General features: G+C 39.9%; 4 protein-coding genes across 10 annotated transcripts; 1 reads left to right on the forward strand and 3 right to left on the reverse strand.

Annotated features, from left to right (window-relative positions):
• Positions 1-7,599: 7,599 nt before the first annotated feature.
• UNKL (unk like zinc finger) lies at positions 7,600-64,459 on the reverse strand. Of its 3 annotated transcripts, none has more exons than XM_086759627.1 (16): positions 64,386-64,458; positions 62,847-63,056; positions 56,629-56,805; positions 53,658-53,791; positions 51,570-51,705; positions 50,679-50,796; positions 46,515-46,599; positions 41,256-41,410; positions 31,779-31,967; positions 29,931-29,984; positions 22,934-23,099; positions 17,220-17,312; positions 15,523-15,711; positions 14,665-14,867; positions 13,589-13,843; positions 7,600-11,343 (listed from the first exon to the last, which is right to left on the reverse strand). In XM_086759627.1, the coding sequence occupies exons 1-16, from the start codon at positions 64,454-64,456 to the stop codon at positions 11,191-11,193; spliced, it is 2,388 nt and encodes a 795-aa protein (XP_086615753.1). In that variant the 5' UTR covers positions 64,457-64,458; the 3' UTR covers positions 7,600-11,190. The 3 variants fall into 3 exon arrangements, with proteins under 3 accessions (XP_086615753.1, XP_086615752.1, XP_086615754.1); XM_086759626.1 differs by having other exon boundaries at positions 15,523-15,753; XM_086759628.1 differs by lacking the exon at positions 62,847-63,056 and having other exon boundaries at positions 15,523-15,753; positions 64,386-64,459.
• A 2,341-nt stretch (positions 64,460-66,800) lies between these two features.
• GNPTG (N-acetylglucosamine-1-phosphate transferase subunit gamma) lies at positions 66,801-77,401 on the reverse strand. 2 transcript variants are annotated; one of them, XM_086760290.1, is made up of 11 exons: positions 77,318-77,401; positions 77,187-77,241; positions 76,922-76,989; positions 74,743-74,797; positions 74,542-74,625; positions 73,420-73,513; positions 71,219-71,333; positions 70,573-70,655; positions 70,174-70,302; positions 68,681-68,762; positions 66,801-67,605 (listed from the first exon to the last, which is right to left on the reverse strand). In XM_086760290.1, exons 1-11 carry the CDS (start codon positions 77,361-77,363, stop codon positions 67,481-67,483), a joined length of 936 nt encoding a protein of 311 aa, XP_086616416.1. In that variant the 5' UTR covers positions 77,364-77,401; the 3' UTR covers positions 66,801-67,480. The 2 variants fall into 2 exon arrangements, with proteins under 2 accessions (XP_086616416.1, XP_086616417.1); XM_086760291.1 differs by lacking the exon at positions 70,174-70,302.
• On the forward strand, positions 77,385-82,000 carry TSR3 (TSR3 ribosome maturation factor). Of its 2 annotated transcripts, none has more exons than XM_086760296.1 (6): positions 77,385-77,527; positions 77,743-77,944; positions 78,732-78,943; positions 79,728-79,901; positions 81,133-81,196; positions 81,275-82,000. In XM_086760296.1, the coding sequence occupies exons 1-6, from the start codon at positions 77,431-77,433 to the stop codon at positions 81,417-81,419; spliced, it is 894 nt and encodes a 297-aa protein (XP_086616422.1). In that variant the 5' UTR covers positions 77,385-77,430; the 3' UTR covers positions 81,420-82,000. The 2 variants fall into 2 exon arrangements, with proteins under 2 accessions (XP_086616422.1, XP_086616423.1); XM_086760297.1 differs by having other exon boundaries at positions 78,750-78,943.
• Positions 82,001-83,424: 1,424 nt separating this feature from the next.
• On the reverse strand, positions 83,425-97,955 carry UBE2I (ubiquitin conjugating enzyme E2 I). Of its 3 annotated transcripts, none has more exons than XM_086760293.1 (7): positions 97,844-97,955; positions 92,821-92,899; positions 92,501-92,584; positions 89,143-89,215; positions 87,253-87,362; positions 87,000-87,079; positions 83,425-84,152 (listed from the first exon to the last, which is right to left on the reverse strand). In XM_086760293.1, the coding sequence occupies exons 2-7, from the start codon at positions 92,884-92,886 to the stop codon at positions 84,089-84,091; spliced, it is 477 nt and encodes a 158-aa protein (XP_086616419.1). In that variant the 5' UTR covers positions 92,887-92,899; positions 97,844-97,955; the 3' UTR covers positions 83,425-84,088. The 3 variants fall into 3 exon arrangements, with proteins under 3 accessions (XP_086616419.1, XP_086616418.1, XP_086616420.1); XM_086760292.1 differs by lacking the exon at positions 97,844-97,955 and adding an exon at positions 97,588-97,799; XM_086760294.1 differs by lacking the exon at positions 97,844-97,955 and adding an exon at positions 97,267-97,335.
• Between the last annotated feature and the right edge of the window lie 6,886 nt (positions 97,956-104,841).

Here is a 104,841-nt window from a genome sequence, read left to right on the forward strand (position 1 = left end):
TCCAGTTGTCATATTGAGGCTGGCGGAGCACCTGCAAACACCAAACAATATGAGTTGATTAAAACTTCACCAGCCATGCAAGACCTGAAAAGTAACCGCAACTTCAGCCCACCAAGCACCATTCACCTTGCCTGAGTCCACCCCACTGCCTGACTCTCATGGCACTTGTCGCTTCTCACCTTCAAATTTTACAATAATAGAAATACTATAATTGAGTCCTGTAGCCACCCATCACTTGTTCCCTCCAATGCCACACACTCACCCACCTCTTTACTGCGCTCCACCCGCCTCTCCCCCGTTGCCCTTCGGTGCACAGCTCAGGCCTCCTGCATCTGTACAAACATTAATGTCACACAAGTCAACCGCTAGCAGAGCAAGAGCTTAACAATTCCAGGGATCTCCTTTTGATTTAGGAGTACCAACTGGAGCCTGCCATTAAAAGAAATACAGAATTCAAACATTAAGCCCTACACACACAAGCCTTCACACTTTCTAAAATACATCCTCAAAACTGGCACGCTAGCGGTCTCTCCCACACAGCTCCGGTCATTCCCTCATTGCTCACAAAATACTGCAGAAATTACTCTCCTCGCTCACCTGCTGACAACAGCTGCTCAATCCCCAGATGACCAGACAACCTTCGCCTCAACAGTCTAGGCATATTCACTGTATTAACCACAGACACTTACCGTTATTCTACCTAACTCTGGTTCTACAACCCCGGCAGGGCAGCTCAAAGCCAAACAGACACACATACAGACACTACACAGAACACTACAAACTACAGGCCTCTAAGATCAAAAAACACTCTCAGCCAGAAAGACGAAGCCCAGACGGAAAACATCATCAGAGAACATTGACCTGTGGGACCGTGACAGTGACAAGAAGAGGCTCTCTGCTAATGCCTGAGAAAGAGTAGAGCATCATGTCCTAGGACAAGACCTTACTCTCCAAACTGAGAAGTATGAGCAAGAAGCCTGGCTTCAACACCTAAAGAACATCAGGATGCAGGGAAGAATTCCTAGTCCGTTGAACATGGACAGTTAGAGAGCAGAGCTGCTCATGGAGCCGAGAACGATGCCAGAAAAGAGAACCGTCCCTAAACTTCCAATATGAGGGAATGATCCAAGCATCAAGCTTGTAACTCCATAAAAGAAGGGCCCGATTGGGACTGTGATGATGAGCACCAGCGTTCCAGACCTCAGAGCTGGTGCCTGCCATGCTCCTTGAGCAAAAGGAGGATGCTGAGACCCAAGGAAGGTCTAAGACGCAGAAGACAGACCACACAAACAAAACAACAACAGACACAGACTGGAACTGCCCTGCCCAGCACATGCCAGCATCATGCTGAACAGTAACCCACTCCCTTTTACCTGCTGAAAGGGGATTGTTCCTGGACAGGCCTTCCACTCCACATGATCTTTAGAAGTCTTCCCTACAACTCCTAACCTCATCCCCTCCCTCCCCTGACCCCTTGCCAGCACTCGTGCCTCACCTTAGTTTTCGGAGGACAGGAGTCCTATTCCATGCATGACAAGAAAACACCACAGTCACCCCACTGGATTATTCCTGCAGTCACGAGGTCTCTTTTCATTGTCTGAAAAAAAAAAAAAAAAAAAAAAAAAGCAAACACCAACCCTCTCACAACAGCACCATTATTCAGCATCACCTTAATCAAAACAGACATTTCCAGCAATCTGCCCCACCTCGGACAAACTGCTGTATTCCGCTCCCCTGGTCCGTGACAGTTCCAGAGTTGGACTCTGTAGCTGTCCTTCCTTGTGGCACCTAAGATAGCAAGAGGCACAAAATTACCATTACGCTTACAAGACATCAGCAACCCCACGATCTTCCTCTCCACTACCCGGCTCACCTCGAACACTCACACAGTTACAAAGTCAGCCTGTGCAAAACCTGCAAAACAAACAAACAAACACACACACACACAAAAAGAACCCCACACACCACACTACACTGAGTTGTCATGTAAAACATTGCTCTTAAATGCCAACCTGGCTTGCAACTGCCTCACCTTCTCGGATCACTCTTCAGTGCACTTCACTGTCCCTCTGAGCGGCACCTATGAAAACCCAAGGAAAACAACACATGCTGAGATACTGCCCCCAACCTCAGCCTGCCCACACCGGCGTCCATCTTCTGTTCCTTTATCTCGACAGCTCACCCATCCAGGATCCCTCAGCTTGAGTTACCACATGGAGGCTGGTGCGCCACCTGCAAACCCCAAACAACGTGGGTTGCTTAAACCATTCACCAACAATAAAACACCCGAAAAAGAACTGTTACTTCAGCTTGCTGATCACCGCTCACCTTGCCCGAGTCTGCTATGGTGCCTGTCTCTCATCAATACAGACCTTCAAATTAAAAGGAAAAATAGCAATGTATCAGTGTAGCCCTACAACCATGCATCATGCATTCCCTCTAACACGACGTGCCCACACACCATCTTAACTGTTCGCCTCTCTTCCATCGTCCTTTGGTGCATGGCTCAGCCCTCTGCATCTGTAGAAACATTAATGTCACACAAGTCAACCGCTAGCAGAGTGAGAGCTTAAGAATTCCAGGTGTCTTGTTTGGACAGCCTGCTGTTAAAAGAAATACAGAATTCAAACATTAAGCTCTACACATACAAGCCTTCACACCTTCGATATCCCATCCTCTGAACTGGTATGCTAGCTGCCTCTCCCACACGACTCCAGTCATCCCCTCGGCACCCGCAAAATACCCCTGAAATGACTCTCCTCACTAACGTACTGATGACAGCTGCTTTGTCCCAGATGACTGTATGACCTTCGCCTCAATGGCCTAGGCATATCACCATAATAACTACAGACTCTTGTCACCAATCCACCTAGCCCTAACTCTACACCTCCATGCAGGGCAACTCCAAGCCAAACACACACATGCACAGACAGACACGACACAGAACACTGCAAACTACAGGCCTCTAAGATCAGAAAAAACTCTTGGCCCAAAAGATGATGCCCAGACAGAAAACATCATCAGAGAAGACAATCTGTGGGACCATGACAGCGATAAGAGAGGGCACTCTGGCAGCGCCAAAGGAAGAACAGAACATCATGAACAGGACCTTAGTCTCCAAACTGAGAAGATGTATGCACAAGGAGCCTGGCTTCAAGACCTAGAGAACATCAGGATGCAGGGAAGAATTCCCAGTCCATGAAAATGGACAGCTAGAGAGCAGAGCTGTTCACGCAGCTGAGAACAATGCCAAAAAAAGAGGACCATACCTAAATTTTCAAGACGATAAACGATCCGTGCCTGAAGCCTGTAACTCCATAAAAGAAGGGCCCGATCGGGACCGTGATGATGAGCACCAGCATTTCGGACCTCAGAGCTGGTGCCCAAGGCATCTGCCGTGCTCCTTGAGCAAAAGGAGGACATTGACACCCAAGGAAGGTCTAGGACACAGAAGACAGACCACAACAAAACAACAACAGACGCAGGCTGGAACTGCCCTGCCCGGCACACGCCAGCATTACGCTGAATGGTAACCCACCTGCTTTTACCTACTGAAAAGGGACTGCTCTCGGACAGGCCTTCCATGCTACACTACGTTTAAAACCCCTTCCTGAAACTGCCAACCTTATCCCCTCCTTTCCCTGATCCCTCGCCAGCACCCATGCTTCAACTTAGCTTTCACAGGTCCGGGAGTCTGATTCCATGCTGAACAAGAAAAAACACAGTCACTCCACTGGATTACTCTTGCAGTAGCCAGGTCTTTCTTCATCATCTGCAAAAAAAGAAAATCAGCACCAGTCTTCACACAACAGAGTCATTAGTCTGCATCACCTCCATCAACATGGACATTTCCAGCAACATGTCCCACCTCAATCCACTGTATTCCACTCGCCTGCTCTGTGTCAGTTCCAGAATCGGGCACTGTAGCTGTCCTTGCTTGTGGCCCCTAAGAATGCAAGAGACACAAAACTACCATTGCACTTGCAAGACATCGGCAACCCCACGCTACTCCTCTCCGCTCCCCAGCTCACTTCAATTGCTCGCACAGCTCCACAGGCAGTCTGCACAGAACCTGCAACACCAAAGAGAAATGCTACACTGACCTGCCACGTAAAACTTCGATCTGAAATGCCAACCTGGCCCACAAACACCTCACCTTTTCAAACCGCTCGTCACTGTGCGTGTCACTGTCCCTCTAAGCCTGCGTGCGGCACTTACGCAAAGCCAAGCAAAAAGACGCATGCCAAGATACTGCTCAAAACCTCAGCCTGCCAGCACCTATGCCCATCTCCTGCTCCTTTACTGTGACGGCTCACCCACCCAGCACTCGTCAGTTCCAGTTGCCGCGTTGAGGCTCCCACACAAAACTCGTATCTTTGACACACACACAAAACAGAACAACATTACACCAAACAGCACAAAAACCTTACCCTCTGACACACTCTGAAAGGCATTGGTACACACCCACAAAATAATATCTACTCGTGTTATCGACCCACGTCCCGGTCTTCCTCTGGGTCAGCCTCGCAAAGATATGTGTTGTACTAACCTACCTAGGAATCTGGGTCATTAAATGCAATAACAATATTCTTATTAAAAATTACATGCTCTGATTTCCTCCAAGAAAACAAACATGCTACAGGGTTACACTTCATTTCTAGCAACATCACGGATGCTACCTACCCTCTGCCAGAATTACGTTCTGCATAGGACCGAGTGACAAAGCAGAATTAGATCCCTGCTCAAAAATATCTCTGGCTGGAAAAAAAAAAAAAAAAAACCCACAAAAAAACAACCCTCATTTACTGTAAATCACCGATGATTCAGAGTCACCTCGACCGTCTCCAACTGACTCCCTTAACAGAACTCTCTAAGTTCCAAAGGACAGTAAACACACAAAACCCAATGGAAATAGAAGAAATGGATCAAAAGCTGTATAAAGCAGTCTAATTAACATCTACATAGCTAGAACAAAAATTGCAAAGCACAACAAAAAACACCACGGGACATGTCTCAATAAAAGGAGATGAAGGCTATCGCCTTCTCTGGAAAACTCAGGAGGAGATCTGAGCTGACCGTGGACATCTTTGGGGTACGAGATACCAAACAGAAACACACTATAAGCCAGGAAACAGACCACTGCAGAGCCCTGAGATGGAAAAGCTTCTGATAGAATGAGAGCCATCATCACACAGATTAGAGAGGTCCTGAAGGGCGGCCAGAGAGACCAAAAAAAGTCTTGGGGATGCAATGAGCTCAAAAGCAAATCCAACAAAGGACAGACATCCACAGTGGAGCCAGCGGAGGTGCATCGAACAAGTAAGAGGACCTGCTGTCTGCATGGTGTTTATGTTGTTCCTCAGCTGCTTTACCTGTCTCTGTCCTCTCCAGATTCAGCCGCGGCAGCTCCTGTCCACAGCCAGTAAGCATCTGGGTGTCCCTTTTCGCCCGTGCTGCTAGGAGAATGAGGCCAAAGGCAACTCACACAAACCTGAGCCTGATGCAGTCAACATCATCCTCAGAGAGGAACCAACAACTGACTCCTCCGTGCTGTCTCTGGGAGAAGGAAAGAATAAGCAACTGTGAGCCACAGTGGTGACCGTAGCTCTCCTCAGGCAGGAATCCCTCCTTCTGCAGGAGCTGCCAGAAACGCCCCTCTTTCCCCAAACCGATGCAAACAGCACCAGCGTTTCTGGAGAATAAAACACATTCAAGGGCCAGCTTGCAGCCTGCACGACAGGGCTTGGGGGCAGCCCGGGGCTACGGGACAGGCTTCAGGGGAGGCGCTGGAGCTGGGGGCAGCTGCACAGGACCAGCGGCGCTCAGGGCACCTCAGGTGGAGCTCTGCTGTGTTGGGGGAAGCACCTGGCATCTGTGCCTGCAGCGGGGTCCGCCTCATTCCCCTCTTCCCTTCTCTCAGCTCTCGGGTAACTCCCCGGGGCTGCCTTCACCCGGCTCGCCTCCAGCAGATCGGGCCCCTGCTGCACCGGGCAGTTTGAAGCTCCCTATCCCGCCAGCCCCAGGCGGCCGGCGGGCAGGAGACAGCCCCGCACCGGCCAAAGGGGCTCCCTCACCTCACTGCTGGTCCTGGCCCCCACCCGCCCCCGGGAAGCGCCCCCCGCACACCGCCCTGCCGCGGCAGAGGATGCGGCAGAGCTGCTCTGTCCCTGTGCAGGGCCGGCGCTGCAGTTCCGCGCTTTGCGCGCCGACCGCCCACTAGCACCGCGCACGTGAGGCGGCAGCGCCATTTCCTTACCGGAACGCAGCAGCGAGCGCGGCGCCCCACATTATTACGCATGCGCCAGCGCTATTCGGTCGCGCGCCACTGCACATGCGCTCCGGAAGGGCGTGCGCACGGCTTGTGGGGGAGCGGCCGCCGCTGGAAGCTGCAGGGAAGAACACGAAACCCTCAACGTAACCACACCGAGTGCAGTGCTGCGGGGCCCGCCACGCTAGGAAGGACTACATCGCGCCGCACTCAGCGTGAGAGCAATGCGACTGCATCGGGGTGTAAGGAAAGACATACGGCATGTGTTTCTACAGCTTTATCACCAGTTCACTTGGGAATAAGTCACCATGTGAAGACTCTGTGTGTGCATCTGTCTTTCCTATCCTCCTTGCTGGGCTTGTTCCCACCACTCTGTCCTCACATTTAGTATTGAATTTCTCATCTAAGGACAGCATGTAAGCTGATGCATTTTAGTAACTGACTTTTATTTGCTTTCCTTGCCAGATGTGCAGTGGCTGCTGGGGGAAAAAAAAAAAAAAAAAAAAAAAAGTCATCTGAAGTCCTGGGCATTACCAGGAGGGATATGGACAGAACAAGAAACTCCAGAAAACCGTGGTGAATCCACATCCTCAATACTGTATGCTGTCACATTCTCTGCATCTCATGAAGGAAAAAGGTTTGAGTTGGAAAGGTACACAGCTACCATCTTGTATAAAGTGAGCCTAAATAGGCTGCAGTTTCTAACATCCCTAATACTGGAGGGCATGGGAGGAATGGACTGCAGAAAGAGCCCTCCTAAATAGCATCTCCTGTTGCCCCTGTTACGGTCAGAATACTGGTATAGACTTACGACGACAGCGTCCCAGGAGGATGCTTTGTATGATCTTAAGACGTGGTACAGAGAAGAATGGATTGGGAAAGTGATTTAAGCTTTAATTACTTTGACAGCTTGTGTCTTGTAGAAGGTTCTGCTGAATCAGTTTCTTTGTATCATAGTTAGACCTCTTTCTCCACTGAAACAGTAACTGCCAATCCCAGTGGTTGAAACCCTGAAATGATTAGGAATGCCATAATTTGCAGAGGAAAAACATATCTGTAAATTTTTGAGTCTCTAAACACAGCAAAGCTCAGAAATAAAGGTCAAAATTTTATTTCCATGTTGGTAATAAAAATAATTTCATGACTTCTGTAAACCATTGCATAAACGCTATAGTGTAGAAAACTTTTACCAAATGTTAACAATTTTAAACAGTTCACTACAAGTAAATGAGTATGCATTATAAATAATGTTTTTGTATTAAGAACAATTTCATTCACAAAATCATGTCTGTCTGTACACTCAAAACATTAACAGCTTCCATAAATCAATATGAGTAGAAGTTCCATATTTATTTAGGGTCCAATGATGACCACAGTTACACAAGCATAGTGTGATATAATAATATCACAAAATATTATTACTACTGATATTTAATATTAGGATACTCTGAATGGCAATATAGAACAAAACAAGTATGTCTTTAACAATCTCCTATTCAAAGAAGACTAATAATAAGCCTGTAACATGCAGCTTGGGATCTACCTGTAATTAGCATACTTCTGGTTAAATTACAGCTCCTAACTGTAAAACCCCTGAGAAATCACAATTTTAATCTATTATTCCCCAGGCTAAAATAATTATGACAACATAATGGCATTCACATTAAAAATGATATTCTTACATAAATTAACACAGAACTTCATAAAATACCGAAATGAATCCTGAAAATTTACAGTTGGCTTTCGTGTATTTTGTGCATTCAGCAAATGACCATACTGTAGTCTTGCTAAAATATGATTTTAATGTATCCAGTTTCTAGATAGAGTATATACTACAAGGATGAATACTCGCAAAGGTCAAGTTTCACTTCTGACTTCTTCCAAATAGTCATCTTGTAGTCAACTGCATATATTTTATTATCCTCCATTTTAAAGTACTGGTGTAAAAGTACTTTTTTTTTTGTATTTGCAGATGACTTGCTTTAATAAGATACAGAAAACTTTCCTTGTAATTCCTCACAAAAATAATTTTATGAAGAACAACTGTATTATTTTCATATGACTGCTATGTATCATGATGTTCAAGTGGTTACCTAAGGATTCGTCTATAATTATAGCAAGCGGCCCAGTTTGAGAATTTCACACATCGGTATGTTTTTTCCTTGTCCACAAAATGGTTTGTTGATACTGTCTGTAATTCAGCACCAAAGAAATTTACAGGGAACACCTACTAAATTTTCAGTACTGATATAGGACACACATCTTTTATTTTCAAGATTCATCATTGTAAAACACAAAACATACAACTTTAAAAAGCAACAGACTAAACATATTAGCTCATCTCCTCTAAATAAGCAGCACATATAAACTATGAACGTCAATGTGATGATTCGCATTGCAAGTGCTGTTTACATTCCTTTTTTGTTGGTATGGCGAGATTAGGAAAATCTGCCTCTTACTATCAAAAAAAAAAGGACCAAAAATACCCCTAGGACATAGGCAAATGCACTAAAATACACATGAAGAACTATAAACTTTGACAAGACAGCAAAAAACCACGGTACTGTATCTTGTGGGTAACAGATGTCACATAGCTCCATATGGGCAGCACAATGTGGCCTAAGCTGGTTTCTTCTAAAATACCAAAGCAAAAACTTTCACTAAGATATTTCTAAATGTTTTTGTGAGCACAATGATTGCAGAATGCTGTTCCACACTAGATAAATACAGTAAACTGGTGTTCAAAATAACTGCTTGTTTGAGAAATACGTAACATAATTTTCAAACTATAATTACACATTATTCTTTGATTTGCTTACTATTTGTAAAAAAACCCCCTTAAATAACTATGATTGCTATAAGCCCAAAATGCTGTTAAGGTTCAAAAATCAGTCTTTTTCATAGACTGCACAGATGCAAAAAAATACATTAATACCTACAGCCAAGCTTGGTGATCCAAATTCCTTTTTTTTTAGAAGTCCAAAGCTGGCTACACCTCTAAAATGGTACTATCGTATTTCAGGACAGAAAACTGTGTTTGAAAATGCAAATACAGTCCAACGTTATACTTTTCTCAGTACAAACGTTTTAGAGAAACTCTTAAAGTCATCAAAATAACATTATTAAAACCAACTTTGGTCTCTGAAGTGACCTTCAGACAAAATTTTGAAACAGAAGCACGTAGAAATTTATTTAATATTTTATCCTACTTCTCCCTTCCCAAAATGTCTCCAACGTTCCTGCAGCGACAAGTCTGTACATTTAGTTCTCACAGAAAATGTGTAATGATTTCTTGCTAACTCAAGCCTTTGTACAAAGAACACTAAAACCCAAAGGAGATAGTGTTTTCAGTACTATTGGCTTGGGCCCTTTATTTAATGCTGACACAGTTCTAAAAGCTCTATTTCAACAAGAATAATTCTAGTATACGTCTTTGTTTTTTGTTTTAGCATGACTGAATTTTAAATAGATTAACTCTTTGCTGTCTGTTTGAACTCCCTTTTTGTACTGAATACAGTAATATGGATATACAAATGATGTAACACAGTAGTAAGTAATTTCAGTCCAAGTTGTACTAATGTCACACCTGAATTTAATAGAAAAAGGAGTAATGCAGGCAATTATTCCATGTAAGTAAAAATATACAGTGCTAACATGCAGTAATTAACTACTCCTGATTTGCAGCACGTTCCCAAAGACCAGAATGAAGTAAAGATATTACCACCTTTTAAAAGAATCACTGTGTCAAAGTGCCACTGCCTGATTACATACTTACATGTAGTTTCTTTCAAACATGCATTACTTCATTACTGAAAAAAGTGTATTTTTAAATATTTATAAAAGCAAGAGATGTATTCTAGTTACTGTCAAATTGTTCAATACAAAATTAAGCAATAGAAATTATTTGCAAAGTTCTTTTTTTATGTCTTCTGCCATTTGATAGGATATTGGGCATAGGCACTTGGTAATATTATGTATATCATATCTGCTCCCAATGAGTACCACACAGGTTAGGAGACATACAAAATCTTTTAAGACTACAAATATCCAAACTGAGGGTAATATGCAAATGCACAGTTGTTTACCAAAACTGATCTGTTTCAGAAAATTGCAAACAAGTCTTTGAATATGAAAGCATATATGCATCCCTGTTTTTGTCTCTGCTGGTACATTTATAAATACTACAGTATGCAGTTAACTTATAAATTGTAAAAAAACTAGATAAGTTGTCATTTCTATTTTATCATACTGTGACTTAACAGTAAAACGTGAAATATTGTAAATTCACAGTACACATATAATGCATCATATTATTGCATATTAAAAAATAAACATAAGACCTAGAAAGCAGCTTGAAGCAATTTACAACGTATCTTCTAACAAAACACAATAATTAAAAAGTGCTTTTATATTAATCAGAGGTTTTCAAACATCCAAGTAAACATAGTGTTAGACCAATTCCAAAATACTGGCTCTGGCATTCCACACACAACAGACATGGCAACGGGACCACTTGTTGAGTACGTAGTTACTGTATCCACGTATCTATCTTCTGTTAATGAAAACAACAGGTATAAACACTTCATTCAGACATTATGGTAAGATTTATACAAAGTGATTACAGTGCAAATTAACCTAAGTAGGTTGTGCACTAGGAATGTAAGTGGAAGTGAGAAAAGGCTGCAATGGGATTCGGGGAGAATGAAAAAACCTCAAGACCATAGAAGCTCATCAAATGACTGAAGCGGATATGTAAAGGTGAGCAAGCCTTATTCTCTATCTTAAAACAACTAAGTTTCTTACATCAAAATGGAAATCAGTCTAGTGCTATTAAATTGATTAATTATGAATGATAGAATTCTTACACAAAATACATAAAATTATTTAATTAATGAACATTATATGAGTACTACGCTGGTATGTTACCACAAATTATTTTTTTTTTTGCAGGAACATTCTTCTTGTGCAGCTGCACAGTGATCACAAAGTACATAATGTTGACATGGATTCAGGCTAATGCTATGATCACCTTCCTGACATACAATACACTTCTTTGATTGAAGCTGAAAAATCACCTGTAAAAAAAATTATCGCACTCAGTAAAAACGATTCCAAAGTATACAGTTGCATTCCAGCAGCTTTACACTTAGCTATCCTGAATAAACTTCTAATTTAACAACACAAAGGACAATGTTCTTGTATGACAGATAGCTGAATTGAGGGTTCTAAGATAAGAGCATGCGCAACCATTAAAGTAGCAGCTGGAAGAGTATAGGTGCTTTTAGAAAGGAAAATAGCTAGGACTGAACCTCTGTACTGCAATTTTCCTGCATAATTGGGATGAGTGATGCAAACAAGCAAAAACAACAAAAAAGAGGAAATAAGTCTTTCTCATTGTCATATACTCCCTCATTTTGCCATTTCAAACTACTGTTACATTTTCTTGTGCCATGGGAAATGTTCGTATTGGGACAAAATGGAAGCATCCCAAATGTGCAATACTTTATTTAAAGCTACTAATACAGACTTCAGGGAGGATATCACAACTGCAAATAAATGTCTCTATGTGATAAGCCATATCAACCCAATTAAGGAACAAGAAGAACTGAAAAGCATCTAGCAGCTGTGTTAATTTTTGAAGAGCAAGACATAGTTCAGACTAAGAGAAGAACCTAGAATGCTGTGTGGCACTGCCTAAGACAGCAACTTTATCCTGGAAGGAAGAGCTAGGTGAGAAGAGGCCACAGTGGTAAAAGAAACCTGAGAAACTGAGGAGCTGGAAAAGGTGGTAATGGTTCTGATCACTCCAGCCTGGCCAAGAAGACTTGCATTCCAGAATGTAATGACTGTTTTGGTAAGAGATCCCAAGACTCTTGCTCCTCTTTAAAATCCCTTAGGAGAAAAACTGGTTCCTAATCCAATCCAGAATCCTGTAAAAATGTACTTGATAACAGGAGCCTAGGATCTAGCAAGTCTCTTCATCCACCTACTTTATTGACAAAGACTTAAATTATGTTTTAAACTCTTCTAAAGAGAGTCTAGCCTTTTTTTTTTCAAGGCTGTAGTTCATACTGATACAGATGGCACTGAACAGCAGGTGCACTGAGACAGAGAAGACACTACTGAATTCAAACATGTATGGCAGACTGTCCCAGTAGTGACAGAAAATCTTTTTTTTTTTTTTTTTTTTTTTGTCTGGATAGGCCTGTCACAGTCAAAACAAACCAGCAAGAATTGGTGTCATATATGGTATCACTGCAATTTGAGATTGCAGGTGAAAAAACAATGTGAAACCATGTTGTGCCTAGCAAGATTTGAAGTATGGTGCCTGGAGCAGTGCAGAGTCATTATTATCTTCCTTGATGTGCTCAGAAGACTGGCACCTGATATTCCCAGCTTTGACAGTTCTGAGAAATGTCCCTAATCTGACAGCTAAAGAACATCCTATATTTTGGCAGAAACTGAGTCTGGATTTGAGAGAAGGTGAAATACAGCAATATGCCACTAAGGTGATTAAGGGACTGAAGCATCTCACATACGAGGAGAGGCTGAAAGAGCTGGTACTGTTTAGCCTTGAGAAGAGACGGCATCTTAGTGGTGTGTGTAAATACCTGAAGGGAGGGAGTAAAACAGACAGGGACAGACTTCTAGGTGGTATCTAGTGAAAGAAGAGGCAACGGGCACAAACTAAAATACAGAAATTTCCACACAGACATAAGAAAAAACTTTTCTTACTGTGAGGATGGTCAAATGCTGGAAAAGGTTGCCCACAGAGGTGGTGGACTTTCCATCCTTGGAGATACTCAAAACACTACTTGGCGAGGGCCTCAGCAACCTGCTCGAGTTGACCTTGCTTTGAGCAAAGGGTTGAACTGAATGATCTCCAGAAGTCCTTTCTGATGTCAATAATTCTATGCTCCAAGTCTGTACTGGCCTCTCTGATTACACAAACTCCTAGCTATGAACCTCAGCACCTACCTTCTAAACAAGTGAAAAACATGTAACTACTTTAATTTATTTAGGGCGATTATTTTTATTTATTTAGATAGTGCCCAAAACATTGGGAGTAAAAGCTGGCCTTAAATATTTTTTTAATCACTGCAAGAATTCTTGTGAATCACTTGTAATTTGTTCTGATAGCTGATCAAAACTTAGAACTCATTAGGTTGAGAAATCTGAACCATTCTCTATTCCAGAAAAGAAAGACTTAACACTGAAAGCAATGTTGCTCTTTGAAATGAAACCTGGCATAAATATTGAAGGTTACTGAGCTGCTAGTTTCAGTTAATCAAAAAGGGTTATGCAGATGAAGAAACTCACCTCATCTATTGTTTCTAAATCTAAGTGAAGCCGATTTTGTAAGGAACGAAGCTTTGGCAAGGATATCTTTTCTGTATCTCCATAGTTTTTCATACAAGGTAAGGTACTAGAGAGACAAGTAGCTAATTGTGCCTTCAGCTTTTTAAATTTATTTTCCACTTCCTCCTTCTTCTGAAGAGCGAGTTGTTTGTCTGCATCTGCAATGTTAGCACGTTCTTTTGCTTCTTGGGCCTCTTTCTGCCATGCATCACATGCCTGGGAGAAAGAGATTTCCATAATATAAAAATTACATTTTTTAAATTAACAACAGAAGAGCAAATTCAAAAGCCTTCAAAGGTGCAGGTAATCTCTAATTTCAGACATAACAATGCATTTACTATCAATTCAACACTTCTTCCTACTTATCCTACCTTCTAATTAAAAACTCTTCTTGTTTTGCCTTAATGTAATTTTTAGGTATGTCACTGTTACTTGTCTGTAAACAGCCAGAAGCCTTTTTGGAGCTTTATAAATGGAACACATTTAAAATGTTAAATTCATAATTTAATATCAAGAGACATCAAAAACTATCAGAATTCAGTACAGGTACTTAGCTACTCCTCGTCACAGAGAGAACAACATGAGGGGAAGGAAAGGACTACTGAAAATGCACTAGACTGGCAGTTAGCAACAGCCTCAATTTGACTGCTGAGATGGCTAGATACTGTCCAGGTACACTATACAATCAGAGCTGCTGGCAAGCTTCTGCTTCTTTTGCACACTTATCATCTGAAAGAGGTACGGGAGGGAATGTATGTCTTTAGTTACTTAAACATCAAGATACATTGCTGTTCAGCCCTATGCTGAGCATGTGTAAGTGTCACTGTCTAGAGAGGTAGATCAGCTTTCAGAAAATGAATTGCCCTTTAAAAAGCTCCGTTTCCGTTATGCCCCTAATTGTAATATAACTCTTGGTCCAAGGATAAGACGACACATGGAAAGGAAAAGCAGTAGGAGCTGCTTGTTTGTTAATGTGTGTCTGTCTATATATATATGTAAAAATATAAAAAAATTATTATTACTGTAAAATAGCGTACCTGTTTTACTTGTTGCCATGATTCTTCCCATTGTTTTAGTTTTCTCTTGGCATCATCAAGTTCCTGTCTAACTCGAGTGAGTTCGTTCCCACTGGTGTTTGAACTTATTGAGGGGGTAGTGCCACTGCTTAGTACTGGGGATGGACTAGGAGAGAAATTCCCAGTTACAAAGTCCCAAATGCTCCCTGTAACACCATTTAAACCTGTAAAACAAAAGCAGAAAAAATAATAATTCTGCACACAATGCTGCTAAATATTTCACATACAGAACAAAATAGATGTGCCACACAAGCAAAATTTATACTTTTCTGCAAGACTTATTTCACTATCTTCAGAAATGTAGCAGTCTAGAAAATGTTTACTGTATTTAAAGCAATTCAGGAGACTTAGCACATGGATTTTTTTTCTTGCTTCTTTTGACAGTACAGTCCACAAAAGGAGAAGGAAAAGTGGGAATTCATTTATATACAAAAAGCTTTGTTCCTAGCAGCTCATACATCACTTTAATTCTTCCTCTTCCACTGTTTTGTATTTTCCTTTAGCAAAATGCTGCAGCTAAAATGCATTCCTGCTGCCCGCATGAAAACTGCTGTATTTTACCCCTTTCAAACACCTCTGTAAATCTCTCCTCTAACAATAATTTTTTTTTTCCCTTCACTAGGAATGAAAGTTCACTCCTTGAACATTCTCCCACATACCGCATGTAACTCTGTTATCAGTAGTGTTATCAATTACAATAGCTAGGCCTTGTTGTCCAGAATAACAAACATAAACATACAACGCCTTGAACTGAACACTTCTTACTTTCCATTGAGTTCCCTCTTACAATACACAAAGTGCAGCCTTCAACTTACTTACCCAGAGAGTTGTGAGAAGAGGCTGAGGTGCCTAACATGCTATGTTCGGTCTTCAAAGGCTGAGGCTGCTGGTGGTGAGGAGCCGTGGTGGATGAAACAAAAGACTGAGACAGCGATTGTGAAAGAGAACTGAGTGGAGAGGTTGAAAGGGATGATGACGAATGTAAAGATGAGGAACGAACAAGAGAACCTGGAATATTGACAGGTGCTGAACTTCCCAGTAATCTTCGACCTATGTATGCATTAAGGGGGGGGGGGAAGGGAGGCAGGGGGGAAGATTATTCATTCCAAAGCAGTACACAGCTCTCTGTAAGTATTTTTCTGAAAAATGTATCAAATGCAAATTAAAATATATATTCAAATACCTTCCATTAAAAAAAGAGAAATCTTTATTTATCTCCTATCGCAAAAATATTTTTTAAATTGAACACCTGAAAGTAGTTTTCCAAGTGCCTGAAAACAGAATTTGTAGCTTTACACAGCAGTGGCCTCATCTGCAGCAACAACGAAAGAGAAAACACTTTTCAGATCAAGTTATTTGATTTACTAATTTTTATAGCCCACAGCTAATGCAAGTGGAGAAACTGACTGCAACTTAAAGAATTAAGAAAAATTTCATTTTCATTTTAATATATAAACTAGAGTTAAGCAAGTGAGACTACATACCTTGAAAATCATAGACAGCATAATGATCAGACATAGGTCAATTCCTTTCCCCTACCTACTTTTACTTTTGTTCAGTAGATTTTAAATGTCAAATGTACTTGACTCTCTATGAAAACTGAGTTTGAAACAAAGTAAAAACTAACAATTCAGTCAAACAGATGCATTGTGCATAATTTCAAAAATAGTAATTAAAAAAAGGATGTTAAAACATGCAATTACTTAAACATAGAATCATAGAATGGTTATAGTTGGAAGGGACCTTTAAAGCCCATCCGGTCCAAACCCCTGCCAGGAGCAGGGACATCTCCAACCAGATCAGGTTGCTCAGAGCCCTGTCCAGCCTGGCCTGGAATGTTTCCAGGGATGGGGCATCCACCACTACTTTCACAAAGAAAAGGTGGCATTTTAATATCTTGATGTTCCTTCCCTGCAGTGCTCTCCTTTGCTATGTTTTCCCCTCCTATCCTGTCCCAGAAGAGGCCAAATGGCTAAATACTTCCCAACAAACCTTCAACTAAATTGCTCCTTCCAGGTTAGACTCATAGAAAGATTAAGTCCCTAACTTGCAAGTATTAGAGTCCTCAAGGTTGCTAGCTTCTTCTCCTCAAGAATTGCCCCACTATCCCTTCTCAGAAACCACCTAACCATGGAAGTATTTGTCAGTTCCCACAGCACATACTACCTGCTGTCAGACATTTGCAGCATTCAACATGCAGGCGGTCAAGCTCAAGCATAATGCCTTCCTGTAAATGCATGTAAGTCCTTCCATCAACTATTATGCTCATGGGCCCAAGTCATTAAGCACGTTAAATTTAAAAAACCCAAACAAGAACAACAAAAATGTTTAATAGACTGATCCCTTGCAAAATACAGATAGGATTATAGCAGTGCAATCCCTTTATGCCACAAAGTTAAACAGCTGGAACAAAAGAGAGGACTTTTCTTTGAAGTCTGTGCTGTCTGTAGAAGTTTAGAAAGGTGAGAAAGAAAGATATTTTAAATAAGTGTAATTTTACAAATTGGACCTCTTACTTGCTAATCCAAGGTCACTGCCTTCTTGCTCTTCTAACTCTCTATCTATGGATACGACGTTCACATCATTAAAATGCAAATCTAAAGCAGAACCTGTTAAACAAAACATTTTATCAATGAATTATCCATAAAACTATCACGACGGTTGAAATGAGGAAACATTTTGTTACTATTTTTGTTAGTGCTTCCATCATAGAACTCTTTCGCATCTAGGTCATGATCTTAAGCATACTACAGACACACAGTGAAGGATATCCTCTATATTTTCTAAAAGGGAAAACTTTCATACATAAGCTATTACAGCTCTTTAAGCTGGTGAGATGAAGACAGGATAATGGAGAGGTGGCTATCTATCTGGATTTTCAATAAATCTGTGCCACCTGTTATGCTTAGCTGTATGTCAACAGAAAAAGAGGAAAAAAGTTTGCATACTTATGTAAATATATATATATTTTTAATTATTGAATAAAACCAGATATTATACCTGAGAAAAGGCACTATAAATGCCCCTTAAAACAGCCAGCCCTTGAGGTAACTGCATTACATATCAGGGCATACAGATGTAAGAAATGTCAGAATATTCAAATGGAAATGTGCAATATTTTAAAATAAATACAACAAACCTCAAAAAATCAGTATTTCATTTAGACTCAACAGTTAGACTGCCTTTCATTTTAAAGGCTTATGTAAGTTTAAAATTTCTCTGGGCAATCTCATGAAAAAGTTCTAATTAGTGCAGTTCTTACTAGGTCCACTGCTTTAAAAGTGTTAGAAGATAGGTATTTTTCCCTTCTTCCTCTTAACTTCTTTTCTGCACAGAAAGAGGTGTAATTAAGGAATTTATACCTCTGTATCTATACTTTAACTAATGTTGAAAAACTGCACAGTCAGGAAGGCAGGAGAAAAATCTGCATAAATACTGATTTTACAGGCAGGAAAGTGACTATCCCAGTCACTGTGGTCAGTGATAATAATCACCTTTGTGAAGAATTTTTAGAGTTTATATTGAAAATCATTCTTAAAAACTGGCACAAAGCCTAAATGAGTTGAAAAGGAACAAACAGAAATAACAGACACACTGGCTTGTGTAAAAGTTTCCAGAAGATCCAAAAGGGATCTCTTGATCCCTTTAGAATTAGAATGACTCCTCTCTCATAGTGTAGTCCTAAATATTAGACACTGTAAACTGCACAAAATCTTTGGCAGAAGTACTAGACAGTTGTAAAAGTGCTAAAAGTCAGAAATTAAAAGGACCACTTGGATCATTAATACAGGATCAGTGCAGCATTATTATGTACAGGCATTTTCTAATGTTAGGCTATCTTAACAGACTCCACAGTCTCAGAGCTCCAGATAATACATAAAGTGAGTTACTGACCTAGAAGCAGGACCCACAGAACAGTGCTCAGCAGGAAGCTGCCTAAGCTGTCCAGAACAAAATACCAGCCAAGAGATAAAGTTCACGTACCACACAATGATACTCATGACAAAAACACCTGAGAGTTAACATAGCTCATTGTGAAGTTAATAGCCTGGGTCTCAAAAGCAACACAACTTTATTAGTATGAAGTTTTGCCAAAACAATCATCCTTATCTTTCAGCAGTACTGGCAAAGCAGCTTGGTGTCCAACAGTCAGAGAGAGGAAGCTGTGTCTGCATCATCGTTTTGGCCTGAAGGGATATGCCCTGGCTTTTCAAAGTTTTCTAGCAATAACCTTCTCTTGGAGACAGATGCCTAAGTCAGTCCTTCTATAAAATACAGTAAGGAGGGGAGAGATGGCCTCCTTTTATGTGATGACTCAAGGCTTAGAGTGGCCACAAGTGCTGTGTGAAATTCAGATTGAAAGTCCCTCTTCCATATGAGGTTTTGGATCCCCACTGCTGCTCTGTGCCTTCCCTACCTTTGCCTTTTAAATAGGTAAGGGCCTTTCTTCTGCAACACTGGAGCACGCCCATCTTGTCCTTGTAACAAAGTGCTCTGGTAGTGCCTTCCAGAGTCCCTTTCTTGTTCTCACGCTTACCATCTTGTTATGCTCACCATCTGGCACTTGCCAACCCTCAGAGCATTGTTATGGTAGGTTCTCAAGGGAATTGACCGCCACTGGTGTGAGACTCATGCTTCCTTTCTGCTCTTCTCCTACTCTTGATTGTAGCTTTTGATTTACATTAGAGGGACCCAATAATATCTTTGGACATAGCTCAACAACCAATTAGCACACAGCACCATCCACTGACCAAAGTGTGTTCCAATTAATACTAATAACATCATAAGCAGGAAGAGCCCATAAGGAGTTTGGGATTAAAAACTACAGTTAAATACAGTTTCTATGGGAAAAGTATTATGTAGGAGAGTATCAGCCGTCGCACTGGAGAGGATGCCCGAGACAGTGCTCATCTGCCCTGCCTGCCACTTCCTTTCCCACCTGGCTGCTGGGATAGTTATCTCTTTCCCTTTCTTCTGTCTCTCTTTTCTTATGTTTCTGTATTTATCTGGAAACAATTTTCACCGTTATGTGCCATCAGCTATGCAACCCACTAATAAATCTTCACAGATGCGAATCTGTCTGCAAAACAGGTGCAAAAACACCATACACCTGTGAGAGCAAACCTCTCATCACTATGCTGCAGGATATTCTGGGGGAGATCTCTCTCACTTTCAAGAAGTGAAGCTGTTCCACTTTCTTTCAAAAAATTCAAAATTCTCTCAATCACAAAAAGAGAGGCTTTAAAATCCCATCATTAGCATAATCGTGATCTTTAAACAGGGAAACAAACTTTTTTCCAAGCTATTGCAATTCCCCACATCACTCAGATGTTATTAATATTTCAAGTTATTTACAGTGTCTGGCTCAGTACGTTGCTACACGAGTACAACAAGCAGGAACAAAACACAATGAGGCTGACATAAATCATACTGCTTAAACAGTAGATCAAATCTAAGCCTGCACTGCTACTAAATCACTAACCCGTTACATTCTCCTTATATGAGGCCTTATCTCATTCTGCTGCACTTGTCCTCCTCTACAAAAAAAAAAAAAAAAAAAAAAAAAAAAAAGACTGACATGTCTCCCTACATTTATTATCTAGATTTTCAAAGCTTAATTTCTGATACCTTCCAGCTCTCTCAGATTCCACCTCATGTGGTGAAAAGTCAGTGGAGCGCAGGGAGAGAACACAGTATCTTAAGATCACAAAATATATATGGGAAGCAAATGGAGACACACCGATTTTCCTTGAATGGCAAGTCTCCCAGACAGGCAAGATCCCCATCCTTGAGTATCCAACAGAAAGCAACGTAAGCAACCAAAACATTCCCGGAAGACATTTGCCCAGAACCTTACACAGACAACAGGGTGGAGTATCAGGCTGGCAGATGTCCCCTAATGTTTAGGTCCCACCTTCTCCCTACTACCACTTGAGTTGTTTTCCTTCACTGCTTCCCATTCCCTATTTATTCCTCTCCAAATCTGTCTCTTTGACACTTTGCTGATCTAATTTATCTATTATCTTAACTAAAAAAAAAAAAAACAACAAAAAACAAACAAAAAAATTATTTTCAGGAGTACTTCCAGCACCCTGCAGTTTTTATATTCTCATGTTATGCTTCTTTCTTTTTTTTACCAGAACAAAACCAGAAAACTCAATCAATCTCCCTGGGCTCTGATAGGAATAGGCTGCAACAATATACCTTTTTCCATTCCATCATTTCTCATTTTCCCACATATTGTCTGAGCCTCAATGCTAAATACTAGTTCTGTCTGATTGGTACGCTTATTCCTAACTCCCTTGCACCCTTCTCTTCCCCGGCTCTTGGGGAATATTACTCAGTGAGCAGACAGAGAGAGCTTGGAGCTCTCTGTGAGATCATGATAAAGGGCCACAGAAAGGGCTACAGACCCCACTGTCTTACAAAGCTTCCTCAGTCCTTGCTAACGTAACTCTCCTGCATCTCCCCTAATCCTTCATCCAAACCCATTCATCCCCTTTTCACATAATCACTTTGCTCCTTCCCTTGCTGCAGCTCTTTTTAAATGATTCTTCAATCCACTACATCTAGTATACTGAAATTCGACCGTAGTTTTTATTCTTATATGAGTAACTTATAACAGACTACTAGTCTCTACTTATTACAGAAGCAATGTTTATGTTGAGAAAAATGTGATTTCATTCCATAGTATATCTTAAAGTATTAACCCTAAGCCGATGAAATTTTATTACTTGCATAGAATAAAAACTAAAATTCTGCTCATTCTAATTCTGAAATTTAAAAATAATTTAAAATTTATGTTCTGTTCTAACACATAGATCATCAAACAACCTTTAAGAAAAGCAAGCTACACATTTGTGAGACTGCAGAAACAATGATCCATCATTTAATATTCTGCACAGATTTCTTTCCTAAAATAATTAAAAGAGCAAATGCCTAACTTACCATGCTGAAGTGCTGACTCACTGTCTGCAGTCTCCCAGTCGCTGCTACACATCGATTTAAACACAGAAAGCTTCAAGTACACCAGCTAATCACAGCACTCCCTGATCATGTGATTTACACTACAGAATGTGAAATACAGTATCTTTCAAATCACAACATTGCCTGCCACAGCCTCCTGAATAAACCACATTCAGTGTAAAAGTGCCACAAATTTCAATGAGTTTGTGGGCAATACTAAATTAAGGGGAGCAGCTGATACACTCGATGGCAGTACTGTTATTTAGATGGATCTCAAAAGGCTGGACAACTGGACTGATGGAAACCTCATGAAGTTCAACAAATACAATAATGCTGCACCTGAGAAAGAATAATCCCTTGCAACAGTACAGGCTGGGGGTGAAATGATCAGAAAGCAGCACTGCAGAAAAAGATCTAGGAATTCTGATTAAAAACATGCTCAGCACATTCTGTGGCAATAAAAGCTAAAAGCATATTGGCCTGCATTAGTAGAAGTATAGTCAGCAGGTTGGGGGAAGTGATTACTCCTCTCTGTCCAGCACCTGTAAGACCACAGCAGGAGTACCATGACCAGTTTTGAAGTTTCCAGTGTCTAATTATTGCTGAAATACTTATCTCATTTTATCATTTTCCACATAAGATGCCTAGCTGGTTGGAAGCATGGGAAAGGCTCAGGGCTAATGACAGAAATTCTGGAAGTGAGTATTTCCCAGAATCTGTCTTGTGCATCCAGAAAGCAAGGGCTCCTCCTCTTTACATCCTTTCAGACCTGGTCCACACAGTGTGAACAAAAGATTTTGTCCTTGAATATACAGATAACCAGAATGGAGAATATCCCGTCAGCCAAAGAAAAATCTCCCATTTTCATGTGAATATGGTAAGATTGTTAAAAAAAAAAAAAAAAAAAAAAGTCAAATCTCATCAGCCCACCAACAGAAGTTGCAGAGACAGTACTTCTAGCAACACAGTGTGTTGCATTGCAAAGGTTTTACACATTTTTCTAAATCACTGGCCAATACCAATGCCAAAATTCTAGTATAAACTTCCCATTCACTCATTCCTACACTCACACTGGAGATCTTGTGAAAAATAATGATTTTGCGTGAAAACATTTAAGTTTCAGATATTGCTTCTAATTACATATAATAAAGCAGATGTGTACATCATTGTCTTTACCAATAAGCTCTTTCAACCTATGCTGAAACAAAAACTCGAATAGTGCAACAAAACATGTACAGACAGGAGGTGAAAAGTTCAGACTTACCTATTACCGATTCAAATGTGTTACTGCCAGAACAGAATGGGAGAGCTTTGGCACTGATAGCAGAAACAGTTGTAGGAGATGAACTATCTGATCCAACACTGGAGGCCAGACTGGAAGTTATACTTGAAGCAAGTGGGTTAACTGCTGAAAAAACACTGAGACGGTTCTGTTAAAAAAAGCAAACAGCATATGCATACACATACAAACAAACTTACACAGACATATGTACAAACATATAAAATAAACAGAATGTATTTTTAAAAGTAGTTATTTTAACTCAAACAGAAAGAAACCCAGAAGAACCCTCTGAGTGAATAGATCAGTATCATTTTCCTGATCATTTACTAGCAATTGCATTTCTCCAATCTGGCTGGACATCACTACTATATACAAGGGAATTCTGCTTTCAGAAAAAAAAGGTATTTAAATACTTGCAAATAAGCTCTACAAACATATTTAGTCATCTGAAGTCTGATGCTCCTTTTCAAAAGGAAAAAACCTCTTGAGGAATTGTACCATTTCATTATGCATTTGCACACAAATTACATTCTACTTTTTTTTATCAGCAAATTTTCTCATTTAACTTAAATGCAATCGGTGTATAAACTGATCTTCGGTTCAGACAGTTGAGAAATGTGACTGCACTGCACACATGTATCATGTTTTACAATGACCTGTTCCTGTGCTACTTCTTTCTAGCTGAACACTTTTTCATAGAAATCACACATTTGCATTTCTTACATTTTATAATTCAAACAATATGTAACCATGTAACATTCTAAACTGGAAAATAACTTAAAGCCTACGGAGATTTGGTGCAGAGTTTCCAGTATATTAATTCCTTTTAGTGTTTATTGTTTATTTATTCCCTCCAATCTTTTCGTTAATAAAAACATTTAACTATGACTGAACCAATCCACACATCCTATCACTGCCTTCTATGTGCCAAGCAGTGATTGTGCAGTATCTGCTCTCCTGATTTCTACCAATACCACTGACAATTTCTATTTCAAAGCTAGATACAGTGCAAGATTGCAGCAGGTAATAACCATGAGAATGAGTAATATTTTCCTTAAAAACAGGCACAAACAGAAATACAGAAAGTTTCACATAGACACACAAATATTTTTACTGCTATCGTGACTGTCATGGTTTAATCCCAGCTGGCATCTAAGTACCACACAGCAACTCGCTCACCCTCCTCCTCCCTGAGGAGATGAGGGAGAGAACTGGAAAGAAAAGGAAAACTCATAGGTTGAGATAATGACAGTTTACTAGGACACCAAAGGAAGAGATAATAATAATTATATACACGTATAATGGTAATAATAATAATGAAATATAAGGATAGTAAAATATACAAAGCTAACAATGCACAGTTTCTCACCACCCAACGACACGCTGACCAACATGGCCTATCCTGAGCAGCAATCATGGAATGGAACCAAGAGCAATCTCAGAACAATCTCGAGCAGTCAGAGCCGCCCACTGGCCAATCCCCACTTATATACTGAGCATGATGTTCATGGAATTGAACACTTTCTTTGGCAAGTTTGGGTCAACTGTACTGGCTATATCCCCCACAGCTTTTCACACCTGCACATTAGCAAAGCCTGAGAAGCTGGAAAAAGTCCTTAATATTTTAGCAACAACTAGTAACGTCAGTATATTGTCAACATTATCACATACCAGATCTCACACTAAATCCAAAACATGGCAGCTACCGGGAAGAAAATTAGCTCCATCCCAGCTGAATCCAGGACTGTGACCAAACACTGGAACATGTTGCCTAAAGAGGTTGTGGATTCTTCATTTTTGGAGATATTCAAAACATGACTAGACAAGGCACTGAGCAACCTGCTGACCTCAGTTTGATAAGGGGATAGATGGACTACAGACCTCCAGAGAATCATAGAATGGTTTAGGTCAGAAGGGACCTTTAAAGATCATCTAGTTCAACCCCCCTGCTGTGGGGGGGGGGGGAGGGGGTCCCACCTTCCACTAGATGAAATGCTTGAAATGATGCTCAAAGCCCCACCCAACCTGACCTTGAACACTTCCAGGGATGGGGTATCCACAACTTCTCTGGGCAACCTGTTCCAGTGCCACACCACCCCCATAGAGAAGAATTTAGTCATTATATCCAATCTAAATCCACCCTCTTTCAGTTTAAAAACATTGCCCCTTGTCCTGTCACTATGGGCCCCAGTAAAAAGTCTTTCTCCCTCTTTCTTATAAGCCCCTCTTAAGTACCGGAAGGCCACAATAACATCTCCCCGGAGCCTCCTCTTCTCCAGGCTGAACAACCCCAACTCCCCTCAGCCTTTCTGCTCAGCAGAGGTGTTCCAGCCCTCAGACCATTTTCACGTCCCTCCTCTGGACCCACTCTAACATGTCCAAGCCTTTCTTGTACCGGGAACCCCAGAGCTGGATGCAGCACCCCAAAGTGGTATCTCACCAAAGCATAGTAGAGGGGGAGAATCACCTCCCTCGACCTGCTGGCCATGCTTCTTTTGATGCGCCCATGGATAATTGGCTTTCCGGGCTGCAAACGCACATTGCTGACTCACATCCAATTTTTCACCCACCAGTATCCCCACGTCCTTCTCTGCTGTGCTGCTCTCAATCCATTCATCACCCAGTCTGTACTGATACCGGGGACTGTCCTGACCCTGGTGCAGGACCTTGTGCTCAAACTTGAACTTCAACAGAGGTCCATTCCAAGCTCAACTATTCTATCATAGAATCATAGAATGGTTAGAGTTGGAAGGAACCTTCAAAGGTCATCCAGTCCAACCCCCCTGCAAGGAGCAGGGACATCCCCGACCACATCAGGTTGCTCAGAGCCTCATCCAGCCTGGCCTTGAATGTTTCCAGGGATGGGGCATCCACCACCTCTCTGGGCAACCTGTTCCAGTGCTCTACAACTCTCATTGTAAAAAATTTTTTCCTAATATCCAATCTAAATCTACCTCCCTCTATTTTAAAACCATTACCCGTTGTCCTGTCACAACAGGCCCTACTGAACAGCCTCTCCCCATCTTTCTTGTAGGCCTCCTTGAGGTACTGGAAGACTGCTATGATATGCTTTTCCAAACTTTGTTCCAATATTGTTACTTACACTGAATTCACAACTGTTCTGGTTTTATTTAGTGAGGCCGGGCTATGGTGGCAGCTTCTGTAAGAAGCTTCTAGAAGTAATTTCCCCTTTTGTCTAGCGGACTCATCTGGGCATAGGGCAGACCTGCTGCTGGCCAAGGCCGAGCCACTTGGTAGCAGAATATTCCCTGATAATGCCTCTGTGATAATGTATTTAAGAAGGGGAAAACAGGAAAAAAAAAAGAAAGAGAAGATGTGAAGATGCTGAGCAGGGGCAGAGAGGGGGAGGTGCAAGCCTTGTGGGCCTTGCAGGCCTCACCCTCTGGCCGGGCAGCCGACTGGGCCCGACTCAGCACAGCCCGGCTGCAAGAAGTGGAGAGCAGATGTGAAGAGAACCTGAGAGGCGTCTGCCAGCCTGTTGTGAAGATTTTTTCTTGTGAGAGGAACGGCTGCAGACGCCAAGGTCAGTGAAGAAGGAGGGGGAGCAGTAATGCGGCTCCTGGCCAGAATTCCCCTGCAGCCCGCGGTGGAGACCATGGTGAAGCAGGTTGTCCCCCTGGAGCCCATGGAGGCCCACGGAGGAGCAGAGATCCCCCTGCAGCCTGCGGAGGACCCCACGCCGGGGCAGGCGGGTGCCTGAAGGCGGCTGTGGCCCATGGAGGCCCCGCTGGGGCAGCCGTTCTGGAGGGACTGCACCCTGTGGAAGAGATGACCCATGCCAGAGCAGTTTCACAAAGGACTGCAGCCCGTGGGAGGGACCCCACAACGGAGCAGGGGAGGAATGTTCGGAGGAGTTCTCCCAGCAAGGAACCAGTGGCATAAAACAACGTGTGATGAATTGACTGTAACCCCCATTCCCTGTTCCCTCTGTGCTGCCTGGGGGGGTGGGGGGAAGGAGGGGAAGGAGGTGGAGATGGTGTTAAGTCCGGGAAGAGGGAGGGGTGGGAGGAGGTTATCTTGTTCTCTATCTCATTATCCTGCTTTGGTTTTAGTAATAATCGAATAGTTTTCACTGAGTCTGTTTTGCCCGTAATGGTAACTTTAAGGATCTCTCCCTGTTATTACCTCAAACCTGGAGCCTTCTTTTTTTTTTCCTTATATTATCTCTCTCTATTCTCTCGGAGGGTGGGGGGAGTGAGAGAGACTGCGCAGTCTGGTCCAGATGGGGGCTAAACTACAACACCACATTCTCTAATACCCCAATGCAACATGTTAAATGAAACATTTCTTTGCTGCTTTCTGTTTTCATAAATGTTTGAGTCAAAATAAAAAGTAATCTCTGAACTGGCAATGTATATTAAACCATAAAGAACAGCTGTGTAATTAAAAAAGTAAAATGAAGAAATTACAAGGCATAGGATTCTTAAGTTATAAGCCTGATCATGATCCCTGTCATTGGAGAAACATGATACCAAAGTTAACAGAAGTCGGAAAGGCAACACAGGCTTTACATATTACTGAAAAATTGTATCAGACTCAGAACATATCCCCTTTTGGCCTGCCCCATCTTAAGTCAATGCCTTAGGCAAGTGAAGAAATTTCACACATCCACACAAAGCTGATGGATTTCTTCAGTAAGTCTCTTTCTTCCAAGCATAAACACCTACATCTACTGGAATATTTAGTCTCCTTTTCCTCCCTAATATATTCACAAACAGCAAGCTTCTTGTCCCACCCTATACCTACGGACAGATGCACTCGTGCAGCTCAAAGATTCCTTTCCTTCTTTTGTTTTGACAGACCAAGACTGACTGTAACTACACAACTCCATTCTGGGGGTCATCTAAACAGAATGGAGAGATAAAATAAACAGAAACGAGACAGGATAGCAAGGTTATTAAAAAAAGATGTCAACAGCTTTATAATGACATAGCATAATTTCTTAAATTCTGCACTATTTAAATGGAGATTTAAAGAACACTTTTTTAAAAAAGAAGATAATTAGAACAACTTGCTAATTATTCTTAGGATCACTGGATAATAGGAAATTTCAGGTTGCAAGGAACTTCAGGAGGTCATCTAGACCAACCTCCTGATCAGAGCTAGTTCAGTGATGAAGTCAGATCAGGTTACTCAGTGTTTTTTAGCCAGTCTGGTCTTGAAAACCTCCAAGGATGGAGACGGCACAACCACACTCAGCAACCACTGCTTGCCTCTCCCCATGGTGAAAAATTTTTTCATTATACCCAGTCTTAGCTTCTTGTTTCAACTTATGCCTGTTGTCTCTTGTCCACCCACTGCACACCACCGTGAACAGGCTGGCTCCATCTTCTTGACGACCTCCTCATTAAGTATTGGAAAGATGCAACTAGGTCCTAGTGAAGCTGCCTTTTCTGCAGACTACGCAAGCTCTACTTCCTCAGCCTCTCCTTGCTGGGCAAGTGCTCCAGTCCTCTGACCATCCTGGCCGCCACGCGCTAAGCTTGCACTAGTTTACCGATGCAATCCCAGTAGTGTGAGCCCAAAACCGGATGCAGTATTCTAGATGTGGTCTGACAAGTGCTAAACAGAAGGGTAATCCCTTCTGTTTATCTACTTCAGGCCATTGCTAATACAATCTGGGACAATGCGGGGCCTTCTTTGATGCCAGAGCATATTGTTGGCTCACATTCAGCTTGCTGTCTACAAAGACCCTCAGGTTCTTTTCCACAGAACTGCTTCCCAGACAGTGCTTTTTCTCAGCCTATATTGTTGCAAGAGGATCTTGCTTTGTAGGTGCACTTGTCCCTAATAAATTTCATAAAGATCTTGTTGGCCTATTCCTCTAGCCTGTCTATGTCTCTCTGAATGGCAGCCCAGCCCTACTGACTGGTCCCGTCAATTTCATGTCATCTGAAATTGACGTGATTCTCCCACCAGGTCGTTGATAAAGATGTTAAACAGGGTATGTCCTATTTACTCTGTTACAAAGATTAACAGAGGAAGAAAGTAATATAAAAACTACTTTTTAGGCCAAAGCGCAAAAACTTAAGAGAGTTTCCAAGGCTATCACTCTCACTAATTTATAGATGTGTACGGGGAAAAGCACTTTTAAAGTGGTTTACGCGCTATCACTCTTCGATGCAGAACTGATAGGATCCACCTCTAACTATCTTGTTTTTTTCTCTTCTTATTTATTCTGCATCACTCCTCCTGCTTTTTACATGTAAGATACATCTTAGTCCTCCACTTCAGATTATACACTTCTGTGCGGCTGTATGAATGGCAAATGGTAAAACTTTTGTTCTCATTTACCTTGATCATTGTCATTAACAAAGCACGAGGGTTCGTGTTCTAGCAGTGCAAAGCTGGCAGAGTTTTAAGCTCCTTTGCATATATAGAATGGCGTCTAATACCTGACAGATTTAGCCTCATTACAGGTCAAATCTATGCTCTTTTCCCTGCCACTTTTAACTATTTTTCTAGTTTTGAGCATCTGACACTCGAACAACTGTATTGTCAACTTCCTTCTGGCCTTCCTTAAATTTTATCAATCTATCTCCAAATCAAGCTAATAAAAAATTTCACTATGAAAACTCTGCCATGAAGTTGCTATAATCAAAAGCATCCTCAAATTGCCTCATATTCTTCTCATCCCTGGTATTCCCTGCACACATCTACTGTACCTTTTCACACAACCTAGAGCTGGCTGTTCAGGACCATGTCCAGAAGGCTTTTGCATAACTCCAAGGAGGGAGACTCCATAACCTCTCTGGGCAACCTGTTCCAATGCTCACTCTCACATGCACAGTAGAAAAATATTTCTCTATGTTTACACAGAACCTCCTGTGTTTCAGTTTGTGTCACTGGGCACAAATTTTCCTTAGACTATGTTGTAAGATATCACATCACTTTGATACTGCATTAATAAATTATCAAAAAGGGCAAAATATTTACAGAGTTTAGCTTTCGGCATTACCTGCTTGTTGTCTTGTTCATTTATTTTCTCAGCTGGGAAGCTTCGATGCTTTGCCTGAAAGAAGAAAAATCTCTGTAGTGTATGAACTTAAAGAGTCATTGCTGTAAAATATATTATTAGTTTATGAAGGGTCAGTGGCATTTCCGTAATGATACCTTCAACAGGCTGACTTAATTTCCCTCATTGCAGTCCCATATGGAAAATGAAATCTTAATGATCATAGAGTAAATCTACATGGAAAAGGAACAGCAGTTGCAATTGTTCCACTTATATGCATAACTGAGCACATGCAAGTTATTTCTTGTCCAAAACCTGAGTAGCCATGTTAGCATTATGCTGTGACAGAAATAAATTGTCCCAAATGCTCATCAGCTGGAGAGTACTTCTCCAAGCAGCTGGTGTGATAGAGGCCTGAGGTAGCCAAAAGTTTGAGTGGAACTACCTAGATTTTCCCTTAAAGTGATCATGCTACAAATAACAACAACAACAAAAAAACCCAAATCAAATTAAAGGGCAGATTTTCTGTGAACACCATTTTATGATAAGGTAACTTTTGAAACAAGTGAAACACACTTAAATAAAAGGGAATTCTAAGAAATTTTTTTGCCCACTGTGTTCTTGCAGAGCAGGATCAAAGGATCTCTGTTCTTTTCAGGCCAGTAATTTTCAGTGACTTCCTGAACTCTGCAAGGTGTCCTCCATCTCCTTATGAAAAAATGATTCTTTCAGCTGCCTTTGAGCAGTCTTGTTGTGTCTGTTCCTTGTTTCCTTTGGGAGATACCTAATCTGTCTTCCTCCTCTTTATATACCTCCCACCACTCCAGGTACTTTTTTAAAATTTGCATAGTCCATCACTGCTTTCTCTCTAGATAGGTTCAATGTGGCCACTAAGAGGCAAGCATACGACCTTTTTGCTGCTGAGACACATTCTTTGTAGTAGTACATTACTCACTAATTGTGACTAAAACAGCAAAATAGATTTTCACCAGTGGTTACATAATTTCTCAATTATTTCTGCCTCATGTCCAGAAAGCAGCTACTTGATACCATAAACTGCCTTGCTTCCATGCCATTTGATCAATGATTATTTTATTCCTATATTGGGAGACAGAAATCCTTCCTGTCACAGTGACCAGCTCTCTAATCTACAGTCTGTCTGAACATCTACATGTAAGAAAACAATCCTGCCTTGAGAACTTTACTCTAATGATCTTGCCACTACCTATAAGAAGTTATCATTTACAAAAATTACTTTCCTTCCTTTCATTCTTTTCCCATCTTCTACTTCTGCATTTCTCTGCACATCTCAGGTTATAAAAATCAATTCTAACAAGGTTTGCAAAAAGGCTGCTCAGCCTCGGCTGCAGCTTATTTAAATGTGCTGTAGGAACTGTCTATAAAAAAAAAAAAAGGAGCTCCATTGTGTCAATTTAGAAGTGTAACCAGTATTATAATAGAGCAAAAAAACATTTAGCTTTAAGAGATTAATCCTGGGCTTCCAGCTTTTTTCTTGCAGGCCAACAGAGCCATTTCATATCCCTGAAAAATACCAGTCTTCCCTTCTTCCAATTGTCTGTAGCATTGCTTGTTTTCTCCCCGCCCCTCGACTAAAGGATTACAACTTCTCACCAACTTCAATTTCAAACACTCTCCTCTCATTGCTAATGCTACAGGTATCTTGCTCTCACTCTTCAAGAAGCTTGTTGTATTTTATCATCTATGTCTGTCTAAGCAATGAACTTGTCCAAGGAGTATCAGTGCCGATACAGGAGGCAGACAACATTGTCTGTTGAATCTAATTTAACTTAAGATTACATTTGTACTTCCTGACCCATATTATTCACATACCTGGTCTTCTCGTTCAAAGCCTGGTGCTTTTGGGTAGCTAGATGTTGGTGAAGAAACACCTGATGTGCTAGACTCAGAACACAAAATGCCATTTGCTAATGATCTCTGTCTACAAAGAGGTCCAAGGGGTGACAAAGAACTACTGCTACCAGAAGTCGATGTTACAGCTGGACTTGAAGAACAGGGAATCTGTAGAAGACAGAAAACTGTGTCTAATATACTCTATGATTTTTTTTTAATGTTTACAGCTATAGCCTCCTTCTGTAATACAATCAGTTGAAATTATAAATTAATTCCAGTCTTTATTTGTATATATTTTTGGTATTAGCTTAAAAAAGTAGCTGATGACAAAAGTAACATAGAGCTATTGTAAATATACAGACTTCAAAAGGAGATGCATTTTTACACACCAGAATATAGCCATGTTTGGTCCCTACACACAAAATGAATCACAGGCGGAGATTACTTAATGGATATTAATTTACAATAAAGCAATACTTGTTTTCTGACAACCTTGATTTCCATTCATTCATTCATATATTTCTTAATGTACAGTTTAATGCAAGCATTATACAACATTTAGCTTTTTTTAAATAAGATCTGGTTGGTTTGATCAGAAAGAAAAAGACATGCAGAATCTTGGCAAAAAGCATCTCAATGCTTGTTTGTAAATCTCAAAAGGCTGTTTTCTGAAATTCTTAAATACTAAAATGTTTATTGATTAATAAATTATCATTTTAATATTTAAAAACATCACTGAATTTATAATTTTTATTTCTGCTGTACATTTTCCAGAAAGTTTTAAATTTCTAAAGTAAAAGGCTTAAGCTGAAAGGACAATCTGTAAGTAGGTCTGGACAATTCTTTTGCTAAAAGTACAATTCTGACCAACCTGAAATTTATGAACTCGGGTGCCAGTATCCTACAATAATATGTTTGAGTGAAATTGTGGGCACCGCTTGTTTCTACATTTCTTAAGTAAACTGTTCAATTTTCTTAAACTAGACTTATAACTAGACTCACAAAGGCAGCATGGCAATAGTTGCACCCTACATTTATGCCTAACAGCCCAGTGGTGAGAACACTGAGTAATGATACACATTTCAGTCCCTTCCGTGCTTGTGTTGGAACAGAATCTGCCAGCTCGCAAGGAACCGAACTAGTCAATACAATAATGGAATGAAATTCCGCCAAAGTTGTTTTGGTTTGTTTAAATACAAAATACACACTGAATCAGACAGAACAAATAAAAGTAACTATTTTACTGTTAAACTCTCAATTTAGGGTAACACTAACCCTTAATTTTACTCTATGCTCAAAGAATGTGAAAATATTTTAAGCAAATCAGGATTTTAACAGGAGACGCCTCTCTCCCCAGAATAGTATAACCTCAAAATGTCCATCCTGAGCAGCAGGAACTTCAGATTCAAGTTCCTGTAAATCAGGTAGAGGACAGACATGAACCTAGATGAGGTCTTAACCCTGGACAGAAAAAAACCCACCTCCAACAAATGGAAGCTCTATACTTGCTGAAGGTTATTATTTATGCATTCACTCACTCCTATGCCCACAGAAAATCTGTCACAAACCTTATCTGTGTGGAGTTCTGTAATTAGATTGCTTCTGAAATCCAAAGACAGCTTCTCTACACAACAATCTGAAATGTACATATATCCCTAAGAGTCAGAAGAGTGGGCACCACAACAAAAATAATGAAACTGATAGCCAAGTTTTACTCAGACAAAATTCCTTCTGAAGTCAAAGGCTGAAGAATTCATATTTTGACTACAAGCTTGTTACAACATGCAACAACTGAAGATTGCCCCTGTGCATGCCGATGCTACATTTGCACATTTTTTCAGCTCTAAAATACTGACATCCTTCCTTTATGCTAGAGAGAAAAAGAAAATAAAAGCACATTGCTAGGAAAAAAAATCATTGCTCTTATGTTTTTCTTTTTTTAAATGAGGTCTTTTTTTTGGTCAATAAAAACATGCTAAGGTATTCAGCTCCACATAAAATTATTTTAAAAAATTGTTATGAATAACAGTTACATTCCTGTAAGTACACTTAAAAACACAATTCTGCTAGCACAAGGCTGTGTTATGCAGCAGACAAATATGTAAGATAAAATGACTAGACAGTGAAGACAAGCTAACATGCAAAGTAAGATACTAATTTAGATAAGCTACTGACTCAATTTAAGGATGAGTTCCCTAATGTGCACACAATGTTTCTCAGATGCACATTTCATGTCCGCTCTTTCAGCTAGGCAGGCAACATAGATTATTTTACTGACACAGGAAGACGTACATCATGACTGCTCCCCTACAGTGTGACCTAATGAAGATCAAGGGAAGAGGGAGGAAGGAAGATAGCCATTATGGATTACTTGTCTGGGAGGGCTACCTGCAGACAACAGAGCTGTAAGTGGGGAACGATGCCCTTGTTCACCCAGAAGTACTGGTCTTGAGGTACAGTTACGGGTCAAGATCAAATGATATGTTGACCATTAGAGAAGATCATAAGGTGTCACTCGTGATCCTTCTGGTTACAGGAGATATCAATGGTAGCAGTAATATATATATATATATATATATATATTTATTTATTTATTTATATAGCTGTAGGCATTAAGAGCTTACAACAAATTTTGTATAGTTTTGCCCTGAAAAACTGAACTAAACTAAACCAATTGCTCAGCTCCCTAAGATGCAGGCAGCATTATCTAATAACATTCATATTTAGGTTTTTGGTCTTTATCTCTGAAGAGTCCACCAGGATGACAATAGACAAAGATAGCCTCTACTGTGTCTTTCATATTTTACAGAAAAGTTAGTTAAGTTTTAATAATTGGATTACACACAGTATCACAAATTTTGTGTGACTCAACTTACAAAGAAAATAGCAAAGAATTCGTGCCAATAAAGCGGGAAAAGAAAATGGGTCACGTAACATCCACGGTAGGTTAAATACACAAGCAAGAAAAAAAAATAAATTTCAAACCTAGTCTGAATTTACCAGGCATCTACACAGGAAAAAAAAAAAAAAATCACTCTTTTTGGTCTGAAGTTATTTAGAATTTAGTCCTCCTGGTGGGTGTTGGACAACAGCCAGCGGATATGAGCCAGCAGTGTGCCCAAGTGGCCATGAAGGACAATGGCATTCTGGCTTGTATCAGAAATAGCATGCCAGCAGGACTAGGGAAGTCATTGTCCCCCTGTACTTGGCACTGGTGAGGCCGCATCTCAAACACTGTTCAGTTTTGGGCCCCTCACTACAAGATAGATACTGAGGTGCTGGAGTGCATCCAAAGAACAGTAACAACGCTGGTGAAGGGTCTAGAGAACAAGTCCTGTGAGGAGCAGATGAGGGAACTGGGGTTGTTTAGCCTGGAGAAAAGCAGGCTAAGGGGAGACCCTATTGCTCTCTAAAACTACCTGAAAGAAGGTTGTAGACTGGTGGGTGTTGGTCTCTTTTCCAAGTACAAGTGAGAGGACAAAACAAAACATCCTCAACTTGCACCAAGGGAGGTTTAGATGGGCTATTAGGAAAGAATTCTTCACCAAAAGGGCTGTCAAGCTGCCCATGGAGGTGGTGTGGTCACCATCCCTGCAGGCATTTAAAAGACCTGTGGATGTGGCATGTAGGGACATGGTTTAGTGGTCAGCTTGTCAGTGTTAGGTTTACACCTGGACTCAATGATCTTAAAGGTCTTTTCCAATCTAAATGATTCTATTATTCCTTCTCCTGTCTGCCCCTGTACCGTATGTTTATCCCCTAATAAGAACATAAGAAATGCCCTGTTGGATGAGACACAGACTAATATCCAGTTACCAAAAGAGGCAAGAGGAGATGGTGTTTAGGGAGAATACCTGATCCTAGTTGTCATCTATGGTCATCAAAGATAATTCTTGAGGCAGAGAAAGTAAATGGAAGATTTTTTCAGACCACCTCCCTTCTCTCTGTGAGAGTGTCCTCCAGGTCTGGTGCAGATGCTCTGGCCCAAAAAGTGAATACTGATCAGGACCCTCTTCCTTTTTGCCCAGGCTTGTAAGAAGCATCTCCTCTACGACTGAAGGCTAGGTGGACTCCACAGAGAAATCACAATAGGTTCACTGCCACTCACATGACAAGAACTAATTTATTGTCAAATGTTCATTCATCCCTTATGGCTTGCTACAGTACACCTACAAGACTATTGCTCCTGTATTTCTTATCTCTCATGCTCTTTGCACAGAGTAAGATACAAAGAACATCAGAGAAACATCAAGAAACCTATCACTAGAAACAGACATACAACTTAGCACAGTATTGATGCCAAGATGGTGAGCAAACGTATTTTCTATCACGAGTGACTTGTGATTCACAGTTAACATGAAGCCAAATGTCAGCACGAACACAAAAATGAGTGTGATATTAGTATTAGAGAAGAGTGCAAGAGAGGGGAAGAGAAACTATCAATGCTTACTTTTTGTTTCTCGATGCTGCAGAATTTACATTTTGGTATCAGTGTTGGCATGAAGAGCAATGTCCTCAGCACCACTGACGCTAGGAAAATCTATTGCAAATTGTTAGTCTTAATATATTTTTTTTTAGACTTTTTGGTTTTTTTATTAAGACAGAAGTAAAAACAGCAGAAGCTAGAATATTCATCCAGTTGCCTCAATGCTGGAGGAAGCCTTCAATATCATCTTTGGAAACTGCTCTACAAATGTCACTTAAGATTTGTGGCATTTGATTTTCTGAGTGTGGGATAAAGAGGCCCAACAGATTAAAGTACTCTTCAGGAATGCGTCCCTCCTAAAAATGGAAATCCCTTGTGCTGTGCAAAGATATAAGCACAGGACGGACACCAAGTCTGCAATCAGGATGAGCTATAAAGGCATATCATCTTGTACTGCAACTGAGCTGACAAGCATTGACTTCTTAACTGTGCTAACTCGAATCTGTAATCAAGTACTTACACATCTTTGAAATACTTGATAAAATAAAGATGATGCTGGTTATCCTACCTTCATTCACTCTGATCACAGAATCATAGCATCATAGAATGCTTTAGGTTAGAAGGGACCTTTAAAGATCATCTAGCTACAACCCCCTGCCCTGGGCAGGGACACCTTCCACTAGACCAGGTTGCTCAAAGCCCCATTCAACCTGGCCTTGAACACTGCCAGGGATGGGGCATCCACAGCTTCTCTGGGCAACCTGTGCCAGTGCCCCACCACCCTCACAGTAAATAACTTCTTCCTTATAACTAATCTAAATCTACTCTCTTTCAGTTTAAAGCCATTACCTCTTGTGCTATCGCTACATGTCCTTGTCAAAATCCCTCTCCAGCTTTCTTGTAGGCCTTCTTTAGGTACTGGAAAGCTGCTACAAGGTCTCCCCAGAGCCTTCTCTTCTCCAGGCTGAACAGCCCCAACTCTCTCAGACTGTCCTCATAGGAGAGGGGCTCGAGCCCTTTGATCATTTTCATGGCCTCCTCTGGACTCGCTCCAACAGGTCCTCATCGTTCTGGTGTTGGGGCTCCAGAGCCGGACGCAGTACTCCAGATGGAGTGTCATGAGAACAGAGTAGCGGGGCAGAATCACCTCCCTCGATGTGCTGGCCACGGTGCTTTTGATGCAGCCCAGGATGCAGTTGGCTTTCTGGACTACAACTGCACATTGCCAGCTCATGTTGAACTTCTCGCCAAACAACATCCCCGAGTTCTTCTCCTTGAGGCCATTCTCCACCCACTCTCTGCCCAGCCTGTATTTGTGCTTGGGATTGCCCCGACCCACATGCAGGACCTTGCGTTTGGCCTGGCTGAACTTCATGAGGATTGCATAGCCCCACCTCTCCAACCTGTCAAAGTCCCTCTGGATCAACATATATCCTATGCAAATATTAAATCTTTTAAAAACATCATGGATGTTGGGCATAATGACATGTCAAACATTTCTATCCTTTTACTTTTCAAAAGAAAACTATGATTTATCGCTCTGAGCCTAGAAGGGCTAACAAATATTTTATAATTGATAAATGCAATTAATCTTTGATGTATCTCCTATTTAATCTCCAGAATAAAGAGCAAGTTTTCCTATCAATTTTGCAGTGCCACAAACCTGAACAATACTTGCAGATAAATTTCATCATACAGCTAGGTCTTTGCTCTGTATCATCACCTAACTTAGGTACACTGCAGCTAGGTACCAGTAACAAAGAGACCTGATGTATGGAGAAGATCAGCAGTATAATCCTAAAGCGTGTTTTAAGAAAAGGTGGTAAGATTCTTGACAATTTTTCGCTGAAAAGCTGCTCAAGAGAATATGCGTTTTGTATTTATATAGTAACACTGGAAAACTAACCAATCAGCTAGAAAAAGCATATAAAGCAGCAACTATGACTATGGCTGCACGCACTGAGACAACCAGGTTAATCCAACTCTCATAGCACTACACAAGAAAAAACAGACATAGCAGAAGAGCATTTGTGTATGTTAAATTACAATAAATTTGCAGAACATAAATGAGAACAGTTGAAATGAAAGGATGAAATTCAGGTGAGTCAGAAGCTTATTGCTCAGAATGATGAGTGAAAGAAAATAAATTTATGTCATAAAAAAGGAGCAGTAGGAGAATGAGTAAAAAGGATTGTTCCTTCTGGCAATTAGATGACACTGAACAGAGCACAAAAGAGTAGTAATGGTTAAGAACAAGCAGTAAGAGCTGAAAGTTGAAGTTGCTGGTGTAAATGTAGCTCCTAAATAAGACACATAGGACTGGGAAAAGGATGAGTGAATTTGTTGCTATAATGCATACAAAGACTCTGAATCTTAAGGTACTTCACAGTTCTGATGCAATATGAAAAAGAAACGGGTATACCAAGAAAAGCAATCTAGGACTTGCTAGAGCAATACAACAAAAAGAAAGATAGGAGGTGATGGCAAGTGTGAAGAAACAAGTAGCACTAACTGAAGTGAAAAATTACAGTCAAGGGAAATAGTGTACCACATTAGGTAAATGGCATTATGGAGGTTAAGTACATTCAAATGACACAACTGGTGGAGTATAAAGCAAAGGGAACTGCAAAGTCAGATTGGAGAAAACAGTACTATCAAAGATCAGGTGAAGGGACTGACGAAAGTATAATGTTAGATGCTTCAAATCAGAAGGCAGAACATGGAGGTAAAGAAACACAGACGGAGAAGTTCTCCATGGCAACTGAACTCACACTTACCAAACAAGGCTGAAGAGTAGATTATTTCCTGACTGAAATGTTAAGGAAAGATATAGCTGAGGAATGATTGATTACAGTCCAACTGACAAGGCCACTTAGATGAAGACATAAGAACACAGTATAGGTGAGATAAGAAGGTATATATCCAAAACAGTTATACAGCCTCTCTCACTATCAACCTGGATCATACAGAATCTTAATGGACTCATTCTTCCAATAACATTTATAGATAGGGCAATAGTATTACCACATTTTAGAAATGGGGACCTAAGCAACTTGCTTACAGTCAAAGATTCAGCAGAGAACTCGGTTTAAGTCTTTAAAGTACTACATCATCCTTTTCCTCCACAAGCAAATAAAACAGTAGGATACTCTCTAAGTGTACTATAAAAGTGTATGTGAAAGAAATTTTTGAAGATGAATAGGGAGATTTTGTTTTGAAAACACAAAGGAAGAGAGGCATAGAAAGTCTAATTTCATCATGACCAAACCTTCTAAAATTAAGTTTACTCAGGGCCAGCGTCTGACAGTTATGAGGACAAAGACAAAGGAAGGGACAGAAAGACAGACAGCTTATTGGAACAAAGAGAAAATCACAAACCATAAATGTAAATAAGTTGCTGGGATACAGAAAATGGGGTGACGCAGGAAAACAGACTGACTGCTTAAATACTAAAATTAAGCAGATTACAGCAGAGAAGGTGAAAGCAAGCAAGCAACAAAACTCAAGAACTAAAAATGGAAAAACAGAAGACCAACCTGCTAATGAAAAATCAGGAACCCAATATTAAAAAAAAAAACAAATAATAGAAGCGCACACAATGCAACAGGTAAGTAGTTAAATGAAAGACAGACATAACATTTCGCCAGCCATCAGAAAAAAGGTAGCCACTTGCAATAAAGCTTCAAGTAGAAAGTACAGGGAAAGGGAGTAGGGTCAACTTTTCCATTTTCACACTTGAGCACTAGTACAGGCAGAGACTCACTGAGCATGTAATGGAAAATGAACAAATGTTCATGAGACTCCTAATGACTAACAGAAAAATGCATGCATATGGAAGAAAATTCCCCATAGCTGGAAGGCATTTTACAATATTTAGTGTTTACAGCTGCACCTAAACAATTCATGAAAGGCTAAGAAGCTTCTGGGAGAAGCGATGCTTTTATGGGTCTCCTGAAAGCTTCAGAATCTTAGCAACAATAAAATTGGCTTCCTAAATAAAAAGGCAGATCCTCTCTCAGAACCTTTCATACACAAAAGCAGACTTCTACACTGGGAACCCAAGAGAAAATGTAAGCATATTGGTGTCTTTATTCTCAATCTACGGAACAGCAATATGAAGCTACATTAAAGAAACCCAGGAGTTTTAATAACTGCACTATTTACTGGCAATTCCTTTTAAATATATTTTAAAATATGTCCTTTTATCTGGTTTCTAACCAAACAGTATAGATCAACAGTGCCGGAAAGCTAGAAGTTAAAATTCTGGGAATAAATGTGTATGTACTTATGACTCTGCACTGGAAATGAGGTAAGAAAAACACAAGTCAGGAGACAAGAAGAGAGATATCACTATCTTTCTGTATTATTTTGTAACAAATATAAAAGCTAACAAAAGGATCTACTCCCACTGATACTAAAAGGAAGATAACAAAAGCTGTGCAATATATCTTTCTCCTTCCTCTCCCTCATTCTTAACTGATAAAATTTACTAATATAAACTACATTTATTACCCTTGTAATCAAACACCCCTCTACTGCCAAAGACACTGCATGTACTGTACATGGTAACAAGCTTTAGGTATAAAGCATGTTCAGGTAGGACATCAATTCATTCCTACTGTTAACAAATTGGGGCAGAGAAAAGGGCTGGGATCAGGCAAGATCTTCCATGAATGAAACCTTTCCTATAGAAAAAAACAGACATGTAAATTAAGCTGTCCTGTAATTGTATACTTCATTAACAATGATGTTCCTCACAGCAGCATTCAAAATATTGCATCTAAAGACAAAAAACAAGAACAGAAAACATGAATAATACACAGTTAAATCTGGTGACTAGGGAAGACATTCCAGTTAGGCTTACAGTACCAGTTAAATATTACTCCCTGACAATTAGTATAGCTGTAATTTTTTTCTCTTTTGCTGAAGTACAAAGAAATAAAAAACAGATGTTTTAAGAAGTAAAATAAACATTGTATATTGGCACAGTAATTATTATTAGTAACTTTTTCACAATTATTTACACTTACATTTCCAGACTGCCCACTGCTATTTGTAATGCTGTTTGTGGAGTTAAGACTGCTGCTCCATTCATTTGCAATTCCTATGCTGTCTGTTGAAAACAGCTGAGCGCCTGGCTTTGATTGACAACCAGTTTGCAGTATGACTACATTCATGGTGTCCTCTGTTGAAGGAATCCCCAACAAATTACACACAGATTTGATACTTCGCTGTGTGAATTTAACAATTACATACCTAGTACCAAACACAGCACCTGTCACATGGAAACATCAATCACACACAAGAAATCTCTCTCTTTTTCTTTAAATAGATTCATAACGACAAGGTAAGCATAATTTAATTCACCATTATGTATTTGTAGCTACTAACAAATGTGATACTCTTATCAATAATTAGCGGGAGGTAGATCGAAATTAATATATTTAAAGTCTTCTAGATTCTGCTTTATTTTCCAGAATCTCTATAACACCAGAGTTTAAAGATAACATTCTCAGAACTCCTGACTGGAAAGGTAACAATGGTATCATAATTATAAGGTTCTTTGTTTTCTTTTTTCCAGTCTAGAACCAACTGATTTAATCGTAAAACAATTTGAAGAGAATATGGGACTTGTAGTATTTAACTTAAAAAGGAACAATAACCTTTTAGAAAGTTCATTTTTAACTTATATGTAAATTGTGACCAATGACTTGTTAATTTTCATACCAGAAAATGCAACTCAAGGTGATTGAACAATTACTTGACAATTCCCCGCAGCCTACTTTGTTAAACTATTAAATATCTTAGATAGTTGATTCCTTAAATGTGCAATATATTAAGGAGATGGAGACTTCTAGTTTTACAGGCAAATGATGAGTTAACAAAAAAATGTTTACTTTATTAAGCAATTACAGTTAATAACATTCCTCACCTCATAATCCATGCACACAAAAAAAAGCATCAATAACATCAATAAATCCTACATGTATGGCAAGATTCTTTTCATCTCCAGCCGCTACTGCATTTATGAAGAGGTAATGACAAACTACAGTTAAAAATCAAATTTAAACATTCCTCTCTACTAAAAACAATAAGTAGCTCTGATAGAGTGTATGAAAGTACAAGCCAGAGTAGGAAACAGAATGAATATGAAATACACAGACAGCTCTCTTCAGCGGACACAACAGAGCAGAGGATTATTTCTAATAATGTGGCCTTTTTCTATCTAGCATTTGATTTATCACAGCTCTGTGGCCTCCTTACCATATGGTCCAACGCTTTATCAAATATTTCTATTATTGTATAAATTACAAAAACAGGGACATGACTCACAAACAAGAAAGGAAAAAAGCTACTAGTACCACTATACACACAAGTCCAGTCCACCCACACCCAAAACAAAAAAGAAAAGGAAAAAGAAACCATAGGGATTGCAAAGATGATGTCACTAGACCCCTGATGTTTCTCCTACAGAATGAGAGAGCAAAGAATGGCTGGGAAGACAGAAACAGATGTGCTGATTTTTTGTAATATACTCTCATTTTCACTACGTTTCATCTCATTGTATAGCTGCTTGTCCAGAGCAAGTCCAGTCTGCTATCTTCTGTCCAGCCAACCCTCACACTGTCATAGGAAAAGCACTGATCCTTGCTGTCTCATATTTTAGTTAGTTTTATTTTTCCCTGATACAACCACATACTCGTCCAATATTCTATAAATGAGTATAAGTAGTCGTACCACTCTAAAGGGTAGTATAAGACTGCTTTCCAAACATTTTAAAGAGAAATAATCTCTCCTTTCTCTTTCCAAGGTATTTAGGGAGAATAGCATGATTAGTTTTTGCTATTCTGCTTATTGATAGTAACTCAGACAGATACATTAAACTCAGAATGTATGCTTCTACATAATTCTAATTTCTTTCAAGAGTGATCATACTTCATGGCCAGCTGCACAAAAGTTACAAATTCAACAGCATAAGCCTCCCCACATCTAACCATATTTTCTCAAAGACCTATAGGTGTTGTAAGAGGTTGCAGCTGACAGAAATGCAAGTCTCACATGATGGCCTATCTGATGGTGATCACTGAAGCTCACGGACATTAGAATAGAGCCCTCAAAAAGAACTTCAACTGTCTAATGCCAGTGCAGTGGCAGGGATTATGTATCAGTAGCCTAGGATGTTATGTAGAAATAGGGTTGTACTCTTTCTGAGATACAACTTTTTCAACTATATAGCCTTCTTAGAATTTGCACTAACAAGGCTTAGGTACTATGAATATCAGAGTTCTCATGGTTAGGCTAAGTCTGGTCTGGGGAATGCCATCTTTCACAAAGTCAGAAATAAGTTTTTTCATTATTGCAATCTTGGCACCAATAGAAGAGAATGGTCTTGGATTAACAATCTGAAGGCAAATGCCTTCAGTAACAGAAGCTGTTATAGACAGATGTCTTCTTCGAAATGCTTCCAAATTCTTGCCAGAATTTCAGTCTGCCCATGTTTCCGTTTCAAAAAAAAGATATATTTTTTTGTTAAGGTGCCAGTTGTAGTCAGGTAGTGGACAAATGAGTGCCACAGAGAAGTGTTCATTTTTAAGAGAGTCTATTACTGAAACGTCCCAACATACTCTAGCTACTCTCTCTTTTGCAAAGGGTATCAGGGAGATATGTTAGACTACTACTCTACTTTTCAGGATCAGGTGCCCTCCCCTCCTGTCACCACAAAGTATGTTTGAGACTACACTGGACCTAGCGTATCAGCCAGTGGGAGAAAAAAAAAAACAATGAGTGACATTTATAAGACAATATTGTCTGCAGCCAGGGGTTAAAGGGAAAAGCAGTCTTGGATGAATAGTAATATTCCTCATTATCTTCACAAAGGAGGGAGAAAAGGCTAAAAAAATGGTCAGCTGGTGCTGAGGAGGTCATTGAGGGAAGACCAGGAACGCTATTATAGAAAACATGTGCTTCCACTAATTATTTCACATAGAATGATAAAAATTGCTGAGATACATGTATGAATGGGGGGAAATCTTCCTCTACCCATTCCACATAGCTAGGACTTCACTGAAGTTAGGTGGAGAACACCCATAATTTGTGATTCAGAGAGACCCATGAACTAAGAGTTTCAGGCTTTTCATAGTGATGTTAAGATCTGCAGTTCTAAAATCATTCTCCTTCCCTAATATGGAAGGGACAGCAGACACAGCAGGCAGAATGTCAGAGTTACTGAACTAAGCTTAAATCTGTTGCCAGCAGTGGAAAGGCACTCTTGCTGGTAGTAACCAAACATCTAACTTCTGATGGACTATTCAGACTACCAGAAACAGGGGGTGGGTACTGTTGCAAGATTTCAAGTTCCTTTGTTGAGATTTCCTGCTTACATGCTCCTCATTCCAGATGATGCAAGTCAAGGAGTTCCGAAGCATGCTGGTTAAGCCATATAAGTCTCTTCTGATGGACATAAAATTCTGTCTACGCAACTAAGTGGAGAAAATTAAGATGCTGCTTCTCAGTTAGTACTGCTAACATGTTCAAAGTCTCAGGAATTCTCTGCGTTCTGGAGATTGTTTAAAACTACAAGTATTCATCCTACAGCAGAAGAAAGAATAGGGTTGGGGTAAAAGGATTAGCAATAGATTAGAAAGAGATCCCTTAGGGGGAATAACATCAGCAAATTTTTAAGTCTGGACTTTCCTTCAGCCCTCTAACTTTTCCTTAGGGATGGAAATCTTCTTTATTGTCAATGAGAGCTTCCTGTGAGAATGATTCCTCTCATAGGAATCAAGCACCAACCGGACTGTTGAAGACGCTAACGATCAAGACACACAGAAGTAGATCATGATGGGGTTTCAGAAGAACTCAAATTTCCAAGAGTTTCTGTAACAAAATATGTATTTTCAGACTTTGCTGAGTCAAAGAAGTACTCACCAACACTAGCAAACAGTGAAGGATTTGATTTAGGAGATAGCCCCAACAGCACAAAAGCAAAGCCAGCGAGCTACTTTGAATGTGAAGAAACAGTCAGTACTGACTTCATTGCCATAATGTTTTGAAGAATTACTAGGTCTTAGAATAATGGGCTTCTGGAAATAAATACAGGAGTTTATTTATCCTTCCTCTTCTTTGAGTAACAAAATGACAGGAAAGTAAATCTACCATCCTATAGAAGTTAAAAGACAAGTTGACCATACCACAGATCCTCAGAAACAAGAGCTGCGGGCAGCAAGAATGACTCTATTCACTGAAAGTCTTTCAGGTAATAAATGGTTGTACAGAACATCACATTTGCCTAGACAGGTTAGAGAGAGAGAGGAGACTGCCATTACTTATCCTTGAAGAATCACAACATAAATACTACTGAATTGCAGAGCTTTCCAAAATTGGCAGGGTGTCTCCTCCCTCTTTCCAGCTCTAGAAGCAGAAGGCAAAAAGTAAGATAGGAGCAGACTTCTTTGTTTTTTTTTTAATTTTTGAAGAATAAATATGAGGTTTTACTGATTATATAATTAAGTAAAAATTACATAATCAAAAATTAAAAGATTTATCACCTACAAGAAACCAGTTACATAGAAATGCTTCAAGTTCCGCCTTGCATCACAACTGAAAAGAAGGCATGAATAGTTACAGCAACTACACACTTCACCTTCTGGAGTGCAGGATGAGTGTAGGGGTACCTAAGTTGATACTACTATTAAAAAGAATCTGATGATGCATACCCAGAAAAAAAAAAAAACCACAACTGTGTAGATGCGTATCCAAGAATTGAGTGCTCTCTTGGAAAAAAATGGTCACTCTTCCCTTTTTCTGTATATAAAAGTTTGAGTGCGGTGAAAATGTAAGTGGACCAAGGAGGAAAGAGGACAGCTGACATAATTTCTGTGTTCTTTTTCAGTTTAGCTAAGGCCCTAGTTCTGCAAATACTTGCAAGGATGTTTAACTTTTACCTGATAAGTTTACTATACGTTTCAACAGGACAGCTAATATGTTTTAAAAAGTCAAGCGTGTGTGTAGAAAATTGCCAAATCAAGCTCAAAAAGTTACAGAGACAAGCTGCACTTGTAAAGAAAAGCAACTCCTCTTTTTCTGTTCATGCAAATTTGGTGCAAATGCGGCAAACTCCCATAGCAATATATGGTATTAGAAAACAGAATAAATTTCTAAAACCAAGTGACACCAAATGCCATTTATGCATTAAAATTAAAGATGTTAAATCACTTCAATTAATGATGCTTAGAAATGATGGTTCATTTTTATGAACACTGACACAAAATAACAGTTCTCTTACTTACTTTCAACATGTGCAAATGCACAAAATGGACCTCTTGGGCAGTAACCTGTTTGGCGCATGTCATTGCACTTTGTAGATTTATATATCTAAACAAAACAGAAGGGTGGTTAACCTAAACATATTTGTTACGTCACGACAAAATTTAAAAATCCTTACAAATTTTTAAATCTTTACAAAATTTAAAAATCTTTAAATGAAAAATTCTGAATAATTACTAACAATATGTATTACACAATTTTCTCAGAAAATTCAGTTCTAATGATGATTTTAAAAAAATCAATTAGAAGAGCAGAACTTTAAGAAAAGCAAATCTGAGACAATAGAATCTTAGCCCTCTTCTGTATAATATTAAATAGTAAATAACAATATTTTAGAAAAGCAGTGTTTAAGCTGCTTTGGTTTCTTTGTATAGAAAGAAGTCAAACACTGGGAATAAAATTTTCAAAGTTATTTACACCACTTTCAAGAAATCTTGCAGGAGAAATTATGTATGTAGCAGAATAGCTTACACAGCTGAAAGAAAAAAATCCAGTATGTGTTTTTCAGCCCAGTTCCTTCATTAGGATGTGTCTAATATTCAAATCATCCTAACATTCAAATATCTTTATCTAACCTGTCTGAGTGGATGAGAACTGAAGTAATACTGACTATTCATGACAGTAATGATTATTTAAAGTTGCTAGTAAGATCCAGATTCAGTTTATTGCTCTACCAGGATCTTGATGATCTTTGGATCTCACAAGGCTGGAAGGAAGGGCTGACATACTACCATATTTGAACAATATTAAGAACCTATTTAAAAGCACCCAGATTCTTTAGAAAATTAATTCTGGTAATTTGCAAGTCTGTGGCAAATAGCAGAGGGATCTTTTTCATTCCCCAAACCTTGGTACTGTGGTCTTTGGCTTTCAGTGTCAGTTGAGTGATTTGTGGCTCAATAAGTAATAATTCTTAGTTCAGAATGCCACTTCTTCAGCACTTTTGTATATTCTGTGTAAAAAAAAAAATGTTTACCTTGGACTTCCACCCTAGAGTAAACACGAAAAATGAAATTACGTATTAAAAAAAAAAATAAAAAAAATCAACAACTAGCTCTGCAAGCTCTTTATTTTAGAGCTATTTTAAGCATCTTAGATAAATTTGCCTCTCCTAAGTAATTTTGAATTGAGGCTGAAAATTCAGTTGCTATACTCACTAGTAATTCATGTATAACCCAAGATTATCCAAGAAACTATAGTAAAATGCTAACTCACAAAATTATCACTGATGCTTATTACTCTACAAATAATTTATTTTTCCTCGAGCACTGAAAAGGCAACAAAACTTCCATGCTGTAGAAAAGTATTTACTCAAATGACACACTTAAACAAAACAGCAGGACTGATCTTTCCACCAATTTCACTGCGAGCTACCATAGACAAAGGAGTCATTTGTGGATACCTCATCCGAGCTAGGAAACTAAACTGAGCCAACCTCCTTTCTTTCCTGTTCCCCGTTTGTTGGTTAAGTAGAAAACTCAAATGCTGTATACACAATGCTAATGATCCAGAAGAAAAAAAAATTAGAAGAGATGACTTCCGGACTGAATTGGAAGTTCAGTCTTAGCTTGAGGTCCTAGCCAAAAAATAGTCTTCCTGATCCTACGAGCTACCCAGATGGTGCGGAGTGCCTTCTGATAAATGCTACAGGTACAAGAAGTGGCAATATAGGTAATACCAAAATACTATTGGGGCAGAGCTCACACCTCATATACTGATTCTGGAGATAGCTACGCTACCCGATGTCACAAGACAGACAGCAAACAAAGAACTAAATCATTACAGAAGACTAACTTCACAGCTATAGACAAGAACACAGCTGCTATCTATTAACAGCAGAATCAAGCTATTCCTGAATAGCATAACCAAGAGATTTCTTAAAAAAACAGTCACTGAGCCAAGATGCAATGACAATATTCTTTATCTGAATTGGGTAAAGAACAAGTATGTGAAAACATCCCATAAGAGAAGATCATGTTGGATAAAGGGAGTATTAACTCAACTTAAATTAAAGGACATTAAAAAGTAAGGCTGAACTAATGTTACTGGCATCAAAACAGGTAGATTGAGGAATGTAGGCAACTGATTACCACCATTAAATAGACCGAATTTCACTATGAACTGAACAAAACGAGTGCTTTGAATCCTCAAGTCAGAGGACAAAAGCTGTATGGAATCTCCATTCTAACCACACAACTAGATCTAAGTCAGAGCTGGACCAAAGAAAATTAAGGATCACAGTTTTTGAATGAAAACTCCTCTTCCAGTGCAAGCATGTTGCTAGTTTCTGTGAAATTAAGTACTAGACCTGAAATTAGGTGAGGTGATAACTATCCCCACCAAACTGCCTTGATTATCAGCAGGAATTATGTCCAACAGCACAACAAAGGCAGCACAGCTAATGGAGACAAGCAGTCAAAGACTGTGCTGACTACAGCTGATGTGGTAGCAAGTCACTGCCAGTTCAGGAACAGGAAGTGAATTAAGTAATCGTTATATCAGATTTAAAAAAAAAAAAAACAAAACTGGCAAATAAGGCAGATAGAGTTAGCAAGTGCTTTTAATAAAGCTGTCACATCAGAAGGAGCACATATAACTGAGGTATATTAAGTATAGCTCACATATGTTTAAGAAGAGCAAAAATAGCCGATTCAGGCCACTGCATGTCCTCTAATTATTCTGTCTGTCACCATTTAGATTAAAGACAGAAAGAAATGGGATAAAATTAAAAGTACATTTGGCAAAGGCACATCATGGTAGACTCACCATTTAGCTTTGATACATCAAAGGTCCTTTTCTAAAATGAAAATGCGGTCATTCTAATAAGGACTTCAGTAAAGGATGTAGTAAGATTCATTAATTAAGATAATGAAGAACATGACTCTTACCAATGTTACATATCTGCTGTTAAATTGTCTAACGGAGAGATAACAATGCATGGCATGGAAGAGGAAGGCAGCAGACAAAATTAGGAGCAGAACTCAAGGCCCAGTCTTGTGACTTATTTTAGCACTTTCATTCATAGCTTTGTCATAAATAAAAGTATGGTAGCAATACTAACCAGGAAGATACCTTTAATACAGAAAAGGGATGGAATACGACAACGAAGAAATTAGATGATCTGAAATAAATCTGGACTGTAAAATCTCAATTAATTAGGACAGTGAAATTCTGGAGAAGTATCTCAAGAGTAGAGATAGCTGACATTATTTAGTATAAAGATGCAGCCGGACAACTTATGATACGGAATGTATGATATGAAGCTTGCAACAATCCTGGAATTAGTATTCTAAGAATTCCATTCCCAGTATGGTGTTGAGATGCTTTCAATAACCTTCATAATTGGAAGAGAAATTAGCAATTGCTTGAACGGTCTTTGCTTATACCTTAGTAAGTATTGAACTTTCTAATGCAAGAAATTAAATCCTGCTGTGAATACTTCATGTCCATTCAAAGGTCCCAAAATGAAAACAGATATCCAATGCTGTACAGGCAGCTTCTAGCATAACATGTTTTTTGGGTACTATGTTTGTTTCCATTAACTGCCACATTTAATATTTTCATAGTGATGCATGATAATTAAATCTCAGTGGATTGTATGGCACTGCTCTCTTCCCTAGCATTTCACTGTCACACTCAAGCATCCAGAAAAGTTACAATGACTTTGCTAACAGAGTAATCTAAAATCACCCTGTTTTTCTGGAGCGTCTTACTTCAGCCCCTAGGAGGGTCTTCTGCTCTTTCCACCTTCTCCTAACCTATTCAGTTTTTCTTAATTATTTGCAATAATGCTTTTTTAACTATAGTTAAAATAGAAATTTGTCCAAAGTTATGGAGTAGCATTTACTACTGTGACTTCATTACCAATCCAAGAAGTAGGCAAAAAAGAGAACACATTTATTTATGCCCAAATCCAGGGAATATTAATTTTTCATAGGCAGTACAATAAAAATGCCTATCAGTGAAAACCACAGCAGTACAAGTAACTATTTCCTAGTAAATTTTGTTTTGCTTAAGCAAATACCTCAATGAGGTCATGTTTTTTCATAAGTAATATCTTTAATTGATAATCTAATCCATAATAAATTTGAAATGGCTAGATTTCAAAGTAGAAATGTAGTTCTTACCTCAGGATGAAACTGCTGCTCTGTACGAGAATGACAATATTGACAGCTATCCCCACTTTCACACCTTGAAGGTTCACCCCATTCATCTGCATGTTTTACATTGGGGCAAGGAGTGGACCTAGAAAAAAAGTGATGTCCAAAGCATGTTTGTATCTACCCCCCAGCAGAAATTTCAAACAATTTCCCACTAAATCTAAATCTACAATTTTATATTCTGGGACCTATCAAGTTGCAAATTCTGAGAGACTCGGACCTTTTTGAAATTATTTGACAAAAACATGAGCTAGTAGGATTCTACCTATCCTCTGTCTAATGTCATTTATTCACAGTTCTGAGACTGTCAAGCAAAGCCCATCAATTCTAAACCTTGTATCACTGCACAAAAAAAAAAAAAAAAAAAAAAACAAACAAACCCCAAATCAATGAAGAAACCACAGTGTATGATAATTATGTAAAATGCCATAATAATGAATGAAGTAACGATGAAAAGTAAGAGAGGAGATGCATTAAATTCTGGTCCTAAAAATAATGCTCAGAAATGGAAAATTATAGAACAAAACCAGGAAAAACAGACAGAAACTGTAATTGATCTTTTAATAACAAAGAAGGTTTGATCTAGTGATTCTAATTTTTGCTAAAAATTGCAGAAACAGTTCTCATTCTTCACAAGAAAGGATATTTTCATTGTAACTTCATAGCTTTTGTCTTCAGAACTGTCTGATCATTCTGAACAGATGCTTCCCCCCCCCCAAAAAAAAACTTTAGCAAGGTTATTACTGTTTTTATTCCATTAGGAATATCCAATTGCATTATAGAAGAACTCAAAAAGATCAGTCCATTAACAACTGTCTGATTCACCAAAAAGGCTATCCTTAATATGTATTTATGTACCTGTATTTGAATTTTCTGGGATTTCGTCTTCTATCTCGACTATTGTGATAGTGCGGACATGCGTAACCCTGGCGGCAGAGTCTGGGTGGCTTGGTACATTGTTCTGTCTTGTAGCCAGCTAATACAAAATTTGTGTCTGTGAACAGGTCAACAAATAAAAAACTAATTTTTGCATTCAGAGTGTCTTTAGTGAGTTTAGGTATCACACTGCTTCTTGTAAATAAATTGTGATTCACAGACCCCACCATTCTTATAAACTTAGACTGACTCTTGCATTTTTTTAGAATGAAAGTCTAACACATTTACATGCAAAGCAATCTTCATTGCTTTCATATTCAATAGTGGTATTAAAATAAAGTACACAAATAAAGCACTAGCAATCTATTGGTAGAAAAACTATGTGGAAATTCTCATTATATACATGTAATATTTTGATAATGAATACCTGAAAATACGTTATTAATTTTAGTAAGACAAACACTAAAAACATACACAACTTTATATCTGTATTTCTCTTAAGTTTAGTGTTGATCGTCCTCATTTCGCCAAAACTGCTTTCATGTTAATGCATGTTAAGGCTGCCCAGTAAAATCTTCCTGGACAAATTCTAGAGCCTCTTCTCTACCTTTGCCTCTGCCTCTAAATCTTTGGTTCCAAGGAGGAACTAGGAGATGACAAACAAGGTTCTATCTAGAAACAGAAAAATTCAGAAAAACAATGGAGCAAGTAAATAAATTAGAAAGTACAATTTAGATGACAGCAACCATTAATTTCTGAGGAGTAAATCATGTCAAACCAATCTAACTTCTTCCTAAGGTGGGAAAATGGAAGTAGGTAAAACAGCAGCAATGTCATGTATCTTGACCTCAGCAAATCTTTCAGCCCGAGATCCCAAAAGCGAATGCTACAAGACTCCTGTAGGATTTGTGGAAAACTAGCTGAAGAAACATTCTCAGAGAGTCATTAATGATGTATTTTCAAATAGCAAAGACTATTAATCAGAGTATTATACAGAGTCTATTCTTTGTTCAGTCCTTTTCAATAGTTTCATTAAAGTCTTAGGAAAATAAGACTGAAATCACCCGTTGTATGATTTTCAGTCCCCAGACACTATATGCAATCTCACCATATTTAAAGGGATTGACAGAAGCCATACAACATTATATAACACAGACCTGTCACAATGCAAGGAATGCAATAAAAGTGCCTGTCGTTGGTTAATTTTGCTATCTTTTTACGTCAAACATCCAGTATTTTTTTTTTTTTATCTAGATCTTACAATTAAGCTCTACACATTATTAGTACTTAAATGGTTGGACCTCACTCTGTAGCAGATTCAAAAAACGTAGAGCGGACAAGTATCATACAATTATCTCCCCTTGACTTTGCTAGAGACAGCACCTTCATGGGACCTCTTCCTGGGTTACTGTCCCCACATGAATTTTGTGGAAGTAATTGTACTTAGTAGTCTTTTCTAAAGTAAAATCTGGGCAAAAGCTTTAAAAATATCTGATTGATACTAACATCTGTGGCTACGTAATAAGCAAGTATAAACTCAGAACATGAGAATAAACTTTGAAAGTCTTAAGAAAACTATGGCAATTGGATTTACTTGAAGAGACCTAATAGAATGCTTTTGAGATGCTTTTGTATTTTAATATCCTGCTCCAATTTTCTGTTTAATATTCTATGTCACTCCTGTTAGTCAAGCCCAGCAAAAGTAACGGTCCATTAACTAGTCTATTAACTACTCAAAAAATGAAGACTCTAATCATTACTACTACTTAGCACAGAGCTCCTACTGACTTTTAAGAACATTTATTCAAATGACACAGCTTAGCAACACCTGTAACAAGCAAACTAAAAACACATATTAAACGTTTTCAGAAGAAAATGTTTTCAAAATGCAATCTGAACATAAATGTGACAGACAGTACAACTTGATCACAAATAGCCGTATTACTTATATAAACCAATTCTTTACTCTGTTAAAAATGGGTTTTGAACTTCTCACAGACGAAGACAAAGAACAACAAATTGGATCAAACACCAATAAAGAAATGGAGAAAGAAGTCAGAGTAATGTTACCCTGCCATCTTGGATCTTCACTAAGGATCTTCTCAATCATTGCCTGGCTTGCTAAAACTCCTGGTTGCAGATCTGGAATGCCTTCACCGCATCCTAGCTGCCCATTCTGTAAGGTTTCCTGTGCCTGAAGTTCTCTGGAATGGGGAAAAGAAAATAACACTGCTAAACTGTATAGCTACAGTAACCATATCTGTTGCAGGTATAATCCTGTCCACGTCTATTAAAATTCTGTCATTTAATCCAGCTCTTAACAAGACTAAATTGAAAAAAAAAGAAAAAAAAATTAAATTGCCTATTTCAAACTATTACTTGAGCTGAAGCTGGCAAACAATCACAAGGAATAACAACCATGTCACACAAATCAAAGAGAACACATGAACGAATGCTGGCATTATGTACACAGACTATGTTTGTACCAGCAATGCCCATCTGTACCTCTGCGTACCAGTGTGCTGACATTCTGAATATGCTATTAATTTCTGATATCCTACTGCCACACAGGACACGGTAGAACTAAAAAAGATACAGAAAAGGCAATAAGGGTGATGAGAAATATAGAACTCCTCCTCTATGAGGGAGAATTAAATGTCTTGGAAAAGTTATGACTGAAGGACAGTACCAAATATAGCTATCGAATACTACATCATATAAAAGCAGCCAAAGTACTTTTGGCTCACTGTAAGATTTTGGAAGAAAAGTGTCAAGACATTTGGGAGACCTAGTAACAAACAACAATCCTTACGAGGAAATGCAGTATCTTCTGCAAGAATTTACAACTGCTTTGCAAGTAAGCAACCACAAGCTTGCCAAAAGATCAGAATGACTACTACCAAACTAAAAGGTATTGTATTAGTGATATTAAACCTCTACCAAAAGTCTGAGACAATTTTATTACATTACTTGAGTAAAATTAAGCTATACAGACATTCAACAATAGCAAATCAGTACAAAAGATGGAAAAAAAAAAAGATACTACAGCATAATTATATTGGGTAGAATTTGAAGTAACAAAGTGAGGAATCAAATACCAGAGGTGGAACTACTGTACTCTACGAGACACAAAGGCCTCTATCTTCAATTGGCACTGCTTTCTCTAGACACAAATATTAAAGGAGCTTACCGCCTATACCCAAATACACCTACTCAAGATCTCCAAAGAGGAGTTTGAAAGGTGTGGTGATTTATAATGTAACTAGTTATGATATCATTTACGTATCATTTCAAGAACTTCCCAGACCCAAGTATCCTCCAAAAAGGAAAGACTCAAAGGGAAAGGAAGAAAAGACAGATTCAAAGTCAAGTATAAAACCTTCCAAACAGTCAGAATATTTCTTTTACAGATTCAGAAAAGGTGCAGGCAATAAGAAGGAAAACAGATAGTTCCCTGAGAGTGTTTTTGAAGAAAAAGGCTATTAAAGAGAATAAAGTTACCATCTGCATCACTGATTCTACTGTTATTTCTCTGCTTTTCACTTAAAATGAAGAAACCCTAATATCTGTGTCCACTGTAGAGCAAAAAGATCACCAAAGAAAAAATAAGACCCAATTGTTTGGACTTTCTTATGAATGCTGGATGCCTGAAATCAGGAGAAGCAACGGCACACGATTGTTTTTCATAAACACCAAAGAAGTCTGAGGTAGCCTACTTGTAGGTCAAAGCTGTTAAACATAAGACTCCCACTACAAATGTCTTCAGCTCCTCCTGATGCTCTATGCGTAGCCAACCACCAACAAACAATCATGTAACACATTAAAAGACATTTAGAGAACAGAGCTTAGTTTCAGTCTTGTTATACATTGGTTCCTCATTCTAGTACAATACAAAAAGATTAGAAAGATACTAAGCATTCTGTATTCAGACTGACATGGCATCACGCTGCATGTGCTAAATGAGGAAAGTAAAAAAGAAGAAAAAAGAAAATGGACAGATATCTTGCAGAAGCATCAACTAGCTAACTGAAGAAAGTCTTCTGAAAAGAAAAGCTATACATAACTAAACAGTATGTGACCAGGCAATGCAGCAGTGAATTCTGTGGCAAAATATGAATTTAAGTAATTACAAAATTACTGAACTAACTAACTTTACTAAAATTATTGTGAAGGGAGAGTTATCATCTCCCAACAGATGGTTGGGAATAAGGGGCAACAGAGGTAAGAATGTAAGATAGCAGCCATACCAGCTCAGATCAAAGGTTCATCTAAGCCTAGAATCCTGTCTCCAACAGTGGCCAATAGCAGATGCCTAGAGAAGAGTATAAGAATAGGGCAAGTGCACAGCGATACTTCCCCAGAATGCTCTTCCAGCAAGAGATACTTGTGACTCTCCAAGGCTTCAAAGCTCTCTAAGAATTGCCATCCTTTCCTATTGAGTATATACAGACCACTTTCTGCAGCAAGAGCTCCCCTTCCACCCATTTGTAACATCTCCCAACAACATGCTTATCTCCCAAGCTTTGCCCACAGCTAAAACTCATACCTACCACTACCCTGATTCATAAAACACCTTATTTTGACAATAACTTGATTATACATTAGGCAGGCGGAAAATAATACAGGTATCTTACATATGAAAACAACATAATTAAAAACTCCACAACATCAGTAGGCAAAATGTCAAACATACAAGCTGAGAACCTGAGAGACGGCTTAACAAAATCATAACTGCATGAATGTAAAATCCACATGCAAATTTTACACGGCATAAATGAAAAAAGGCAGAGTTTCTGGTCTTTTATCAGTCATAAGAATTACTTATATGGCTTTTGAAATTGCAAGTTACAAAACTTCAGTATTTTTATTTCCCAGTGTGCTTCTATCTGCTATCATGATGCCTGGTGAACTGTATTCTTATGTTTACAGTTACAGAAGCAAGTATATTTTTCATGCAAAGCGTACTGCATTTTCTGGTATGTGGTGATAACAGACGTGGTACTTCCTACTAATTAGGCCAAAGAATTTGAAATAAGACTACCTTATATCATATACTGGTGGTCTAAGGTCATGTGGACCATGAGCAAAGGCACAGTGAATTCCGTTCTTCACACAGTGACCCCGGCCATCTGTTTCATGAATGCATGTTCCAGTCTTGTAATATCTGAGATGATACTTCCTTTCTGTATCACCTGTTGTTCGATGCAGGTAAGGGCAACTACATAACAGAAAGAGGAAAGTTAGAGCATTGCTTTGAGTTTTGTTTTTAATAACTTAATTCTGAATTAAGCTATATCTCTTACTAACTTGTAACAAGGAACTTCACAGGAGTCTTCAAACAAAAACTGTCCCAAACAAACCACCATCACAGATCAGCTTCAAAATGAAAAATACTAATCTATTTCTTAGTATATGATAAAGTTATAGGAATTTACACGAAGTTGGCTCACCAATAAATTATTAATAATCTAGTAAGCACGTCTGTAAGCAACAGCATCATCTGAGCTAAGGAACAACATCTTTCATACTGATACAAGCTCAAAGCATTTCTACACTAAGAAGTACAAGATTTTTTTTTTTTTTAAATGTTATCATCATCTAAAATCAAGGAGTACTTGAAGCATTGTGAATTTTTTTTTCCTGCCTGCTGTTTATAAACCTGGAACTTACTGAACAATCTCAGGGGAAATCTAAAATCACTCTTCTATTAAAAGGAAGAGAACATTTTTTATATCAGCAATACGTCTTTGTATACATACTAACCAATTTTCAGACACAACCATGTGAGTTACAGTCTTTACTTTAAAATGGCTATCATCGGGTATGGATTGTAACTCTAGCTACCAATAGTAACCAAATTTTTAAAAACCCACAGAAATATATACACAGGGATGTCTGTTCTCTCACAATTTATTTCAGTATAATTAATTTTGGTCTCTGCTGGTTTTGAAAAAATACTAATCTCCAAAACTTATTTTCCCCTATCCCAAAGTAAAAAGAAACTGCACCAAAAAGCTTACAGAGTTATAGAGAACAACAAATGAAAAGTCCCACAGAAATATTGTACTTTGAAGGGAGGGAGAATAGCAAAGCACTAAGTAGACTTTAGCACTCATTAAAATTTATGCTGGCTTAAGCTTTAGAAACTAGACCAAACAAATGCAATTGTTTGCAAACACTTAGAAGCCTGCTATTTACATATATACATCAAAATCATACATTTTTTTCCTGCTGAGCTAAACACCCTCAGTTTGTGCTGATTTCCAGGAATCCATATTGTTTATGATTTCTGAGAATCAAGTTACTTCCTTGTAAGAATTTAAAACCAGCATTCTGTTAAACAAGATAAATTGGCTGCAGTTAGTGATTTGTACCTACCTCTTTAAATCCCAACAGAATTAATTAGTGGGAAGACCAGGTATACCAAATTCAGTGCTACATCTCATTTTGTCAGTCTAAGATGAAGCACAGTCTACACTCAGGATCTGAAAGTAGTTCTTTCACACTTCTTGGCTCTACATGGAAAGACAGACAGGATGCAATCTTTGTTGGACCCATCGTAGTGCCTCAGCCGAACTTTGTGATGTGTGAAAAGCACTGACACAGCCCTCCTGTTCTGCTAGAATTGCTACTGACATGGAAAAATGAGAAAAGCCACAAGAGCCAGATTCTTTTGCCAGCACTAGTCCTATACAGAACTCTAAACAAGAGGAAATGCAATCTGAGGCTACATTTTTGTTATTGCTAACTGTCCCACCACTAACAGAATCTTTGCAGGGGTCAAACGTTTCCATTTTCCCAGCAGACTGTCCATTACAAATTTTAATCTTTCACCCATATATGCAGATCTCACAAAGGTGAGAATATTCTGTCATATTCTTATGCGTAATGTTCACACCTCCCTTTTAATCTACTTAAAGTTTCCTCGTTCCTGTTGGAAAAAGAATCAAATGCCTTATCTTCCATGCAAGAAGTGCACAGGTGTTTACATTCCATTGCTTGTCTCCAAGTCCATGGTTCCTTTTAAGAGGGCAAACATTTCTGCTTAAATATCTGCAGTTTTTTTCCCCAGTGAAATCACCTTATCAGTGCAGGTCTCCCAAGAAGTGTTACAGTCTTCAATTATTTAAAAAATACTGTTTAAAAAAATTAATTCAATGAAATACAGTCATAATGTGTCAGACAAACTTGAATTTTATTGAAAACACAGCTTTCATACTGCACATTTTGCTAGGTGCCTAAAGAGTCCCATTAACAGGCGAAGTCCTCCTCCAGAAACTAACAGAATGCTTTAATGAGGCTAGCCAGTGTGACTGGGACAGTTTGTTATTTGAATTTTGTCTAAGACTTGTAAAGAACTAGATAAGGGCTACTTCTAAAGGTTACTCAGAAGAACTAAACAGTGTGCAAACCTCAAAAAGCAAAAACGATGGCATCAACTTTGCATGTGTATGTTTCACATAAAAATGTGTTACTCATACAATACCACGATAATACATATGCCATCAACCACAGACATCTCGATCAGCTGTAGTCCATTGCAGGATCACTAGTCAGAAAGGCAAAAACCCCTAATAAAAGCAGCTTTTAGATGGTAGCTAGTACTTATTCACACACAGCATCAAACTAAGCCAACACACTGAAATACGCACAGAAGAAATGTTCTACGCAACCTTTAATGAACTAGAGGGATGTTAGATCTTACCTTCACTTTATTGGTGAAATATTTTAATGGATCATAAACCATGGCAATATATAGCTTTAAACAAGACTACTATTTTGATTTTAAATGGCTGATTTGAATTATCATTGGATTACACAGCTACAAACTGATAAATCTGATCTTACGTACCATAACTTGGTACTAAAGTTGTTCAGACATCATTTATTCCTTAAGAACTAAGCTTTTATTTAAAATAAATAAATAAAAAAAATTGTTCCCAGGCAGAATAACAAATCTATTTCATGGCCTGTATTTCTACAGTCATCTTCCAGCTTAAAATAACTGTTCTGAATTTTAACTTAGTAATCGTGAATCAGTAAAGAACATTACTCTGTATTTTTAAGTTCTATTGGAGTCTACACACAACACAACTTTGCAATCAGCTTTGCTTTCTGCATTTGGATCTCACAAAGTGAAACTGTCATTACTTTACTCAAACTAAGTAGATGTATATACCATGAAACAGAACATACATTCAGAAAAACTTCAAAGGTTAACTGATTACTGAAATGTGTATTTCCTTTTCACACTCTTCTTAATTCATATAATAAACATTCCAAAGATATCCTTTAAGAATAAAACAGTTCCAGTGTAAAGGATAGTGCTAGATATTCTTACGTATATGAAGACAACTACATAGTTCTACTTCTGTTCAACCTTGAGGCACTGACATTTTTTTCTTACTATTACTTGAAGCGCTCTTCTGTAGTAGGCTTCTGTAATTCATTCACTCTTAGAGCAGTCTTACATTACAGACACTAACATACTCAAAACAATCTTCTAGAATCTGACATCAGTTGACTGTAACAGTTGGAAAACACATCAGATTAAAAAAAAAAAAAAAAAAAAAAAAAAAGAAAGTATCACTTCTGTCCTCACTTGTGAAATTGTGAGGAACGCTATTCACTGCTCAAAATATACGCCTCTAACTCTGCAAGTAATCTAGCCTTTCTCACACGCCCTTCCTTAGAACAGATTGTTTTAATTTGCTATCCTTAGAAAAGCCTGCTTCTAAACAGCTGTAAAATTTTGGGCTTCCTTTCATTCCAAGTTGAACTTTGGAAAGAAATACACAGTCAAACCCGGGTGAAATCAACAATTTGTACTTAAACTCTCCCGAAAGTAGATTCCTGAGAACAATTACGGGTGTCATCACTCTACCTTTCTCGCTAGTTCTCTATCAACTCACAAGCTGCATTAACCTAATCGTGCGTTCAGATAAGCAGAACAGAGAAACAGAGACATAGATAAAAGCCCCATCTGTTGTTCTAGATAGATTAAAATTAAAGTGTCCTGGCACTACTGTTTATAATCTATTTCTGTAAGAATCTGAAGTTGCTCCAAATAAAAGACTAAATTTTACGCAAAAGACAAAACAGGGTCAAAAAATACTCTTTTGCTGAGTTCTGAAACAGAAATGCTGCTGCACTGTAAGCATGGCCTCAGAAATGTTGGTGTTTTCCTCCATTTTTTTCCCATGTCACTACAGACATACTCTGGCATTGTCTATCTTTAAGAAAGTTACCTTTTGACTTCTCTTGCCCTTCCCAGCCATTTGCCCTGTATGCCTTTTCTCTTCTACCTTAACCTCAATCAGCTATCAACTTACAGTAGTTGACTGCCATTTCTAGACACCAGTTCTCAGGGTCAGATCTAAAATAGAGCCTCCACCATTCAGCTGAAACTTCTCTCACAAATGTCTGCAATAATCTCACCTTGTAACTGAGTCAAAGAAAACAGATTCCATTTTCTCTACTCAGATCTATCCTAATTTTCTTAATGTACTGTCTGCTTTGCTCATGTTTTCTCCCCTTGAAATATTGTTCTCTTTTGTTTATGGGAATTCAGTTACATTCACATTTTCCTCTCAATCCCTCCCGCAGCCTATCTTCCAACTTCAACATTCTCTTATGCCTCTGGTGAGGGGTCTCACAGGACTCCAGCCTTGGTCCCTGCTCTTATCCTTCTACATTTGGACAATTACACTGCGAAACACAAACTTGAAAACCACCACCTCTTTGCTGATAACTTCTAAATCTATCCATTTAAATCAAACGGTAAGCACAACATGCTAAAACAGAGGTATGAATCTCATTACTGGTCTTATTTCTGGCAAGTCCTCTGCACTTCCCTTATGCCAGAAAATATACACCTTTTTTGTCATTTAGGCTCCTAACCAGGGAGTAATCTTCAGCAACTAGAGGGGACAACCTTTCCAATCCAATTGTAGCAAAAACGTTTCCATCTCACATCTCAGGTATTGAAACATTTCTTACTGGCTTCTAACAATTCAATCGTGACCAGCTAATACCCTGTTAAGATACTGCTTCCTTTTTCCCCCTTTTAAATCGGTATCTAGCACTCGATAATGAAAGGTCAATTTTTGTCCCCAACCAATCCATGACATAAGCATCCATTACCCTCACTTGTTGATCTTCAGAGAACTGCCCATGCTGCCCCAGGATTGGCAGGAGTGCTTTACAAACACCTGAAAAAGGTAACTAAGTGTTCTCTTTTAAATCATCCCTCAGAGACATTTTTTGTTGTTTATATTGCTTAGGCATGGTATTCAATATTGTCACACTCCCTAGTGTGTTTTTGTTGTTTACCTTCTCTTATCTGTGCCATTTAGTTTATAAAGCCTCTGGGAAAAATCCGCCTTTTTTTTTTTTCTGTGACTACAGCCTATAATACAAAAGATACCCAATTCATAACAAGTGCTGCTACATGCTACAGTAACCAAAACAATTAATCTTCAATTTTTAAAACTGCATATTTCCTGGCTGTTGTCCTGCATTTTCTTTTTTTGTCAGAAGTCCTTCCTTGCTTCCATTGCTGCAGATGATGGTAGCTCCTCAGACATATGACCACAATATAAACAGCTCCTCTATATACGCCTGCCTGCCATACTGTATCATTTGTTTACTTTCATCTGCACAAAGCTTCTACCCTCCCAAAGCTCACCGAAGACCCTCTGTAGCCTTTATCTAGAAGAGATACATCCATGGAAATGCAAACACTAACAGGCTAACCAGACAAATAACAGTAAACTCCTTCCTTTGCTTTCTCTCACTAGCAGCATCCCCAAACAGTCATTCTCCTCTATGACCCATCAATCTTCACAAAACTTACGTAAGTTTCAAATCTTGAAGCCACCTCTACACAGTACAGTTTGCACCTACTGGTTAGTTTCAAAGTTCTCAGGAGAAAAAGGAAGCACAACTGAAAACAAAAACCAACATGCAGCAACAATAGTAGCACAGGAACAATACTAGCAGAAAAGCAGTTTCTTATGGTATGCTTTAAAGACCATCACAAGGCAAAATCATAGTTCCGACTCTACGACAGCCTAAAGAATACATGCTTATATAAAAGTGTATTATGTGTGAAAAATTTACAAATCACTTAACAGAAATCTGTTTTCACATGAACTGCAGCAGAATTCTATCGATCGTTTTCGCTAAAGAGAAAGTAGTATCTTTCCTAAATGTCATTGATAATACTATAAACACCTAGGACTGAAAGAAATCACTTACTCATCTCCATCTGGGCAGATTCCTGTAGTCTCATCATATTTTGTACAATAAACATCTGGACTGTAGTTAAAAGTCCCATCACGCCTTCGTATAGGTCTACGACGACGCTGATTTAGGAAATGCCAATGAAAACAGGTAAATGGTCTGTGCTGGGTACACTTGTGCTGCAAAAATAGGGGGCACTGCTCTGTCCTAAATTCCTTTAGATACCTAAAAAAATTAAACTGTGTTACAAGTTTATCTTATTGGAGGCACATTTTACAGTATTAACAGTGCACTTGACAATTCAGTGCACACAGCCCGTGAAAAATTGTACAAATGTACCTGCATATAGTTTTAGTTCCTATGCACAATTTACTGTTTAGCTATGACTTCATTTTTTATGACAGATTCATTACTAACAAAATGTAGTGGAATACTTGGAAAATTATACTATATTTTGTAGCTAAACTAAAATAAAATAAAATAAAAACATTAATTTTAAAAGCACAGTATTTAGAATATTGTCCTAAGTAACCACCAAATAGAATTATAAATCCAACATGAGCATTTATATTGCTTGCTACCATACAAGATAGTCCTACAAAGGCTATTTTAGCTAAACAGCACATCTAGTTTAAACATTAGTCCTTAATCACAACATTCACAGAACATGGACACACTATATAGAAAGTGAGAGGGTTAAAACAGCTTTATGAGTGCTATCAGGGGCAATGAGAGGACTTCAGCAAACTTATTTTAGTGACTCTTACATTTGTGTTGAGATAGTCTGGGGTCTTTGAAGGTTACTTAGGCTATAGGACTGGCTGTAGCAGTTCCTAGGTAAGAATGTATTCTCGTGGCCTTTCAGAAAGCACTAGAAATGTTATAGATGTGATACATCTACATATAGTGGTGATACAGGGGTTGGGAGTGAAAGAATTCCACGACTATGTGCTAAATTATTCTGCAACTGTGGGGAGCCCGTTGTCCTACACGAGCTGGGCCGTCAGCAGTGCTAGAGGGCTGCAGGGACATCACAAACCATATCAGAAAAAACCGGGATAGACTTGCACAGAGGATAGCGAGCACACGGGAGCTGTCTTTCAGTACAGGAAGGTCTGCAAAAACTGGCACGGAAACGTCCCAAGGACTCGAGCTGCGGTTGGCTTAGGAAAAGTGCAAGGACTGCTGTTACAGCTTGGAGAGGGCGGTCTAGGAGGGCGCTCGGGGTGCCGGAGGATCACAGAGAGACACGACAACGGGAGCGGACGCAACGCGCGCAGCACCCCCGCAGGCGCTCTGCAGTCAGCGGTGCCCGGGCCGCCTCTATCCGGCCGGCACAGAACGCGGCTTCCTCTCCGCGGCGCCTGGAGCCGGAAAAGGAGCACGGCGGCGGCCGGGCAGTCTCCTCGCAGACGTGCCGCCAGCACAGGAGGCCGCGCAGGAGGCGCAGGCCTGGCACGCGACCGGGCCCTCCGCCTCGGGTCCTGAGCCCACCCCCCGCCCGCGCGGCGTTGGGGCCCAGGGAGCAGGGCGCCTCCAGGACGCGGTACCTACGTATAATGCGTCGGCTGCTCGGTCTGCGGGGACCCGCCACCCCCCGTCACCGCTTTCGAAACAGACGGCATCTTCCCCGGCGGTCGACAGAGCGCAGGCGCAACCCCGTTCTGTGAGCCCCGCCCCCTCGCCGGCCCCGCCCTGCGAGCGCGCGTCCGGGGCGCCCGCCCGCGGTCCCGCACAGGCCGCGCGCTCGGGTAGCAGCCGCGGCGGCGGCGCCTCCGCAGCGCGCGGGTGGGACAGAGCGGACCGCCGGTGGAGGCGGGGCTCGGCGCGGCCTCGGCCAGCAAGGGTGCGGAAAGCCGCGCACCCGCCAGAAGTGACGGACCAGACAGCCCGCGTCCCCCAGCGCCACGGACGAGGCGTGCTCCCGAAAGGGCGGGCACGGCTGCGGCTGATGGCCTTGTGCTTCGTGCTGCTCCCAACAGTTTGCAAGTTTTCCAGCGCCTTAAAAGCAAGAGACTACGAGAGCAGTTTACAGGTAGAGATTGTTTATTAAACACCGACCACATCACCCGAAAATAAGGAACACACGAAGCTCTCTGTTTCCTTCAACAAAGCAGTACGTTGCTGGGCTCGTTTCAACAGCACAGGGAGAAAGCGAGCTAATCAGAGAAGCAGGCATTACACCTTAGGTCAAAACAAATAAAATCCAGGATCACACTTTCATTCGCCAGGATGCCCCCATGCGTGTATCTCACTTGCAACATGCTACCATAGTAAAAGTGAAATCCCAAGGCAAACCTTGTGACAGTATGCGCCGACTGTACTCATTTCTAGGCATCCTCTGCTTAAACTACACGGACTCTACAACAAAATCAAAAGCCACGGTGATGCGCGTTGTTCAGACAAACATCAAGCTAAGTTAGTTTTCCCTGTAGCTCCAGCCCGTCTTACTAGCTGCTATGTTTAGGGGTTTTTTTTTGTTTGTTTGTTTGGGGGTTTTGTTTTGTTTACTTTTTTTTAATTAAGAATTTTAATGGCAGAAAACTAACTTTCCATTTTTACATTTGAAAGCTAAAAAAAAAAAAGCCTCTAACTTTAAGGGAGCTAAGTTGTGTTAGGAGCTTAGATTCTGCCTCTCCAAGAAAAGTCTCCAGTGTGCAAGTCTGAGTATTTATTAATCTGCAGGAAGAACTAGATACATTGTTCAGTTAAACTAGCAGCTTCCTCCCCAATACAATGCAAGCCAATCACTTCAATTCCTTGCAAAAACCTCTCCTACCAGTAATGACCACCTAAATCAGGCATGCCTAAAGTGTTCTAGTCCAGGAAGCAAGCACTGATTATGCATTAAGGGTCGAAGAAGGCAATTTCTACCCTATGTAGGAGAATTACAAAAAAAAAAAAAAAAAAAAAAAACACAAAGAATCACATATTAATGAATCATACAGTTGTCTTCAATATAAGTTGAACCTATTCTGTGACTAGCAAAAATGTCAAACAAAGGTCACCTTCAGCAGCAATTTTTCAGACTTACAGCTTTGAGATTTTCATCATACATCCTGTTCATTCCTACTGTGCGATGCAGGAAGAAACTACTCTTTGCACGACGAGTGTAAACTACTAAACTAAGCCCAGCACAGAAAGCAGCACGATGCATGGAGGAATCAAGCTTGCAAGACAAGGCTGCCGACAGGCTAGAAAAAAAAGTTTTCCCATTAAAGCTTCAGTACAGCTGTTAACCAGCTGAAAGTCAGCAAACTTTCGGCAGCTGCTTCACTGCAGCCACACTCCCGTCCTCATTTCTCCTTCTGCGGTTGCACGGGCACACCTTCTCGGGCCACATCTGAAGGGCCCCCGATCTGACTGGAGAACACTGCTTCCAGCCGCTCATCGATCTCCGTTCTTTTCCTGCACACGCACCAGAGCAGCAGCCCAGCGCACAGCAGACTGAGCGGCAGCACCTTCGCCCACGGCCTCTCGTGGTCGCTCCCCATGGATCGGCTGACGCTCCACACCCGCGGACTGGCCTTGCTGGCGGAGAAGGGGACGGCGCCCCCGCTCTCCGGATCCTCGCCCGCCACTCCCTCTGGGCCCCGCCGCCGCGCCAGCCACCTCCGGGGGCCCGACAGGCGCAGCGGGCGCCGCGCCCTGCAAAGACACAGGCGTCAGCGGCGCGGGGCGCGCGGACAGCACCCGCGGCCCCGCGCCGCCGCCTCACCGCCAGCGGCCCAGCGCCCAGCTCATCCCGCCGCGCCGCCCTGCCCAGCACCGCCCGGAAGCGGAAGCGCAAACAGGCCTGCGCCCGCGGGGTGCCGCAGGATGGCGTGCGGCCTGCACGCGCGCGGGGCTGGCGGGGCGGGGCGCGCGGCCGGCCTGGGCCACGATGGGCGGCGGGGCTGCGGCTTGCGCGTTGGCCGACCGGCGGGATCACGAGCCGGAGAGTAGGAGGCAAAACGACTGGAGACGGCGTTCCCGGCGTCCACCGACTCCTACAGTAGTGCTTCCACAGCTCCTGCTGGAAGAGTCTGTTTTATTCCATATTACATACAAAGAATGGCCACCTATGCCCTTAACACAACCGTTCTTTTATAACCATTTGGTGGTTGTGTAGTCAGATCCTGAACAGCTTTCATTTTATCCACCCGCTATCCAAAGGGAACATCAACCTCAGAACACAGGTGAGTGGAATGCTGTGTTGCACGCTGCTGTGGCAGGAAAGACATTATTTTTCTGCTAAAGTCTACACAGAAAACATTTTAGCATAGAGAGGAAATAACATGCTCTTGATATTGTGCTTACTACCTTTCATACAACATCTTACAGCATTGGTCTTGAACTATTTTGTATTCGCACCACCTGTTACTGTTGGTGATCAAGGAAAATAACAAAGCTGGGACTGGAGACACAGAAATCTGTAAACCTACGCTCAATACTGACCTTAGTGAAGAAGTTTTAGAAACACTCTCAGAAACTAGCCAACTGTTCTCAGTAATGGTGAGCCCTCATTCCATTGTGTTCCCTTTGCTTTGGGGCAGATATTCAGAAAGTCAAGAATTCTTGCAGAAGGTTAGTCATCTTAAAGCCATGATACATGTTCAACTTGCTTGACATTCTTCTGTATACACTTGCTGTTTGCCACCCAAGTTTCCTCATATAGTGTCATTCCAAATTCCTGTATCGCCATGCAGGTGCTCATCGTCCTTTGACTCATTAAGAAGAGTTGTCACTGCAATTGCCAGTTTGTGACTTCCATGTTCAACACCGGTATTTTCAGCTGTAATTAAGACATGAGTTATTTCTGCTTTTAAATGCCAAAATATTTTTTTTTGTCACAGAATTCACTAAACAGTTTTGAAATAAATCATCTAGAGTAAGCTGTGAATTCTGCTTTTGATTACACAGTTCTAATCTGCAATAATTAAATGAACTACCAAACAGGCAGGAATACTGCACAAGTTACATAGTTTAAACATGCAGATAAAATGTTTGACAAAAATTCTAATATGAGTTTTCCCTAGAAAAGAAAGTTTCCAATTTTAAAAAACATAGAATAAACTTTCTCAAAACAAAAAGAAGAAAAAAAATAAGTATGTAACTAATTTTAAGCTAATTTAATTAGCTCAAAGGTTTGTTGCTTTCTTGAGGTGCCAATTCTGAACATAAAAGGTGTAAATATATATTCAGGGAAATTAAATCCTCCTTAGACAAACGGTTCATGTAATAATGGGCATGATGGACTGGAAGGAGTAGGGAGGAGGGGGAACAATAAAACCCCCAAAACAACAATCAAACCAAAAAAGCATCTTGTCTGGAATTAATCCAGATAAGGCTTGCTTCTTCATAGCCAGCACCAAACAGTCTTTCCTTCTATAAACTGCATGTGATATGGTACTTACGTAACAGAAATCAAAGAGAGGAAAAACAGGTGACTAAGAAAGGATAAGAACACTTCAAACAGATACAGAAAACATTTCTAGTTTTCTTAAGTCACGCCTTGTCGTTGTGTATGCAGAAAGTAGAGTTACTTAAAAGATGCTTACGTGCTACGAATGCTGTAAAACTGATTTTATTTTTTTTTGGCACCTTAAGTACTGGAGACAAACTTCAATTAGAACAGCAGTCATTTTTTTTCAATAAATCTAAAATGTCAAGTCATCAACAGATTTTTTGGGGGCAAAATAAGTCCTTTTGCGCAGGAATCAAGACCCAAGTACTTATTAAAAACTTTGTCTACTGAATTTTATTTCCACATATGATGGATTATTTAATCTTTGCTGTAACAAAAACATTTGGGTATTCACATTCTGAATAGACAATAATGAAAAAGAACAATAAAAAAAAAACCTCACCAGAATTTCCTTTGTATGCAATTCCATGCTGACTTAATAAATCTTGCAGTTTTTTTATTTCTTTAGAAAGTTGCTTGTATTCCTAAGAAGAAAATACATTTAAAACAGCTCTCCCGCTCTCCAAATGCATACATAAAATGGGAGCTTATAAAAAACAATGGGTCTGTGCGCAGCCATTACAGCTTTTGACTTAAAAGATCTTAAACTCCTTATTCCAAGAACAAGGCGCAAATTTTATAAAAAGATGTATTTCTATGTTGCCAAAACAGGAGCCAGCTTTTTTCAAACCTGAGGGTAAAAATTAGGAGTGCTTTCTGTTAACTATCTCAGATCTATCCTCTAACTGGCATTTAAGCTCAGCACAAAACTGCATTCCTAAGTTTGCTACAGGACCAGCCTTATTTTATTTTATATCATTATGCTGCAGTCTGGAAATTTGTCACCTCCTCAACTCTTGACCTAGTAACTTCATGTTCTTGCTTTCAGAAGTTTCTTAACTTACAGAGCCAGGGATTGCTTATTACTTTTGAGACTCAAACCACATACCTGAAATCTTGAAGAAGCCCCAACTTTTTATTGTATTTTGGTTTTTACAAAAATCAAGAAGGAGCAAAAGATTAACTAGTTAAGATTCTGTGGTTACCCAAACAGCCAACTTTATGTAAATTAAGCCATGATGAAGCCAGAAAAAGAAGTACAAATTATTAAATACTGTATTGGTAACTACAGGGGGGGGAAAAAAAAAAGTGACTATTCCAGCTCCTAACAATACCACATCAAAATGGTGATCTTGATATAAGTATTTGCAGCTTAATCATAGTTTATTTGGTTATGTTCAGGAATTACTACGTGGTGTTTTGTCTTTGCTACATTTTCAAATAAAATGACAACAGCAGCTTCTCTGCATGATAATGAATTAATTCCCTTCAGTGCTTTTTTTTTTTTTTTTTTTTTTTTTTTTTTTAAATGTTTAGCTTGCACACTTTTAGGCTGAGCACACCTTCTACCTCTATTTTCCCCACTTCAGTTCTGTTGCAGGACTGTTCGCACACATTAAAGTCATTCAGAAATGGACACAGCACAGATTGTTCTGCCTTCTGCTTGTGTAATAGCCAATGCATTCTGACACAAGCCTGGGTAACTAGCCACAGAGAGAAGGGTCAACATTCCCAAGGCTGGTTACACATTTATTTTCACTAGTAACTCCTTCCTACAAGGTGTTTATAACCCAAATGCCTATGCTAATTCCTACATACCCCCTGTCTTCTTATTGGGCATTCAGTTGTGCTGGTTTGTTTTTGACTTAAAGGCTAGAATAAAGCTACCAAATCACTCTGTATGCAGACTGTTACATATTAAAACCAAAAAAGATAATCCCATGAACATATTTCAGCTGAATCCAAAGAGTATTTACATAATGCTGTCATACTGATATTGTCATACATTAAAAAGGTGGCAGCTTAATTCCACATTGTAAATATTACGCTCAATACCTTACTGCACTTCTCTACCGTTGCAAATTCCATACTTATTTTCTTATTCTGTTTCTCAACTTCCTTTTCTTCTGTTGCTTTTAGAAGTCCTGCTTCCTCAAAAATCTCTTTCAGTATTTTTTTGTATCCCTAAAAAAGAAAGTTTCCAAAAGACAATAGATCAATCCACTTGACTCTTATCTCTGCCTGTACTTTGCATTGGCCATTTCAATTCCTCAAGCTTCACTGTAGAAAAAATGATGATTACCAGTTGATGTAGCAGTTACAGAGCACAAAAATTGCTATTTGCCAACTGCATAATTAATACTTCCATTCCAAATGGAAAAACTACAGAAGCCAGGTTTGGCTATTTGATGGTAATTGTTCTCTACCAAATAAAATTGGAAGAAATTGGCAAACCTGGTCAGTTATTAGTTCATCATACAGAAGCTGCTCTGCTTCATCCCACTTCCTTTGTAGTGCTTCAGTCAGAGTTGGATAAACTGAAAAATGGAAGTCAAACCATGTGAAAAACAACAGTGCTGTCCTGCATTAGTTAAATGCTCCTCTGGTAGCCTGCAAGCATATTTGGTTTGAGAACTCAATGTTTCTATACAGTGCATAGTCTATCGCTTTCAAGAGCTGGGGTTAAACTTAAATTCCGCTTCACACATTTAAAGAGTTTGGAGAATGCCACTGACCTAAAATTCTTTTCTTATTTCCAGCTAGAAGGCCTCATATTTCTTTGTTGAATGTAATTCCAACCGAACTCTCCCTTTCTGTAATGTAAGTAAATGAGCAGATACTGAAGGGCTAATTCCTACAACCAGTCCAAGAAAAAAAGCAAAAATCACTCACTGAGTCTATACTAACAATGACAATTTATTTGAGAAATACTTACGTGTTATCATGACTGGGATTTAAAATACACTTCATATTATATGTTACATTTAATACCCATTTATATCAAGTTACAAACTCAAAGACCCTAAAAATTTACACTCCAAGGTTGGCATAATATGCCAGCCACTTCAACTTCACACACAAACAATTTTCTAAATCTTACCTAAAAGAGAGTGGGGATGGCATACGAGAGGAGTCTCAAATGTCAGAGAGTAAACACAAGTACTTGGCTCAGACACATAAGCCAATTTATTGCTCTTTCCACAAACAAGATGAACCTAAACATCAGGAAAAACAAAGATGAGCGAAACACCTCCACATGAAACAGGACCACCAGGGATGATCAATTTGCTGTCTTCCAATGCTAGCAGATGCATTTCTGTACATACTGTCATGTCAAAGCTTCCAGTTCTGTCATCTACAGAAAAAGAATCACAGCAAGCACGTCTTGAAATTATTTTACGAAATGTGAATACTGCTTCATCTAATGGGAAATGATCTCCTCACATATAATTGTTCCTTGGACTCCCAAGCACCGGTTTTCCAGCAAGAATGAGAGTAAAAAGTAGAGCGGCACCCTTTAGAACCTCAAATGACGTAAGCATAATTCACTTAACAAACTTTAGTTCTGACCAATGTGCTAAATAAAGAGAATAATACACATCTAACCTGTAGAAATTTATTTTCTTTACACTGGCAGCACTAGTATTTTCTGTCTGTTCAAAACTGAATGCCAGTGAAAGATCTGAATCACAATATCAAAGGTCATACAAGAATAGTAATTCTTTCTGCAGCGCTTATGGGAGATAAAGATGTTACGTTGGCCAAGATATTTTGTCCTTTGTCCCACCTTCACATTAGTTATTCCAACTAGAGATCCCTCTCTCTTAAGTACTGTATTGTCACCCATCATTGTAATAGCTAAGCATCTTCTACATGAAAAGCAGCCTGTTGTGAACTACACAGCATCTTTAACTATTCTTCATGATAGCGATCTACGTCACCAGGGAACGTGGCATTTAATTCATTGTATCTGTAAAACTATATAACACACTGAAATGGGAGGTGGAAAAAGAATTACTGAATAAAAGGATAAAGGACGTGTGCAAATCACGTGCCTCACCTTTGGCAAGTCTCCGACACCCTTCCTTACTCTTCTGTTTGAATAGTTACTTGGCAGAAACTAAAAATAACTAAATAACGTAACTAAGTAACGTAACTAAGTAACGTAACTAAGTAACGTAACTAAGTAACGTAACTAAGTAACGTAACTAAGTAACGTAACTAAGTAACGTAACTAAGTAACGTAACTAAGTAACGTAACTAAGTAACGTAACTAAGTAACGTAACTAAGTAACGTAACTAAGTAACGTAACTAAGTAACGTAACTAAGTAACGTAACTAAGTAACGTAACTAAGTAACGTAACTAAGTAACGTAACTAAGTAACGTAACTAAGTAACGTAACTAAGTAACGTAACTAAGTAACGTAACTAAGTAACGTAACTAAGTAACGTAACTAAATAACGTAACTAAATAGTTACTTGACAGAAACCATTTGAATGGGAAAAGGAACATTTTAACCACTCCACAAAATAAGAATTTTTACTTTTTCTTTAAAAAGTACAGTCATAGAATAGTTTGAGTTGGAAGGGAGGGACCTTTGAAGGTCATCTAGGCCTCTTGCCAGGAGCAGGGCCATCTCCAGCTGGATCAGGTTGCTCAGAGCCCCGGCCAACCTGGCCTGGAATGTTTCCAGGGATGGGGCATCCACCACCTCTCTGGGCAACCTGGGCCAGTGCTCCACAACCCTCAGCATAAAATTTTTTTCTCTTTACTCATATCAGAACCTGTTTCTCTTAAATTTGTTCCTCTGCCACTCTGATATATTTGATTCCTTCCTTAATTCTCCTTGCACGCCCTGTGCTCGTTTTAGCACCTTCACTTCTCAGTATGCTGTTTTTAACTGCCTAATTCTTTTCCCTCCTTTTTCCTGGATGTTCGTAGCAAAATAAGCTGACATCTTGAATTCAACAAATAGCTCTTTTTTAAAATTTTTTCCTGACACAAATTACAAAGCACTGTATGTTTCTACAGTAGTGATAGTAGCAGAATATTCAGCTCTAGCAAGGAAAAAGAGTTAAAAGTAACTAATGGAATACATAAGTAAACTTATTCAAAATTTTATCCTGATTTTAGCTTCCCTCCTTCATCCATTCACCTAGCTCCCTCAGGAATTCATCTTTAGGCATTGTACCACATCTTAAATGATGACTTGTTCAAGGTAGGAATGTTTCAGTCTGTAGAGTGTTATCAGTGTGTGTTGACTGTGCTGTCTGAATTAGCATAGTCTAGGTTATTATACCTTTGTCTGTCTGCTTTTGGTTTCACATGAGTCTCCTTCCCTCATCCACATTCCAACAAAGGTGTTGTTCTCAATTTCCCATTCATGCCAGATTCTGAAAAAAAAAAACAGGACATAATTTTATTTTAAATTACTGGAAAGAAAAAGGTGAACACTCAGGAAGAAAACCAGGAATACCCTTATGCCATGTTCAATTTAACTGTATATACTTCATTTTTGTTGTCTTAGTATTTCCATTTCTTAAAGGCAAGACCTTATAAACAGTATAGTTTGTTATCCAGGCAGCTCTCCCTATGGGGCACATCAACATTACTTTGAGAGCACAGTTTTGGATCAGCTTTCAGTTTGCAAACCCTTTGCACTTACAAATAAATGTTTAAATCCAATAAAATACAGCCGACAGATCAATCCCACAACAAATTCCATGATGCTAAGTACCCTGTGCAACTCAGATTGTTTGCAGGATTTTTAGTGCTACTGAGAGCACCTACAAAAACTACTCTCTTCTTCTGCTAGTCCTAAAGCCAACGATACTCTCAGCATCTTGATGTACCCTTTTCCTCTCATATTGGCTCACTAATTATTTTGCACATAGGAAAAAAAAAAAAAGACATCTATATAAAAAATATTTAGAAAGGGAGTAATTTTAAAGCATTGCTCTGGTTTATAATTAAATTTGTTTTAGGTCCTACGATTTGATGCTCTGGAATTTTTTAATACTTTTTAAAATATGTTTAACACAACCACTAGGCATAAAGCAGTCATTTCATTTTATAAGGTTATATTCAGCTCAAAGTGAAAACAGTTAACAGACATGAAATCTTTGTTAATATAAGCTGTAGTTATACACTATTGAATTTCTCACATGAACGTATCACACCTGCAGTTGGCACTGGTTATTAATCAGCCCGCAGCTAAAATAGAAGGTTAGCATTTATCAACAAAAAAACCGCAAATCTGTGTTTTTCCAGATGGCGTATTTTTATGCATAATGCCTTGGGAACTACAATGACTTAAGCTGACCAATAAAAGAATCTTAATTTTAAAACTGCCTCATTTTTGACAATCTATAAAATGGCCTGCTAACAGCATAGGTAAAGCTTAAAGGTCTAAAAGTCTTACCCTAAAATCCCACTATAGGCATTCCATCGAAAAGTCTGCTCATGCTGAGTGACATTATGGAAGGGACAAAACTCATACTTATACCTTAAAAGGAAAAAAAAAAAAGAAGAAACAGAAAGAATAAATGTTTCAGACTGAAATAAAAAAAAAAGTTAGTTCCTAATTAATATATAGAATAAAATACCCAAATCCATTACTCACGTGGATTCCACAAAACTGAAACACTTGCCGGCAAGCCTAAAGAGATGTGCAGGGCCTAAAAACATCACAGAATTACATCAAGGAAGAATAGTGTTTTGGTCAGATTGAAGCAAATTACTGTGGTGACAAAACTGCAAGGAGTATATGACAAATTTAGTTTTCTGCTGAACGTAAGGAAATTTTTGTCTTCCATATGGATTACCGTAAGTTCCCACTAGTGCTATATTGGTTTGCATCATGGTCTTTAACATTTTTCATCTTCAATACTCAGTGAGCCTCTTTCTACGACAGAACTAAGAAACTTTGTATACAAACAGATATTTGGAGTCCAGATCCATAAAAAGAATCATCAGTGCAGATCTTGACAAAAACGTAACATTGAAATCACTAGAACTCTTGCTTGGCAGCTCTCTGTCCCCAAAGTCATCCAAACTGCTCAAGTTTATAGTAGTAAACCCCATTTGCTCAGGGTGTCCACAGTGCTGCATATTTAAGTTTCACTGAGATTCTCTAACTAGATATTCCTTTTCACAGTTTGCCTTCACAGTCTGAACCAGTTAGTATTCAAGATACACCTTATACTGTCAGACAGGTCAGCAGTTACAATTATGCTCCTGTAGAATTGACCATTTCAGCCTTGCTGTCAAAGGAATCCAAGACAGGTAACTTGTAATTCAAGAAAGGGCCAAAATTTCTGAACTATATGCTCTAGGGGTATTTCAGTGTCCCTTGTTTAAGGTAATTTTTCATGGAATGATTAAATATTTGTGAGGAAAGGAGAAGAAAAGAGATTACGAAGCAAATAAAATAAAACCCAATCCTAGATTCTAATTCCCCACTGCCAGGATTGCCTATGCACTTTTTTCCAAAGATCTAGACAAGCAATCCTAGAAACAAAGATCAGACGACTAGAGACATGCCCTCCGGAATGCCCCAGCCACTGGGATACAGGCAGGTTCTCTTTCCCACGGTGATTTTTCTAAAGACTGATCTTGCATGTCATTCTACAGATTATCATAGGCTTAGCTGAAGGGTTTGCGCCTCTACTACATGCAGTCTGTGTTTTAGTGATTAGGAGATTTAGTCATTCCTCCCCACAGAGGAGGAAAAGCAAATCTGAATGTCCCCAAGGAATGCATTAAACTTATGCCTTCGTTTCCTGGGCAGATGCTTTAGAAGAGAAATTCTAGAAACTATTACCCCAATTGTCTTGTAAAAGAAAAGAATGAGTAAGGCTTCCATGCTAAAGAAATAATTGTGCAAGACAGGATTCCATGCCCTAGATTCCAGTTCCATTGACACTCACAATTTTTGGCTACACATAAGTTCCCACATCCAGGAAAGGTGGCTTTCTAGCATACTGTCTTTTAACTTTTTTTTTCCTGCTATTTCTGGCATCTTTCCATTCAGCATTCTAACTACTAGTAATCCCATTTCTAACTATTTTACTTTTCACATGCAGTACATGCAGAATTTATACATTGGATTTGCATTTATAAAACATGACAGAAGACATTAAGCATAATCATGTTCAGTGTCACCACACCAAAATGCCTTTATTGAACCTGAACAAAGCTTAAGTCTGTGCCTAAGGTTACCAGAGAGACAAGTTATTTCCTTTTGCTTACTCTTTGCATTCAGTGTTTATCTATTCTCCTCCATATATGGTCCACAATTTTTTAGATTCCTGTTTATTTTGCTAAAGCGGTGGATTTATATTGCAGCACCCTGGCTTTGTGTGAAAGTTTAGCCTCAGTGACTTGTTCCAAGACTGCTCTTGCAACTTTTTTCAAAACAATTTCTGAGTACTAAGTACCCTCAGATGATGGGATGACTTTTATATCACAATCTCAAAGATGTCTGGGATTGTCTCAAGAAAAAAAGTTTTTAGTCAGTATCAGAAGGATTTTGGACTAGCTCAAAAAACACAGAATAAAACATATGGATAGCCCTGTGACAAAAGCAGTCCAGACAGCACTGGAACACAGAACACCAGAGGCTAATCAAAGTTTTACCCCTTTAGAAACACAACAAAACATATTTGCCCATGCTTATTTTTCATGATACTCATACTATGACAAGTAAAATAAGTCTTCGTCTCCATAAAGTCAAGGTAGACTATTTTGGAAATTTCATTAAATGATTAAAATTGCACAGAAAAGGTAACACTTGCACACACCTGATATTGCAGACGGGGACATCTTTGGCTGCAGCCTATTTGTCTGAGGCAAGAATGGGTTATTTAACCTTTCAAAAGAAGGGAAGTTAAGCGTTTGAGACCGACTTATGCACCTGGCGATGGCCAGCTCCCCTGCCCGAGTGTCCCAACACCCACAGCCACGCACGCCGCGCGCGGCGCAGGCGGTAGAAGCGCCCCGGCCGCCCAGGCCCGCCCTTCCCCGCAGGGCGGAGCGGCAGAGGAACCCGAGCGGGCAGCCACGTACCCGAACGTGTTCGGCTCCTCCACGATCTTCATCTTCCCCGCCGAGGCGAAGAGACCTGCGGAGCAGAGAGCAGTTCGCTGCGGTGGGACAGACCGACCCAGCCGCTCGCCCCTCGCCAGCCCCGCGCTTACCCAGCGCGGCGCCCAGCGCCGCCAGCACCAGCCGGGCGGCCGCCATCGCCTCTTCCCCTGGAAGCGGAAGGGCGCGGGGCCACGAGGCAGCTGCTCCGCCCCGGCGCGGGAGCATGGAGCGCGGCGGGCGCGCTGCCCGGCGGAGGGGCGGGAGACGCGGCACTCGAAGCCTCGATGCCTTCGCGGCGGAAGCGGAGGCCGCGCTGAGAGGTGCGGGAGCGTTGCCGTGGGCTCCGGGCCGAGCGGCGGCGCGGCCTAACCTGGGCCGGGCGGGGCCGCAGGTCCTGCCCTGGCTCCTGCCGGGACGTCGGGCCAGGCTGTGCGGCGGCGCGGCCCGGACTGGGCCGTGCTGGAGGGCGGGCCTTGCTCTGGGTCCTGCCGGGCCGGGCGGGCGCTGGGCACTAATGCGCCCCTGCCGTTTCCAGCTTGCCTGGAGGGCGAGGGCGCCGCGGCGGCGAAGTTCCCGTGCCCTCTTGCTATGTGGGAGCTCGGACACTGCGATCCCAAGAAGTGCACCGGCAGGAAGCTGGCCCGAAAAGGGCTGCTCCGGACCCTGCGCCTCCGCCAGAGATTCCCGGGCCTTGTCCTCAGTCCTGTGGCTACCGAGTGCGTCTCCCCGGCTGACAGGTGAGGCCCGCAGCCAGGTGACTTCGCTGCCCGTTCTCGAAGACGCAGGCTGTGAGGAAGAGCACTTGGTTCAAATGCTGCAGTGGTGGTATGCTAGGGAGAATATTTTAATCGCTGATTCATGGCTAGAACTGCGCTACAGAATAAATTTGACCTTCCTGTTACATTATATTGATGCATGAACTTGAGAACTAGAGCCATTTTATTAAGTCAGGTTAAAATTTTTACAAAACTGGTATCAGGTGAAAAAAGCATCTGTAGATCCCAATGAGAAATCAAAGTATGTGGTTTGTACGTTAATTTGTTCAGAATCATGGGCCTATAGCTACTCTGTCTTTTTATGATTCCATATTCCAAGTTCTTTAGGCAACACGGTGCATTAACTAGAAAACTTACTTGGAGGAAATGTTGAGAATGCCCGTCAGATCTGTCTGCAGAATTTTTATAAAGATTTACTTAGAGAAAAGATTAGTCTTTAGAAGCTAGCGGAGAACCTAAATGTGAACGTTACTATTAATCACACTCTTCTGTCACACTTTTAAACCTACAATTTTTCATTTTCTGTTTGAAACATCCGAATAAACCCTTTTTGCCATGTGCACGTTTGGAGGAAAACCATGTTATTCTATCTTACCGCATCTGTATTTTAGAACATTGTAAAACACAGGCTTTTTGATTGACAGAAGGGGAATATTGTATGCAAATTTGTTGCCATTATGAAGTGGCAATTGTGATTCTCACTTTAACTTATTTTATCAATACAACGGTAACAACTTTTCAAATACAGGGATGTTTCTGTTTTCAGGCATGTCATTGCTCAGAATGGAATTGCAGTCATAGATTGCTCATGGGCCAAATTAGATGAAACTCCATTTAACAGAATGAGAGGAAGTCATCTACGGCTGCTGCCTTACTTGGTGGCTGCAAATCCTGTAAACTATGGTCGGCCGTGCAAGCTGTCCTGCGTGGAAGCTTTTGCTGCAGCTTTTTGCATTGTTGGTAGGTTGTAACGTGTCTGATGTGAAATATGTTACCAGCAATTCTTACATCCTTAATAATTCAGAAGAGATGGTCTGTGACAGAATAAACTGTAATGCTGTCCCCACTCGCCATCACTTTGAGTTTGGAATCAGACTGTCTAGCTTTCTTCCATGTACTTGTAGTTGGTAGCATCCAGATATCTGTGGGGTGTTCATGTCAGCTACTAAGGAGGACATATAAACCAGTTTTGTCAGGATGGGACTTAATGTTAGAAAAACTGTTTAAAAAAGCCAGAGAAGACAGAGCATGAATCCTTAGGCACCTTTGTCTTAATGACAGGCAACAGCTGTCTGTTAACTAGGGTGGGTTCTCATTAAGAACAAAATAAATTGCCCTCTCTTGTGATGTTTTGCAAACTCATGGCAGAACTTTATTGACAATTGAAGAGACATGCTCTACTATACTGCAGACAAATCTTACCTTCTGAAAATATTGTATGTACAACTGCTCTTTTACTGAAAGACTGTGGGAGCTACAGTGTGAATCATTCATTATCTGCAGAAAATATTTTTATATAATACTTCCTAAAAGACTATTAACTTCTGTTTGATTCAGTTAGATATTTCAAGTTAGTCTGAAACTTGAAAAGATTTTTAAGTCAGAATCCTTGGAACACTGAAAAAATACTGGCAGACATCTCACTACTATAGTGACACATAGGTATGTACTGAACTTAGAAACCTGTAAGAGGAGTGAAAGCTCACACTGAACAAGAAAAGTGATGATTTATTTTCTGTTTTAGGATTCCCAGACCTAGCCACCATTCTTCTAAGGAAATTTAAATGGGGTAAGGCATTTACTGAGTTGAACAAAAATCTCTTGGAAAAATATGCAGCCTGTTATTGCCAGGAAGAAGTGCTAAGAGTTGAAAAGGACTTTTTAGCCAGTGTCCAAGAAACAAAAGACAAAGAAATAGGTAAGAAAAAAAACACAAACCAGCCACTCCCTTTTCCTAACTAGTTTCCTCACAATCTTTTCCTTTAATCTCATGAAAATATTGGCAAGGTAGAAGAGAAGAGCTTTGTTGAGATATGTTGTTCTGTCTTTATACTGTGTATTCTTCTTACAAGTAAGTTTGCTTATTTTTTCAACTATAAAAGATGAAAACGACTAAAGCAATTTAATGCATATAGTAGTGTGTTCACCAGCTAAACTGTGGAGCAGCGACCCTGATTAAATTAAGAATATTGGACAACTAAGGAATAAAAAGAAAATATGATACTTCTTCATTTTATCTGCAGATGTTAAAACCAGAGTATGAGTAAGACGACTAGTAATTCAGGAGGACTGCAAGATAAATACAGGCATACAATATTACAGCAAGTTAGTTATACATAAACCTAAGACAGACCTTTAATAGACATTATAGTCCCTAATCAAGATGTTTAAAATCAACCTATAGAGATAATGAAAATAGCCTATAATAAGTACAGTAGTTTATTTTGAAATTCTTCCAGTAACTTATTGGTATCCTAGTATTTCAGGCTGTATTCGCAGGTCTCATTCAAGACAGCACAAAAAAAGCCAAATCAAATGATCAAGAACATATGAAGAAAGATGCTTCTAATTAATGTTTTCCTTTCACAGTAGTTAAGTCCCATAAAAATAGGCCAGGGGATCACACTGTAAGGAGATGTTAAACAGCCTTTGGTTTCTCTGAACTTTGATCTCTTTGCCATGACATGCTATGCTGAGCGAAATCATCCTGTTGTTTAGTAGAAGACTGCTGTTACATTAAACTGAAGACAGTTCTTAAGGGGCAACAGTGTCATGCCAAATAACACCAAATACAATTCTATGTATTTTCTGAATGGACTGTAGTACCAAAGCTGTCATGCCTTGTTTGACTTTTCTGAGGGAACAGTTCTCCCTCCCTGCTGAATAAGACAAAGTAAATCTAGCCCTACCCTTACTCAGCAAGACCTAAACCTGGACAGCTATGCTTCACTTCTCAGTAGACATGAACTAGATAGCCCTTTTACAACTAAACCATTCTGAGAACATGCATGTTTTCTTACCAAAAGGCTTAGAAACCTAGGCGTACAGTCTGACTACCCTTAAAGAGCTACCTGAAGCCTGGGGCGGGGTGGGAGGGGAGTGTGTTAAAATATGCCATCAACGTGTACATTTTTTCCTTCTTTTTCCAGATCCATTTGATGTTGACTCAGGAAAAGAATTTTCTAATCCTAACAGAGCAGTCAATTCCCCAGGGTAATGACATTTCATTTAAATACTGTTTTTCTTATAATTAAGTTGTTTTTCTCATATAATCCTGAAAAATGTTTCCAGACTAGCACAAAGTAATGAAGATTCTGAGGAGGACAGCATCAGCACTCCAGATGATGCCACTGAAATCAGTGATGAGAGCAGTCCAGAAGATGATGGTACTGTAAACTTAGGGCAACAGCAACATGGCTGCAACAATAGCCAGTAAATTAACAATATAAAAAGTAAAAAAACACCCCCCCCCAAGAACATTAAAAAAAAACCCAAAACCCTCAACAATCCCAAAGAGTTGTAACATCTTGTATAAAAGAATTTTCTTGTGAACACTTAATAGTGCGGCTTTTTCAGCTGTAACTTGGTGCTTAGCGAATGCGTTCCTTTAGGTGAACCTCGGGCTATACGTAGGGTTGTAGGTCTATTTATGCACATAAAGGCTTTAGGTTATTTAATTTTTAGATAATAGTTCATGGGATGCTAATGCTTGTGTAAAAAGCCTGAAGCTTAGTTAAGAGTTTAAAAAAAGCATTCTAGTCAATGTGTCTGAAAAGTGGTTTATAGGGGTTATTTGTACCTAACAGTACATTTAGTAAGCCCTTCCAACTTCGGGGCTATATTTCAACTGGAAAACATGACTAAGTTATTGCCCTGTTCAGAGTACCTACCACATAAGAAGCCTCTGACTTTTTGCAGGCTTGAACCTGCCATATGTATTTCAGCTGCTTCACGAGATTTAGGGTAAACTGACTACCTAAACTTAAAAGGAATAAACGCTTCCCGGAATCGTTTTAACATCTTGGTATGTCTTTTAAGTAACTTTACATGCTGTGTTTTTATTAACTTTGCTATACAGTCATAAGCAAATTACAATGTTTTGGCACTTTATATTCAGAACTGTACCATAAAATTTCAGGTAACAGCAGTGCTATCTATCTGCATTCTCATGACTTGAAATTGCACTCTACCAAGTCAGAAATACACACTGTCTGGCCCTTAAAGATTTGCGTCAGACTCTCATCAGCACTAGTATCTTAGCTCACCTTTCCATACGGAAGTGTAGCTGTCAGCACTTGCTCTTTAGAGTTTCCCACCCCCAGGTGGAACTTAAACTTCAGCAACGCTTCAGGAGAATTGGAGATACTGAGGACAATTCGTAGCGTTACCTTCGTATGTACAAGTTCTTCAAGTCACAGCAAGGTTTTCACCTCTTACTCTCTTCTACTTAAATGCTCGCCCTACTGGAGCTGGAATTGGAAGTCACAGCAGGAGTTTTAGTGGCACAAATATTCTATTTCCCTTTAAAAAGGAAAAAAAGCCCAAGTAAATTAGTTTGACAGGGAATCTTTAACTCAGTTTCTCACTTACTTTCCGACCCCAAGCATTTGAAGTCTTTCCCAAATCAGCTGTTGTAACAAGGATTTGTAGATGGTGACAAGAAAGCAATCCTACACAAACAAAAGACTGAGAATAATGTGGGAGGGATTAGCTATTCTCATTTGGGGGAATGCTTTTATGTTACAAAGCTATCGTAATCAAATGCAGACAAGCAGAACAGATCTGAACAGAGCTGTATCACACTTTGATTAACTGAAGTCTCTAACAGTAGCCATTTCTTATTAGCAGAAGCACTGAAGAAGCTACAGTTCAGATGGAACAAAGCTTTTCACACTTCATTTGTTTTGCAGAATGATTTTGACTAAAAAAAATACAATAAAAAGCAGTGAAAGTTTAATAGAGGGCATATCAGCTTGACATACATGAAAATAACTTACATAATTGAACTGATTTCCTTTACAGAAGGAAACTCTAATTGCATAGAGCATGTCCTTTTCCTAAAAGCGATATACATTGACATATGGAAGGCACAGAAGTATTTCTGATAAACAATCACCATTTAAAATCCCCAGTTGCTCTAGGCCCCCTTGCATTCCCTGGGCACCTTCTATTACTGTCTCATGCTTGTGTTGTTTTATGTCAACATGGTCACACCAGTATGTTGATCCCATTATGCACAGTAAGCAATTCATCTCTAGCTAGTCAGAATTCTGTAAGCTGTTTAAGGAACTGATGAAAGTTGAATAGCTGCCATTACCACTGGGAGCCCAAGGAAGGGCGACATTCACGCTGGGGTGGGGGCAGGGAAAAGAAATGAAGGCAACATCTAAACAAAAGGTAAGTGCAGCATCACAGGCTTTAAAAACAGGACTTGCACTGAATTGTTTTCAGAGCCATTTAAGTGGCAGTCTTTTAATTATTTTAATGAAGATAAATGAAACAAAGCCCTTTATATAAACAGTTTATTTACTCTAAACAGCAACACAGACAGAACGCCATATAAACACAAAGGAAGTGATGCAGAATAAGGATGCTGGCTGACTTTGGATCTCAGAGGCTCTTAAGCAATAACAACCTAGTTTCTGAAAGATAGAAAAACAAATTCAGGGAGGGAAGGGGGTGGAGGGCATGATTTTTTTTTTTTTAATACAGCCAGCTAGAGGCTAAATATAGTTCTAACATTTTAAAGCATGCCTGCATCGGATAGCAAAGTAACTAGAGATACTAGTGAATTTATAGAAGTATAAAAGTTTATAATTTTACAGCAGTTGAAATACTGACATCAATATTAAAATAAAAGCAAGTTTTACATAACAATCAAAAATACAAAAGACTGAAGGAAGAGACCCTGTATGAAAAAACTGGGGGCAATTCAGCAAATTTAGAACTGTATACAGGTGGCGAATATGGAAAATGGCACACATACAACCCCCTCCCCTAAGTGGATATTAATTGTACATAGCAACGTTAGATTTTGCAAAAGTTTTGTAAACAAGTTCTTGCCAAACGAATCCCTTCCTTTTTAAGATGCTGCATGACAGATGCTTATGATGGTGCAAACTTCTTGGCTTGTGCTCGAACCCTCTTTTCATATTCCACTCTGTTTTGGCTGAATAGAAGAGAGAGAAAGGGTAATTACAGATTGAGAAGTCAGCAGCCATATTATAAAGTTACTGTTCTTCTGTTTGTCTTCAATATGAAGCAAAGTCATTGTTCAAGGCAAAGCCATTAGACAGGAATTCACTGAACACTACAAGATATTAAAGACTTTTCTGGACCATTACTCTGATAATTTCCTTTTGAGGGAAGTAAAGCACTGTTTCACTAGTTACTTCCCAAACTTCATCTGCTGCCAAATGATTGTACTGTCTGACTTTATAGCATACCAGTCTCTATAAACAAGTTTGTGCCTGCTGTTTCTCAAGGCCAGCTCTACCTTACATGCAAGCATTCTTACTCATCTGAACATAAGTTTTCCACTCCTCATGTTAAGACCAGAGGTCTTTAACAACAATTCCAATATCCTAACAGCACAAAGTGGTTGATGAGAGTAGTTCACTAACAGTTGGTGGACTTAATATGATAAGATAAGGTATCATCTTTACTACTCGGGGGATAGGGGGGAAGCGCTTTTTAAGAAACAGGAAAAATGGTAACGCTATGGTAGTTTCAGCCTTTATCTCTGCAGACCCTGACTCACAGTGTTAGGTTTATCCTAACCTGCAGTTGAGAAAAAGCTGGCTGAACATTTTGAAAAAACACTCTAGTTCACTAGGTCTAGCATACTTGCTACAGATTGATTAAACGAGCAACTACTACAAGGAACTATCATCAGCCATTAAGCCTTCATTTTCTGTTTCATCTTCTTCATTTTCTGTTCTTGGGCCAACAAGGGATGGTAGTGGCTTAGTAGAGCATCTGTTTACATTCAACACCATAGTTTGTATCAGCTGTCAGAAGTGTCAGTCAAGAGCTAAACAAAAGTGTTACCATTACTCTTGTGCCAAAGGTAGTTTACAGTGACTAGAGTTTGTAGACAGCTTTGCAGTAAACTTAACTTACTTTCAGCTATGAAGGCTTGCTGCACTAAGAAGAAAAAAAAAAAAAAAAAAGGCAGCAAATTATATCCTCAGAAGTTGACAGTTTTGGGGGAAGAAGTAGTGAAGCCAATTTTGGTTACATCCAATGAACAGTTACCAGTTTTCAGTCAGTAGACAGACTGAAAATACTCTATCCTAAAATTTTTCTTTATGTTATATTGCATTGTCACATGAGAACACAACCTAGCTATTAAGTCTCACAGGCTCAGAATCCACACAAAAGAATGCCTGCCCTAGTAGACTCTGCATGCCTACAGCAGAGATGAGTAGGTTAGTACATTAGGAGTGCTAAAGTTAGAGCAACAGTACCAAAGCAACCCTGAGTATGAGTATTCTTATTCTGAATACAAAGCTTATTCTTGAAGTTTAACAACTTGACTAAAAGACATCTATTTAAACAACACTGCATCTCCTCTGGTATTTATCAACTATGCCAGGTTATAGATGCATACACAATTCTGCTCTGCTGAGCTGCTTCAACCAGTTACTCATTAAGTAGTATGAGAGACACACTCTCAGACTGCAGAAATACAGTAATCCATCTGAAATACTATGCATGTCCAAAAGACATTAAGAGGATAAATGGGAGATTTTATATATATATTTGAAGTAACAAAAACCATGCATAATAGTTTATTCTCAATATATTTTTTTCTAGAAGCACTTAGAATAAAGCAGAATCAAGACTGGGAAAAACTGCTTCTTGTACATGCATGCATGTAGATGATGATAAAAGAGCAACACACACAGACTATTTAAATGTGTACAAGTATATTATCTCTCCCCCATATTCCCTCAGACTAGCTTTTTTTTTAAAAAAAGTTAAAAAAAAAAAAAAGAAAAAGCAGGGGGAGGCCTGCCTCATGATTACTGTCTCCCAAAGGTGCTGCCCACAACTGTAGCCATCCAGCTGTCCTCTGTATGCACTCAGTCCCATCAGTAGATACTGAGTGAAGCCTGCAATTAAATCCAAGACAGACTAACCACCCCTGTTTCCTTTTCACTAAAATTGTATAACAGACATTTTCAACATAGTTTACATGTGAAGTCTCAGAAAATGCCATTTTTCAAACTTGGCACTCTCCTGCGAGCTTGTTCTTCTGGCCAGAATGGTAGTTACACATTTCCATCTTGGTCATTATTTCAGTAGCTGTCAGTGTCAAAAGCATTCGTTTAAAGTGTTTTTCTCCCCTAAAGATTATAGATCAGCCATCCATTTTTAATGATAGGAAAATTTTAGGATTAAGCCTAAAAAACCCAGTACTTTTTAGTTCACAAATTATTACCTTTCCTAACCAATGCAAACTTGATTCTGCTAAAGCTACAAGCTCTCTGTACTTTTGAACCTATTCTTTTGGAAGATCTGGTTTTCACAAAATGCTGCACATTTCCTACAGCAATTGCAGATGCTCTCCTTTATCATGCGGGCACAAGTGCCTATAGGTGCTCACTACCAAACAGAAGTTACTGCTATACAGATGAATGGGACTTGTCACCTAATTCAGTGTCCTCTGTCACTGGTCTCATGAAATCAGTATGCGTCATCACTACTACTCAGTTAGCCTTTAGGGGAAAGGAGTCTACGTTGGGCTAGAGCCAGGATGAGAATCATGGTCTAAGCGAAGCAGTCCTCACACTTGATTGCTGTTGCGATGCTATTAAAAGCTCCACTAGCCTATTAACCATTAAGTTAGTGTTTTGTTCAAGTTTAGCGTAAACTAGGCATCTCCACAGAATACAGCCATGAGGGTAAGACAATTCCCCTGATCATTCCTAAAAAATTTGCATGTTATACTGTGAGTAACACACCTGTAGGCAATATGACAGCTTTCAGGGTGATACGCAGAGATACTTACCAGTAAATTGTGTAAGCCTCTGCCTGAGCTGGGTCTTGAATATTTGGTTCATTTAGAAGTTCTTGTATTCCTAACAAGATCTGTGGAAGAAGGAATAAAAATAACATAGGTATGCATATTACTAAGAGACATTCAATTAAAAGACCCTTAGAAACCAACTGTAGAAACACACAGCGAACATCTTGCATTCCCATCACGTATGCAAGCAAAGCAAACAAAAGGCCTAAGAAGATGTCTAAGTACAACTAATGACCTGTTTAATTGTGATTGCTGGCCTCCAGTCCTTATCCTCCTCTAAGATGGAGAGACACACTGTGCCTGAAGGATACACATTTGGGTGGAATAATGGTGGTTCAAATTTACCTGATGAAGAAGAGAGAGAATTAATTGCATGCAATACCAAGACTAAGATCAGAGAGTTGGTTTAGATCAGTTGCAATGGGAGAAGGCCAAAAACACCACCACCCTCCAAAAAAACAAAACAAACAAACAAAACCAACCAAACAAAAAACAAAACACCCCAATAAAACAAAAACAACAAAAAAAACCAAAACAAAGCCCCAAAACCAACCCTGCACAGATTTCTGGAGCTATTACTGGTTTTCTTTGCTCAGCCTGCACCCAAAGCAGGAACTCCATCACATCTGTGGTATTGGTCCAGGCAATGTAACGCTATCATTGTTATCAATAAACTTTTGGTTTAGGAATGGAAACTGACAAAATAGTTTGTAGTTGCTTTGTGATACAGATCTTTTTAAACCAGTTGTCTTTACAGCCTCACATATTACTATACAAGGGAAAGATACTGCCCTTCACTCATCTCTTCTCTCCTCACTTTAAAATACTGAAAGTTCCATACAAAGACAACTAACTTTCTAGCATTTTTTTCAGTTTCACTCTTCCTTTATGTATAATCAAGATGCACTGAACAAGAGGAACTAAGTTTAAGTTGCAAGATTGACTGAAGGAGTACGCTTGTGCAGCTCTCCTTCTGCCACTCAATCTATATTCTGGCATCTATTTAATCTTTACAGGACTTAAATGCAACAGCCATCATCTTGAGTAATGTAATGAACACTTGTTTAGCATATACGAAATATCTACATGTTAGCGCAGTTTTCACATCCATCTGACATCACAAGTAAAGTCGTGCTTATGAGCCGCTCAATTAAATTCAGTACGAGCTCATAAGCTGCATTGGTAAGAAGTTTTACCAGTCACATATACATCTTACTTTAAGGCAAGACAGTTCATTTAATACTTGCAGGATGTGCTAGCTGTATTTCTCAATATATTCATGTTAAGTATTTTCTACTTAAAAGACACGTTTCCACTTGTGTGACATCTATTTAGGTGGTAACAAAGAAAACCGCTGTCAAAAGAGCCACTTGTAATCACTGTCATTGATTTGAGATGGTAGCCAATTCAAGAACCAAGAAACTAGGCAAGGCAATAGATGTTTTCATATTTCTAAAGTAGGTAAGTTTGAGGCAGGATAAGGAAAATTGAAAAACTTAACAAGGAAATGAAGTATCTGAAGATATCAGTTCTACATAGTATAGAAAAAGAACAGATCCATGTTTTAGACCAAGCTGCTGAAAAGGTTGAAGGTGATGGAACTTCTAATGTTGGTGTGCTGGTTTTTTTGTTTGTTGGTTTTGGTTTTGTTTGTGGGGTGGTTTTTTTTTGTTTTGTTTTGTTTTGTTTTTTGTTTGTTTGTTTGTTTGTTTGGTGGTGTTTTTTTTTTTTTTAAGTTCTTGCCTTCTGTGTTCTTGGCTTAGAAGACCAGCTTAGCAGTAAGAATATGCAAAGGGATTTGGTACAACCATGCCTACCTATTAGTTTCCAAAGATTGTTGATGAAGTAGTGAACACTTCAAGTGGTGCTTTTGTCAGACTTTGAGGAAACCCACACAGCAATCCCCCTCCCCACCTAGTTTTGTTATATTGAGCACTTAACTCATTTCATCACAACTTTCTAAATGCAAAGTGGTGGCTACTAAAAAAAAAAAGAAAAAAACACACCACAAGATTTTGCTTTAAAAAAAAAAAAAATCTGTAAGAAAGAATAACTATTCATAGAACCTCATGGACTAGTTTAACATTGTTCTAATAAACTGGTGTTCTTTAGTCATCTTACTTACATTTTGGAGGTGAAGAAGGGTAGTCATCCTTGAAAAGCATCCGTAGTTTAAATAAGCCTCCTTCCCATGGTGTCTATAAAAAGTTAGAGGAGAGTTTAGATTACAGCAAGGAAAAGTCAAACTTGTGGAAAAGTTTATCAATAATACAGTTTCTCTGGCAAAGCACAAGACACCCTTCACTACAAAGCGGAAAATAGCTGTCCTACACTGTAGTATGCTGTCTCAACTGAGACAAGTTATCCTACACATAAAGAGCCGAAGAAAGAAAATGCTGGTTTTCCACCTCATTACAGCTAGTAAGGTGATAATTCCAGATACAAGTAAAATTTTCATAATACACAGAAGAACAGAATACTTCAAGTTTTATGTGATACACATCATCAAGGAAGGGGCTGTTACGCCTCCGCTTGAAATAAGCCTGAGAAAATAGGATATGGATACACCCCTTAAGCACATGGATCTAAATGGCTTCTATTTTGCCTCACAATAATGTAGCTAAGAAAACTACAAATGAACAAAAAATTTGGACAGCACCGTAGCACTGCTACACCTAACATAAGGTCTGCTAGTCTAAACTAACCCTGTCTGCATTTGGTAGCAAGTAGTCTCACAAATTCCATCTTTCTCTGTAACAGAAACTCTAAGAAACTTTTTACCCCCATCAGAAACTGGGAAGGGCACCGATAAGAACAGTTCCCATGCTACAGAGCAGACCAAATAAGACAGTACTACTCAAAAGGATCATATAAAGCATGGAAAAACATATGGTAAAGGACAAAAAGCCTGTCTCAAATATATATTTCCTTGTCATCTTACTTGGAAATAAGGAAAAAAGCCCATCTTCTGAGAAACTGATTTCTGGTAAGAAGTCTAGAAATACAGAAAAGTTTATCATATACGTAAAATTCAGATCACTTCTCTGTAACTTGCCCTTGCTATTCAAACATCACAACACAAGTACGTGTTAGGTTCGCTCTTTAAAACAAACTGAAATAAAGATGGTCTCTCATCAGCATAAGTGATCAAATGTCATCCTCAGGGACAGATAAGCATGTTTGAAGACCACCTAAGGAGGAAACCCCTAATTCTTTCCTACCTGAATTATGTGATTTTTAGTGGAAGGAAAAAGAATAAATAAAAAAAAACAACCCACAAAAAACCTACCCAAAAAAGGAAAAAGCACTCCATTGTCATTGGTATTTATTGTGCAAAGTCTCATGCTAGAATAAGGAAAAAAAGTGCTACAAAATACTAACATAACCATGTTTTAAAAACTGAATTACTTTGATCACATTTGCTATAGTGTATTTAAAGAACTTGTTCTGAACAGCTGTAGTCAGCTGTTAACAACTAGAAATACCTATTCACACCTTCTCAGAGGAGACTAACTTGTCCATGTTTTTAGAAGACAGGAGCCTTTCGACAGAATAAACTTTTCCTATTTTGTTTGCTTTCAGTCATAAGGGAAGATAAATAGCTTTTAATAATTTCTTCAAATAGAATACCAGAACAGTCAGCAAAAAGTTTTTACTGTCTTTCTGATAGAGCAACGCATCTTATGGATGAAAAAAAGCAGACACTTAAAAGCCTTACTAAGATAATAGTATGACAGATCTTGTTGTGTTATTGGACAGGTTGCAGATGTCCTTTGAGTCAAATTCTAGCTAGTAAACAGGTGACTGGCTGTCAAAAAAGTGAATGGAGATATCCAACCCAGGACTAACACCACTTTACTTCAATTTTTTTATCTGGCTGACAAGAAAGCATTTTGATGGTTTCAACTACTCATCTGTCTCAGAGGAAGCAGCTGCAGTACAGCGTGCCACCAAACACAAAAGAGAGTTGGTCTGGTAGAGATGAGCAAGGCATACTGCTTCTTGTTAAACAGGTGCCATTTTTACTCAAGTAAAAACTCTGAATTTTTTATTTATTTAAGTAAATCTCTATCAGGAATCACATGAACATGACTGATCTTTTCCTCGTGTGATGTGTTTTCTAGGAGGCAAGAAGTTGGCTTTAAGGGTCTCGTTCACTTCATTTTGAGGTTTACAAAACTTTAAAGCAGTAGCATGAAGATTTCATACGGCACGAAGATTTTATGTAGTTATTTAAAAGTGTCTTGATAAGGTGCATAAATGGCTGTTGCGAGGGATAACCTTGTTTTGTCCGAACACAAGAGGATGAGTTTTTCCTTCCACTGTTAGATTATTTTAGGTGCTCCTTTAAGAAATAACTTGAGCTGTGCAGAAAATGACCAATGTATTGAGCTAAATTATAACCATAACAGCAATACCGCGTTCACCATTAAACTGAGGCAGTAGTAATAGAATCTGCAGGTTTTGCGTACACATTTTGTCTTCTCAGAATCTAAGAAACCAGATCTTAACGGGACTTAAGCAAACTGGCAAGAGGCAGTAGAACAGGCTCACATCCAGTGCAAAACACTGACGACCCAAAAGATTGAAAACCACTAAGTAATTAATAGTAGTATCTCAGAGGAAACAACTACATCCAGTGAATTCAAGAATAATCTCTACATGCTAAGTAACACTGAAAAACAGAAACAAGATTCTGCTCAGAATGAGATGTTATAATTGCAGTGTACAAAATCAAAGAAGTTTAATGCATTAATGATTACTTCCACTTGAAAGTTTGCATTTATCCTATCCCCTACAACCAGATCAAGCTGATAAAAATAACTAATTCTGGTCTCTACAGACTTTTTCCTTTCCCTTGTTATTTTTAAGGAAAGGGACACAGAAGCACAAGTGAAATCAGATAAAAAGAAATGTTAGAGAGTTCTATTCTTTTCTTAAAACAAAAAGAGAAAATGCCATAAAATGGAAGGCAATGGTATTCCATGCTGATAACTCAGAATTACTTGCTATGAAATCCAAAAAGTTAAAAACAGGGCTACAGCACTTCGCTAGGAATGAAGGGTCTCACTATTTTGTGGACAAAAAAAAGACACCAGCAGTTAATCAGCAGAGGCAGCATTTTGTAGTATTAATTTTCAAGCTTTAGGGCTTAAACCAGCACGTAGTAAGAACAGAAGTCACAGTTAACCCTGGCATGAAGCAGAAGACAATATCAAGTTTGCTCAATACAGGATTTTTACATGCTCCTCTGAAAACTTTTATTCTTAAGGCAGTCAGTGCCAACAGTTGTACAACTTCATGGTGTATTTTGTCCAGTACCATTCTTACCCCATTCCACCTGGATTCTAAAGTAGCAGCAGAATCCAAGCATTTCTATTATACCACATGTAAGTTATACTCTCAGTTGTCAGTGTAATGCATGAGCAGGCTTATGTTACTTTTCACCGTAAGTGAGATGTTAGGACAACAGTAAGTCTTACCCCTTTCTTTCCTGGAATAGCACACTCCCAGTTCATTAGATTCATTGTGCCATCTGGATTTTTTGTAGGTACTGCTACAAATCCCTGAATTAAGGCAAAAACCAAAGGGTGAGGATTTCAGAAGATGTACTTAGAATATTTCATGACATATTTTATCTTTACACAGAGTTATTTCTTTTTGCACTATACAGTTTTAAGCAGTTTCATTTAAAAAATTAATTTAAAAAAAAAATCACATCAGGGTAAAGAAAAAAAAAAAAGTCATAATCTAAACACCAAAATAACTGTAGAGTCTGAAATTTAACAGTTCTCATACTTACAAATGGATGATCTTTTCTCCAGGCTTTTCTCTCCTGTGCAAGCCTGCTAAGAGCTATGCCAGACATATTCAGAGTCCCTCTAAAACAAAAATAATTGTTTTTAATATAAACTTTTACTTATAGCATAAATAATGCGTTATATTATCTGTTTATAAGCCCTGCTCACTCAGGAAATATTTTGGCCTCTGATTTTCACTGCTATAGCCAAGCCATACATTTTTGCATACCCTGCAGAAGTTAACATCAGGAATAACGTCAAGTTTCTCCACATCAACAACCTCTTAGTTACCGGGCGTGACCTACAAAATACTATCCCCGCTATGTGTTTTATATTTGAACCACATCTTAGAAACAACTTTGACAGTAGCTTGACAACAGAAACACTATTAGTAATGGGAAAAGCACTCAGACTTCTTAGTTGTGTGGCTGATAAACACATCTATCTCCTTACTACACCACAAAAGGCATGGCTTTCTTCTGTAGGCAAACACCTGTACTGCTCCTGTTTCTGGAAAACAGGGGAATAATAAGTGTTATTTTTAGACTGTAAATTCCTTTTGAAAGCCAGTATTCTACACAGAAAGCAGTACAAGCACAGAACTTAAAAATCACCTCAGTTTTGCAGTGATGCCGCTACACAACTACTAGACAGCAGCAGGAACAGACAGCATACAGAACCGAGCTAAGGAAGAGCAAGCAGCCCACTCATTCCACAAGGCAGCAGGTTTTCAATTCCAGTATAAACTGAATGATCTTTCTGCACCTTCACTGCCTTAGTAAAAGCCAAGCATGGTGACGGAGATCACAGCAGAAACAGGCAGAGCACAGGTCACTGCTGCATAAGACAAGAACAGTTCCAGACATGATGGCTGCAAGAGATTGGTGCTTTCAAATTCAAGGGGAGGATTCCACGTTCACCCAGAACAGCAGTCAAAGAGACAGGTTACTTTTCATTGTGAAAATGTATCTAAACTCAGGGTTTCATTAGCCATGTGGGTCAAAAACTCCAACTAAGGTTTTTAAGACCTCCTCTCTACTGCACTTCTACCTGTTTTAAGTAAGAGTTGATACTTGGCAGTTGGAGAAGTCAGGCCACTTTGTTCTTATCTCCACACGTAGCTAACAAGCCTTTAGGACAGCCAGGAGAGTAGAATTCTTCCACTGAACAAGCTCACATAATTGATGAAAGGAATGTTACTACTTTATTAAAACAAGCATTTAACCGTTGGTTAAGAATTACACAAAATTCACTCCCTATGACAGATTACTTCTAAGAGTATTGCTGTCTACTACTATAAACATATGAATTGTAGCTCACAGAGATCCTTGTTTTAAAAGTCTCATACGTTCATGCTGTGCCCTTTAGCTTGATGTTCACGCTGAAAACATTTACCAGGCACTAACCTATTCCGTGTAAGATATCTAGATATGTTCCAATTTAAGTTTTTATACATGATCAAAAGTGGCTTAGCAGTGCAGACACATTAACTAAAATTCTTTAAAAGCACCAGATTAAGAGGTTTGTGCAATTCCTAGGACAGCTGGCATTTCAAATCCCTCCTCCTAGCTTTTTTTCCAAAGTCAGTTTTGCATGGATAGCCATAGTCCATAATTTAAACGTCAAACTAGCAATTAAATTCATGCCAGACAAAGCTTTTTAAAAGGGACCATTAACACTCGGTAAACATGTACACACACAAGAAATCCTGTATTCAGTCCAATATTACTCTAGTATTTCCAACATATGCATCTGTATCTTGGTTACATCAGAAGATTTCCAGGACTTAATCACCACAAACCATAGATGCCACTTCAGATTTTAGTCTGTTCACACACAGAAGATGTGGAGCCATTTAAACAAAAAAAAAAAACATCAGAACAAAAAACCTCTCCCTTAACCAAATTATACAGGGAGCAATTTTTAATATTTTGTGAGCCCATGCCCTTGCAACAGATGTGAATGAACTACTGAATACATGGCAGAATTTTAGTTGTGCTGTTAGTACCCGGTGGCCCACTGTAATAATACTAACCTTCCTGGAATAATTTGAGAAAGTTATTTGTGCTTATAAACCACTCAAATATTCTTAATTAGTTTAGTAACTTAGTTATCTTTTCTGCCAAGAAACATATTAGAGGATGCTAAAATACACAAATTATATTTGCTGTGGCTAACAGTCAATTAATTACACGCACCTCAAGGGAAATGCAAGCTTCTCAGAGGGCATATAAATGACAGATCACCTACTTGCTCACCAGTCAAGTAACTTTTCAACAGAAAAAAACCCCAAGTTTTCAGGGTCTGTATCCTACCTGCTTTTGCAACTGGTTATGCACTATACTGTACCCTAGTAAATTACATATTTTCTTATGTGCTATAAATACCTTTTCAAGTCTTCAGGCATTTGACTTCGTTAAGCACTGACAGACTACATCCAAGATTTCACTGTATATGAGACACCATCGGCTTCATGTATATGGTCTCCTCTGGCTTCAGTTACCCTGACAAGGGCTGACAAGCATTTAAAACCTCATCACAAACTACTTTGTGATGTAGAGATTAGAGACGAAGAAGACTGAAAGCCCACTTCAAAAATTAAGATCCCATTAGATAAGCATCCCCTCAGAAGCAAATCCATCTATTAGCAAATTGCCAATATATACTCTCTAGCAGCTCTTCAGTAGAATTTAACTTCAGTTCTGCTGGAGCTTGTGATAGGACAGAGAGTGATCATCTTAAGTACTGTGGTCTCAGAAATGACGGAGTAGCAGGAAAGAGTGAGATAATACCTGGGTATTAAACATGAAGATATGATATTCTCACTGCTACTTTTACCTTGTTCAATAACTTATGTGCATAGTTTGTTTATTTGGTTTTTCCCCTCACTCTCCTTTTGGAATAGTAAGTTTGCCCAAATATCTGTATGTTAAGTTCAGCACTTGCAAGCTTTTGAAATACCTCGCGGATACAAGACAACTCTATTAACCTGAAACAGGTACAACTGGGAAAGAAAACAAACCAAAACAAAACCCTGAACACCACACACACCACCAACACCACACCAACAAACAAACAAACAAACAACATAATCCCAAGCACCCCAGTTTTTAAGCATTTGATTTAAAAACAAAACAAAACCTAATTTGTTTTCTTCACCTGAGAAATTCACAGCTAATGAACAGACTTGAAGTCCCAACATATTTATGCACTACATCACTCAAAAGAACACAAGCTTTTGTATCAGAGGAAGTACATCAACTCTACCTTGCAGGGGTCACACAAGTCTAAGAGACCAGTCTCCCCATTTTATTTGGTTTTAATCCCCTCAAACACACCCTAGCATTCAGAAGTAGCAATGTCCCTTTTGCTACAATCAGCTCATTAGAAAGTTAACAAGAACTTCCAGATTTACTCGTTAGCTTGCTTCTGCTGCTGTTACTACTACCTATTTTGGAAAAAAGGACAAAACAAAACCAATGCACTCATCATAGGTGCAAACTTCATGTTCCACTACAGATCATCTTACCCATCTATTCCCTCCAATGGGAGGGGGGGGGAGGAGGGAACCTACTTCCAAACACAAAAAGCACATCTTGCAAAGAAATGCTCCCGCGCCACAGGAACAACAATCACACTCACAATTCTGACCCATGACAAGTCTCTAAATATATCAACAATATGCTCTAAGTCTCAATAGCTCTTATTAATTCCAAACAGCAAGAAAAAAAATCGTTAAGATCGCTAGCCTCACATTTTTACTTTGCAGATTAAATACTGACACAGGAAGAAATTATCAGTTGGAGTAGTTTGCCTTAAAACGATACAACCTTTATGTTACAGAAGGGTGAAGAAAGCCAAGGGCTGAGGTTTAATCAAAACATGCTAGCTCTGGGCTGGAACAGAAAGTCTCCTCCTGCCTGCGGCATGAAAACGGCAGAAGCGGCGGTACTGGCCCAACGGCTACCAGGCTCGCAAGGAGAACAACAGAGGAGCCGCGCGGCACTGGGGCCAACGAACTTCGCCCGGAGCAGCCGCGGCAGGGCCCGAGCGCTGCCTGCCGCCGCCGAAGGCCGTTGGTCCCGCGGAGGGACCGAGGCCAGCGTCCAAGGCCTACACAGGGCAACCCCGGCGCCCGGGCAAGCACTCCTCGGGGCGGGGACCGCTTCGCGCAGGCCCGGTGGTACCCAGACCTCCTCGGCGAACTCGGCCCGTAGCAACCGGGACCTTCGGGGGCGGGCCGCGGAGACGCAGAGCCCGCCTCAGGCAGGCAACGATGCGCTGGCGGGCCTAGACAGGGCAGTAGCCGCGAGGCCCGCATGCCCCGCGGCCGCCCGTCCCTTCGCGCCACAGGCGGCGAGCGCCTGCCCGGGCCACCCCCGCCCAGGGCCGCCTGTGCGCCGCGCCAGGTCCCGCCGTCCCAGGCCCCACGCCCGGTCAGGCCTCACCGTGATCAGCCGCAGCACCCGCGCGTGTCCCGGATTGAAGCGGCAGCGAGTGACCCGGATGTTCCCGGCTCGGCTCCCCCCCTTTGTCTCTGGCCCAGAGTTTCCCTCCCTCCCTCCCTCCCTCCCTCTCTCCCTCCCTCCCTCCCTCTCTCTCCCTCTCCCTCTCTCCCTCTCTCTCTCTCCCTCCCTCCCTCTCTCCCTCTCTCCCTCTCTCTCTCTCTCTCCCTCTCTCCCTCTCTCTCTCTCTCTCCCTCTCTCCCTCTCTCTCTCTCTCTCTCTCTCTCTCTCTCTCCCCCGCCTCGGCGCGCAGCGCGGCAGTACCGTATGTCCCTCGGCCCGACCCGTCCGTACCGCTGAGCCGGCGCACTATGACCCTCTGTGCGATCCGTCCGCCACGCTTTACGCATACTCGCGACACAGGACCCAGAGCCGTCCAGAACAATGCCTGAGCACGGAGCGCAGGAAGGAATCCCGGCAGGGCTCTCCCAAGCCCAATCGCTTCCTCGTGCCCCTCGGCTCCCACAAGCTCCCGTCGATAAACTGAGTGAAGTTTTACCTCGGGCGCCGAGAGACTCACCTGCGCCCCGAACAGCTCTGCTCTCCCTCGAAGGGCGCTGGCGCTCGTCTGGCAGGCCTTGCCTGCCCCGGGCTGCGCTCGAGCCCGGCCAAACCCCACCCACTGTGCCCGGCCGAGCCTCTGATTGGAGAATGGCTGCCGGGGCTTTCGCGGGTGATGGGCAGGCGGGAGAGCCTGTGAGAGGGAGCGGGAGGCGGGGCCCGCCGCGGCTGTGGGCTGCCCGCCGTCGCGTGCTGCTGCCGGCCGTGCCGTGAGCGGCCGCCGGTGGGGGCGGGGCTGACCGCGGCCCGCGGCGCGCTGCGGCGCGCAGACTCTGAGCGACTTGTGGTGCAGGCTTTAGCTGAGCGTTTGGCCCAAACCCGCTGTTGTTTCACCCGGGCTGTAAGAGGCAGCGCGCTTTATGCTCTGCGTTTTGTTTCCCATTGTTGGTTGGGGATTTTTTTTGGAGGGGGGAGGAGTTTGGTTTCGGTTTCTAAGAATGCATTTTTACTAGCATCTAGGGTATGAATCACATTCCGTTCTCGTCTTTGACTTATTTTTCTGATGTTAATGAAACACAAAAAAATTCAGTCCTGAAACCTCTTCTTGCACTGGTCTGTGTTCATTAATGCTCCTTAAGCGATGTTCTATGTAGTATTAAAGTTCAAAACGGTTCTTCTCCTTGGGGACTCCGGAATTAACTGTTTCAATAAATAATCACTCAGATTTGAACGGGCCGTAATCACAGTACGTGCTGAATTTAGGAACCTCGTTCGTTTCCCGACATCCCACCCAGTGAGTCGGCACCTGCAAGAGCCGTTCGTCTCGGGCACACCGAAACGCCTGCTGCAGGAGTTGTTTCTTCATAACACCAGGCAACTGTGCTTCACTTACAACTGGCACCTACAGCTGGCAGAATTAATCTAGGCATTGCTGGACATTTCTGTTTATACTTCGTTCCATGTGGCTTTTTACATTTCCACTTAAAATTTTGTTTTTTTTTTTTATTTTGGTTTTTGTATCACTTCAAACATGATGTACACAATACAGAGCTTTAAATTGTCTTTGAGAAAATTAAAGGCTGTTGCACAGGGTAAGGCAATAATCTATGATTCATGCCCATAACGAAGGGGGCAAGATGTCATTACTTTAAACTGCAGTAAGAAAAATGGAGATGAGGTATTAAAAAAATCCTTCTACTGGCAAAGATACTACAACGCTAGGCTGCCTAATGGGGAGAGCATGGGTCTTCACGGAGTCTTCATCACTTGGGGCTTTAAAGGTCAGTTAGACAACAAGTGTTTTAATTGTAGCTGCTTCTGATTTAGCCAAGAGGATTAACTGAGTGGTCTGTTTTAGCTACTTCCAAGCTTTTTTTTTGTCCCCCAAACAATTCATATTCTCATTTAAATTTATTTTGGTTTTGACTCCTGCAGAAAGGATGGAGAAGGTGAGTATTCCTTGGTTTTTACCTTTCTAGGCTATGAGAAAACCACTGAGCTGTGAAAGCAATGGGCATTGCCTGACATAGCAAGATCTTTGTTTTAAATCTCAAAAGTGTGTCAACTAGCTAATATTTTTAAGAGTCCTTATTGCCAGCAGAACTGAAAAAGCACAAACTACTTCCAAAGCTTCCACAGACGTCCTCACGGCAGAGGTGCTCCAGCCCTCTGGTCATCTTTGTGGCCTGCTCTGGACCCTCTCCAACTGGTCCATGTCCTTCTGATGCTGGTGGTCCAGAGCTGGACACAGTACTCCAGGTGGGGTCTCACCAGAGCGGAGCAGAGGGGCACAATCACCTCCCTCAGCCTGCTGGCCACGCTCCTCTTGATGCAGCCCAGGATGCCACTGGTTTCTGGGCTGCAAGCGTGCCTTGCCAGCTCCCGTTGAGCTTCTCGTCCACCAGTACCCCCAAGCCCTTCTCCTCAGGGCTGCTCTCAACCCATTCTCTGCCCAGCCTGTATCTGTGCCTGGGATTGCCCCGACCCACGTGCAGGACCTTGCACTTGGCCTGGCTGAACTTCATGAGGTTGGCACGGGCCCACCTCTGCAGCCTGTCCAGGTCCCTCTGGATGGCATCCCTCCCTTCCAGCGTGTTGACCACACCGCACAGCTTGGTGTCATCAGCAAACTTGCTGAGAATGCACTCCATCCCACTGTCCATGTCACCAACAAAGATGTTAAACGGGGCTCGCCCCAAAACAGACCCACGAGGAACGCCACTTGTCACCAGTCTCCACCTGGACATTGAGCCATCGACCAGCACTCCCCGAGTGTGGCCACCCAGCCAATTCCTTATCCTCCAAGTGGCCTATTATCCCGTCAAACCCATGCCTCTCCAGTTTAGAGAGAAGGGTGTTGTGCTTGACAGTGTCAAAAGCTTTGCACAGCTCCAGGTAGATGACAGCAGCTGCTTGTCCCTTGTCCACCGACACTGTTACCCCATCATAGAAGGCCACCAGATTGGTCAGGCACAATCTGCCCTTGGTGAAGCCATGTTGGCTGTCATCAACCACCTCCCTGCTTTCCATGTGCCTTAGCGTGGTTTCCAGGAGAATCTGCTCCATGACCTTGCCAGGCACAGAGGTGAGGCTGACTGGCCTGTAGTTCCCTGGCTCTTCCTAGTTCCCCTCTTTAAAAATTGGGGTTATGTTACCCCTCTTCCAGCCATCGGGGACCTCACCAGACCGCCACAACTTCTCAAATACAATGGCCAGCGGCTTGGCAACTTCATCTGCCAGTTCCTTCAGGACCTGTGAATGCACTTCATCAGGTCCCGTGGACTTGTGCACCTTCAGGTTCCTCAGATGTTCCTGAACCTGCTCTTCTGCTACAGGGGGCACTTCCTTGTTCTCCCAGTCCATGCTTTTGCCTTCCACAGCTTGGGTGGCACGACAAGAGCCCTTATCGGTGAAGGCTGAGGCAAAAAAGCCATTGAGCACCTCAGCCTTCTCCATGTCCCAGGTAACCAGCTCACCCGTTTCCTTCCAGAGGGCCTCCATTCTCCCTGGACCTCCTTTTGTCCCCGACGTACCTCTAGAAGCTTTTCCTGCCCTTGAGATCCCCGGCCAGATTCAATTCTGTCACGGCGTTAGCCTGCCTTGCCTGATCCCTGGCCACTCGCACAGCCTCTCTTGTAATCCTCCCAGGTTACCTGTCCTCGCTTCCACCATCAAAATTAGGCTTCCTTCTTTATTTTCAGTTGGTCCAGGAGCTCCTTGTTCATCCATGCAGGCCTCCTGGTGTTTTGCCTCAGCTTGCTCTTCATCGGGATGCATGGCTCCTGAGCTTGGAGGTGCTCCTTGAACATCAACCAACTTTCCTGGGCCCCTCTTCCCTCCAGGGCTGCATCCCATGGCACTTCACCCATCAGTAAAATCACACCATTTTACTGAAGTTGCCAGATATTTAAGGAAAGATCAGAATGGGCTTTGCATTTAAAACTGATTATAAACTGTTAAGATGAAATTCACCTCATACACAACTGTAGAGCCTCTAAGATTTTAGAACTTGCAGGTCTTAGCTTCTCATACTTAATTCTTACTAGCAGTTTAGAAAATAAGCATTCCTGTGGTCTTCTCAATACTAATACTGAATTATGAACTTTTCAATATTACTTTTCTTCTTACAAAGTGTCAATTTAAATTAGCTTAATATTTCAGATGAAAGAAGCATTTATATTAAAAAGCAAAGTTCTAGATTCTGAAATAAATCTGTGATGTTAGGCAGGGTGATTTGTGAGTTGCATGAAAGAAAATGTATGCAAAATGATTAGTTAAAACTTGGGGTTTTGTGTGATTATAGATCCATACCAGAGAGGACCATGGGTTGTAGAACACTGGAACAGGTTGCCCAGAGAGGTGGCGGATGCCCCATCCCTGGAAACGTTCAAGGCCAGGCTGCATGAGGCTCTGAGCAACCTGATGTGGTCGGGGATGTCCCTGCTCCGTGCAGGGGGGTTGGATTGGATGGGCTTTGAAGGTTCCTTCCAACTCTAACCATTCTATGATTCTATGATTTCCTACTGTAATGATCAGCAACAGTCATAGTAAATGCAAAGGAAAATATCTTAATTTCCCAGCAGATATATATCTGAATAAACATGACTTTTTTTTTGTGACAAGATCTTTGGGGCAGCAGAAAAGGATGTCGTCTTTACAAAGGAAAAAGTATGACTGCTTTGAATCACTGCACAAGAATGCAATGACATTTTATATATGAAGTACTAAACTAGGAATATCAGTGATATAAAACAGTTAATGGCAGCATTAACAGATTTAGAAAAGAAAGATTTAAGACATCAGACTTTAAAAGGGAATAAACAGGTTTATTTCATGCAGTTTACAATACGCTAGTGTTATGAAAAGGAGGTTAAAAAATACCCACACACATTTTAATTGTACGTTTGTTTTAAAAATGATGGTTAACTGTAACCATCTTCAAATGATTTGGGAAGCCCTAGCAGATTTTTTATCCACGGAAATTCCATGGATTCAGTTTCTTGTCTATGTCTGTGCTAAGAGTTTTGGCTAATGCAAAAGCATTAAAACCTGGTCAAAACTCAAACTTTGCTGCAGTAAGAACACTTCAGAGATAATCAGTTGGCACAAAACAAAGTGTTATTGCTAATCCACTATCCAGAAAATAATATGTGGCAAGTGTGGCCACTTGGATATTAATATAAACAGCTGATGCACAACTAATTTTGAGACCAGCGATTTGGGGGAAAAGGAAAAAAAAAAAAAAGCTATCCAACATCTGTTGAATTGGGTAGGTGGGCCTAGAAAGTCCATAGGAAATAGATTTTTCAAGCTAGGCTCAGATGACGCTCAGGACAGAAGCAGGTGGAAATAGTTGCCATTTGATACTCCGTCAGTTTGGTGATCTGGTCTTAGTTCCAGGTAGACAGGTTGGCAGCATTTCTCTTACAGTGCCTTGGCACTTGCTTCATCCTAACACGAGCCAAGTTAAGTTTGAGTAAAGTTGTGCATAAGCTTTTGGAAAATGTTCAAAAGGAGCAAGAATCATGTACATAAATACATTAACTCTTACGTTTCAGATGAGCAGGCCTGGAAATCTCAACAGGTCTTAAGTCAGGTCAAAATTTAGGCTCAGCTTTCTAAGGCAAGGAAAGCACTGTCAACAGAAACTCCTCCCCTTCCACCCACCCCTAAAGTAGCAAAATAACTTTCTAAAAAGTTTCTCTCATTATAGTAGTTATTAACACACAACATCCTACAGAGAACCCTTTGCTGGGCTCAGAAAGCTATGTTTGCAGCAGTATCTATTCACTGAACTTTCGAGAAGTTTATGCCTTGGTAGACCTTACTAAAGTAATGGACAGCTAAGTTGCAATAAAATATTCAGTGACAATTTCCTTGGGCAGAATCTTCCTCCAAGTCTCTCTATTGCTAGTGCTGTTCATAAAAGTTCTCAGATTTCAGCACAGGCAATAATAAAGTGGTGGGCAACTGTACCATCTTCTCTAGTGTATTGCTTACCAAGCTGAATACTGAAATTCAAAGCCATATATGAACACTTATATCTGCAATTGGTTCGGCGACTTGTAAAAATTATTTTAGAGTCCATGAGTTGAAAGAAAAACAGACTAGTTGCTTTTTAAACATTATATGTCTCCGGAACGTCAGATTAGCCCCGGAAAGGATTTTAGCCCTTAGCATTTCTGCACTGAAAACGGAAAGAGTTCCTTCTATCTGATGCTCATTTAGGCAAACTGAACAATAAGATCTATTTAGCCCTTTAAAGCCTCAGTTCAGTAAGAAACCATTAAAGACAGTGCCTGATTGCTGTGAGCCAAAAGAAAGAAAAGTTATGTGACACTGAGTTCAGAGCGCCTTACATATTTTGTCTTTAAACTGAGTATTTACACTGCACTTGGACACTTCTCCAATGACCACTGGAGGCACAGGCAGGGGGGTAGAAACCTACCATCCTGCGCTAACAGGTACTGTTAAAGGCAAAACAAAATCTCATCTCTTAGCAAGGGCCCCACCTTTCAGGGCTGACTGAAGAAGTTAATTTGAAAAACTTGAAAGATGCTTTTCATGTGGTGAGAGAGAGAATAAAATAGGAGAAATGACACTTTCTGATTTTATCACAGGTCAAGTGAAAAAAATCTCAGGCTTAATCCCCAGACTCTCTTTCACTTGACTTTGATCTCCATGAAAAGCCCAGTACTTCACTTACCTCTCAGTACTTCTCAAGGAATGTATTCCAGTATACTGCAATGATGGGATTATTGTTACAATCCACATGTTATAATCCACTTTCTATGTAATTTCATTCAAACAGACACTATTGCATTTTTGCATTCCACGTTCATTTTTGTAATACTAATAAAAATAGTAATTTGTAATTAATGTGTGTTAATTTGCTAGTGGTAGCTCTCTACTGCTCAAAAAGAGACTGACAACTCAATAACTCAACAGACATTCACAGAATACAGTGCTCTGTTCCGAGAAGCACTTTTCTGAAAACACCATCATCCTACTCAAAACACTTGTTCCCTAAGCATGCCTGCAATAGAGTTTCTTTTGTTTAATCTGCTAGAAATTTTCATTTTTCTGCTAAAAAAAAACCTCTCTCAGAGATCGAATCAATTTTGGTATCGTCAATAAATAGTCCTGTTTCTAATCAATCATAACCATGCATTCACATTGCTAGAAATGGAGCTACACGACTCTTATCTAAAGAAAATCTGAAGACAAAAAAGCTGGATGGATGCATTGAGCTCAATTTCTTAAGAAAGACCTTTTACTAATGCTACAATGAAACATGAAAGGAACTTTTATCATTACAAGAAACCTAGCTGCGTTTGAAAAAAACACAGTACATTCTCCAAATTTTCTGAGAATATGATTCCGAGGACTGGAAGTTTAGTAGAGAATCAATATAAGCTTCTAAATGCAATCAGGCCTTTGACACACAAATTACTGTGGAATAACAAACTGCAATTATCCATCATCCACAGAAATTAGAGGTAACCTTTTGTCTTTTGT

The sequence above is a fragment of the Chlamydotis macqueenii genome, chromosome 15 (assembly GCF_036417535.1).
Source record: "Chlamydotis macqueenii isolate bChlMac1 chromosome 15, bChlMac1.mat, whole genome shotgun sequence".
Lineage (NCBI taxonomy): Eukaryota > Metazoa > Chordata > Aves > Otidiformes > Otididae > Chlamydotis > Chlamydotis macqueenii.

Coding starts and splice junctions, on each gene's coding strand:
- UBE2I (XM_086760292.1), bottom strand. CDS start 97,673: ATGCGTAAAGCGTGGCGGACGGATCGCACAGAGGGTCATAGTGCGCCG. Junction 87,080..87,252: donor CAGCAATCACAATTAAACAG/GTCATTAGTTGT, acceptor CTTCTTCCACAG/ATCTTGTTAGGAATACAAGA. Junction 84,153..86,999: donor GAGGCTTACACAATTTACTG/GTAAGTATCTCT, acceptor TCTTCTATTCAG/CCAAAACAGAGTGGAATATG.
- TSR3 (XM_086760296.1), top strand. CDS start 77,431: ATGGAGCGCGGCGGGCGCGCTGCCCGGCGGAGGGGCGGGAGACGCGGC. Junction 77,945..78,731: donor TGCGTCTCCCCGGCTGACAG/GTGAGGCCCGCA, acceptor TTTCAAATACAG/GGATGTTTCTGTTTTCAGGC. Junction 79,902..81,132: donor AACAAAAGACAAAGAAATAG/GTAAGAAAAAAA, acceptor TTCTTTTTCCAG/ATCCATTTGATGTTGACTCA.
- UNKL (XM_086759626.1), bottom strand. CDS start 64,456: ATGCCGTCTGTTTCGAAAGCGGTGACGGGGGGTGGCGGGTCCCCGCAG. Junction 56,806..62,846: donor ATCTGCCCAGATGGAGATGA/GTAAGTGATTTC, acceptor TCTGTTATGTAG/TTGCCCTTACCTGCATCGAA. Junction 51,706..53,657: donor TGAAGATCCAAGATGGCAGG/GTAACATTACTC, acceptor ACCTGTTCACAG/ACACAAATTTTGTATTAGCT.
- GNPTG (XM_086760290.1), bottom strand. CDS start 77,363: ATGGCGGCCGCCCGGCTGGTGCTGGCGGCGCTGGGCGCCGCGCTGG. Junction 74,626..74,742: donor TTCAGTTTTGTGGAATCCAC/GTGAGTAATGGA, acceptor TTTCCTTTTAAG/GTATAAGTATGAGTTTTGTC. Junction 73,514..74,541: donor GCCTATAGTGGGATTTTAGG/GTAAGACTTTTA, acceptor TTTTTTTTTCAG/AATCTGGCATGAATGGGAAA.